Source organism: Thamnophis elegans, chromosome 2 (assembly GCF_009769535.1).
Source record: "Thamnophis elegans isolate rThaEle1 chromosome 2, rThaEle1.pri, whole genome shotgun sequence".
Lineage (NCBI taxonomy): Eukaryota > Metazoa > Chordata > Lepidosauria > Squamata > Colubridae > Thamnophis > Thamnophis elegans.
In genome coordinates, this window is record NC_045542.1 from 86,550,898 (window position 1) to 86,695,076 (window position 144,179).

Here is a 144,179-nt window from a genome sequence, read left to right on the forward strand (position 1 = left end):
GTTGAGTCAGAATAGCTCTCAAAGAGGATATCATCTCAGTGAAAGAAATTTAGAATAATGTAAACACCCAATGACTCTTTTTAGGTGTTAGAATTACACTTGTAGTACAGGTGTGGTGCTTTTATAGTCACTGCTTTCCTGTTTGAAAGAAAGCCCACTGCTTTGAAGAGGCTTTAGTTCCATATCTGGATGACTCTGACTTGGATTAATTTAAAGATAAAAGAAAACAAGGAAAAGAAGTTAAACATCTTCACACTGAATTGTAAGTTTATCTAATGTAAGCAAATTGGCTGAGTGGTACAAAGAGAAAGGGAAGGTTAAAAAAATAAATGATATTAAATGAAGAGATGGCTTATGAAAACAGCAGCTGAAAAGAAAAGGAACAATGGTGACCTTATCAGGACAGTGAAAATAGCTTAAGCCACTAAGCGGGGGGACTAAGAGGCTCAGAAGAATCCTGGGTCTTCCTGCCTTGGTTGAAGCTGCTATTTGGGATAGCAGCTTCATAGTTTCTGTAACTGTCATGGAGAGGCATCTTAGGTGATGCCGTGGCATATATGTGACAACACTCACCTATAGAGAGACACGGCAGTCCCTCCAACCAGTTATTTAATTTACATAGCTTTACCAGGTCCCCAGTGGCATGAAAGAACAGCAACCTTGTGTGAGAAAATCAAGATGGAAATATTCATGCCTTGTCGATATTATTTTAAACATTGCAACAATCTGGGAATAGATCACAGGAAAATGTCTGTTCCACGGCTGCCTCAATGTAAAACAGTTTTAATCTAAATGTTTTCATCATTTTGATAATATCTGAGCTCTTTCCTTAATGCTGCTTTGAAAGATTTAATCAAAACCCCAAAACAAGAAAAGGATTGATGGAAGATTTACAATTCCTGCAGAGTAGTTTTGAGTCAGTAAGAGCATGCAAATGAAGTTTGGGCATCAGTTTTCCTTTGGAAGCTTACAGAAGAGTTTTCAATGGACTTGTCATTTCAACAAAGATCTGGTTAGTAATTTTACAATTAGCTGACTCATAGAAAATTACTAAATTTTACACCCTACATATGACTCTCAGCAAATTTCTTAATACATATTAAATGTTAATATCTATTAAATGTTTATATGTATTATAATGTATTTGCTTTATAAAACATAGTCAAGATGTGAGATGTTGGAAAAGAGGCCCTTGCTGTATGGGCTTTGTTTTACCTATTATTTATTTTATTCCCTTTCCTTTGAAGTTAGATAAAAGCTGAAAGATGCTCAGTTCAGGCTCATAAATTTCTCAATGTTCTAGTTAAAATTAATAACGCCAAACTGTGGAAACGATTGCTTTTCATTTTCATAAAAGATTCTTTTAAAATACTTTGCAGAGGAAGCCCAAAACAATATTAGTTCTCTGAACAGGCACATTTCTTCAAACACAATTCTTCTCATGGTTGGTAAGCAACAAACTGCTAGAGTCCCTCACAAATTATACTGCCCTAACATATCCTGCAAGTGAAAAATAATTAACATCAACCATTTTCTCCAAGCAGAATAACTACCAATTTGGTTGAGGAATTTCTTTTAATTCCTGGTAAATAGCAGAACTTGGCTTCTCTTTTTTCCTCAGGAGAAATTGAGTAGATGTTTTAATATCTTCACCCTCACTGTCATTGCTTTAGCTTTTAAGGACCTCCTGCTGTCCATATCATGTAAATCGATACACTGAATGTAGTGGCTGTGTGGAAGTGTAATGAATATTCTTGTAAATGTTCATACCCAATAATATTCAGTTTTCTATTTTAAGCCATAGGAATTGTTCATTTCAGCATATGTTCAAGAAAATTACTTTTTTTCTAGCCTAACTTTAAGCAAAACACTCCTTGCTCTTTGTGCTATATTAATCAAAGAAGTGCTTATTATAAAGGATTTAGATGTAGTCTGTCAGCAGTAGAAAAGAATCTTTTTAGTGAACCCTTAGCTCAGAAAGTTATTGTGCAGTTACTTTGCACCAATTTTGTAATTCTTCCTCTATCCCACTTCTGCAATGTTACTTGGACAAACTGGTTCGTTTTTCCCATTATGATAAAAAAAACCATAAATATAGAATAGAACCTATAATTGAAATAGACTCTATTTCTACAATGTTCCAAAAAAGATAAACAAAACAAAACAAAACAAAAACAAAACAAGTAAGTGGGGAACCAAACAGTTGAAAGCAAAACAAACCTCAGGGCAAACCTACATCTAGCTTGTCTGAACTAGAAATCTTGTCTCAAACTATTCCTTGTTGTAACTGATTTGTATGTACAAGACTCCTTTTTGACTAAGAGATCTTTCTGCTACCCCGGCTGCAATCCTATACAAATTTACATGAGAATAATTCTCCTACTGAATAAGGTGTGATTTACTACTAAATTAACATGCTTGAACTGTGCGGGTCAAATTCTTTGTGGTCAAATGAAAGATCCTATGGGGTTTGGGGAGGCAGTGAAGGGAGTCCTAGGGAAAGTAACAGATGATTAGGAAACAGTTGTGGTAGCTACTGGCACATTATATGTGCCACATTATAGTAGAGATGGTATGGCATGCAGAATGCCTTACCTCCTCTATGTACCTGGAAGTACACTGCCTACGATCTGACCTAACCATAGTACACAAAATTTCTGCTACAATGTCCTACCTGTCAATGACTACTTCAGCTTCAACCTCAATAATATGCTGGCAAACAATAGATACAAACTCAAGGTAAACCACTCCAAACTAGATTGCAGGAAATACAACTTCAGAAACAGTGGTCAATGCCTGAATGCTCTACCTGACTCCGCTGTTACATCATCAACCCCCCCCCCGCCAGCTTCAACTTCAAATTGTCTACCGTGGACCTCATCCCCATTCCTAAGAGGTCTGTAAGGGGGTGTGCATAAGTGCACCAGCGTGCCTACCATCCCTGTCCTACTGTCCCCATTTATTTATACTCACTTCAAGGGGCAGGCCTTGAAGAGTATTCGGAGACTTCAACTCGTCCAGAACGCAGCCGCGCGAGCGATTGTGGGTGCACCTCGGTACACCCACGTTACACCTATCCTCCGCGAGCTGCACTGGTTACCGATCAGTCTCCGGATATGCTTCAAGGTGCTAGTCGTAACTTATAAAGCCCTTCATGGTATTGGATCTGGGTACTTGAGAGACCGCCTGCTGCCAATTACCTCCCACAGACCCATTAGATCTCACAGGGTTGGTCTCCTCCGGGTGCCATCTACCAGCCAATGCCACCTGGCTATTACCCGGGGGAGGGCCTTCTCTGTGGCAGCTCCGGCCCTCTGGAATGAACTCCCCGCAGGGATTTGGACCCTCACCTCTCTCCAGGCCTTCCGAAAAGCCATCAAAACCTGGCTTTGCTGGCAGGCCTGGGGGTGATGAGTTCCCTCCCCTCTCGACATGTATGGTTGTGCGACTGTTGTCTACTTTTATTATTTGTATTTTGTCTTTTTATGTTCCCCTTTTTTTCCCACTTGAATTGTTCGCCGCCCTGAGTCCTCCCGGAGAAGGGGGGCATACAAATAATAAAATACAAATACAAATACTTCCTTTGTTCATATCCATGTTTATACTTATACCTGTTATCTTGTACATGTTTGACAAACCAAATAAATAAATAAAATAAAAATAAAGAAATAAAGAATGCTACCAATGACTCATGGCCCACACAGATAACCTACTGGTTGTAGTTTAACATTTAGGTCTATATCAGTGACTAACCTGAAGGGCAATAATAGAAATGAAAGTGTCATCTTGACCAATGATCATGTGGCTTCTCTGAAATTAAAGCAAAGAACCACATGTTCATACCATCTGCTTTTTCTCCCTTGCTAGCTGAATATTATAACAATCTGGAATCTCTTACTGCTACCTCTGAGACAGAAAGACAGAGAACGGCATGCCCAGAAAAGAAGTAAACAGGATAGGATATCTTAGAATTTTGAGTCTCCTTCCTGAAAACCAGGCTGTTTCTTATTAAGTAGGAACATGGAAGCCTTCTATTTGTTGCATTTTCTGAATTTTGCTACTCATCCTAAATGCCACTAATTGTTTTTTCCTGAATTTGTGACTCCTTGAGTACACAAACCAAAAACATGCAACTCTCCGCAGACCTCTCTTAATGCTTGCTAAGGTTCATGGCCAGATTCATCATATGATAGATCCAGGACTGATAATATCATCTGGAGCAAAGGTAACTATCTTCATTCAAAATTCCATTTTGTTTTTCTGACAGCCACTTGGGCTGAATCAATAAACTATATGGAATGAATGTGGATTGCACAGAACATAATTGTCATAATTATATTTATTTGTTAAATTTATTTGCGGCCTATCTCACTGCGGGGCTACCCTTAGGCAGCTTATAATAATAAAAAGGAAGAAAAATGAAAAGAGATTAACCAGAAGTAAAATAACAGAGCAATAAAAAAAACAATGACAAAGGAACACAATCATTGTTATAAAATTGTTAATAATTGTGACAACACAATTGGTGGCTGTGATGAAGAGTCTGATTAATGACCCTGTAGAAAGGACAATTGCTGCTTGAAGGATGTGAGCATATGAGATATATCTTCTGGAAATTTGATAAGAATGAGATTTATGCCACACACTCACACACACAAATGACTAGTAGAACAGCTATGGAAAGAAAGGCTCCTGAGGGGGAAGGTGGGATCGAACTGCAAGTTCTTAAAATGCTTCAGATTAGTGTCTGGGACTGATTTGTTTTTTCCTGCTATCCAGTAACTGCTTTCTACAAGTAAGCTGATTCAAATGAAGCTTCTTTCTAGGTAAATCTAGCACTGCAGGTTTAGACTAATTTCTTCACATTATTAATTGAATGTAAGTCTTGGATGCTTGCAAGCAGCCTTAACCACTACACAAAACTGCCTCTATTGATTGCACTAGACCCCAACTAACTGGAACACTTCTCCCAATAGCTATAAATATTCTAGTGAGAAGAAAGGGAAAGGGGTAGGCTTCTCCAATACTTAAAAGGGAGAAACCACTAAATTGCTCTTTTCCCCCCAACTGACTGTTACTATCCTCTAAGGAGGGATGTCCAATCTTGGCAACTTTAAGGCCTGGAAACTTCAACTTCCAGAATTCCCCAGCCAGCCATTGGTGGCTAGGAAATTCTGGAAGTTGAAGTCTACAAGTCTTAAAGTTGCCAAGGTTGGACATCCTGCTCTAACAAAAAAGCAAAACAAACAGCTGATCAACAAGCCAGAAGCAGTGACTTCACACCTGTCACCGATCCTCTAGATAGTTTCTTTCTTATTAGCCCCAACTCATTAGACAATATATCTCTTAATGCTTACACTCAAGATGACCTCCCCCATTGGCCCACCCTTGATGTCCTACCAATATGGATGTGGTCTTATTGGAGGCAGATGTGGAGCTTTCCAACAACAATTGAGGCCAGGTGTTCTGACACCAGATACCTAGGATTAGATAAAAGAGGTGAATAAAGGAATTATTTTGATGATTTTCTCCTCTATTTCAAATTTCCATAAATAGAAATATTTAGACCTCTTTTGTGAGTTAATATCAGAGAGAAGGGAAGGGAAGATAACTTGGTTTTGTGTTTTTGTATTCTCAATGTTTTAGTATGTAATTTTTTTTAAAAAAAATAACACATAATAGAAACACAAGTGCTGTCCCACAAGGCATTTACCAACAATAGACTTTTGTTTGCCACAAATCTCCATCTTCTATCTCTCTCTTGGGCGGTTACTCATAGACTTTGTGTTCTTCAGCCAGGTTTTACATTCTTGATATTGAATAAGTTTTGTTAAGAAGCAAAACACACATTGGGACTTGAGATCAAAGTCTAGGACTTCTAGCATTTGGGTGGTCATTTATAACTATGTAAGTCTTCAGGTATTTAAGACTTCTTTTATTAAGCACAACATTCTTAAAGTTTAATGAAAAAAGCAGGTGAATATTAATCTTACACTGCTCAAATGGTGACTTCTGGGGATTTAGTGGAGCAAAAACCCAAATGCCTAGAGCTTTAGGCTAAATTTGAAATTATAAAAGAACTATCCAGGAATTAACAGTAGGCTTGGCCCAGTTTATATTTCAGTGTTCAGGTTTCTCCACTTAAAACTTATTGATAATTCCAGTAATTGACTGATAGCTCATGATGGAATTCAAAATAATAGCTTTGGGTCAGCTTGTCCTTGATATAAAAGTCAGTAAGTGGAATGTCAATTTACTGTATGACACAAGTAAATTAGCACTTCAAAATATGTTGTGAAGAATTATATTGGGTTCCTCTCTCCTTCCCTCCCTCTTAATATAATATAATATCTAAGCACTGTAGAACTTAGAATTATCTTTATAATGCTGGTTCTAATACCAATACCTTTAGTTTTGGTATTTAGTTTACTTTGAGATGCATGAACCCACTTAGGGACTCAAAAATACCGCTAGATAGTATAATGGTTAATACACATTATGAGAAGGGCAGCTGTCATAATTTCTTACAGATTCATGACAGATGTTTATAAATATTTATAAATTATGATTCACGGTGTAGGCTGACATGGTAATAATATGTATCTATCCCGAATTACTGTCGTGTTAAAAATGCATAGACTGTTTAACAACAGAATCTAGTAATGCTAGTGTAGATGTTTATAATTCTATTCACCCAGGAATACTTAATATATGTTTTACTTTTAAAAGGATTTACCTTATGTATGCATCTGCATGAATGCAGGTGTGTGTGAGAGAAAGAAAGATACAGACAGAATTTTGAAAATTGAAAATGGTTCCTAAAAATGGATGTGACACTTTTCCAATGGCACTGTTGTTAGGACTGATAAGAAAGCCATCTAAGTGAAAGCTATTCTTCAATGCAAATACAAGCCTCTAGAAACATTAGTGGTTACATAGAGATCTGATCATGCTACTTCAGGCATGTTTTAAAAAGTCTCAAGGAAATAGGAAAAATGTGAATATTGTATGCCTTCATTCCTTTTCTGAAGCCTGTGTTATAGATTGTCGTTGTGCCTGATAAATAAACATTAACCAAAAATAAGTCTATAAACATCTTCAGGATGATTAAGGCTGGTGACGTCTGAAAATGGTTTATTTTGGAAAAACAAATGTTATGCTATTTGAGGATAGGTTGTTTCTAGGGGATAAGACAATTTGACTGATGAAAAAGTCTCTTGGGCATTCAAAATCCAGCACAATAGAGGTTTGGTTGTGTTTAGCTTTAGTTCTTGTGCAAAGCCATCACTAAATTATGCTGGTAAATTGAAAAATGATAATAATGCTGACAAGCCAACAAGGAGAAGCCTAAGGATAGCTTTTCTTGCTGATACGCCCAAGTGAAGCTGAAGCTCTTTGGATTGTTATGTTGAAAATGTTATGTTCATAGAAGTGGCCTTATGACAATTTGACACATGCCCAAATCACAGACTGATGCATCTTAACAATGAATTAAATTTGTGCGCAAGCACACGGTTATGATTTGTATACAAAATAACACAATTCTTCCTAAAGAAAGCAAATTTGAAACCTAGTGTGTACTGGACCTAAGTTTGGAAAAAACAGTAGTTGCTGTTAAAAAAAAGTGGCTGCATTGATTTTTTTTTCATAGTAATTGTTTATGTGGTCTTACATCAGTGCAACCTCATAGATTTTCTCCACAATAAAATAATCCTTATCTGGTTCTTCAGAACCAATTTTCTAACAGGTAGTCCTCACCTTATGACTACAATTGAGCCCAACGTTCCTGTTGCTAAGCAACGCACTTGTTCAATAAATTTTGCCCCATTTTATGAGCTTTCTTGCCACAGTTGTTACAAGAATCACTGTTGAGTTAGTAACACAGCAAAGGGAATCTGCCTTCCCCATTGACTTTGCTTGTCAGAAAGTCACAAAACATAATTAATCACCTGACCCTGGGACACTGCAAATGTCATAAATGCATGACAATTGTGAAGCATCTGAGTTTTGATGACATGGCCATGATCATGTTGCAACAGTATATAAGCGTACAAAATCTCGTTTTTTTTCAGTACCTTGGTTGTATGAATGGTTGTAAGTCAAGGACTACCTGCAATGGTATGGATTGAAAATGTTGTTTTCAGGGGTGGGCTTCAAAAATTTCAGCAATGGGTTCTCTGCCCAGTTTCTGGGTGGGTGTGGCCATGGTGGGCATGGCCTAGTTGGCCTACTGCACCACAGTAGGGGGGGAGTTTTTCACCTTCCCCAGGCTCCGGAGGCTTTCTTCAAGCCTCTGGGAGGGCAAAAACTGCCTTCCCCAGGCTCCAGAGGCCATCCCGGAACTTTCAGGAGATCCGTTTCCCCCCCTCCCAGAACCTCCACATGAGCCTTACACATTCTAAACAGACTGAGTGGAGACTCCTGGGAAGGGTGAGGTGGGGTGAGCAGGGCCAGCCAGGGGGTGGGATTTGGAGGTTCTCTAAACTGGCTGTAATAGGTTCTCCCGAACCCAGGCGAACCGGTAGCAGCCCACCCCTGGTTGGGTAGGGTAGACAGTAACCAAGTAAAGGGAGCTTCCACAGATATAAGGAAGCAGGATTATATCCCTTCTTCTCTTGGGGTGATGATGCAGCATATCATTCAGGCCAAGATTAGAGAACCATCAGTCCAGCAACTTCACCAATCAGTCAAAGCATTTGCTTCTCCTGTACATTTATGAATTACATGGATAGAAAACAGATGCTGTGGCATCAGAAGGTCTAATATTTAAAGGCTTCTTTCTTTTCTCTCCTAGCAGATGGGCTTTAGGCATTAAGTTCGTAGTTAAGAGCTGTTTTGTTTTGCTGCCTTTGAGTTGGCGTTATTCCTGTCAACTACCAGACAAATCCCTACAGTTTTCTTGGCAAGATTTCGGAAGTGGTTTGCCATTGCCTGCTTCCTAGGGCTGAGAGAAAGTGAGTGGCCCAGGGTCACCCAGCTGGCTTTGTGCCTAAGGCTGGATTAGAACTATTTCTGTAATGCATGAAGCAAATTAAGTTGTACTTCCTGTCAGTGAATAGATTGACATGAGCAGATCACAAGCCAAATGGTGCAGATGGCTTTTCTATTCACAGGTGTTATTTCCTACAAATAGGAAAAGAAGAAGAGGGAATATGAAATCCCGAGAATGCCAAGATTTGAACCCGTGAAGATGCTTTTCCTGAAAACATGTCATGTCTCTTTGATGTCTTCGTGATTCCACACTTACCTGAGATGAGTTTCAATGGTTTTGGAAAAGGAAGCCCCAACTGCTTACACCTATGTATGTTTTCATACTGTGGGAATTAAAGATGTAGGCTATGATCTGCAAAAGTAGGATAGTACACTGGAAAAAAGGTTTCCAGTACAGTATGGAATTAGAGAAGTTAAATGACAGAAAATGACAGACATATGTATAGTCAACCTTGGGTGGGAAGATTCTATGGAGATTCTCAGTCATCCAGGTGATGATTTTCTCAAAGATGCTTTTTCCAGAAGCAACTGGACTTTATTTTTCCTTGACGACATTTTGCTTCTCATCCAAGAAGCTTTTTCAGTTCTGACTGAGTGACTATCCACTGAAGAACTGAAGAAATTTCTTGAAATGAGAAGTGAAATGTATTCAAGGAAAAACGAAGTCCATTTTCCTTTTGAAAAAGCACCTTTGGGACTTGGGTGGGAAGCACCGATCTAGGTCCATAATGCAGTACTCAACTGCATATCAAATCAATAGTCACTTTTTTAAAATAACAAAGATTTCCCCAACTCTCTTCTTTCTCCTTTAGGATGATATTTGGTTTAATTAGTAATGAAGGTGACATCTTTCTCCTCCATCTCAGTATCCTAGTTCTGGGGTGTTTATAATACTTTCATTTTCACTGTCATGGACCCTAAGGGCAAAGCATAAATCGAATTTAGTGGATACTAATGAAATCAAGTTTAAGGAAAATGATACTTTAAGGTCCCAATGGATTTCAGATAAACATGACCGCATTTATTTGATTGTCCCACAGACGAACACCAATTTTAAATGGCAATAATTATGGTAACTTCTTAATTGCCAGGTTCATATCTGATTTCCTAAGAATAATATTTTCATTAATGGAATGAATGGCAGTCATGAATGCAGATCTACTTGCAAGTTTAAAAAAATAATCCTCCTTCCTTTTCTCTATCCACCCACCCCCACCTTAATTGATATCAGATGAGTAATTGCTTCTTTGATGTTAGTTCCTTTGGTCCACTTGCCAAAGAGGTGAGGTACAGTGAAATCATCTTTCCGCCTCTGCCACACACTCACCTTCTCTTTCTCATGTATTTTCTTTGAATTTGTTTTTTTGGAAGAATGCCATTTTGTTATTCATTGATAATTGTGTACTTAACGCATCATACCTATAATGGACAGCTGTATAAATATAATTAAACATTTTTGCTATATGGGATTATGCTGGAGAAACATTCACTTCCACGGTATTACAAAACAAAATTGTTTTGGAGAATCCAACTTGTGATTGTGGGGCAACCCCCCCCCCTCCAGTATACCATTTTTTAAATTTAGTTGGGGGTTTTTTCTTCCTCTTCTTCCAGCTCCTTGTTCTCTCACTAGTAAGTTGAACATCTTCTGGGTACAGCCAAAGTTTGAGACAAAAAATGACCACACAATCTAATTTGGGCATCCTATCTGAAACTCCAGACCAAGATAGCCAAGGTTGTAGTTCAGCTGACTCTGGAGCCAGGTTTGGGAAGAAAAACTATAGCACCTCCCTGGAAAGCTCTTATGCTTTCAGAGTAATTTATTCAACTCCCCCAAAATGTATCAAGTAAATGATCAGCCTTTCATTGCCTTCTCGATGACAGATCTAGTTCTCAGATTTTGTATATGACCCAGTCCCTCCTATGTGCAAAGAAGTTACTGCAAAGAAGAACCACATAGTCCAGTGCATCTTTGTTTACTCAGATTCTTGAGTCAACAAAGATAGCTTGGGCATTTGAGCCAGGGTGGTGCATTGGTTAGAATGCAGTATTGCAGACTAATTTGTCTGACTACATTAGTTCAATCCTGACTGGCTCAAGGTTGACTCAGCTTTCCATCCTTTGAGGTTGACAAAATGAGGACCCAGACTGGGGGCAATATACTGACTCTGTAAACTGCTTGGAGAGAGCTGTAAAGCCCTATAAAGCAATATATAAGTCTAAAGGTATTGTGATTTTTTAGGGTGCTTATCCATCTTACATCTGCACCAGAAGGCACTTGAGACCCTTGCTGAAAAGGTTGTTTGGTGTGAAGAAATGCCAAGTCAGGCTGGCTTTTCTTCTTTTTGTTCTGTATATTGGTCCTTCTAAATTGCTATCCAACAAGGAAAACCAGTACAACACAGTATTCAGAGAGGTTGCAATTTTAGTAAAGGGAGTAGGTCAGTAAGTGTCCATAGTAATTATTCACTAAAAGATGGAATAATTTCAGATAGATGCAACATGCTTTATCAAGCTGGAACTATAACCTACCTATTGTATACGAATACATGGATCTGCAAAAGCAAATTGCATGGTTTGGAAGAACCACCACCTCATCAGTGTGAATTAAATAAATAGATTAAACTAAAGCCAAATATGGGAGTTGATCAAGTTGATCATCAACTCAACTTCAACCTAATCCAAATTTAGGCTTAAGAGAGACTTCAAGTTAGAAGACATTGTAACTATTTTTGAAAGTACATTATAAGTTCTTATCCAGAAATAGTTGACGTCTCTGAAACATAACATTAATATGTACATGGTATACATATACATTTACATATTGATTCATATACCTGTATAACTGAAGAGTTCAACTTCATACTTTCTCAACAGAAACCTCTACAAAAGTTTTTATAAGCTTCTACATATTGTAATCAGTTTCCTGCTGCAATGAGAGAAAACATAACAATGTAACAAAATATTTCTGGAGTTAGCCAGTTCTTTAAAGGACCGTAATGCAGACTCCATTATGAATAAACCAAGAAATGCTACAGGTTTTGTTATTGCACACAGGGCATGTAAACATTGGTGGTTTATACAAGTGCTACCTTGTTTTGTTAGAAGCTGTTCCCATTGGTATCCATTAACATCTAAAAATGTTAAACTAATGTAAAATGAAGGCCTTCACTTAAAAAAAAAATCTGTGGTACGAAAGCCAAAAGTTATTCAACTATGTTTTTATAGGATTGGGATTTCAAAAAAAAAAAATAGTCAATGATACTCCAAAGAGGTTCCACAAAATGCTTCTATAATAATTCAAAGGCAATGAATGGCAGATTCCTCAGCTTTATTGCCCTGTTGATCCTACATAGGAAAACTATTGAGCATTCTCTTGATGTACAGGTGTGTGTATTAGGTGGGGGAGTGGGTAGGGTGGGTTAGGGGTTGACAGAGTACAGGTGAATGCTTGGGTGGAGGGTTTAAGCCAATTGCCCAACTGGCAGATGACTCATCAAGGTGGGCTCTGCGCCTGGTACTCAGTTGAGTAGTTTTTGAAAATGAGCCTTTCACTGTTTTGAGAAACCATTAAACTTGTGTTTGCAAATTAAGCCTGGCCGACAAATTGTAGGCAAGAATGAAGGGTGTGAGGTGAAGTACGAATAATGTCTACCACATTTATTTTTATTTTGGGGTTTTACTTTTTTCTTTTCCCTTGTTCATATTTACCACCCACTCAAACCAAAACATCTGCCAAGTGGTGAAATAAAATAAAATTTGGCTCACAATGTTGCAGAAATTACTCCCATTGCTTTGCCCTCTTTCCCCAAACCTTGATGCTCTACTGCCTTTTCCCTTCCCCATTCATTGCTTTTGTGGTGTGTGTGTGTGTGTGTGTGTGTGTGTGTGTGTGAGAGAGAGAGAGAGAGAGAGAGAGAGAGAGAGAACGTGCGTGTGCCCATGATGGAAGAGGGGGAGAAGGTTTGTGTGTGTGTGTGTGTGTGTGTGTGTTTGTGTACTGAGTTTCCTCCTCAACCAACCTCTTCCCTTCCCACTGCTTACATGTGAACCTTTTTGACTGGGGAAAGAAGGGGTTGCTTAACAAGAACAACAGCAGCCTCTAAAACAAGAGATGCCACAATCTCTAATCTAGATCTGCCACCAGGCAGTGACTGTACACAAAGTCCCATCCACTCTCTTTCCTCCACCCACTTCTTCTGCATGTGGAATCCTCAGTGGGATTTTCTTGGAAGCCTGGATCCAGGAAAGCAAATCATTGATATTCCTGCTTACCAGCCATATAATTCATCAGCACACTTCAGGGAGGATAATGTTTTTTATCCCTGGTTAACCTGCAGGCAACAGCACAGCATGGGGCGGAAGACAACACACAAAAGGGAAGGGTTTCTCTAGAGCAGTGTTTCTCAACCTTGGCAACTTTAAGTCCCGTTGACTTCAACTCCCAGAATCCTCCAGCCAGCATGGGGAATTCTGGGAGTTGAAGTCCACAGGACTTAAAGTCACCAAGATTGAGAAACATTGCTCTAGAGCAGTGGTTCTAAACCTTCCCAATGTCGTGACCCTTTAATACAGTTCCTCATGTTGTGGTGATCCCCAACCATCAAATTGGTGTCTCGGTTCCTAAGACCATTACAAATATGTGTTTTCTGATGGTTTAGGCGACCCCTGTGAAAGGGTCGTTCAACCCCCAAAGGGGTCCCGACCCACAGGTTGAGAACCACTGCTCTAGAGGCTATTGGGTCATTCTGCCCGCTGAGTCTTAATCTTAAACTGCCCTTTGCCTCTTCAGTCTGGAGTCATTTTTTTGACTGCTCTTTTCTCCCTCCCTCCCTCCCTCCCTCCCTCCCTCCATTAGTCTCAAGGGTGCTTTTCAAAAAGCAATGGGACTTTCTTGGTTCTTTTTTTCCTTGACAACATTTTGCTTCCCATCCAAGAAGCTTCTTGGATGAGAAGCGAAACGCTTTCAAGGGGAAAAACCCAAGAAAGTCCAGTTGTCTTTTGAAAAGCACCTTTGGGACAACCATAACCTGGATGGTTGAGAATCTCCATAGACCTCCCTCAACCAGTCTTTCTCCAGCCCCTGAATTTCCCCTCTCTGAATGAACTCTGCAACAGTAGCTATTTGTCAGGCAAGCCACCTCTGGCTTACGGACGTGCTGCTGCTGCAGAAAGCTGAGTTCCCCCCCGACAAGTGTAGAAAAGGAAGGTTGTGTGTGTGTATGCCAAGGAAGAAGGCACCATTAGGGGTATGAATGCTTTGAAAACAGTTAATGGAAACGTCTTTTTGCAAGTAGAAATTGTTCAATTTTTTTTAACACGAAACTGAAATAATAGGCAATTTTTTAAGGAGCAGTGGATATAATCAAACAAACCACTTATCCTTAGGTCTGCCTGTCTGCCCCTGCTTTGCATTTGATCTAGTCTTTGATGTAGCTATGATGGCAAAGAGACAAAGTGAACAGAAAGCATTCTGATTCTGGCAAGTATGTTTATTCTGTTAGATCCATGCTATAACCTTATGAGACATTTTTCAATCTTGTCCTCTGTTGCCCTACCAAAGTTAAGTGATCAAACACAATTTCATAGCTGTTGAATTCAAGTAAGGTTCTCCCTGGTCTAATACTGGCAAGGCACCACTAATTCTGTCCAAAGATCTTTTCTACAATGCGTGTGAACATCTGGATAAGAAAGATTAAGTTATGCTCACTGGAGAGGGGGGAAGATAAACCATTTACTTATGGAACAATATTTTAATAGAGTATAAAGAAACGAATGGAATTTATCTGTGGAAAATGATCTCTCTTCACCCCTAAAGCAATAAATGTCAATTTCTTTTTCATTTTTAATCAAATTCAGATTATTCACACACACTGTGTCTGCCTACCCTACTTAGAAAATGTCAAGGAAGAAAGAAAAACTCTGTGACAATTGGGAGAAAATGGAAAACCAGAAATACCGTAAAGTTGTCCCAAAGGTGCTTTTTCAAGAGGCAACTGGACTTTTTCTTTGAAGACGTTTCACTTCTTATCCAAGAACCTTCTTCAGCTTCTTGGGCGAGACGTAAAACATCTTCAAAGAAAAACCAGAAAGTCCAGTTGTCTCTCGAAAAAGCACCTTTGGGATAACCATAACCTGGAAGACTGAGAATCTCCATAGACATGCTGTAAAGTTGGATTCCCTGGGGTACTGATGGGAATGGCAGCACCCTTCTTCATACCTACCTATATTGGAAATATTTCATTCTTTCTAGATGGGAATGGTTGAATCTTCACCCTGTAAGAAAAACACTCTGGAACTTAAGGTAAAATGGGATCCTCATTGATGAGAAAGCAAAAAGAAGGTTGCCTTGTGTTTATTTCCTACCCACACCATCGCCTTAGAGGCTTGGGAGCAAAGATGACAGTGGCCAATGGTGAATGCTGGAGAAGCCACCGGGATGTCCAAGTGTTCTGCCTTCACCCTATGGATTTGTCTGCCTTGCCCCATTTCAGGTGATATAATTACAGGAAGCCCTTTATTTATGACCACAGTTGTGCCCAACATTTTTGTTGCTAAGTGAGACATTGGTTAAGCGGGTTTTGCCCCATTTTATGATCTTTCTTGCCAGAGTTGTTAAGTGAATCATTGTGGTTGTTAAATTAGTAACATGGTTGTTAAGTGAATCTGGCTTCCCCATTGACTTTGCTTGTCGGAAGGTTACAAACGGTGATCCCATGACTGCAACCGTCATAAATACATCACAGTTGTGAAGCATCTGAATTTTGATCATGGAGACGCTGCAATAGTCCTAAGTGTGAAAAACGGTCGTAAGTCACTTTTTTCAGTGCTGCTGTAACTTCGAATGGTCACTAGATAAACTGTTGTGAGTTGACTTCTACTTGTATAAGAAAAAAGATGAGTCTGTGGAGAGCAATGCAGCTCCTGTTGACCGAGTCACTAGCAAATAGATAGCAGAGGTGGGGTGATATAGCAGCAGTGATTGTGACAGCAACTCTTTCACTCACTCTTCCCTTTCTGCTCTACTCCTCTGCTAGAGACCCTATGTGTGATGACCCAACTCCCCCAGAGAATTCAACAGATACCTCTCTAGATTTCAGCTCAGGGGAAGCTAAACCAGTTCTTGGCAGATCAGGAACTGAGTTAATTGATGATTCGGAGCAGCAGCCATCTGGAAGGACTGGCTCCAGCTGAGTAGTTGCAGCCATCAGTGAGAAGGAGGAGGAGCTGCCTTCTGCATTGATACAAGAACACACAGGGCTGAGAAAAGGCAGGAGTAGAGAAGGTCAACCAGACTACTTGAGAGGAGAAAGCCTCGCCCTTCTTCAGTGACACCACCAGAAGCTGCTATTTAGCACAGCAGACAGAGGGAGGCATTGCTGGGAACAACGTTTGTTTCCTAGCTGTGTATTTTCTGGTCGTTGTGATTCCTGACTCACTTTGGATTGATACCGCGCCTTGACTTGAATCATGCCTTGGAAACTCTGGACTTCTCTTGACTAGTGAGCTCTCTTGTGCTGTGGATTTAAGTTTGCCTGGTGGGTTTATTTTGTTTGAGAAACTTTCAAGTGCTTTGTGGACTTTTGGGGCATTGCTCTGTGGACTAACATTGGTCTGCTCATGGCTGCACTTGTTTGGGACAGTTCTGGGTTTTTTGATGAAGGGAATTGTTGCGGAATATTAATAAACTCACCAACCACAGTTGCATATGTGTGTGTGAGGGAGCGGGGCAGCACACTATTAGAGACCTATGCAAACAGATTCATTGTGTGGCAAGAAATGAGGCAAGGGGAGCCAGGCCCCTACGGCATCTGCCTTTGCTGCTTTACTATTGCTATAATTCCTATTAGGTAGACTGTACCCAGTTGTAGAAGTAATTTTATGGTTCCCATCAGTTTTATTTCCAATACCGTTAATAAAAAAAGATAACAATCCATATATACTATACTATACTATACTATACTATACTATACTATACTATACTATACTATACAATACAATACAATACAATACAATACAATACAATACAATACAATAGCAGAGTTGGAAGGGACCTTGGAGGTCTTCTAGTCCAACCCCCTGCCTAGGCAGGAAACCCTATACCGTTTCAGACAAATGGCTATCCAACATTTTCTTAAAGACTTCCAGTGTTGGGGCATTTACAACTTCTGGAGGCAAGCTGTTCCACTGATTGAGTGTTCTAACTGTCAGGAAATTTCTCCTCAGTTCTAAGTTGCTTCTCTCCTTGATTAGTTTCCACCCATTGCTTCTTGTTCTATCCTAAGTGCCTTGGAGAATAGTTTGGCTCCCTCTTCTTTGTGGCAACCCCTGACATATTGGAACACTGCTATCATGTCTCCCCTAGTCCTTCTTTTCATTAAACTAAACATATCCAGTTCCTGCAACTGTTCTTCATATATCTTGCGTTCCATGTCATTTGAATGCCTGCAATATATTATAATCAGATAATGCAGGGAACATGTCTTCTAAATCTTACAAGGGAGTATATAAATCTCTTCTGATTTTGGACATGCCTTTTTGGGAGTGGGTAAGGAGTGGGTAAGTAACATGTTTTTTACATGTTTTTTTTCTATCTCAACTATCACCTGGCCCTTACCCTTAGCTATGTGAGGCCAGGAACACACACATGAAACAGCTTGTATGGATGCATCTCCTTGACAGCAATAAGACATGTATTTTCCTCAAGTCATCGGGACTCTGCTTGCGCTTTATCACTGATCTTCGCCTACTTTCATAAAGTTTTGTTTGGAGTACGATCTGAATGACAATCATTACAAGAAACATGATATACAGGGTAGAAGACAGCACAGCCATTAATAGGGACCTTCTTTTTCTTTGGGCCGACCTTACAGATGGAAAAGAATCCCAGGCATAGATCAGAGGCTGGGTTGAATGAGGGACCTGGGAGACAAAGAAGTCCTGGGAAATGCAAAGCCAACAAACACTGTTTAAAGCATTATCACTCTGTACGTGTGAATAATAGCATTCATCCTCTATGACAGGGATGTCAAACTGGCGGCCCATAGGCTGGATACATCACGCACAGGCCAGGCCCACTCCAGCTCCACGAAGGGGAAAATGTCGCAATACATCACATGACGGTGTGACATCGTGAGTTTGACACCCGTGCTCTATGACCAACAATCTTTGCTCTTGCAGTTTTCTTTTGCCTTCCATTAAGTCTTGGCATGTTTGCTTTTTCCCTAGTACAGGTAGTCCTCAAATTACAACCACAATCGAGCCCAACATTTATGTTGGTAAGTGAGAATTTTTTAAAGTGAGTTTTGTCCCATTTTACAACTTTTTGCACCACATTTGTTAAGTGAATCACTGCAGTTCTTAAATTAGTAAGAGTGTTGTTAATTGAATCTGGTTTTCCCACTGACCTCGCTTGTCAGAAGGTGGCAAAAGATGATCATATGATCCTGGAACTCTGCAACCATCATAAATGTGTGTTAGTTGTCAAGCATCCAAATGTCAATCATGTGGCCACGGGGATGCTGCAATGGTCATCAGTCACTTTTTTCAGTGTGTTGTAACTTTGAACAGTCACTAAATGAACTGTTGTAAATGAACTGAGGACTACCTGTAGTAGCATCTGCTTTTGAGATATACAGTGAGTATTTACACAACTTTGCCATTTCAGAGTCTGCTCTAGATTTGTGAGATCATATGGCAATACTATAGCTGTTTTTCAAACCTGAAGCGACCTTCTTTCCTTCCCTCCCCCCCCAGTTTATTTATATTCCCTTTGCTTACTGTGGATCTGTTACTCAGCTTGTAGCTGTTTCCAGAATTCACAGCTATTAAAAGATCAAGCAGGATTGACAGAAGCACACTCCTTGTCTTTTTCTGCAAGAGGTCATCTGCCAGGGCAACCATAACTGTTTCTTCTTCTGGGATACAACTGGTCTAGTAGAACGTTCAAGATGAAAGATCATTTGATGCATTTTCAGCTTCCTTTCGTAGACTGTTTTTTGCGTTCATTCAAGCATAACAAACTGAGAAGAATTTGTAACAGTGTGTAAGAACCCTGTGTTTGCTGTTCCCTTGGATATTAGCCTTCTAAATTGTTTACAGTAATAATCATGTGTACAAACTTACCAGGAAAACCCTAACAGATTAAACACAAGTAATCTGGTATAGAAAATAATACAGGGAAAATTTAACACAAATTTTCTGCCACATGCCTTAAATACTATCTTCTGGGAACAATCTCCTCTTAAACAAATGCATGAGCAGCTCAAAAGCACCTGTTTGGAAGCATCATAACATAAAATGGTGAACTAGAAGAAGAAATGAGTTGATGCATCTGATATTTGGTGGTGGTGGTGGGAGTCTTCCCTCTATTAGCCTCATACCTGAATGCAAGTCCAATAATTTCTCTTGCAACCCCTTGTCAACTTTTAATGTAACATCCTAATTATATAGAAGAAAATAGTTTCCAGTGTAAATTCTGTGTTTAGTGTTCAATATTTGGGGGCCAAATCAGTTCTTAAACTGAGAAAGATTTGTCAATCAATTTATTTATTACCATTGTATGTTGCTGAAACTGGAGTAACTCCTATTTTTACTCACACCACCATCATTTAGATAATACAACAATACAGTCAAATTATCATATTATGTCTTTAAGGAGCATAAGATTTTGGAACTGTATTTGTGGTCTGTCCAGTCATTTGATAATATTCAATAATATACTTGTGTCAGTATATGATTTGTTAATTTGGCTACAGTAACTGAATTAGTTGAATGTGGGGAACAGAGATTCAGGTTAAGTAGGGGTTTATTTAATATACTGTTTTCAAATTAAGACTATATATAATTATTGTATAAATATTGATTTGCATATAGAGAAACCTAAGAATTTAGCGATGCATTGGAGGATTTATACTGCTGATTTCTGTAGAAAAGCAATTTGATTGGATTGTGGAACTACCTTACACTAGACATAAAATAGGCTAGGATTGTCTCAAGCCATATTTCTGCCTGAATGGCTCTCCTTGTGGCCCCTTCATTCTCTAAAGTTGAGATGAGAGATATGTAATACTACTCATTTTAATTTCTGAAAGCATAACAAGCATCTCTCCTTATGTTTGCTCGTAAAAATAAATTAAGATGCAAAATTATAATATATACCCAGTAACACTTTTTAAGATGAATGAATATTATTTAAAATGTGGCTATTTGAAAACTACTATTTGAAAACTTTGTCAATGTTAAAAAGTCATCCTCATTCCGGACATTATGCTTACAGTAGAGTCTTTTCAATGTTTGACTCTTGGAAAGTTCTCATCTTCTATTTTTTTTTAAATAAATAATTCACTATAATATAGGCTGTTACTGAACAAACGTATAGTGGCTACACTGATAATACCAGAGGTCCTGGATTAGTATTCAGAGTTTTGCTTTGAACGTTTAGTTTTACAAGACAAACAGGTAGACAGCTGATGGATAGTGGATGTGATCTAAACAATAAATGTTTTTTTCCCCTTAAAACATCTGGTATTCAGCAAATGGTGTTCCAGGAAACCATTTCCATAACAGTCTAGAATGCCTCCCTTAATTCTCGTTGAGAACCATAACATGCTGTGGCAACAACTTTGTGCCTCAGCTTTCTTTATGGAAATTAAATTTGATGCTGAAAAACATAATGATAATCAGACAGAGTTCAGTTTCTTTTTTTTTAAAAAAAAGACTGTTGTATAGATAAAAATGGCATTCTTTGTTAAAGTGCATGCATTTAAATAAATAGCATGATTTAACATGGAAAACATTATGAGAATTTATTGCAGCATGGAAAAAGTCAAACATGACAGTAGGATTTAGGCACCATTTCTGGGAATATTTTGCCTATAAATGTAATATTTAAAGATACAATGAATTACTATATTTTAGAGACTAATTCAATTGGAAGTATTTGAATGGGTTATGGATAAAGCCTTCCTAAATATGGTAGAAGCTAAAGCTACTTTGATGTATAGTAAGGAAAGGGTTTCCCAATATCTATCAAATGATAATACTTTTATGGCAAAATGGCATAAAAGATTTCAAAAATATACCCAAAGTATATGTATACTCTATGTATGAGGTCTGTACATCAAAATCAGATTCAAGTTGCTCTGAGTAGTTCTTTAGAAAAAAGACTACAGAAATATGTTTTGAAACATAAAACAGTGTGTCCGATTTATTAGGAAAAACCATGGGGTCATTTCCTCACAGACCTGGGCTACTTTAAAAATTCAGAAAGAGATGCTTTATTCATATTCCTGCATATTCCAAAGCAACTTGTTCAAAGGTTTTTCATAGCCATCATTAGAAAGATGGGATACATATTTATAACATGTATAAAGGTAAAGGTTCTCCTTGCAAATATGTGGTAGTTGTTCCTGACTCTAGGGGGCGGTGCTCATCTCCATTTCAAAGCCGAAGAGCACTGTCCATGGTCAGGGGTCACATCTCCGTGATCATGTGGCCGGCATGATGAAGGAGCACGGAACGCTGTTACCTTCTCACCACAGGTGGTTCCTATTTTTCTACTTGCATTTTTACATGCTTTCGAACAATAGCAATAGCAGTTAGACTTATATACCGCTTCATAGGGCTTTCAGCCCTCTCTAAGCGGTTTACAGAGTCAGCATATCGCCCCCACAGTCTGGGTCCTCATTTCACCCACCTCAAGGCTGAGTCAATCTTGAGCCAGTGAGATTAGAACCACTGAACTGCAGATAACAGTCAGCTGAAGTGGCCTGCAGTACTGCACCCTAACCACTGCGCCACCTCGGCTCTTCTGCTAGGTTGGCAGAAACTGGGACAAGTAATGTGAGCTCACTCTGTTACACGGTGCTAGGGATTTGAACCGCCGAACTGCCAACCTTTCCAATTGACAAGCTCAGCATCTTAGCCACTGAGCCACCAGAGCTTGTAGATTGAACAGATTAGTCATTGGTAGGTTTTTTTCATGTCAGGTTCCACCAGCAAAGACAAAAATAATGGGTAACTTTCCTCTCTCGCTTTTGAAAATACAAAAGCATGTGTCCTTTTTCTCTTCTGTGCTGGCATGACAGCATAGAATATGTTACTAGATGAATAGGTAAAGATTACAATAGAGCCAGCTGATTTTTTCCGAAGTACTTGGTTGCTGGCTTTGTGCATGCAATATTCTTATAGTTATACTTGAGCGTGGTTGACAAATAAATAGATCTGCCATAATTCCTCTAATGAAGTTCTTCAACCACAACTGTAATCCAGCCTTTCCCTGCCTTTTAAAAAACATTTAAGTAGGTAGTATGTACTGACTTGTTCCGTTTCTTAACTCTCTCTTTCTGAAGGATATTATTCTCTCAATGCCTGAAGAGTTTATAGCACCCACCCAACTTTGGATGATCCCCAAACTTTACAACTCAATATTTAGTACTTAGATATGAGACCAGGGTTGTCTCTGGACCAGGATATGATTTCCAGGCTAGACTGGAAATCCAAATTAGCATGCTTTTGAGTCAGAACTGACTTCTAGCAGCTGAAGTCATTACTGACTCTCTTTGATAAGATATTTGAATGGAGTTTGTCAATGATATAAAAGCAGAAACTAGAGGCAGTTTAATCACACAGAAAGAGTGAATAGAGACTGAATTGCAAATCATATTTATTCATTTGTTGCATTTATATGGCATCCATCCACCCAGCAACTCTGGGCCTTCATAATATCTGAAGAAGGAAGGGGTCTGGAAAATGAAAAGGACAAGGAACTTTTGAGGGTGGGAATGGAGGTGGTAAGGCCCTACAGAAGAGAGAGATAAGAAGTTTAAAGAACAAAGGACAATTGTTCCACCAATATACTGTGGAAGGAGAGATAATGAGGATAATGAGACAGAGATGAATGGGTGTAAATTAAATATAGGTATGTCTCTTTTTCTATTGAATACCTTTATTTCTATGGTTTATAATACCTCACTCCTTTTCTGTAGTTTTCATAGCACATAGGCTCACTTTAAAAAGGGATAGAATGGTGTGTGTATGTATGTGTGTATGTGTGTGTGTAAATTGTAATTGCAGTTGTTTGAATCTGTTTTTTAAGCAAACTGTTCATATCATTTTGTAGAGTTAGAATTCCCCCCCTATTCATCCTGATACCAGTTAGGTCATGGGTGTCAAACTCGCTACGTCATGTTGCTGTCATGTGACTTTTGCGATGTTTTCCCCATTCGTGGAGCTGGGGTGAGCATGGCCTGCCTGGCCCACAGGCTGCCAGTTTGACATGCCTGAGTTAGGTAATATATATATATGGATGGATGGATGGATGGATGGATGGATGGATGGATGGATAGATAGATAGATAGATAGATAGATAGATAGATAGATAGATAGATATCAAAATATATAATCTGATATAAGTTAAGTAAAATGTCAAGATATTCACAATGTCAGTCTTGTTAGCAAGACTGAGGCTTGACTTCCGGAGGCCAAACCCCCACCGTAGGGAGGAGGAACCGACCAGGTGGTTCCGCCCCAGGTGACTTATGGACCCGTTGAGGTTCCAGACGGAGCTTGGGGTTATTCCTGATACTCTCGCCCACAGTTCGGCAGAGACTCTGGTTGCCGCCTGGTATTCGGCGGCGTCGGAGTCTCTTGATCGGATTGCGCCACTACGGCCCCTCTGGGTCAGTGGATCCCGGAGACCTCCTTGGTTCACCGAGGAGCTCCGGGAGAAGAAACGCCGGAGGAGATGCCTAGAGCACCTGTGGAGGTCCGATAAGTCCGAGGCGAACCGAGCACTTCTGACTACCTGCACCAAGGACTACGTCCGGGCATTAAGAGCTGCCAAAAGATCACACATCTCCACCTTGGTAGCGTCCGCCGAGTCACGCCCAGCCGCCCTGTTTAGGATAACCCGCTCCCTCCTTAATAGGAGGGATGCGGGAGACCCCTTGCAGGGTAGGGCTGAGGACTATGCTCAGTTCTTGGTGGACAAAGTAGCTCGGTTTCGGTCGGACTTGGACTCCACCGCAGTAGATCCAGCCGAGACACAGGAGGATTACTTGGCAAATCATCTCTGGGTTGAGTTCCAGGATGTTGCCTCTGGGGATGTGGACAAGGCCATTCGAGCTGTAAGTGCCTCCACCTGCATTCTGGACCTGTGTCCCTCCTGGCTGGTTGCCAACAGCAGGGAGGTGACACATGGCTGGATCCAGGCGGTCGTGACCGCCTCCCTTCGGGAGGGGCACTTCCCCACCGTACTCAAAACGGCGGTGGTGAGACCCCTCCTGAAGAAACCATCCTTGGATCCAGCCATTTTAAACAACTTTCGTCCTGTCTCCCACCTCCCCTTTATTGGGAAGGTTGTGGAGAAGGTGGTGGCCTTCCAGCTTCAACGGGCCTTGGAGGAAGCTAGTTATCTTGACCCCTTCCAGTCCGGCTTCAGACCTGGTTACAGCACAGAAACCGCTTTGGTCGCATTGACCGATGATCTCTGGAGGGCCAGAGATGGAGGCTATGCGTCCATCCTGGTTCTCCTTGACCTCTCAGCGGCTTTCGATACCATCGACCATGGTATCCTTCTGCGACGACTGTGGGAGGTGGGGGTGGGAGGCACTGTTTTGCAGTGGTTCTCCTCCTACCTCTCGGACAGGTCGCAGTCGGTGTTGGTCGGGGGGCAGAGATCGTCCCTGAGGCCTCTAACATGCGGGGTGCCGCAGGGTTCGGTCTTATCCCCCCTACTATTTAACATATACATGAAACCGCTGGGCGAGATCATTCAGAGGCACGGGATAAAATACCACCAATATGCGGACGATACGCAACTGTATCTGTCCGCCCCATGCCAACTCAATGAAGCGGTGGACGTGATGAACCAGGGTCTTGAGGCCGTTAAGAACTGGATGAGTGCTAACAAACTGGTACTCAACCCGGACAAGACCGAGTGGCTGTTGTGTTTCCCTCCCAACAATTTGGCTAATGTTCCAACACTTAGGCTGGGGGGTCAAATTTTATACCCCTCAGATAGGGTCTGCAACTTAGGAGTCCTCCTGGATCCACAGCTGACTTTTGACCACCAGTTGTCAGCTGTGACCAGGGGGGCATTTGCCCAGGTTCGCCTGGTCCGTCAGATGCGGCCCTACCTAAACCGGGAGGCTCTCGCAACAGTCACTCGAGCCCTTGTGATCTCTAGGCTGGAATACTGCAATGGGCTCTACATGGGGTTGCCCTTGAAGTGCATCCGGCGACTGCAGTTAGTCCAGAATGCAGCCGCGCGAGTGATAGTGGGCGCACCGTGGTTCGCCCACGTTACACCCATCCTCCGCGAGCTGCACTGGCTACCTGTCGGTCTCCGGGTGCGCTTCAGGGTACTGATGACCACCTTTAAAGCACTCCATGGTAGTGGATCTGGGTACTTGAGAGACCGCCTTCTGCCGATTACCTCCCTCCGACCGATTAGATCGCACAGACTGGGCCTCCTCCGAATCCCATCCGCCAGTCAATGTCGACTGGCGACCACACGGAGGAGAGCCTTTTCTGTTGCAGCTCCGACCCTGTGGAACGACCTCCCCGTCGAGATCCGCACCCTCACCACCATCCAGACCTTCCACACAGCCCTCAAGACCTGGCTCTCCCATCAGGCCTGGGGATAGGTTCCCAATTTACCCGCCCGAGTGTTGACTGTTGAATGAAAGTTGTGTTTTATTATTTTTCTTTTGTTCACATTTTGTTTGTCTTTTGATATTGCACCCCCTTCCCTGTGATTGTAAGCCGCCCTGAGTCCCCTCAGGGAAAAGGGCGGCCTATAAATCTTAATAAAATGACTAAAAAAAAAATGACTAAAAAGCAACTAGTGTCATAGTTATGATCAAGAAAGGAAGCTTATGAGGAGGAAGAAATGGAGGTATAAATTGTCCTTCTCTGAGATTCTAGTACATATGAATGTTACTGCATGCCATTCCCTGTGTAGGATCTGACCTGCTTCTCAAATTATGCTTCATTTACAATGTATGCTTTTTGGAATGAGCACAATGTATCCTTGCTTAAAACGACTTTGTGACAGACACTATGACATTTCCCCCCTATATTTCTATATGTTGCGAGTGGTTTAAATGATGGACTTCATATAGAAGAAAAATATCTGTTCAAAAAAGATTTATGTAAGAACTCATAAAGCAAAACACACGTCATGGGTTCTATAAATTACAAGCCTACATCCATATATTTTTTAAAGCAAGATAATAAGAAAAACCTTTGTTTTAAACAAATGTTTTAAGCCAGAAAAGCTGTCACAGCTGGATAGAAAGAGATTACTCCCATATATCTATCCTGAAGAAAAACACCTGGATTTAGAGACTTAATGACAACTTGTTTTGAAAGGAACAAGAAGGTGCTTGAAGAATTTCAGAGGACTGCTCCCTTAGACTACTATTGATATGCTTCCTTGACAAAACTTTTGCGCGCACCGAACCAGCAGTAATGCCGGCAGCAATCCACTCCTGCTGTCAACCAATAAAGGTAAAAGGTAAAGGTTCCCCATATGTGCTAGTCGTTCCCGACTCTAGGGGGCAGTGCTCATCTTCGTTTCAAAGCTGAAGAGCCAGCGTGTCTGAAGACGTCTCATGGTCATGTGGCCAGCATGACTAAATGCTGAAGGCAGATAGAACACTGTTACCTTTCCACCAAATGTGGTCCCTATTTTTTTACTTGCATTTTTACATGCTTTCAAACTGCTAGGTTGGTAGAAGCTGGGACAAATGACGGGAGCTCACTCTGTTATGCGGTGCTAGGGATTCAAACCGCCAAACTGCCAACCTTTCTGATCGACAAGCTCAGCATCTTAGCCACCCTTCGTCAACCAATAGATGGCAGTAAAGAGTTTAAAACATTCAAATTCTTTCCTGCCAGCTAGTGGTCATATAGATTCATGCAGATACAATAGCCCTAACAAAATGGTGTAGTGAGCAGGGTCTCTAGGAATCAAAGAAGATAATGGTGCACGGACATTGCTCTTTTTCCTACTGCTGTTACTTTACTGCAAATAAGTCAGTACATACTTTTGTACTTGCATAAATGCAGACACACAGACTGAGGTTCTTGTAAGGAGAGAAGAAAATTGGACATTGGTGTATTTTCTATGTCTTTTCTCTATGCTAAAATCAGCTTGGTAGTGGCAACTCACAGTATTTTCTTTCAAATATGAGGCTGAGAATGAATATCTTTGAGTCTTTTTTCCAATTTGGTTTTCATGATAAAGAATTTCCTTCTCTCCCTCATTCATCCACTTCCATAGAACCTGCTAATATCATCAGGAAGGTTTCCATTTCAGCCTGCCATGTAACTAGCCCCATTACGCAGAGCATTTTGTTAGCAATGCAACTTCCAAGAAGATCTGGAGTAGGAAAATTTAGAGGTCAGCCGCTTAGAATTCTCCACTTCATACACCAGAGTCTAAAGGTAGCAGAGCAAATAGCACAGAGTTTCTCAACCTTGGCAACTTGAAGATGTCCGAACGCTGGCTGGGGAATTCTGGGAGTTGAAGTCCGGACATCTTCAAGTTGCCAAGGTTGAGAAACACTGAAATAGCAAGACTTGAATGGTATCTAATGAGACATGCTTAAGGTCCATAAGAACTGATAGCCAAACACTCTTCCCCCCCCCCCCAAATGACTACAAGGATTGTTACCATTAATTGCTGATTTCTTCCCAAACTCAATTGGTCAAGATTCTTCTTCATTGCTGCCCTTATCACTGGGGTTCCCAGAGATTAGATTGGCCTTCTCATTCTTGAGTTTTCAAACATCTATAATGGCTTAGCTGTTTTGGCATGGTTTGGGGATATGTGGTTTCTTCCTGCAGGAGGCAAAGACAAAAGAGGGAAATAATTATCTAACTGAGGTTAGAGTGGGAAGTTTGTTATCATGCAACTTTATTAATAGTAAACAGCCTCTTTTAGTTTGAAAAATATGGGATAATCCCAGGGAAGAGTTATAATAGGAAGAGGTTATTTAGCATATTATAGTTACACAGTAAGTGTATGGGTGCGTGTTTTATTAGGGCAATATTAAGATCTGGACTGCACAAATCAGACAACCACTAAATGGTAGCAAAATATTACAGCTTTTTTTTTAAATGATATCTTGCCTACTATTCCTTAGTTGTCTATGAAACATTTAACCCAGTTCATCAAATACATCCCGGGACGATGCTGTGACGACATGAGTTTGACACTCCTGGTCTAAAATCTCCAATTTTGAACAATATGGTAATAAATAATAGTTCAAGAAGAAAAATGTAACATTGGAAAGTTCTTGTTATAAAAATGCTCCTGCTCATAAAAGCTATAAAGAAATAAAACCAGTCAACTCCATCAACATTATTTCAACTTACTGAGACCAGCCATTTTAGAACTCCCGTTGAATCTTATTTATGACCTCACACAAGAATACAAACTGCTTTTTTGATGTCACAGCTGAATCTTTCCATTATTCACAGGTCTGTGGTTTAACAGGAGGTAAGCATGGAAAGAGACTATCTGATTATCTCTAAAGCATATGATTTATGGACAAATGTTGAGACACCTAATTAAGGTTCTCTAAAGAAACGAAATGAAGATATTAGATTCTAAACCTCCCAACCCCTTGAGCTGAGATAACTTTTTAACTTATTTATGTCACAATAAACTTTAAAAAGTGTGAATTTTTACTGCAGGATTAATTGAAGCAGCCTTCAATGAAATACTGTTCCAAAACTTATAATTGTAATAAAGTTATTTAGGAATGGGTATAGGTAAAAATATTTAAATCAAATCCTATGTGAAAAAACAAGATCCTTTCAATGTTCCTCTCAAATACAGTGATATATTTCAATTATATTGTTATAGCCAAAAGAAGATCAGATTCATTTTGTTACCACTTAGAAAATAATATAGAAACTTTGTAAATGGTTTAAGGATGGATTGAGCTATGCATATTTCTTAGTCTTCAGCTCATTTAAACTCTCTAATATGCAAACATAATGGCTACAAACACTGGGCTCATTAAACACTGATTTAAATATCTGCTAGGTTAAATCCATGAGAATGTTTGACCTGTGGTAAACTGTAACTTGCTTTCATTGTAAGTATATTTTGAGGTGGATAGGAAGGCACCAAAGAATCTAATTTCCCTGCATTCAGATTTCAGAATAATGAAATCTTTTGCAAGGCAGGGAAAAATTACAAACTGGACTAAACAAAGGAAGTATCCGCGAAAAAGTTATGCGATGTTTACAGGCATAGGTAAAACTATTTTAAATAAATGAGCAATAGACAATGTTGTTGTTAGTTACGAAGTCATGCCCGACCCATCGTGACCCCATGGACAACGTTCCTCCAGGCCTTCCTGTCCTCTACCATTCTCTGGAGTCCATTTAAGTTCATGCCTACTGCTTCGGTAACTCCATCCAGCCACTTCATTCTTTGTTGTCCCCTTCTTCTTTTGCCATCAATCTTTCCAATGAATCCTTCCTTCTCATTAGGCTCTTCTCCAGTGAGTCCTTCCTTCTCATTAGGTGGCCAAAGTATTTGAGTTTCATCTTCAGGATCTGGCCTTCTAAAGAGTAGTCAGGCTTGATCTCCTCTAGGACTGACCGGTTTGATCACCTTGCAGTCCAAGGGACTCACAGGAGTCTTCTCCAGCACCATAGTTCAAAGACAATATGGTATCATAAATAGATTTAAGCACAACTGATGGAAAAATGAAAATCTATAATATCCTATTCGGACTGCTTTGCATTCAATAACCATTTCCATTGAATTGAGCAGTGGAAAGTTAAGAACAATGAAGGAAAGAGCAACAACAAATGGAAATATGAAATTAATTTAGAGTTAACAACAGCTTTATATTTTTTTACTCTGCAAGTAATGATCGAGAATTGAATCCAGAAACATTCCTTGGTTGAAGTAGCAGGACTTAATTTCATGAGAAACAACACACACAGAGACTTACTTTTTAGATGCTAACAAGCCTTCTGGTTTGGCCACATTGTTCTCCTTCTCTATTTCACGAGGGAGTCCTACTGTTAAACCTTTATATCACTTAAATATTCCTTGCTTAACTCCGGGAGCAGAGTCCATCAACAGAATATTGTCACTTATGACCTTCTCAACTAGATGACTTGAAAAGTGACATTTTAAAATCTATTCCCGTGGAGCAATTGTATTCTTTTCTAAAATGATGTTCCTGTCTTCTCTTTTTAATATTGTGAAGTTATTTAGGATCATTTTGCAATTGGGCAGCTTAGAAATTTGATAATTAAATTTAGTGCCCAATATTCCCATCCTATTCTCTCACAATTTCCAAAATAATTGTTAGTTAAACAAGTTTGGTTGCAAGAAAGACTTACAGCTACAGGATCAACTCTTCTCCTGGATCTCTACAAAGGACTCAGTCGAGGGATTAATTTTGTGCAATTAATATAAAGTTTACAATGAGATAATCCCTTTTCCAACCCCATATGGAATAACAGACATAATCCTTTCAACATTCCCATTCAGTTGGGATGAATATACAAAGATGTTAAATATCCTGGAGGCTCCAATATGGAAGACCTTTGAGGTTGGCAATACATTGTTAAACCCAATGTCTGGGCTTTTAGAGCTGTATTGATTTCTAAATAAATTATTTTGTTTTGATATATTTTGTCCATCTTAAAGCTGGTCAAGATGAAGAAGGAGAATAATATAGAAGCAAATGTGATGATACATGAAAAGGCCTACAGCAAAAAAATGAGGTACAAATTAATGAAGAGACAAACAAAAAATGGAATTTCTCCATGGCAGAAAATTGAGAATAAAAAGGTATGAGATATGTTCTCGGATTCAATATTCAGAAGCAGAAGGTCTTTCTTTTTTAAAAAATTTCTCTACTGGCATTTTAAACATTGATTTGTTAGAATTTTACTCTGCCTTTCCTTCAGGAGTATAAGGTGGCATACTTAGCATATGATCCTCGATGGCGCAGTGGTTAGAGTGCAGGCTATTTCTGCTGACTACCAGCTGCCTGTAATTTGGCAATTGAAATCCCACCAGATTCAAGGTTGACTCAGGCTTCCATCCTTCCAAAGTGGGTAAAATGAGGACCCAGATTGTTAGGGGCAATATGCTGACTCTGTAAACTGCTTAGAGAGGGCTGTAAAAGCACTATGAAACGGTATATAAGTTTAAGTGCTATGGCTGTTGCTATCGCCTTCTCTCAAGTTTTCCCACAACCACCACACTAGTTAGGTTTGGTTGAAAGAGAGTAACTGGTGCAAAGTCACTTCTTGATCTCCTGTGGTTGAGAATGACCTGGGGTGTCACTGAGGCCAATCTAACCCCTCCACCATTTTTATTCTGACTATTGCTTTCTTGTACAAAATGCTGCATCATATTTATTGAATTAGCTTACTGCCACATCAACAGACAAAAGATGATAGCCTTTTTCAGAATGAGTGGGAGGTATTATATGTTCTTCTGTTTAATTTTCCAGTGTACTTTCTCTTGTGTTATCTCTCTCTGTCTCTCTTTTTTCAGCATTATGAACATAGATGATATTTGCATGCTATTCTAAATAAATGAGTGAGGGGAAAGACAAAGATTCCAATTTCTCTTAGTCCTCCACATCCAACCACAATGGAGCCCAAAATTTATGTGGCTAAGTGAGAAGTTTATTAAGTGAGTTTTGCCTCATTTCACGACTTTTCTTGCCACATTTGTTAAGTGAATCACTGCAGTTGTTAAATTTGTCATTTGGTTGTTAACTGAACCTGGTTTACTTGTCATAAGGTCACAAACGGTGATCACGTGACCCCGAGACACTGCAAAAATCCTAAATGTGAGTCACTTGTCAAGCAACCAAATGTAAATCATGGGACCACGAGGTTGCTGCAACAGTCATAAGTGTAAAAAATGGACATAAGTCACTTTGTTCAGTGCCATTGTAACTTCAAATAGTCACTAAGTGAACTGTTGTAAGTTGAGGACTACCTGTAGATCATATTTGATACCATTCAGTTTCCAATCAATAGAATACTTAGGATTCCACTGGAGAAAAAATACCTGCACCAGTAGTATATTGCAAGTAAAGCATTGTAGATTCTGTGATTCCTGATAAAAGCTGAAGGAAAGTTGGCATTTTAATCAACTAATGTTGGAGTCTTCAGCCATATCAGTGAATCAAGTCATTTCCACATTTATAGAAAGGCACTCATCATTAAAGTAAATTAGATCTCCCAATGGCTTCTAAGGGAAAAATGATATCTACACTCATTTTCTATCCCACTGATCATCCTTCACCCTTTGAAATAGTACTTTACAGAATTTTGTCTTCATCTGTCAATATCTTCTAGAATGGCATCCACAGTCTTCAGGAAAGAAATGAAAGCACTCCAACATTAATCCATCCAGAAACTCCAAAACCCCTACCACCGTCAACTGAAGAGGGTGCTGAGGATTTCAATATTGAGTTGACACATTTTAATGATCTGGTGGTCAGGGGCAACCCAACAGCCTGTTCTGAATACATGCCTTATTATAGAACTGATACCAATCTTGTGGAAAGCCCTTCCTGCATAAACTCAGAAGTGAACCAGAATAGCCCAGAGGGAGAAGATAGAGTTCAAAGCAATTGCTGTGTTTTTAAGTTAAAATACAAAGAGTCCACAAATGAAAGAGAACTCGACACTGAATATTTCCCATATTATCGAACATATCAAGAATATTTGATCTGCCTAAATCCCTCTGAAGAAATTAAAAGCAGAGAGCAGAATGAAGAGGCTGACGCTAACAGTGATGAAAAAACAAGGAGTGAAGCTGCTTCTAATGCTGAGGCTGAATACACTAATACAGTAAGTTGCACGAGAATGGCAAAACTTATTTATATTTGATCCAGTGGTCTAACTTTCCCAATGTAGTGATCTTCGGATGTGTTGCAACTAAATTTATTACTAAATTTATTCTAGAAATTACGGCCCAGCAAAATTTCAAAATTGTATTACAGCTGCTTCTTTCAAAGAAAAAGTGAAAATTACCAATACAGAAAGTGTATTTTCTATTCACTTGGGGAATTGGAATTAAGGCACCTAATTATTTTTACAGATAATTCTTCATTTTCAAATTCGGTAGTGATTACAATATTTTATATTTTTATAACTATCCCAAATTCTTTCAATTCCTTTAAAAAGTTGAGCAGACTTCTTCCAAAATGGGTTAGACACCTTTAGTTTGATAATCCTACTCTTTCTATAAATGTTTTGAAAGACTGCCCCATTTTAATTTTAAAACACATTTTAGGAACTAGTTGTTAGTTCACATAAAACCCGTTTTGACAATTTGTCCATTTTTTTGTTTTTAGGACTTTCAGGAAAGCAATATAACAAATGAAGATACTGGGCAATGCCTTGAGAATTTTGATTTCACTGAAACCCTTTCATCCACTAATTCCACAGTAGATTCTGGTGATTCTGAGAACTTTCTCTTAGAAGAAATATTAAGCCGAACTCAATTACCTTCTTCTTCCAATGGCTATTTTCCATACTATCGGACTTATGGGAAATTAATTGTTACTCCAAAACACTCAATTAACTTCAGCCCTAGTGGCAATATACTGGAATAGTTTGGGATGAAAAGGGAAGATATTAGAAAAGGAAGCAATTCCAGTTGTCCAGTCTATTGACTCCAGTAAGACAGAAATCACAGGCTTCTGTGTTTGTTTTAAAGATGCTTGCCTTTACAGGCCTAATTATAATTAATATTTAAATCTTCATATATGAAACTGTTATAGAATCTCAGGGGATTTTTTTAACTTAGAAAGACATATGAGTTTTATCTTGAATGATCTTGATCTCAAAATGGAGGATCTTTTGCAGAACAGAGTGGAACAGTGAAAATGGGGGGGAGGGAGCCCTTTCTTTATCAGAGACTATAGAAAGCAAAATATCAGTTAAGAAGGGAGAGAGGTTTGTTGTCCTTATTGGGCATGTTCTCAAATAAGGATGATTTTGGTTTTTCTAATTGTTTAAAACAATATGGAATTCCTAATATTGAAAGATTCCTTTCCTCCATATACACTCCAACCATGGAAAGGAAATATACTATAGCATGTTTTTTTAAAATAATAATAGAGTTCAAATGTAAAAAATGGAAAGTGAGATGCTGTAGATGGAAACGAATGTGCAATACATAATTCAGCAGCAATTGATTTTATTTTTGTATCACAATCTACATTATTTAATCTCATATATCATCAATTCCACCAGAAATAGTCCCTCAAAGCCTATCTTTCTCTGTAAGCCCAATTCCACCAAATAAAAAGGAAACAAAAAAGAATTTTCTGTACATCAGCTATTTATTTTTGCTGACAAATAGTCTCTGCTTCCATAGAATTTGAAGGGTTTTCTCCCTTATTTATTTTAACTTTGGCGATCATAAAGGGAAATAATTTTGGGGAAAGGGATCTGGTTTAACTCCTGACACTCAACCAGAGGCTTGTCTAGGTCTCCCAATTTTGCTTTTCCATCAACTGTTAGTACCTGGAATAAGTGTATTCAACCATATCCTTTAGGGCAGTACTCAAACTTGGGCTTCCTACAATTCCCCAAATGGCCAGAATTGAGAATTGGAGCTCACACATTAGATGTTGAGGAAATCATGCTCACTAAAAGAAAGAAGGCTTTTCATTACATTTTTATTGGCATTGGTTTAGCTGAGTTTTATCCATGGGATTTGCAAAATGTGCAGAGGAAATTTGGTGGGAATTCTAATAAGGAGGTGAGACTGAAAAGGGATCAGCAGTCCTCAACTTAAAACCACTCATTCAGTGACCGTTCAAAGTTACAAAGGCATTGAAAAAGTGGTTTCTGACCATTTTTGCACTTACGTTTGTTGCAGCATCCCCATGGTGACGTGATTAAACTTTGAACACTTGGCAACTGGAACGTATTTTTGATGGTTGCAGTGTCCCAGGGTCATGTGATCACCTTTTGCAATCAAGCAAAGTCAAGCAAAGTCAGATTCACTAAAAACTGTGTTATTAACTTAACAACTACAGTGATTCCCTTAAAAACTATGGCAACAAAGATTGTAAAATGGGGCAAAATCCACTGAACTGCCTTGCTTAGCAATGGAAATTGTGGGTTCAATTGTGGTCATAAGTTGAGGACAATTTATCACCCTCAATTTAGGCTGATAAATATCTATATTCATCCTTCTCTTTAGATTATTTTCATAGGATAGTGGGGGGAAACAAACATTTTCTCAATCTTCAGCTTCTATAGGCTGTCCGTCTGCTTTAGTTTACTAAAACCCAAGTAAAGTCATAATCTCATGCCTTGTTTGCATTCAGAAATGGCAATGAGGAGAAAGTTATTTTGGGAAGTCTAAGTCTGGTGAAGTGCTGCACAATTGAGACTGATCCTGAGTTGGAGCACCTACAAGTGATATATGGAAATCTTCCCTAGGGATTGTGCGTGGCACGACAAAACCGTGCTAGTCAAAATAGCGGTGATAAAACCGCGTCGCTAAAGCCGCAACATCATCACCGCGCGTCATCACCGCCGCGGCGACAGAAGGGCACTTTAAAACAGTGCGGCAGCAGAAAGCCGATTTAAATTAAGGTAAGGGTTAGGATTAGGTTTAGGGGTTAGGTTTAGGGTTAGGTTTAGGGTTAGGTTTAGGGTTAGGTTTAGGGTTAGGGTTAGGGTTAGGGTTAGGGTTAGGGTTAGGTTTAGGGTTAGGGTTAGGGTTAGGGTTAGGTTTAGGGTTAGGGTTAGGGTTAGGTTAGGCTGAGTGCTTCGGAAGGCGCGGATTTGCCCTCCGCCCTTATGTCAGCGCGGTAAGGTCGCATTTGCTTTAGCGATTCGGACGGCGCAGATTAGCACTTGCACTTATGTCTCCGTGGATAAGGGCTTTGCGGTATTGTGGTGGAACCGGGATTGTGATGACTCGGGACAAGGCATGAAGGCCACACAGCCAGACGAGAGTTCAAACTCCCCTTTAATGCTCCAAATTTCCCCCAAATGCTACCATGTTCTTGGCAAGTCCTAGAGCAAAGCGCGCACACACCTACACAGCAGCTTCTGGCTGCGCACAGTCTATCAAAAGCAAAGGAACAGGGAAATGAGTCCACGAAGCAAGGAACAAACAAAGAATCCACCAAGCAAGGAAGAAGCACTGAGTCCACGAAGCAAGGAACAAGGCACTGAGTCCACGAAGTAAGGAAGAAGGTACTGAGTCCAAGAAGCAAGGAAGAAGGTACTGAGTCCATGAAGCAAGGAAGAAGCACTGAGTCCACAAAGCAAGGAAGAAGCAAGCAGTCCTGCTAACTCCAAATATCTGCAACAGCACATAAAACTCTACCAATTCAGCATTAGTTCCTGACAAATGCCCCTCCCCACAGCATTTCCTTAAATCTCAGTCCCCAGGTGTGCTTTGTGAAGAGGTGTGGGGCACTCTTCTCCCGAGTTGTTGGATTGGCTTGCGCTGTTCCTGCCTTCTCTCTACTCTCCGTACTTGGGAATCAGGAGGGTCCGGTCCTTGCTCATTGCCTGAGCTCTATCACTCCTCATTTCCACTGCTTGACCTCTCTCAGTCATCCAGCCCCTGTTCCTTCCTGCTAACAAGCTGTCCCAATCCTGAGGGGCCTGCTGTCTCGTCCTGCTCCTCCCAACATTCCTCCGAAGCCAATGAAGCCACCCCCTTGATCTCTGTCAGCTCCATCTCCGGCTTGTTATCCTCCACAGATTTAGGCTCTGACTGGAGCATGACAGGAATTCTATAACCCTTAAATGTTCCTTTCCCTTCCTTTTCACTAAGCGGGATGTAGCATCAACTCTTCATCCCTCCCCACTTTTAACATATGTGTTGGTCAAGTTGAAGAATGGAGATCTTTCTCTTCCTCTTGCTGATTAACCTTGTTCAGAGGTGGGTTTTTTTTTACTTACCTGCTTTTGGGGTCTACCTGAAGATTTGAAATTAAGGGAATATTGTCCTTGCTAACATTTAATCAGGTTATCACAGATAACTGGTAGATTGTACTGGAGTAATTGAGAGTTAACTGCATCTCATTTGGATCTCCATTGGGACTTTGAATCAGATTTCAAAGATGGGGTGGAAAATGGGGTGACATATGTTGCCCTTGGAATAGAGGCCTCAATCTGGAGACCAGGGATAAGAGATGCTTTGATTTCTTTAGAACCTGAGTTGCTAGGTACATGGAGAGAGGATGAGGGCTAGCTTATACAAGCACAATCTTTCTGGCAATGTCTGCCAAACTTTCTACTTTCTGGGGATAAACTCAGATTGTTCTCGTGGAAGCTGCAATCCATTGTGTGAAGAGCTCTGCCCAAATTTAAATCCTTACTATATACATTTGCTGTTGATATTCTTTTGTGGAGTTTGGGCTTACTTTCCCTCACCTTTGAAACATTAATTTTGGTAGCTAATATTTTCATTTTAGGGCAGGACAGGACATGACTTCTTCCCTTTCTGGATTGCTTAACTCTATCCTCAATTTCAACTTCTCTTTCCATTCCTTTTTCTGCAATTTCAACTCCTATTTGAAAAGCAGGATCCTTCATTGCCAGATTTGTCAATGGAATGAGTTCCAAGGTTCAGACATTTGGGAAAATAAAAAAACTAAATGGTCCCAGAAATAATTATATTTTAATATTAAGTATAAAAATAAAATATGTATACTTTAAGAAAACTATAAAGTTTATACTCTACAAAATTAGTCTTATTTACTAATATAGCTATTATCAAACAGCCTAAGAAGTCCAAATCAGCTTGCATCTGGTTTGCAAACTATCCTGCCATCCAAATATTATATTTGGAATAACCTCTGCATAAAATTTCATTGTGTAAACAGATCATTTTCTGGGCACCCACAATATGTACAAGTAGTTTTAAGTGCTTGCCCATCCTTATGAAAGAAAACATGAAGCGGGGAGGGTTGGGCCAATATTGTTAACTAGTTGTTTTCAATTATTGATTCCAAACCCCTTAGAGCTGCTCCAAAATTCATCATGCAGATGAGCTAGAAAAGCAAATATTGCCTATTCTCACAATATATTTCAAAGAGCTAATCATTCATGATTTTATTACATGTTCACCCTTTTTAGTAACCCTTTGTCATTTACAATATTTGAACCTTCCTACAAAATCTGCATAGCTTCAAATACATAAGGACAATTTTTGAAAAAAATTGAAACCTATGTGAAGACTGTACTGTATCAGGACAGCTCACCAAGATTCATTATGATTTATGAGAAAGATTGTGCAAACCAATTCTTGATAATGAATAGCAATACAAATAGTGCTTAGACTTATATATTGCTTCATAGTGCTTTACAGTCCTCTCTATGCGGTTTACAGAGTCAGCATATTGGCCCCAACAATCTGTGTCCTCATTTTACCCCCTCAGAAGGATGGAATGCTGTGTCAACCTTGAGCCTGGTGAGATTTGATCTGCCAAACTGCAGGCAGCTACTGATTAGCAAAAGTAGCCTGCAGTACTACACTCTAACCACTGTGCCACTGCAGCTCTGATCAGAACACATCAGCCAATTGATAAAAAGTCTACATCTTTCCAACAATCTTACAGGGGTGTTTTGTTTTAACTAATCAAGAATGCCTATCCTATGATGGAAAGTGAGAATGATCTTGGAAGACATGGAGGAAGAATTAGAGATGCTGCCTAGGGAATGATTAGATAAAAAGGAGTTCATTAGTAATGAACAGAAAAAGAAAGTTACAAGGGAAAGGAGGAGCCAATGTCGCTACAAAATGGTCGCCCAATCTTGATGCTCCGAGATCGCCGCCAATACTTTTATCGCTGGGTGGTCCAATCGGACCTAAACCGTCCCATAGAGACAGTGAACAGGAAAACTACGTTCTGCTGATCACAGGGACATCACAAAGTCTCTGATTGATGCAGGAGAAGGTCTCTTAGCTGGTGTTAAAAGCTCAGCCCCCAGGCTGACGAAGTAGGGATAGCTCCAAAATGGAAGGAAACGGAAGAGAAAGTGTTTACAGCTGGTGAGGAATTTGTATCCATTTTAAAACACCCTGCCTATAAAAAACTTAAAGCTAATTTAAATCTAAGAATAAAAGAAATAAGCGGCAGAATTAAGCTTTGGATGGTTTTGGTCAGTGTGTTATCTTAATTTTTAAACGTTATTTTCATGGATGGAATTTATGCAAACCATTTGAAATGAATGGATCAAGTTTTCTTCTTCTATAATTTTTACTATTATTTTCACAACCCATGGACTAAATTTCTCCTTATTCATCAGTATATGTGTCTTTTACTCTTTCTTCTTTATTTCATGTAAGAATTTGACTTTTTTAAACTTGGAATATTAAAAGATACAAAAAGAACAAAGAGAATTGCAACATTTGTAACCACAAAGGGAGAGATAACACTGCTACTCGAAGACTGGAAACTTGAGTACTGAAAGCAAAATACTTTTACTTTCACTACTGATTATCCTGGTCAGGAACTTTAAAGTCTCACAGTTTGTTTGTAGAAAGTGATAAGAAGTAAAGCACCATTTGTTTATGCAAATGTTCCTTTGAAGTATATCCTTAACCAGAGATCTCATGGTGAAGCTAAGTGTAACCTTGTAAAAATCTTCCAAGTCAGAGCAGCAGTGTTTTAACATCTGGAAACAATGGCTTATTTCCAACAACAGAGAGAAACTGTCAGCTTGCAAGAGATAATGTTTGCAATGCAGAAACTATCAAATACATTTGAGAAAATGTTTGAAAAATTAGAGCACCTAACAGAAAAATATGATGAAAAGGATGGAGATGCTTATCAAATGGGAAAAATAGAAGGTAGAGTCCCAAGCAATAAAGAGAAAAACGATTACAAAGAAATCAAATCTGCTGACATCTATGGTGAATGGTTTCTGTCTGGAAATGGAAAAAGCGGAATATGGAAAGGGGAACTAGATGGATGGGAACTCTACCTTAGATGGCAAGTCACAAAAGAAGAAAAAATAAAAGAACTTATGGACTTAAAGGGAGAAATTTTATTAGTAACACCATCGATAACAACACTGACAATTAAAGACAAGCTGATTAAGGAAAAAGAAGAACGGCATCGAAATTACATGAGAGAATCAATAAACAATGCGTTGCAAAGAAGAGTCCATACAAACTTGATTAAGGAGACGATTAGAGGACTGATGCCACAAATGGCAGAAGACATGAGACTGTTTCACTACTGGAAAGATACAGGCTGATGGATGAAAGTGTTTAATTTAAAACTAGTTGGACAGTGAAATTTAGTGACAATAGATATGTTTAAATAAACAATTGAAAATGATAATAATGTATACATATGTATTGGTACAATGAGTAGTAATTGGATATGAATATTGAATGGTACCTATGAAAGGAAGATGATAAATGGTTTGGTATAAAGATTAATAAAAAAGAACTAAATTATGATAATGGATATAGTCAAATAAAGGATAGATAATAATAACAATGTATATATAGATATGGGTGTGTATGGGGAAATTGGATGTAAATTGTAAACAGTGATTTGGAAAGGAAGATTAGAAACCTTTGTTACTAAATGTTATTGATGTTCAGCTAGAATAGGCCGTAAGAAATAGTGTTATTGGGATACTAGAAATAGCAAAGGAGATGCCAGTATGTGGTTATGTCTTGAGTTTTTTGTATGTTTTATGATGAAAGACGTTTAAACAATTATAGTCAAACGAGAATCGGGGTAGGATGATGGTAATATGTACAAATATATTTGATTTAAAATACTAGAATTAATATGAATCATAGGTGAAAGAAACACATGAAAATTTTTTGTAACCAACTGATACACTTTCTACAGTATGTAAAGAAAGAGGATTTTTGTGTTGTGTCTGTTTTGAAAAAAAAAAAAAACTTTTAATAAAAAAAAGAAAGTTACAAGGGACTCATTCTAACTACCAGGCAAGAAAAAGCTACAGGGGAGACTTATACTTTCAGACTTGAAAGATTCTCCTAATGTAACCTCATAATAAAGTCAGATGAGCTAACTCAGCTAACCTTTTTCTAAAGGTGTGCCAAAACTGTGTACGTGTGCCCTATTGTGCGCATGTCCGTGCCCACACATTTGCGCATGCGCCTCCCCCACCTGCACATGCACGAGCAACCCCTCCGCACATGCATGCACAATTCCCACGTGGGGGGAGAATTTTCACCTTCCCCAGATTCTGGAGGCTTTCCTGGAGCCTGCAAAAGGCAAAAAATGGCCCAATGGGAAGTTTGGGAACGAACTTCCGGTTTGCCCATTGCACCTGTTTTTCGCCCTCCCCGGGCTTCGGAGGCTATCCTGAAGTATGGGGAGGGCAAAAAATGTCCCAACCGGAAGTTCAGCAACATGCTATTGACATTCTTAATATCATATAATAGCATATCATATAATCTGTCAATCAATAGTATATGCATAACCTGCTTTGAAATAATAGCAGCAGCAACAATAATTTATTATTATTATAAGTATTGCAATTAAGCACTGAGATTGGGTGGAATGTGCAAAAGGCAGTAGAAGCATACAGTTTAAAAGAAAGGCAACTATTTTCATTGATACTAGGAAGAATGAAAAATTAGAGCATACCTTAACCCCTGCTAAAAATATGTCTTTGAGAATGAACTAAAACTTGACAAAACGTATAGACAGCCTTTCTCCCCCAAAATTAAATGTGTTTATCCTAGCATTTGAATAGCATCATCATTTATATTAAACATACTTTATGTTATGTTAAATGGGCACTAGAAAATTAAGTTTGTTTTCCTTAACACAGTGATCAGCAAGATCATTTAGCAATGATAGCAAGAGCCGAAGGTTCAACCTCTTCACTTTCAGCAACCTTGAATTTGTAGAACCAAAGTTCTCAACTTCTCTCTCCTTGTTTACTGTATGTATTTACAAAAACCTTTTAAAGAATTGGCAGTCCTCATCAGAAGAATTGGCAGAAGTTAACTGGTAGGGCTGCAGCCCTGGGTCTTTGGGGCTGGATTCCAAGACCAAGCTCTTCTAATGAATTTCTTTGCAGAATTTCTTCACCAGCTTTCTATGATCAAAGGCAGATTAAACAGTTGGGGTTTAAACTCCATTTATTTACCTAGGCATTTTAATTAGTCTAGTGGTAAATGTTTTTAACTGTTTTAATATTTACTGTTGTGTAATATTTGGTTTAAAGTGTACTTTTGTTTTAATTGCTTTTCTGGAAGCACCCTTGAGCCATTCAGGCCATACACATGTTCAAAAGAAACCAACCAACCAGCCAACCTGTTCTCCCAGTTGTAGCAGGAGTGATATCAATGTAAACAGAGGAGGCTGCCTCCGCTTCTCACTTCTCCAGGTTTGTTATAGTTGAGGACTATTTTCAATGCTCAACTCTTGATGTGTTAAATGCAAGGACTGAAACCAAAGAATTATTTATGTAATCAAAGACTCAGAGTCCACCAATCCCATAAAGAGAAATGCCAGTATTTCGTAGTTTTGAGTAAAACCAAGAAACTAAGATTTTGTCTCTTAAGAGATTTAGGTCTGTGCCTTGTCTCAGGTAATTTGATTTTTTTGAGTTAGAGCTTAATCCAAGCAAGAGAAGAATTCAGGATTTTTAGAGTTCACCTTCCATCCCCATTCTTGAGACTATTTCACATTTAATCCCATACTGTACATTTGCTATTTTATCTTCTGCATAACACAGTTACTAATCAGTAGTTCCGTTTTCAGAACAAGCAGGGCAGTTCCACCCTGCTATGCTCTTCAGTTGAACTTAGGCTGGCCAAACTATCCTGAAGATAACAGATAATATGACAATAATTTTTTATCCAAGGAAGTCAGTTGCACGTGCTTAGCATTCATACAACACCTGTTTGCCAATTCCAGTACAGATTATGATGGAAGAGATGGTTTATGCTTAGCAAATTGTACTAGCTATATCCTAAAATAGATTGGATTTGCCAGAATACAATCCAGGAAGACTCTTGTAAAGAAGTCGGAGCAACTGGAGCCAGCAACAAAAATGTTGCAGTGTATCCTCTGTTCCTAACACAGAAAGAGTGATGTATGATTCTCCTAATTTGGTGAAATATGGCTTCCAGCTTAATAGGCCAATGATAGGTGTGGTTGGGAGTTGTAGTTTAAAGCCACATCTGAAGATTAGTACCCTATCTGTTCCTCCCCAAGATTTTGGATAGCTACAATTTCTTCCAGGATCCTGCAAATAACAATGAACAGACGTTTGGTAATTAATTTTTTTAGAAGGACAAAGTGCATTATAGCTTTTATCTTTTGCTAAAATTTCCTTCTCAAAATCCCAATTTTTAAAATCTTTTCTCAGTCTGTAGGTTAGACAAAGATCTGAACATTATAATGCAGTTTTATCTTTTTCTGCTCCAACAATATCAAATAAAAATATAATGTGTAGGTATGAGATAGGTCTAAAATTAGCTTCTCTGCACCTGGAGTTAAATTTATTGTTAGTTTTCTCAATTAGGAAAAAAAGACGCAAAACTACTGAGAGCTCTACAATATAGAAGAAGCTATTCTTTTCGCCTATAGTTGTACAATGGAAGAACAGAAAAGTAAACAAGAAAGTGTAGTAAAGTTCCTTATTTTATTATCTAAATGTATTTTTATTCATATTTCCCCACTTCATTGTTTGTTACTTTCCATAGAATTTATGAAGGAGAATAAAGGCCTCAAAATGTTCTCCATTTGTTATGTTCAATCCAAAAGAATATCATGTATCTTTTTGCCAAACAAAATGCCTCATCGAGGGAATGATAAATATTTTGGTAAAGGCTTGCCAGATGAAACATATTTACTTTTATGTTTCTATCTGAAATATCTACAATTATTACTCTGAGACTCAATATTTCAATATGGCCCTTTCATGTTTACAAAACAATCCACAATTACTTAGGAACACCTCATGTTGTTTTCATTGATCTTATATAATCCTTTAATTTCAGGATTCCATGAAGTTCATTCTTCAAAACAAGCCTAAACAAAATATACTGTTTTAATAATGAGTGGGACACAGGGTGTATTCATATTTTAATAATGAAAATATTGGTGTGTATTGGTGAATCATCAGCTATCTTTCTCAATAAGTTAGATCAGACCATATTTTGAGACATGTTAAAAATCCATAATGTCTTTTGTTTCTATATTGGATAATATTGTAACTAAACCTATCTCAAAGTGGTAGACTTCATCTCCCAGAATTCCCCAGCCTGGTACTGGCCAGAGAACTCTGGAAGTTGCAGTTCACACATCTTAAAGTTGCCAGGGTTGGAAAACACTAATTTAGAAGCTCTACGGTTTTCAAATCGAGGGAAAAATTCCAATAAAGTATGGCTTTCCTACCAAAAAAATACAATCCAATAATACTTTACCACCAATGTATAATCTTGGGATACTGAGTTTCAATTTTGATATTATCCATAGACTAGGTATAGAAATTGTCTTGTAACTTTTGTTGAGATATAGTGTTTGTAATACAAGATGGCATTGCTCCATATTTTATATCATATTATTATATTTTATATATTATATATATATAACCCACCAACCCCCAAATCCTACTTGTGGGATGGGGATTACTAGGAGGGCTAAGTGAAGAATGTTCTGGGTGTATGCAAAATATATATATTCTCAGCAGAGTCACCCAAGGTGTGAGGGTCATCCCAGCTGCCCAAGAAAAGCAAACAAGACAGAGGCAGACAATCAATTTAGAGATAATAGCAAAGCCATCAATTCATATTGTGGGAGTAGGCAATAATAAGTCACTCCTGTATTTTTACCAAGAAAATCACATGTCACAGAGCCAATCACTTTCTCTCAACCCTAGGAAGGAGGCAATGATAAACCATCTCTTTACAACTCTGCCAAGAAAACTGCAGGGACTTGTCCAGATTGACTCTGGGAATCAAACGTCATTGAATGGAAAAAGAGAGATATCAACATGGAAGATATATTAGAAAATATTCCTTACTTAAAAGAATCTTTAGTGCTAGAAGGTGAAGTTAGATCAGCACTCCAGTCCTTATCAGGTTGGAAGATTACAAGGGTACCCATTGAAATATGGCAAGCAACAGAAGAAACAGTCAAGATTCTAACTAAATTATGCCAGGAAAATTGAGATAGTAACCAAATGTTTGGAAGTGGTCAATCTACTTTCCAACACCAAAAAAGGAGACATAACGGCATGTGAAAACTACCATACAATATCCTTAATTTCACACACTCGTAAAATAATGCTTAAGATCATCCATCATAGCTTAGAGCCGTACATGCTCAAGTTGGTTTTAGAAAAGTCCAAGGAATACAAGACATTATTGCTGATGCCTGCTGGATAATTGAGAAAGCCAAAAGAATAAAGTATGCACAACGCAACTATAAAAAAACAATTGACTGTGTCAATCACATTAAGCTGTGGCTCTAATGTTGGAAAAGGTGAAAAGCAAGAGGATGTTCAGCAGTCAAGTAGATGGGCTCAGTTACAGTGGTAATGCCTGCACTGTTGGAAGACCTGAAAGATCAGGTACAAGGATGGATTGTCACACAGAAAATCTACGTTGTCCCTCGGAATTAAAAATGGCACATAATCATTGATATAAATAAGAAAGAGGAAATCAGGAACCATTGCAATCAAGATAAAGCTTGTTGCTTACAAAAACAGTAGATGCCATTGATGTTCATTAGATTTACCAAGTCTTTGCCAAAGAGATTTTAAGAGCAAAACAGATTCACATACTCTAATAAGCTCTATAACCATCTGTTTGGATTTAGTTTAGCATTGCATATTCATCTATACAACCATGGTCTATCAAATAAACTGTGGTTTAAAATGATGTAGTAAGTCAGGAGAACTGTGGCTTGGAGTATTTACCAAGGGAACAGAGTTCTCTCCAGCACAAACAGACTCTACCTAGTCAAGCTAATCACTGCATTGCACAGTGAGAAAGAGTTATGCCTTAGACTTAGACTGACATTTAAACTGAGCAAGAATTGATTCCAGTAGAGTTTAATGTAGCTTTCATTCTTTGGCACAACTGCTGAGAGTAACATAGGGAAGTCTTAGCTTTGGAAACATACACTACTGAACCACTTAACTCAGATTGTTGTAGCTCTCCAGGAAGCAAGAAGATATTTCACTCTCACTCTGAATAGCAGAAACAAGTTTAACTCTTATGTATAAAGTCAAACAAGCTGTGTGAATGATAATGACAAATATTTTTAAAAGCTAGGGTTTTTTTATTATAATAGATTACTTCCTTCTATTACTCTCCCTCCTGAATAGCTCAATCAGCTTTTCCTAAACTATTGCCTTCCAGATGTGCTGGAGGGTAACCCAAATCTCCAACTCTGCTTAGCTGCTGGGATCTGTAATCTAACAAATCTGGAGGATAGGAGGCTGTGAGCGGATATGTGCAATGCTTCAGTGTACTGGGGCTTAAACATAGCACCTGCTTCCACTCCTTAAACAAAAGGATTTCTCAGCATTGTACAGCAGCTGGGAAGAGCAGGCATGAGGCATGAGGCAAGAAACATGACTCCTTGAAGGAGTTAGAGGTCAATGGTTTGTTTGCATTCCAGCACACTCTAAAGCACCTTTTTCAGCTTCAAATTGTTTCACATGCCTTATTAATTTATTTCAATTTTTATAGAATGTCCTTTAGGGGTTGTGGGTTAGAGATGGGGTTGTGTGCAATAAAACAGTAAAATACAATCTCAAAACTCCATGAAAGGGTATTAAATATGTTATAGAACAAACTGATCTAAAGTACACTTATAATAATATAATAATATAAGAGAATCACATTTTTTTTATGATTTTCCCTTTCTCATAAAATTCTGGATTCCCATTCTAAGCAAAGTTCACTACCGCTGTTCTGAATTAATGGCATATATCTTCCTTCTAATTCTTCCATAATTGTTCCTACTTACTAATTTTTTCTATCATCTCCACTTTTGCCCTCCTGTTTCTAGGAGAGATGATCACGCATGTTGCAGATTTGTGAGTTTATTCAAAAGCAACTTTATTTTCAGTAATGTGTCCAGGAAATGACAGTGTGTCTACTGTTTCCAATCATTAAGGACAGATTTGTGTGTGTGTGGGGGGGTGGTGGTGTTGACATACTTAAACCATATATCTACAAGAGCATATTTCCATTCCAATAAGTATTGGGGTTAACCCCCCAAGCTTCAGTATTTCCCTCTTAAACCCCACACCACCACCACCAAGTTTAGAAATTAAAAGCATAAAGACAAGTGCAAAAAATTATATTAAAGGCCAGCCTTGTCTGTTTTAAACCAATTTAGACAACAATCCTTAGACAACAATCCTATGCCCATTTACTTGGGAGGAAGCACTGAGCTCTACAAGACAAGCTGGGGCAATACGTTTATGATTGTGCCTCACCTGCTGAATCTGATTTAATGACTTGGCTTTGAACTCTTGTTAGAAGCTCAGCTTTTGGCATTTTGCATTTATCGCAGAACAACAGAACTTGACATTTAACAAAAGAGGCTTATAGAGATTTTGCCTTTTCATTTCATGCAAAAATGGAAATGATTCATTCTAAAGGAGTTAATTTGCTCCTGGAATTTTCCTTCCCAAGCTGATTTTAGAAACTCGCCAAGCTGATTTTTTAAATGTGTAATATTTTATATATTCATTTATCCCTGAAATGTCTACATTCAGAGCATTTCTGGCTTTCTTCACCCATAGCTGCTTGAATATTTAAGTGAAGCACATACTGACATATTCAACAAAACCTCAATTTATAATAAAATTTCCCTTTCGGTTCTTCTTCACATGAGTGATTTAGGCTTTCTCCTGAGAATGGTCATGCAAATGGATACAATTTGTATTTAGATCTGAGCCATTCCCCATATACATCTGTATGGAAAATCTGGCCTAATTCCCTATAACCCTCATTAGGAAATAAAGTTATTAAAATGGTACATGATCTTTATTCCCATGAATGTATTGTATGAAGAAAGGTACAATTACCACTATAAGAGAATATTTGTTACTCATGGTTGAACTGCGGAGTCCTCTCTGAGCTTGGCTGGGTTTTTTTTTTTTTTTGCAGACATTAATGCACTGATGATGTTGCCTAGTTTGGTAATGAAATGTCTGCAAGAAAACAACTGAGCTCAGAGATCTCCAAGAACCCCATAAGTTATAATTATCCACAAAATGCAGATAAACAGTACATTATTTGGATTAAATAAGATTTATTTTTAGGGCCAGGTAGGAATATAATACCACACATTTGTGCTTCCATTTTCTCTTTGCTTGTGTTGTTATTTTGGAGAATGAATCATTACATCCCCTAATCATAGTATGATATGCCCATGCAACCATTTTTACATGCCATTAGACAACTCATGGCCTGTTGGGTCATCGTTTCAGAGATAACTCCTTACCATAGTCCTCCATCAGGGTTCCAAATAACACCCTCAACAAAAGAAGAGTCCAAGGCTTGAAATGCCTCAACATTCCATTTATTAGAGATGTCATAGTGACACCTCTGGGAAAACCCGAATCTGAAAGCTTCCAGGTTTTCCCCACCCAAGTTAAAGTTCAAGTCCCTGCCCAGCACCCAAATGTCCATCACATAGCCCAATCAGGCACCATCCCAACTGGAGATGCCTCCCAGTCATAGCTCTCCAGATGCATGGCAAGATGTCCTTGACTCTCTGAAAAAGGAATGTTATTTTGACTATATCTCCCATACTCCATATAATCCTCCCTCCCATTTTCCCACAGCATTGAATGTGGCAGGCCAGAAGGCCCAATGCAAAAGATGGCTTCCAGGCCTGACATCCTCGGGGCCTTCAAAAATGAGAGTTTCTAATGTACTTTCTTCACTGGAAAAGGAAGGGAAGGAGATATTCAGATATACACCTGTCTCATAACCCATATTGAACTGTATACTACAGTTAAACATCAGGAGTTGACACAGAAAATGTTTTAGGACATTTTGTATTTGAATTGTACAAATGCTTTGTAAAACATTTGTGTCATATGTTACTATGGGAATTTTTTATATCAAAAGGTTTTATAAAATTTGCCACATTTCAGTTCCACTGGAATCACGGGCCCCAGAATTTGGACTGTATTCTGTAAGATGATTTGAGGCATGTTGGTTTAAAAATTGTTGCCCTATATCACAATTTCTGCCCAATTAAAGATTACGTGAATGAGAGTTTTAGTAGTTTTGGTATATAGATTATCACTTGATATTACATTCCTCCCACCCCCAGTGCATCATAGCGACTCTTTAAAGTTATATTTAATCTTCAATTTTGAGATGACATTTTCCTAATTCTTCCAGTGCAGATATTGCTGTGGTCATAATCTAGGGTCCTTCATCAATTGTATGGTTGATGATTTCATTGGGGTTGGGAACTTTAGGTTGTTACTGACATGCCCCATTTTCCTTGGGGCTGAGCATTGCCCTCTATGGCTATTTTACTATGATGATGGAAAGGATCAGATAATTAGCCTCTACAGAAGTAGTTGCTCGTGTAATGCCTGACCAATGTTTTCTGAAACACTTGTTAGGTCTTGGGTAGACTCCTTATACACATAAATTTAGTGCTGTTTTGAAAGATGTCTAGACCTGTTTTGTAAACTCAGTTTAGTGCTATACTGAAGATTAATTTAAGCCAGGAAAAAGGTCTGGTTCTGTAAACTGTGCTGCTCCTGTCACCAAAGAATGTGTCATAGGTTTTTGCATTGCTTCTATCAATAAGGTGGTTCGCAAAACCATAGCATACAAACCCAGTGTCCAAGGTTAAAACCAGGGGTGAAATCCAGCAGGTTCTGACAGGTTCTGGAGAACCGCTAGCTGAAATTTTGAGTAGTTCGGAGAACCGGCAAATACCACCTCTGGCTGGCCCCAGGGATGGGAATGGAGATTTTGCAATATCCTTCCCTCAGGAGTGGGGAGGAAATGGGGATTTTACAGTATCCTTCCCCTGGAGTGAGGTGGGAATGGAGATTTTGCAGTATCCTTGCCCTGCCATGCCCACCAAGCCATACCCACAGAACCGGTAGTAAAAAAAATTGAATTTCACCACTGGTTAAAACCATAATGCCTCTCACAAAGAAACACCTCAACAGTAGCAGAGCTCACCTAATTTGTCCCGAATAGTATCTCAAAGAAAGATTTTTTAAAAGATTTTCTTCACTGTTAGCATCTACATCTAAGATTTTGGGATTTTAAGCTCCGTAACCATCAGGGATTGCTACCTGCTCTCATTTGGGATTTTCTGGAATGCTTCTGAAGGGCATAGCTTTCCCCTACATTGGACAAGAGGGGAGCTTACAATTTCATTGGAATGAAAGAAGGCGTGAATACGTTGCAGACTGTCATCAAAGTCTAGGATGAAGCTTGCTATTGGTTGATTGATTGCTCCACCCACTTCAGCCTGTTCCCCTTTGCCATGCCTGTTCGTGGCACGACAAAACCGCGCTAGTCAAAATCGCGGCGCTAAAGCCGCGACGTCATCATTGCGCGTCATCACTGCCGCGACAACAGCGCGGCAACAGAGGGGCGCTTTAAAGCGGTGCCGTGGCAGAAAGCCGACTTCATTTAAGGTAAGCGTTAGGATTAGGTTTAGGGGTTTGTTTTAGGGTTAGGTTTAGGGTTAGGTTTAGGTTTAGGGTTAGGGTTAGGTTTAGGGTTAGGTTTAGCGTTAGGGTTAGGTTTAGGGTTAGGTTTAGGGTTAGGTTTAGGGTAGTGAGTGCTTGGGAATGCGCGATTTTGCCCTCCGCGATTATGTCATCGCGGTAGGGTCGCGTTTTTCCTTAGCGCTTAGAACGGCGCAAATTAGTCTTCGCGCTTATGTCTCCGCGCAGAAGGGCTTCGCGGATTTGTGGTGGAACCATGCCTGTTAGCCTGACTGACAGCACACAGGCTTGAAGGAAGAGAAAGTACATCTGAACCTCTTGGCCAGCCCCACTTCTGTACCTGTGACCTGTCAGCTGGGCTATTTCTTAACACGAGTTTAGAATTCTTTGGAAATAATGCCAATCCCTCATCCAAAAATGACTATTTGAAAAGTCCCACATACAGAAGTGGAGAGTGAGATGAAGTGAGAGCTCCAGACATAAAGTTATGACTTGAAAGGTGGCTGTACCTTCAATTCCAAGCACCCACCCTTTCTAGTTCAATCCTGCTCTACCTCCCATTGAAAACAAGAATTGGTGGTTATTTTCTAGCTGGCAGGTGATCTTTGGTGGGAGGGGAACCAAAAGCCAGGGAATCTGCCAACTGCTTTTCTTAACTTGTCCTGCTTTAGAACAGTAAGGATCGCATTAGTCACCAGTCTCATTATTGTGGCTTGGCAGTCAAGGCAATGCAATATATTCCAACTCAAGGACTGGAGGATAGCATGTTAACATGGACAGCTGGCTGTGCCCATACAGAAAGAACTGCCAGTTTACACTTGCTCAGCCACAAAACCAAATGGAATCTGCAAGAACAGTCCTATTGAGCTAAGATGGATGGCAACCACACAAAAAAGCAATTGCCTGCAGGTTGCTTAATCCTTGTTATTTTGTTTTATTTTGCTTTCTAAATAAACTCTGGCTCTCAGGGTTATTGGAAGAAAAAATAGTCTTATGTTGATCAGTTTTCCTAACACTTAACCATGATATTCATGACACTTAATCATGATTATTGCATACTTGGAAAGAGACAACTGAGAAAAACACACTTTTCTCCCTCTGCACTATTCCACAGCGAAAGATCACATCTCCATAACCTCAGTATCAAGGCCTTCCATCTACCCACAGCCTCCAGTTCATGATCAGTGACAGCTTGGTTGTGTAATACACATAAGGTGTATTACCAAAACTTAGATAAGCCAAGGCAAAAACTATCTTCTGAATTTTGGATCCTGTCACAGTCTTGAACTATTTATCATATGAAGGGAAAAGGTGACAGTGATGTTACCTATCTTATTTGTTATTGAGGGCCTGCCCCCATGATGTCGGAGAAATAAATACCTATATTGAACTGTCAATACAAGATGGAAATTCTTGTGTTATTCTGACTGCCTTGTTGCCCAATGGGAACTCTCTTGGGGCTCCTTAAATATGTCACTTGGGTGATATTTAGTTCAGATGTCCTTTGTTGATGAGTTACTTCAATCCAATGTCCTGAGGGAAAGATAAGGAACAACTACGGAGTTCAGGACCTTTGTGGTAGCCATGATTTTGTACAGATAATCTCTGGCCCTTCACATATAGATAGACACATGTTGAACCTTATCTTCTCCTCAGAGTAGTTATGCTGTGATCTGTAAAAGGAGGACATTGTTGCTAGTCCATTGCATGGTCAGATAACTTCCTCATCCAACTGAGATTGACTGCCACCTGAAAATTTGGTAGATCTGAAACACCCGTTAGGAGGATTCATTCCCCCACTCCCCACTTGGGGCAGCTCAAATTCAAAAGAAAAAGTTGAAGTTCTGTTTTCTTACTTCAACATCCTTACTCCTAAAGGGATACATGTCTTATTGAAATACGGTTAGCTGAATGACTAATCTGCAAACCAGTGCTTTTCCTATAATACATACTCATTCCTTCAGTTAAAAAATGCACATGAAGAGTTTTCCTTTTTTTTTCTTTTTTCTTTTAAAAAAGATGACATTTAAGCATATACTGCTGCCTAAAGGAAATACAAGGAATGACGCAGAGTTATGGAGAAAGAAATATAGGTTCTCTAGAAAACTAAACACAAGAGGATTGGTACATCTGCATGTCATTTCTGAAAACAAACATGATCCATTTCATTATGATAATTACACTGCTTTTATAGTCTACCTATGTGTTCAAGTGATATTTTAATTATAAGTCTCAAAATTTATGGAGGAAACCTTAAATCTGCATATATTTTCCCTCAAAGTTTGACTGATAATATTTCCAGGAGTATATAACACTTTATCATGTCTTCTTGAATGATAATGTTCTCATAAATCAATACTTTTACATAAAATAGATTCTTCACTAAAAACTGAAGTATCCTTCAAGGGACAGAAGATGGGAAGAGATCAAAACCTATCTAGATGAGCATTCCCCGTCCGTCCGTCCCCACCCTAGGGACTAACTAAATTTTCTGGGATTTTCACATTCCCTCACCTCAGTAACTAATATTCAGCATAAGCTTTAAATTTTGTGTAAGAAATTATGTATGGGGATGGGGATAGGATACAGAGAGAGGAGATTAAAATGTTAACTGCTTTGGCAATATACAATGATAAATTTAACTCTGTGTCTATGTCTGTGGATAAACATTCATTTAAAAGTAAGGTAAACTACACCATTATCCCTAGCTCCAAATTTCAGGAAACAACAGTCTCTAATTGTAGCAGATGACCAGGCTGAACCCGAAGGAAGGGTCAAACATGTCATCAGTCTCAAGTCCTTTTGCACCCAAAAGAAATCAAAGTCCAGCCCACCTTAAATTCTAGTGGCTCTCATCTACTGTCAATTTGCTTGGATCATTCTGATTTATGTAGAGAGCATACGCTTGTAATAAACCTTTATATTCATTTGAACTGCCTGGAACTTCTCATTTCCCCAGTGTTTGACACTAATATTATGAAAACTTCAGGCTAACATTTACTAGGATAATGTAATGCAACTACCTTTATCCAGAGATTCATCTAATCCCCTTTCAAAGCCATCCAAATGAGCAGCAGTGCTGCGTCTTACTAAACCCTACATTTTGACAATGTATTTATGAAGAGGTAAATTTTTCCTCTCTATCTTAGATGCTCCCATTCTGCATTATTATGTATTTCAGGTCAGTAATCTTTTGAGAAACACAGACTGTAAACAAGAAGTAAAACTTTATCTCCTTATATTGTTGGCGAGGATTTTTTTTTTTTTACAAAAAAAGTACGGTAATTTCTTTTCAAAGAAAAGTAAGGATATATCCATTTTTTCCAACCTATTTCTTGATATATCTATTTCTAAATTGTATTTTACCATGTGTTATATTCCCTTTGGTAGATATATAGGTCCTTAGGGGCTGGTCTCTATAAAATTCTCTTTTTCTGTTAGAGATAGGCTTGAATTGCCCAAGTTGGCCCAAATTATTTTTATTATTAAATTTCACTGTTGTCAGGGCTTAGCTAGGCTTATCTTAGTCCAGCTGAAGAATGTGAAGAAACAAAAAAATATTTTTTCTGCTTAGCTTGAGTCTCAGCCAGTCTTCAGCTTGTGTGGTTTCACTGAAATGGTTGTTAGTTGGTTTTTCAGCCAGGTTACCTCAGCTGCTGTCCATTTCTGGTTGAAAGGGGAAAGCTTGTTATGCTGTTGGCACTGCTGCAGAAGCTGGCGTGGCTGAAGGGCTCTATCTCTCTGCCCACAGCGCAGCTGCTCTTCTGAACCAGTTCCCCCTTCTTCCAGCCCTTCCGTTGCCTGCTGCCCACAGGCCCTGACCCCACACATTCATCAAGCCAGCTTTATCTGGGGCATCCTTTGCTTTGATCTTCTGTCAGCCGTGACACTCCCTTTCCTGCACTCCAGTGCCAAACTATGTAACCCCTCCTCCTGACACACCCATATCCCAGCCTGCCAGTCTCCTCTTTTGTAGCTTGAGAATAGGTGTGGTACAGCTAATTCAGGTCCAGCCTGAAAGTTCTGGAGAGGAAAAAAGGATGGACTTACGCAGACTGCTGTCAGCCTCCCTTCCCCTGCCTTTATCTTAGCACAATTGTTTCTTCCCTGCATAATTTTTAACCCTTTATCATGCCTCTAATACTGTAACCTTTTCTCATAGGAGAATTCTTCCAATCTCATGATGGTTTTGGTTGCCTTTTTCTCTGGACTTTTCTTGCACAACTTCTGTGTGTGTTTGTGTGTTTGTGTGTGTGTAGATTTTCATGGGTACAGGTATGCAGGTTTTAGTGTATTCTGGTCTTTTCCCATGTAAGATTGAAAGTATTTTGGTGAGGTTTTGACGAGGTCCCACTCATCATCCTCAGGCTGGTGCCTTCGGCCTCGTGCCTGTACGAGCAAAGCATGATCAGAGCTGCCGTCCTTCTATAAATACTGGTGGGGTGTGTGTGGAGTGCTGGCTTTGTTGCTGTAAGCGGATTGGTTGGCTGTGTTGTAACATCTTGATTAGTTGATGGAGTTGATGTTTGCAGATTAGTCAGCTGTTTCATAACATCCTATGTGGCTGAGGTACTGGCTGTGTGCCTATTGTTCTTTTGTATTGTAACGACCTGGGTAATGGGCTATGTGATGACCTCCTGAGCTCTATTGTAGTGATATCCTGAGTCCTGTGCTGCAATCTCCTGGGGGGTTGGCTGCGTTATAATATCCTGAGCCTTTGTGTTGTAACCTCCTGAGTTCTGTGATGTAATGTCCTGATCAGATGGCTGAGGTGTAACATCCCGGGCTTTGATTTGGCTCTGAGTTTGCGGTCTTGCCATGTGTTCATGGCATGTGTCAGTTTGCTTTGTGTGGGGGTCGGAGGGGGGTGCAGCAGTTGGTGATGCCGCCGTGGTTTGGCTTCTGGATGCTGCTTGCATTTCCTCTACCTGTTTTCACCTGATGGGACTTAGCTGTTTTTGACAAATCATATTCATTTTGTGATCCTGCAAACATTTTAAAAGCATCGCTAGAGTAACTGTTCCATTCTCATTCTATATTTATCTGCCATTATTAAATACAGTATACCAATTTTGAGGTGATTCTAGTGTCCGCTATATTCATTCTTTCTCAGAAGCTCATGGGTACTTTCAACTATCTATTAATTTTACTATCAATATACATTATCCAAGTGTGCATATGTGTGTGGTGGTTTGTTTGTTTTTTAAACAACACTGGCATCATTATTTATTGTAGCATTTACTTTCTCTATTACAATTGCTCAGCAATTAAAGGGACTTTCTAATTGTTTTGTGATTTTTCTGTAGGATATTCTTTTTCCTCATGACTGTTTGCCAGGGTCTGTGAGTAAACAGAAACATTTTCCTTTAAAACAAGCCAGTTTCTCTTTCTTCAGCCATTACCTCAGAGTACAATCATGCCAAATGTTGGCACTAAAACAATCCCATGCAAAGAAAGCAAACAACAGAATAAAACGGATAGAAGAATGCCTGAGAGATAAACATGGACAAAATTGTAATTAACTCTCCAAAACCTCCCACGAAAGTTGAATGAAATGCATCAACAATTTAAAAACAAGATTTGTGAATGTTAAGCTATGTTGCCAGAAAAACTTTAATTCACTTCCATTTTTCTTTTTACCAAGAGACACTGAGAATCTAGTTGCATATCACATTTGCATTTGAGTTTTGAAAATATTAAATAGATGGCTATTTTTAATCAGTACCACTGCATGCAGGAAACATTATGGTCCTAAAAAGGACTTATTCTGGACACAGCAATTTACAACTGGCACCATGAGGGCAATAGGAGCTTTGTTTTCCAAAACTATAGCACAATGGATTGGATTGGGTTTTTTTTTTATCAGAAGCGTGGAAGAATTAAACTTACCCTTTCTTTACATTCTGATCATACTGTTGTATTTTAAATGCTATTTCATTTTTACAAAGGGCAAGGCACTGTGGGCAATGTTTATAACATTCTGGGTAATTAAAGTCCTGGGTATTTTAATTACATGCACTCATTGTTTTAGCCACAAGTACTGTAGCAATCCTGCCAGCGGCATTTGCAGAAAGAATAATATAAAAGATTATGATGCGAACCACAACTGCATGGTTGATTCCCCATCATTTTTACATGTGCCTTCTATTTTTTACATGGGGCATCCATTATTTTCCTCATATTCCCAGAAGCCACTGAGACCAGGAACTATCTGTACGCTTCAAGTAACCAGTTCTACTTTTCTCTTCTTGAAATATAATGAGAGGCAATTATCCTCAGGACAGCAATATGAGAAAAATAGGGCCAATTCTCCAATTATTGCAGCTGTATTTAGAAAAAAAGGGGAAAGCAAAGTAAACGGAAAGGAGGTATTATGTAGGGGAGGTTTGAGGGGTGGGATGGCTAATAAAAGCCCAGTTGTTTCTCTAACTTAAGAAGTGCATTAACTGCTGTTTTTAGTACGATGGGAGGCAAAATTTACTATTTATGAGCTCCAGTCACAATTAATAAGTGCTAATTGACATGTTGGAAATGAACATTGACACTAGTGTTTTGACTAGAATTAGCACAGCTAGCTCCCATAAGGAGTGGACCTAATACTCTTTATTGAATTGCAATTCTATTTAGGCGACATGCAATAAATGGAATTTTGCAACTGTTTGGAAAGGATCTTTTTCTTTGATGTGTGATCATATTGCAGTATGATGTAATCTTTTGCTTGTTAAAGCAATATGTTCATGTTTCATCTCTTTGTAATCTTTGTGTTTCTCCTTAGAAAGAAAAGTTTACTCTGAATTCTGCTAGGCACAAAAGGCTATATTAATCCAAGTGTGTGAATTATACAAGGAATGCTGCCAAAACTTGAAACAAAACAAGCTCTTTAGTGTTTTAACTGTGAAGGTAGCAACTATGTCCTTGGGATGTGAATAATCTTGTTGCATTAAGCCACAGGCAGACAGGAATATTTCTGATAGATGAATTGGGGCTCTAGTTGCTATCCAGGTGGCTTGCTTCTTCCATTCTTGTCAAATTTCCAATTGCCAACTGACTTGAGAGCTTCTAGGAAAGCTGCTCCATTATAGCAAAAGGTGTTAGTAATGAAGATAAATGCATTGTTAAAATGGAGGTTCCAAAACAGCTAGAATTCAAAAATCTTATATTGAAGACCTGGAGTGGGCTCACTCTATAACCCGGTACGATGGTAGATACTCTCAAGGAGAAGTGGTCCTACAAATAAACTGACCCTGTGCCATATAGGACTATAAAAGTAATAACCAGGAACTCTATCAGCATAAAGGTGACTAATAACATTTTGTGTGGTTAAGTTTCAATTGGTTGTTAAAACCTTTAATAGCAGCTCATACCTGTAACTACCTACTGCATTTAATTCATCACATTTTAATTACATTTACATTTGAATTTCACTTACTTGTTTTGTTCTGCCAGAAACAAACACTAATGTTGAAAGACAACCCAATGACTAATTCTCTGCTCTGTGAACGTATTTCTCTCGATCTCATCTTGAAAGCTATTATTTCCCTCACCACCTCCATTCTCTCCTAGGCCAACTGGAACTAGCACAGATCAAGTTTTGTAACAAAGCTCTCCAGCAGGTAGATTTTATTGTTTTAGTTTTCCATGAGCACAATAGTCTCCGCATAAGATAACAGTGGCTGGAAGAACATAAAATGCTAACTGAAAAGCAACAATTGCCATAGACTGAGAGGATCAAAGAAGTAGAATAAGGTCTTTCAGAATCCCAAATCATCTCGGTTAGAGCTCTTGCATAGCAATTGCCATTTCTTCACATGAGATTTCCTTCCATTGTTAGCTGTGTGAATTTCAACTGTTAAAACCTCCTTCATTCTCCCAGAAAGTCTAAGGGGCATTAATCCCTAGCCAAGAGATTGTGGAAAGTTGAGGTGTCCCTGGAATGTGAGCATTTCTGGAAGCAGGAATATGACCTGACCAAGAGATAATGAAGCAGGTTTTATTATAGCAATAGCAATAGCAGTTAGACTTATATACCGCTTCATAGCCCTCTCTAAGCGGTTTACAGAGTCAGCATATTGCCCCCAACAACAATCCGGGTCCTCATTTTACCCACCTCGGAAGGATGGAAGGCTGAGTCAACCCTGAGCCAGTGAGATTTGAACAGCCGAACTGCAGAACTGCAGTCAGCTGAAGTAGCCTCCAGTGCTGCATTTAACCACTGCGCCACCTTGGCTTATTCAATCTGAAAGGAGATAAGGAAAGCCTAGCACCTTGCTAACCATATCTTATGAAATGGAGAAATCAGAAGCATTTGCTCTCTGCATGTAAGCCTGGAAAAAAGAAGCAATCTCTTAGACAAAGAGTAGAATGCTATACAAAGAGGAGTCAGCGGAAATCCTTCCTGCTTCCCCCCCCCCCCCACATGCCCCATGGCCTTAACATACTGAGGTGTTGGTGGCTTTGGATTTGGACCTCAAATAAGGTTTATTTTGGAGATATGAAAAATGTGGGTAAGAAATGCTGCCTAAAGAATTCTGGCTTTTTATGAGCATCATATTATTTTGTTCTTGATATTACATTGGTACGGAAATATTTTGCACTAACTAATTATTGCACTGTTCCTGTGTGCCAAAGCTATCAACTACCAAACCTGCAAAAATCAAGATTTGTAAAAAACAGCAAAGAGTTAGAATTTTCTCTATCTCTTTGTTTTCATCTAGTGACTATCTACGTTTTTGCATCCCAGTCTGATAATCCTACTTTGTTTCTCATATCATGTTAGAAAAGGTACCATCTTGTTACCAAAGGTGTTAAATATTTATCTCTATTAAACCATTTGTATTTAATTAGAAGTTTTAAGGAAAAAATTAACATGTTATAGCAATTATGAGAAATTCTGGACTAGCAGCATTAAGAGGATTTAACTCTCTCTGTGCAGTTTTCCCTGATTAATAGCAACTGGAAGATTTGATTTTCTCAGAGTTACATTCAAAAAAAATTTCTTTAAATTCCTAATATATAATCGCAAAAGCTTTTCACATGTTTCTGTTCTCAACTGTTAACTTGTTATGAAAGGCAGGGATAAACTCAAGATAAATTGATCTTGCTGACAGCAGATGGCAGTGTGATAACATTCTTCCTTTTAGAAAAAATTAATATGTAATTCATGTCAATATTCACAGAGGATTCAGAGCATGTGGCTAAAAGTGAAAATTCAAAACATTCGCTGATGACCTTTAATCTGTCATCATTGCACACTATGATTTCTTTTTCTAGAGGTGAACCATAAACTAAGGTTATAGATTCACACCAAGGTAGGAAACTAACACCTAACCCTTTCTCTTTTCCTGGTTTTGAGAAGGAGGGTTGGAGATTAGTGTCCTGTGCTAGCTCAACAAATATTTTTAAGGAGAACTTGAATTCTTAATTATTTCTATGCAGACAAGTATAATTAGAATTTTAAACACAATTCTAAAAAATATACACCTGTTTCAGGATGTATACATATGTTAATTATATATTTAACAGGGTGAGTTATTTTAAATTTGTTAAAAAGGTCTACCTCTTTGTACCCAGCAGCCTGTTTCAACCCTACAATGAGTTCAGTAATCATTTATTAGTAATAATTGGTGGTAAAAAAAGCACAAGCTTCAATGATGCACGTGCACAGAAAGTGTATTTAGTATTACAGTCTTGGAGTATTTAAGACTAGTAAACATTTTCTTTCAGCTTGAGGTTGCTCTGTCAACAGTCCTTCTCAGTCAGTCTGGGAGACATCAGAGAAACTTTTAATTCAATGAAGTAATAAATTAAGCCTATTCAAAGTATTATCTGGGGGCTTTTCATTCTGTCAGATATTCTTGTGGGGTTATCCTTGCTCTCAGATGCCTCAGCCTAACAGCAATAAATCCCTGAGATGAATAATAATAATAATAATAATAATAATAATAATAATAATAATAATAATAATAATGCACTGGCTGATTATTTAAAAGAAAGTCAAGAACATCTATTAATTGAAGTAAAGAACAAAAATCTACTGAAGGCCCAACAGACGAAACAAGAATACAGAAAACATGTGATAAAATCAAGAATGGAGAGTTGGCAGAACAAAGCCCTGCATGGCCAATTTCTGGAAAAAATAAAAGATAAAGTGGACAGTGAACAAACTTGGTTATGGTTAACAACAGGTACATTAAAGAAAGAAACAGAGTCACTAATCCTGGCTGCGCAAGAACAAGCTATCCGCACAAATGCCATTAAGGCCAAAATCGAAAAATCCTCTGATGATGCCAAATGCAGACTTTGCAAAGAAGCTGATGAAACTGTTGATCACATACTCAGCTGCTGTAAAAAAATCGCGCAGACTGATTATAAATTGCGGCACAATTCAGTAGCACAAATGATCCATTGGAATTTGTGCAAAAATTATAATATTAAAACAGCAACAAACTGGTGGGAACATCAGCCTGAAAAAGTCACCAAAAATCAGATGGTCAAGATCTTGTGGGATTTCCGTATACAAACCGACAAAATACTGGCGCATAATACACCAGACATCACACTGGTTGAGAAAAATAAGATCACAATCATAGACATCGCAATACCAGGTGATAGCAGGGTCGACGAGAAGGAATATGAAAAAATGGCGAAATACCAGGACTTAAAAATAGAAATTCAATGATTATGGCACAAACCAGCAGTGGTAATTCCAGTGGTAATCGGCACACTGGGTGCTATTCCAAAAGCACTGGAATTATATTTAAAACAGTTAAAAATTGACAAAATCACCATCAGTCAAATGCAAAAAGCCGCACTGCTTGGATCTGCACGCATATTACGAAAATACGTTACGACGTCCTAGGCCCCTGGGTGGGGCCCGACTAGTAACCAATGCCAAATCCGGCGAAACAACTGGCCGCTGTGATACAATTGTATAATAATAATAATAATAATAATAATAATAATAATAATAATAATAATAATAATAATAATAATAATATAATAGGTGGGGCCCGACTAGTAACCAATGCCAAATCCGGCGAAACAACTGGCCACTGTGATACAATTGTATAATAATAATAATAATTTTGTTTTATTATGTATACAAACGGACAAAATACTGGCACATAATACACCAGACATCACACTGGTTGAGAAAAATAAGGTCACAATCATAGACATCGCAATACCAGGTGATAGCAGAGTAGCCGAGAAGGAATATGAAAAAAATCACAAAATACCAGGACTTAAAAATCAAAATTCAACAATTATGGCACAAACCAGCAGTGGTAATTCCAGTGGTAATTGGCACACTGGGTGCTATTCCAGAAACACTGGAATTACATTTAAAACAGTTAAAAATTGACAAAATCACCATCAGTCAAATGCAAAAAGCCGCACTGCTTGGATCTGCATGCATATTACGAAAATACGTTACGACGTCCTAGGCCCCTGGGTGGGGCCCGACTAGTAGCCAATGCCAAATCCGGCGAAACAACTGGCCGCTGTGATACAAATGTATGATGATGATGATGATGATGATAATAATAATAATAATAATAATAATAATAATAATAATAATGGATGAATATAAAGAACAAGGAAGCACTGAATAACAAACACCAACAGATATTGCTCAATTAGCTGAGAAAATAAAGCATCAAATGGAAGATGCTGAAAGAACACGTTTGCCAAAGCTGAACCAAGTGAACCGGAAAGAATTGAGAAAGGTAATAAAAAAGGTCAATAAGCTGTGCAAACCATTCAAACCACTACATTAGCTGAAACAAACCAGCTGATGTATGCAGCAGCTTTCATAACCACCAAAGAATTGGGTTTGAAACTACAAAAGAACCAAAGAGGCAAGAAGAGGAAGCCTAAATGGAATATTCAGTTGTAATTGAAGATCAAAAAATTTCGTGGAGACTTGAGAAATTTGAAGAACCTAAGGCAAGGTCAGCTAAAGAACAAGCAGGCCAAAAGCAGCTTGGAAGCAAGATACAATTTGGAGAAAAAAGAGATTACGATAGTAATTGAAGAGCTGAAGCAGAGGGTTGTTGCCGTTGCTGAAAAGATTAAAAGATATGAAAACCAAGTAACTCAATTCAAGGAAAACTCGCAGTTCAGAGCAAATCAGCACCAGTTTTATAACAGCTTAGAAAGGGGAGATGGAGTAACAACAAATGAAAAGTCTGATAAAGAGAAAGCTCTGAAATTCTGGAAGAATTTGTGGGAAAACAACAAGAAGCACAACAGAAATGCAAAATGGATCAAACAGATTGACGATTCTATTAAAGTGCATAAAATGGAAGATGTGAAAATAACAAAAGAAATGGTGCAAAGACAGTCAAGAAAAGTGAAAAACTGGAGTGCACCTGGACCAGATGAGTTACATGGCTTCTGGTTAAAGGCACTTTACATGTGTGCACAAAAGATTGGCAGCCAAAATGAACCAGATCTTAAAAACACCTGAAAATGATGAATGGATGACAACTGGAAGGACATTTTTGATCCAAAAAGATAAACAAAAAGGAAAGGATCCTGAAAACTATAGATCAATCACCTGTTTGCCAACAACATACAAGCTCCTTACTGATATCATTGCAAACCAAATTTATAGATATTTGGAAAGAAATAACTTGCTTCTTGTAGAACAGAAAGGATGCTGCAAAAATTCAAGGGGAACAAAGGACCAACTGCTGATTGACAAACTAATCCTAAAGATTTCAAAGAAAAGACGAACCAATCTGTTCATGGCTTGGATAGACTATAAGAAAGCATTTGATTCAGTTCCCCATAGCTGGTTCAAGAAATGCCTGAAAATCTTTGGCATCAGCAGCAACATACAAAAATTCATGGAAATTACTAATAAGAGAATACTATTACTATTGGTTAAAAAAAACCTATATGTGCCATAAGGCCTGATCCAGATGGTTATCAAATCATTAACTTGATAAACTCATAAACAATATTATTTATGATATTCTGCCTGGAGTTAGATATCACAAAAGATTTAGGGCATGGCAATTAGAAATCTCTGGGAACAGTGGAAACAGTTTAAAAGTATTAGCAATAACAAGGTGTTAGGAGGTGGCTGCAATTTAAAAAAATATATATTTTTAACTACTTGTTTTTATCCAAAATAAAATAGCTAAAACATAACTGCTAGACTGTTTTAACTTTGTATAGTCTGCTTTTGTATCTTGGTTGAAAAGTATTTTATTTCTGTAGATGTTTCAATATCATTGTTAAAATCATGTTTATGCAATTATGTTAAATTACTCACAGGTAAGGCTTTCCTATGCAAAGAAGAATTATCTCTAGTTTAATCATTCTTTCCGACTGAAAAAGGTTACCTTTGGGAAAAAGTATATGATGGAGATGATCATGCTATGAAATTCATTATCCCTGTTAATGTGTCACAGAATCTGTATCGGTTGGGCACAAGGAGCTGTGAATAACATGATGAATTGCTTGAATAGTTTGTTTATTGCTACTTGCACAGAGACAGAACCTTGCCAGACTAAAGTATACTCTGTATAACTATCAGCTATATCCTGTGAAGGTTTAGGAAGAATCCCTCAAGGGCCTTTTTCTGTATACTAAGGGCTCAAGTCTGATTTGTCTCTTAGCTCCTTGGGAAAGAACCCCTCCCTCTTGCAACTTAGTGTCAGATTCCATGATAGAATGGTAAAGAATAACCATGAAGAATGACAGTTCTGATAGGTTGGTTGCTTACTGTAAAGTCCATGAGGCACTTCCCTCTTTCATTCAAAGTACAGTATTATTTTAGAACTCTCTGGATCCTGAACGCACATACTTCACAGTGAGATACCAAATGTTTAGATTGGAAAAGAGAGATGTACATTCTCTCCAAGAAGATAGGAATTTTGTCTTTTATGACAATTATGCAGATTGTTGTATCTCATTTTTTAGTACAAATTTAGTACAGGTTGTTATATCTCTTTTTTTTTTGTTATATCCCATTTTTAGCATCTATCTGGAATGAATATGAATATGTATGTATGTATGTATAGTATGTATGGGTATATATGAGTATATATGTTCGTGTGTACATTCCTTGATTTATGAGCATTATGACTTAGTGACCTTCTGAAATTGTGACAAATATCACCAGAGCTACTTACAATACAATTTCAAAATTCTGAGGATCGACACCTCCCTCCTGCAGTCACATTATCGTATTTTGGATGCTTGGCAACCAGCCCTGATTTACAGTCATTTTGCAGTATGCAGCAGTCATATGACCTCAATCTACAATTTTTTAGCTGGAAATTGGCATTTATTTCAAGTTTCCAGTAAAAAAAAAGTGTGCATTGGTCGAGTTGGATTTGCTTAATGGTCACAGTATTTGGTAAAAGAAACATGCAAAAAGGGCATAAAGTTGGGCACAGGATACAAGTAGCCTGCTTAATGACTGGTATGTCTTACAAGTGTAATTCCGAGCTCAATTGCAGTCAAAAGTCAAAGAGTGTAATTATAGATAGACATACATCGACAATGCTAATTATGCTGTTTTAGACCCTGTGCAGGAGTGTGTGTACATGCACACACACACACACACACACACACACAGAGTTTATATTTCAAAATTTTGAGATTGCTTTTCCAATTCTCACCATTCAGATAACCATTATCATTACTCGTAGAACATCCAGTGGTTTAGTTCTTTAGGAATCTGTCTTCAAATATTTCTATCTATGTACTTTCTGTGCTATTCATGTATTTCATATTCTCTTTCTGTATTAAGGATCAATTCTGATGTGAACAAAAATTTAGCATAAATAGTAACAATAGTGGAAGATACACAGGAACAAATCTGATAACAATTGAAGTGCTGTTAGTAACCTGATCCCAAATCAAATTAATCATGCAGGATAACCCTATGGAGATGAACAATGGTCCTGCATTTGAATCTATTCAAAGTAATTGTGACTGAGAAACAGAGGAGTGTAGAACATGCATATATGACATTTGCATAAATATTTTACAATTATAAGTCTTGGTCATATCTTGGAACAAAAAGAGGGAGCTAAATACAGGAATAAAAAGGAAAATTCTCTTCTCAATGAAGCTATATAATGTGAATGCCTATCTGAGTAGTTCCAGAGTTCAACTCCAGCTGAGTTCCAGAGACCAGGCATGTGTAGTGATGTACAAGCTTTTATGTGTTACAAAACAATTTAATGTTGTTTCACCTCAGTCTGGCTACAATTCATATATTAAGGAGCTGAAAAAAATATTAAACATATAACCAATATAGCTAAAACATCTGGAAATTGCGGGTTTAAGACAAAAGAAGCTATGGGTAGTCCTTGATTTACAACCACAATTGAGATTGGAAATATTGTTAAGTGGTTTGATCAGTAGGTATGGTATTACATGAATATATCCAATTTTCTGGTGCATTAAGCAAATAGCTACGGGCATTAAGTGAGACACATGACTGTGACTTACAACCTTCCTTGCCAGCTTCCCCATTGACTTTGCTTGTCTGAAACCAGCTAAAATGGTCAGCAATGGTGATCGTGTCACCGCAGGATTGTTTAAGTTCTAGCTGATTGCCAAGGATCTGAATTGTGATCAAATGACTGTGAGAACCAGTCATAAGTCACTTTTTTCAGCAGTCTAAATGAATGGTCATTCCTTTGAATGGTTGCTTAAACAAATGGTCTTAACTTGAGGACTATCGGTATTAAATCTCATATAGAACTCTAGTAGCTGTAATTTAAAAGTATGCTAAATTCTATACATTTATAAAAATTAAAATATGGGGATAATAATTAAAACGCTCACTGGCATTAATACATATATTTCTGATACATATATATTATATTTGCCTATCAGTTTAAAATAAACTTCCTTTATAACAGAACTCCAACTCAGAAGCATGGAAGAATATCTTGCATTAAAGTTAGTGAGCTGGATACCAATGTCATTAAACTCAGTGTGACATTAAAATGTAACGAGACTTAAAGCATGATTAACTTTTTTCACTTTGATTTTCATTAAAGGATTTGATTCAAACCAGTTTATATGTATAAAAATCAACAGCACCAACAGCAAGGAAACACAAATCTTGAGTTTACAAGTTAACAACCCGTAAGACTGTAAACTTGGTGAAAGGGGGAGGATAGAGCAAAGTTCAGACCCCAGTTTTATAATGAAGTATGTCATATATGATGGTAATCTAGGTATAACTTTTGACAATGAAGATACTGAAGTGGTGGGTATCTTCTGCCTTTGACGATCAGCTACCAACAGTAAAGGAACCAACAATCAAGAAATATGACATAGACAAGGGTTTGATTCAACACCAATGAAAGTCTGGGAAAAGCTATTCAGTTGCCAAAAATGTTATATGTACGCTACAAATAGAGTAGGCTATAATCTACAAAAATCAGAATGACACCAGCATCATTTTTCCTGTGACAGTCTATGGAAACAGGACGGAAAGATTATTCTTTTTTTTTGAACTTTGGCATTACAGAAACATTTAAATTTTGATATTAGAGAAAACTCCTGAGAGTACCATGGAGAGCTAAGAAAACAAATGAATCCATTATTATTTAATCCAATTTGTCGATACTTCAATTCCTATGAAAATACTATTAAAATATCACATCTTCTCAATGTTTCAGTTACATCTTCTGTCATCCTTTTTCTCCTATCCTTTCAGTTTCTTGGTGATTCTCAAAATCTGCTTTAAAGGAGCCTCAATTCAACAGGACAGTTTTAAAGAATGCAGGCTCACTCTTTTCCAATAGCAGATACTGTTCCATCACTGGATGAATGCAGTTCCATTGTAAATTCAACCTAGGGAGGAGTATCATAAAACTTTCAGGTTATAATATTTTTTCATCACCATTCTTCTGAAATGCTGTAGTCACTTGGATGTTTTCACTCTGAACAATTTAGCTTCCACATATACAATTTTGGTTTGGTTTGGTTTGGTCTGGTTTGGTTACAAAACCAAATATACAAGACATAAAGAGTTCATTATTTTCTACATTGACAATAGATTACCTATTTGCCTTTAATTAGTAACATGCTAGAGTGACTTCTGGAACCTGTGGTTCTTATTGTACTGTCCCTTTAAGCTTTGTGACTATGAGGTCATTTTGTGCTTTGAAGGCACTTTTGCAGGGAAGAGCAACAGAGACTGGAATCGAGTTATTTGAGTTCTGAGCCTGTTGAAAGTTGTCAAAGAAACCACTGCTCTGCAGTCATAATAGGATAAAAAAAAAACATTTAAAAGAGGCACATTGAGACTCTCTTCTGTTGCTTGCCCGGTGCTGAAGGAGATGAATGTAACCACATCACCCAAGACTAAAACTGAACAGGACTGCTTAAGATATGGTAAAACGGGCAGCTTTCAGTTGGATGATTTTATAGCTGGATGGGTAGGAGGTAAGTAATTCATGTGGGAATAATGTGAAAATACAACAAAGGAGCATTAAAAAGGGGCACAGATTTAGTTGGATGTTGAATTCTGAATGTAATAGTTTGCACACATAGAGTTCAGTGTATTTCTCAGCCATTTGTATGGTTCCGTGAGTATAATTTACCCAATTACTGAAGAAAACATCTTCTGAATTAAGCAGTAATTGCTTGTTATGAACATTCAGTCCTGTGATCTTTCAAAGGTACTAGATCCATAAATCAGAGTTGGTTCAGAAGAGGAAAACATGAGCAGGATTAAGTTTAATGGAAAATTACTCAGGTTCCTTCCCCATTTTACTCATGCCTCTAATAAAGATTCAATAAAATCTCCTAATTAATTGAACTATGAAGTCAGATCCTGATGTTTAGACAGCTGGTCTAATATTGGCCAATCAGAAACCTCCGTACAGCCACTCCTTTCATTAACTGTTGGTTTGACTAGAGATCAAGATAAGAAAATGTGGAAAAATACCAACATTGTCTATGTATTTCACTACTGGTCCCCAACCTATTGACAATCTAATGCTCTTATGGATTCAAATACTCTAAACTCCATAACTCTTGGAGAATGGCAACAGAGAGATCACTTGGCAATCACAATTCAACTTCTGTAGTTCAGGTCTGTGTTGAAGGAAGCAGTACAGGGCACTTATATACTCATGATATGATCTCCCAGCCATATACTCATCTATTATGAAGTACATTCCTTCAGAGTTAAGGTTATAAATGCAAGTAGTAAGTGGCAAATATTGTATAGGAGATTATAGTTCCTAAATTCCCAAGTTATATCATGGTTATTACATAACTGAAAAAGGTAAGTTGTATATGTATAAATCATACAGCAGGTCTGAAGGTCACAAAAGGCTTTGGTGGTGAAGACCACATCTGTCCAAAGATCTAAGTATGGCAGATGCAATGGTTCCCCATCATTCCTGTGCTTTTCAAAATGCACAAGGATTTTGGCATTTCCACTACAATCCATACTTACCCCTTTCAAATTTTGCTCTTTTACTTCCTCTTCTTGCTAGAATAGATTCTGCATCCTGGGTTTATAACTTTTTGATCTTAACATATAATATACTCAGAGTATTAATAGGACAGAATTCAAAAAGTAATACAAGATAGCATGCCATGATTAGGGCATTTTTGGTTTGGAAATCCATCCTGTAAAGATGTTTCACCCATGATACATGGTCAGATTATATCCCAGGTGATTCTGACAAGTTTAGCTTGTTTATAGTCAATGTTTAATTTCTTCCCTTTATAATTTTAGTTTAGTTTCAATATATGAACTTTTCCAAAGAAATTAGACTATTTGCAACACTAGATTCCATGGGGAATATGAAGTTGTACTCCTCTACTTTCATATTAATGTCTTCAATTTCATATTCAAAAAAAGTGTTTAATATTTCACAGTGGTGCAGGTTGAGAAATATGACACCCTCCTAAATTGTAATTTGGAAATCACTTCTATTTTTCAGTTATACACATCTTTTTCTGTTATCAGTCATTCAGGGGAGATTTTTGTGTAATTAGATCCATACACATATGGAACAATTAAAGGTAATTTGCAGAATGCTAAAATGGAGCAGCATTCATAAGAGACTTTTTGGAAAATCCCATTATTTCCCTGGGATGATCAAAATGCCAATACTCATGGTGTCTAAATGTGAATTAAAATTCGCATTTACTACATTTAGAAATAGGAGGCAGGGGTAACTTTGTGACCAATCCTTGCATTTAGGACCTTTACAGATTGGTAAAGCAAAGGAAAGCTAAAGTAAGATCATAAATACAGTTGCAGTTTCATTTAATGACTGCTTTGGTTAAGAACTGAGTTGCCATTTGTAGTCACTAAACAAGAATTACCTGCAATGTTAAGTTAAAATTATCTATTACTAACTATACATTTTGTTGAGATATAGCAGCCTTTTATAATATCTGCTTTTCTGCTATTTAGCCTTTATTTTAATATTATGGTCTAGTGATTCCATTTTTTTCCAGAGCTTCTATTTTCTAGGGAGTTAACTATGCTAATTTTAGTCCTGACTATCTACTATGTTTTCTGAATATCTGCATACGTCTTCTCTTCAACTCAGAATTATACATTGGCATTAGTTATGGAGTATATTGAGTTATATATTGCATTTCAATGGTGTATATGTAAAAAAGTAGAGTTGCACATGCTGACATGATAAAAAGTCCTTGCATAGATTCCATTACTTGATGAACTTGCTCCCTTAATAAAATAACTCTGGAGGGAGAGACAGTTATTAACACATGTGCTTGAATAAAGTTTATATATAAAAATATATGGTCATGTTCATTTCATTCTCTTAATCTTTTCACCTGGGAATTATTGTATCTTGCCGAGCATGCTTGGTGGTTATCCTTTATTACTGGTAATAATAATTTACCAGTAATAGTAATAAAAATTTTACCTGTAATGTACTGGTAATAGTAATTTATGTTCTATAAAGTCTGACATTAAGAGCTTGCCAGTGCAATTTAAATAATCAATGCAAGACTCATAGTTGGCTTGTGGCTTCATGATACCAAGCAGTAAACCTCATTATTTTATAGTCCTGGTAAGATAATTTTTTAATAAATTGCCAGTTGCCTTTGTTTGCAATTTGTGTAGTTTCTAGCAAAAATTGTCAGAATACACTTAGTTTGACTGCAGTCAGTATAGAAGATAATTGGGAGAGAAATATGGAGGGTGATAGTCTTAGCAAATGAAAATTACTATTTTTTCTGTTTCTTCTGTTCATTAAGCGGATGCCCCATATATGCCCATAAGTATGGAAAGTAGGGATTCAAAGGGTCTTTTGCTTTTGGGAGGGAGAAGAAAATAATCTTTCCATTTTCAAATTCAGGTTATATTGCACACAGCAGTCTCTTGACTGCTCCTGATCTGTATTCATGCTGGTTTAACTTTAAGCTGCTTTAAGACAATACTGTCTACTCTGAGATACTTTGTCAACATTCTTGCAGGGCAATCAGCACAGACAGCAGCTTACTATGCCCTTTCATTAGACCAAGAGTCTTCAAACCTGGTAACTTTAAGACTTGTGGACTTCAACTCCCAGAATTCCTCAGCCAGTCTTAAAGTTGCCAAGTTCAGAGATCCCACCGTGTTAAAATACATATGCATACAGGCATAATAACCAGTCTTGTATTAGATCCTGCTTTTCTGGGTGTTAGTTGTTGGAGAGAATTATTGTGGTCTGTTTCCTTCTTAGCTGTTTATTGTATCTTTTGAATGGTGTGTAAATGTGGAATTTCTCTATGTCTGTTGATTGTTGATTTGTCTGAATGTCAAGCTTCCAGTTAGTCTATAGCATTTTTTTGTTTAGGATACTCACAGTTTCCCAGTTGAAATTATAGTTGGGTTTATCCATGTGTTATGAGATTAAGCAGTTTTCATTGTGTCTTTTGATTGCTAGTTGATGTGCATTGATGTGCTCGTCTTCTGCCTGTCTGTCCTACACAGTGGTTGTTAAAATTCTTATATTGTATGTGGTACATGACTCCTGTTTTTATTTCTTGGGCTACTAGATCTTCTGATTTACTTAATATGTTTGTAGGATTTTAGTTGGATTATGTGCTAAAATGAGGCTTTGTGGTTGTATAATCTATTGGTAATTTCTAAGATGTTTTAAATGTATGGCAATATTACCTTTTTCATAGCTCCTATTAGTTATGCTATAGTGGGTTGTGTGGTCAGGCACTTTCTGATAAAGTTGTGTGCTGCCCATTTTGTTGGAAGATGTTGCAGGGGTGGCCTGTTTCCTTTTCTGGTATTCTGTATTGTTGCTAGGGAAATCCTAGAAGCTCAGCATTCAGACAAATCAGTTACCAAGCAGAGATTATCCAGACAAACAATCAAGGAAAATACAATATTCTAATCAATGAACCACCACCACTAATGCTGGCTAGGCAACTTACTGTATATAAATAGGAAGCAAGTCCTATATACACAAGCACTGATGATGTTACCTAGTTGACTAATGAAACATCTGCAACCAAACAACCTGTCAATCTAGGTCACATTTCTTAATATCTGATGACTCCTTGAACAATAATACTATCAAGCTGTAAAATGCTATGGAATGAATGCTTTGGAAAATGTAAATGACCTATTACCTTTCCAGTACAGATAGCAACAGTTACACTGATCAGTCATTAACAGCAAATGTCATTTACTCATATAGCCAGAAATAAACCTCTTATTTACAGAATATACCTTATGATGGAAATGCATCTATTTTGAGAGTTATCCTTTATACAATAAACATATTATGTCCCAGATTGTTGGGGGTAATATGCTGACTCTGTAAATTGCTTAGAGAGGGCAAGTGGTATATAAGTCTAAGCACTATCGCTATGTTCCCATACAAAAAAGTAAGACACTGTTATAGATCAGATTAGGAAAAGCTAAATAAACCAGTTAGATTCTTTAATTAAAATAAGGGGTAGTCATTTCTAAAGCTTACTAAAAGATTAAACATTATTCAGCACCAGCAAATTACCTGAATCACAAATCCAAGAAAAGAATATTTAAAGAACAATCAGTTAAATGAAACAATGGAAATTTTATTTAGGGAACCTTCCTGCAGTGAATTAAAATTGGCCATTTATCCCTGATCATAGGAGTGGCTCTCCAGATGAGCACTGGTGGCAGAGAATGTTGTAGGTGGAAGAAAGAATCAATGAAAATTATCTTCCTCCTTGTTCCAAAGTTGTGTAGTCGAAGTCAGCATCTAATTTTGTTTAATTTTCAAATCAGTGTGAGAAGCAGAGTTGTAATTTCTTCTTAAAGTAATGCTTTGTGACAGTTTCTGAATTTGGTTACGGACACTGTGTTACTGAACTCTCTGGAATATATGCATATACGCACACACATTAAAGGTGGGTTGCTAATTTTTACTACCAGTTTGGGTGCACTCCCATACAGGTGTGCGCGCACCACGTCTGTGCATTAGCAGAAGCATCCGGGTGGATGGGCGGAGCCTCCCGCCACCGCTATTGCCAGTTCAGCCGATCCAGGCTGAACCGGCAGCAACCAATCTCTGATATACAGATACGTACCCTGTTTCCCTGAAAATAAGCCCTCCCCAAAAATAATGCAACACAGCAGCAGCCATGAGGTGACCATGCTTGCTGCCTCCTGCACCTCAAAAATAATAAGACCTCCCCGAAAATAAGGGCAAGTACTTATTTCAGGGGTCAAAAGAAAATAGGACCCTGTCTTATTTTTGGGGAAACAAAGCACACACACACACACACAGAATCATAGAGACAACTTAAAAAGAAGAAACCAGCTCACAAGTTTCCTAAGAACAGGTCTTAAAAGCCACATGTCCTCCCACAATAGCAGGTTTTCTTTCTTTCATATTTCTTAGAACTTAGGTGAAAACTACTGCTTGTGGGCTGTCTTGCAGTGGCTCCTATGTGCTTCTCTACTGGCCATCTATAGTTCCAATTGTTTCATCGGTCACATAGTTCTGACAGTGGGAGCTGAACAAGGAAGAATTGTGATTATTATGGTGACACAAATGCTGGGAATGAACAGAAAAAAGTTCTTTTGTTTTTTTTCCCCCCATGAAACTCTAAAATTATTATTTTAAATTTCAGGAGCTGCAGGTGTTATTGTGGGACATCCTTTGGACACAGTAAAGGTTAGTGTATGTATGCATGTAATTAATGTAATTCCTGCACATGTAAAGAAAAACCATTTAGCATGAGGGAGAATTGAGATATTTTCTCTGGTAGGGTATATTTTGTGTGATTAATACCACCCATAAAAACTCTGTCCTGGTTTAATTACAGAGCACATTCATAAAGCTCACATGTAGAATGTAATTGTGCACATTAAGACCTTTATATGGATTGGGGGAATCTGATACTAAAGCAAAAATTTAGGATTATTAAAAAAAAGTACTGGCAATGCAGAATGCAGATACATCCAGAGTGATCTTGCATACATTTGAGTAAATTAAAAGGCTTTTATTGCCCCCTTTCTACCAAGGGGATTAAGTTTAAGTTACATTGAAACTGGGATTTTTATTTGGAAGCTTATTCCTTTTGGGAGGTTATTGTAATTATGTGAAACTTTTTTTTTACACTGGTAGTTATAATTTAAATATCCCCATGAAGAAGTTGATTTCTGAATAAGTATGTTCCATTAGAGTTCAGATTCTAGCACTCTATCACCAGCAGTTTATTTGGATGTATTATGGTACAACTAAAGAATCGCTTTGGTGCGTTTGGATGGCCCAGCCGATTAGAAGGGAACTTTTATTAATGTGGGAATAAGTCCTGAGATTGTAACAAGCAGTTTATTTTCTTCATTCATGGCCTCATACACTTCGTGGTGCACATTGATGCAATATGTAACAATTACTAGGTTCCCATGAATAGGATTGGGGTTCTGTATGCTTGGAGGATTTTAAAGACAAAAGTGCCAAAGTACAGTGTTTGGATGAATGCTCCCCTTTCCTGTAATAACTGTGCCAAAGAACTAATCACATTTGTGTATTTACAATTTGCTGTGCTGTCCGTGGATTTGTCTGGAAGTGAGGTCTGAAGGAATATGTGCTTTCCAGTTCTGCCAAATGGATGGCTTTACTGTCATTGCTGGTAGCGCGTGCTAGGAGTCAACAATAGACCTTGTGGGAACATTTTTGCTACGTTTCCTACTTTTGCTTGGGCACAGCCAAGAAACAAGCCACACATCGTTCAATACAACTGTCAAGCTGGCCCCTTCTTTACTATTGGATGTTGATGCAGCTTGGGAATGGCAACTAGGCAGCTTTGTTCTATTTCCAAATCAGCAAGGGAAAGGGAAAGATCTTAAATGGTGAATGAAGAAGCGGAGTCAGAGAGCAATTCAGTACTTACTGATTAAGTAGCAAAGGTGCATCCTGAGGAATAAGGGAAAGAGAGCAGAGAGCTGTGCTGAATAGCTCAGTGTACTTGAATGTGGATTATGTCCTAGTACAGCAAGTCTCTTCAAATCATCATGCTCGAAGTTGAGTACTTTGACTCTTTGCACAAAACTTTGGGCCCAGTTAGAAACATGCCAGATTTCAATAAACAAGAAAATAACATGATGGTCAGGGAATAAGGAGGATTTGGAAAGCAGGTTAAATATAACCTGGATTGTAACATCGCTACACTGGATTGGTTTGGAAGGGGGGATGAGAGTGAGTGAGGTGTTCCAGTTTCACAATTATTGTGCTGTTGATCCGATGAATAACAAACCTGCTTCCTAAAAAAATGTACTGCTTTTTTTTGGCATAGACGTCAGTGCAGTAGTTAATGTTTACATTTCTTGTAGGTCATCTGCGAATACCTTATACAAACATTCTGCGAGGGATTCCTCTCCCACATTAAAAGAAAAAAGAGGTGGTGGAAGTGATGGCAATAAGTTTACTTTTTCCAATATTGTGTCATTGCAAAAGCAGCAGTGTGCAAATAACATTGATCACTAATTAGTTGAGTTAGTGCCAGTATCTGTCTAGGCCTGAACCCAGACCACCCACTCTGAGGAGCGAAGCCCCTTGGCACTGTTTCTCCTCCTTTGTTGCTGAAGTTCCTCCTTTGTTGCTGAGATTTCCTGGCTGCTTCTCTCTTTCAAATATCTGGAGAGCAAGAAAGGCATAGCCCACATACATTCTCCTTTATAATGCAAGATGAGGGTTCAGGGATAGGGCAACAAACTGAGCGAAAACAAAAGGAGACAAATTTGCTTTGTGGCTCTCCAATATCTCAAACTGATTTGGCGGCTTAGTACATTTTCCTTATCACTACTGGCCTCCTCTTAATGAGACTTATTAGTGGATTTTCTCTTCATAGATACATTGTGGTATTTCTTGATAAGGTCCAGGAAGACATTTATATGTCTAAAACAACCATTTAGTCTGTCTGTCTATCTCTCTTTCTCCATGCCTGCCTACCTGCCTGCCTGCCTGCCTGCCTCTCTATCTATCTATCTATCTATCTATCTATCTATCTATCTATCTATCTATCTATCTATCTATCATCTATCTATCTATCTATCTATCTATCTATCTATCTATCTATCTATCTATCTATCTATCTATCATCATCTCCCTCCCATGGAATTCGTTTATTTTATATTAAATTTGCTTATCAGAACAGCTATCTAGGTCCAAAACACTGTATGTATTTGGATTAGTATGGTGATATACCTCAGTATAGATATTTATTGCAAAACCAATGAAATGCACATCTGTTAGGTCAGTGATGGCTATTCTTTTTGTCGTCATGTGCCAAAAGCACGTCTGTGCATGAACCTATAATGTAATGTGTGTGCGACGCCCCGCACACCCTGCGCATGTGCACACTTCCCCCGTGATCCCATGTGTGCATGATCCCCATGTGCCTGCCCGTGCATGCATGTGCAACCCCACACATGCATGACCCACCCGTATGTGGATGCATTTCCCACATGCACCCAGCACATGCGCGGCAGAGTCCCAAAAACCAGCTGGCCAGCAGGAGACGCGGATGCATACACGGTGGAGCTGAGCTGGGGCAGCGGCTTGCGTGCCTGCAGAGAGGGCTCTGCGTGCCACCTGTAGCACGTGTGCCATAGGTTCGCCATCGGGATGCTAGATTAATCCTCCAAACTATGAAGGCTACATGGCAATTTTGTATCTATCACAGTGATACAGTGGTCTATATATAAAGGGAGGGATAGAAGTTTACAGGCTTTGCCATGGCTGCTAGTGAAGTGATTTTGCTGAGAAAACGATTCTTCTTTTCTTTCCCACAATTTATCCAAGGAGTCTGAAATACATAGGCCTCCTTTTTATCCTCACAATAATTCTCTAAGATAAATTAGGCTGAGAATTGGTGATGAGCCCAAACTCACCAAAAGAGTTTTATGGCTGAATAGGAACTTGAACTGGGTCTCCTATTCTAAATCAAACTTTTCTAAAATAGCCAATTTTGCACTCATTGAAAGGATCGGCCTTAACTTGCAATTATTTGCCATTCAGAATAAGGAACTTGTTTTCAGAGCGTCCCAGGATAAATGATTCTTGACTACAGAGGTCGGGGAGACATTCTGATAATGAAATGTCTGTCTAACCCTTCCAGGCTCAATTTCAGACAATATTATTGTGAACTGTCCCTAACCACTGCAGAAACTGGGATGCTTAAGAGAGAAACACTTTGATGCCAGCCAATCTTCTCTTCAGTAAGAAAAAAGAAACAAAACATTCTGGCAGTATTCTGCTTGCTGAGTGGCATTTCTTCATCCTCTGTGCTGTAATCATTGCTGATATGTCAGGAGTATTTTCTTTCAAACCTATGCCCCATGGGAAGCTGGGACTCGGAGAGCCAGATTCTCCAATGATGAGAGCACAATCATTATCATTATTGCTATTATTCTGTATATGACAAAAGAAATAGGGGCAATATGCACTTGCAAGAATGTCAGCCGTGGCAAATAATCTGGCAGGTCTCATTTGCATTCTATTTGCAAATCTGATTGATAGAGCTCATTGCATTCTGTTATTGAGTTGAAATATCAATCTGCAAGTGCTTCAAGATTGTAATGTGATTCTTGCAGTTAAGACGACTTGTTATTTACAGCTGCACTGTAAAACTTTATACCTTATTGATCATGTAACACAGGGGTGATAGACTTGATTTCATTGAGGGCCACATCATCAAGGTTGTGTTTGACCTCAGGGGTGTGTGTGTGTGTGTGTGCTTAGCCAGGGTGGGTGTGTCCAGCTCGACATCACTCGTGTCAGGGGTGCCTGTGGTGCTTCAAGCTCTGTGCCAACGAAAACAGGCTCCCGAGCGCCATTCTTGGCTGTGACAGCTTCCTGCAACCCTCTGCCACCGAAAATGAAGCTTGGGAGGGCTGCAAACTCCATTTTCACTGGCAGACCAGTCATTTGCTATTTCCATGGTGGCCTCATGGGCCAGATCTAAGCACCCTGTGGGCCAAATCCGGCTCATGGGCCTTGAGTTTGACACGCCTGATCTAACACAATAGATTTACTCCAATCATTTATGTTAGCTTTATAAGCTTCCACCTGACACCATTTTCATTTTTCCAGCCCTCGCTAACTGTTTTCATTTTTACAAATTCATTTTTGAATAAGACTGTACTAATAATAAACACATTTCTTTGTGTTACAAATAAAAGCAAACATGGTATTCAAGCATATTATCAATTCAAGCTATGAGGAAGGGCATACTAAAGCAATAATGCAATAATGGGAGATGAATTTCTCATAACCACTTTACTTGTATTTCTTTTGATAATGTATCCCACTCAGCATTTGATCCTTATCCTTTCCTTTTGTATGAGGGCATATATTATTTTTCTGCCCAAGTAAGACAATTATTCATATTCACTTTTGGAATGAGCTGTTTACAAAGGTTTTCTATTCTTCCTTTCAAATCATGAATCAATACATTAAATAGCACTCATTTTGGCACATGGTTTTGGTGTGCCTCCTTTGTTAGAGCTCTTGGCCATGAGCAAAACTCAATGGCAGAGCATAAGATTTGCCTATAAAAAGTTGCAGATTCAGTCTCAGATTATGGCTGGGTAAGACTCATAGCTAGAGGTCCCCTGCTAGTTACTATAAAAAGTAGCGAGTTGGAAAAACAGCTATCTGTTTCAATACAAATAATTTCCTATAGGGCCAATCATAATCTGCAGTTATGTAGTGGATAATATATACTATCTTTTTCAGAGTATAAGACACACCTTTTCCCCCCAAAAAAGAGGGTGAAAATCTGGGTGCGTCCTATACACTGAATACAGCATTTTTGGCCTACTGAAAGCCCAACCCCTTTGCAAAAATGGATGTGTGGAGGGTTTGGAAGGCTTCCAAAGTGCTCCTGGGAACTGGGGAGGGCAAAAATGAGCAAAAAACAAGCCATTTATGCTCATTTTTGCCCCCTCCCGGCCCCCAGGAGCACTCTACCAGCATCCCAAAGTTCAGCATGCCCCCCATTATTATTATTATTTTTTGGCAAAAGATGAGGTGTGTAGAGGTTTGGGAGCCCTGCAGAGTGCAAAAACTTCAAAATCATGGTGTGTCTTATACTCCGGTGTGTCTTATAGTCCGAAAAATATGGTATATATTCTCCACTTTCCTTTATACATACATACATACATACATACATACACACACACACACACACACATACACATACACAAATGGTATCCAGACCTGTTTTTCCAATACAGAGATGACTACCTAGATAGTTTCAGACCATCAGGCATTTGCAAGGAAGCTGTATCTGTAAATTTTAATTAAATGTAATTAATCTGTATATTCTATGCAGAAGGGTATCCATGGAGTTCCCAAAACCTATAGATTCTACAAACTTCTACAGTGCAGAAGTGACATTGTTTTATTAAACAACTGCAGAGATGGTTACCAATCATAAGATGTGTTTAAACATATTTAAGAAAGCTGAATAGATTATTCTGAATCAGAAGTGTGTATAAAGAATTTAGGAAGATGGCAATTATAAATCAAACAAATCTGCATAATACCCAGAGTTCATGTTTTTCATTTGCAGAGTATGCTGACAGTGAAGACTAAGCTATTATACACACTTTTTATCTTGGCAGACACTTGATAGAATGCATGTTTTTCTTTCATTTCATTGTTTTTTCCTCTTTTGGAACACAGCATAGATTGGAGTAAAATACAAGTGTTCTTTGTTAAATGTGAGCTCTCAGTAATTGTATTTCATAATTGTATTTTTCTGTAGACCCGCTTACAAGCTGGGCAAGGCTATGGAAACACACTTAACTGTATCCGCACTATATACAAAAAGGAAGCTGTAAGTATGCTCTTGTGTCTGAAACATCTGTACAGAGAACAAGTGAAGTTTTTGATGTGCATTAATTTATAAGCATTGTCTCCAGACAAATAATATTCAAGAGAATGAGATTCCTTTCACTTGTACAAATGTTTAATGCTGGGATTTCAAAACTGTTTAAATCTATGACAGGAATACAGTCATCTAAAAGATTCAGAGAAGGCTTCAACTAAAATTCTAGGTCATGGGTTAATACCATTTCCCTATATTAATAGAAGACTTCACCTATTAATATTTTAATCAACAAATTCATGTACTGATAGCACATCAGTACTCTGACCACATAGCAAGAACACTCAAAATCAATTCTGATTTGCTATTTTGCTTGTACATTATCTATCAAGTAAAACATTTATGGTCCTCAAAATCTTCAAAAAGTGCGATCTAAGTAAATCAAATTAAAAATTCTGAAGAATTGAAAACAATTCAATTTTTTAAATATATTGACAGCTTCATTCCCCTCAAAAACCTTTCATAATTAATGTGGACTTGAAAATACCGTGTTTCCCCGAAAATATGATATGTCATGATAATAAGGCCATGCCACATTTTTCTGGTGGGCAAAAATATATGCTGTATGGTTGTACACTCTGCCGGAAGCTGGCCCACAATCATAGAGCGTAAGCCCAGAGTGGCCATTGCTGGAAGACTCGGTTTGGAAGCCACTGAAAAAGCCATGCTGAGATGGTGATGGTGGCAGAGGCAGCAGCAGAGGTTCCCTGGCTCTGCAGGGAGAGCTGGGCCAGGGCATCGTGAGGCTGGGAGGCGCGTAAGCGAGAGCGGAACAGCCACTCGTGCAACCCCCCTCTCCAGCCGTGCAAAGCACCATCCACTGGCATTTCTAAGGTGCCAAGCTGCGGGAGCCGGGTGGTGGCAAACAAGTGCTCACGCAACTTGGTGATACCCCCTAGGTCAGTGAATGGCGCTGTGCCCGGCTGCAAAGGGGGTTTGCCGGGTGGCTGCTCGTGAGCGTGGTCGCTTCATGGCTGTTGCCATTCACCCATGAGGCTGTGCCTGGCTCTTTGGGAGCCCGCTCACAAGAGAGCAGCCGCCTGGCAACCCCAAAACAATAAACCCTCCCCTCATAATAAGGCCAAAGCCATATTTTGTGAGTAAAAAGAAAAAAAGACCCTGTCTTATTTTCAGGAAAACACCATATTGATATTTGACACATATATCACACCTTGTTTACATTCATTGGGATTTCTGAATGTTCAAAACACATGAAGGAGCGAAGTATGGTGTGCCTGTTTATTAATATTTTTAATATTTGCTTATTCCCTGTTCTCTAGGAAACTCGTGCAGTTTTACAATATATTCTAATTCCATGAGTATTGTATGTAATATAACCTGAGTAATCTATGATAGTATACAGTAAATACACACACACACACACACACACACACACAGTGTTTTCTCAGCTCTCTTCTGACATTCCTACCCATGCAGTAAGTACTCTGGCATGCATTTTTCAGTGCAGACTGTGGGCTCTCTAAGACAGGTGTTTAGATCTAAAGGTTTAGGGAATATGATGTTTCCCCTTCACATGCCACTATTACTGGGTGCAAGCAGTCTTTCAGGTTTCAGGTCCCTCCTGCTTTAGTTACAATAGTTTTGACCAAATCATGCAACTGAAACAGAAGCAAAATAGAATCCACTCAAAGATATTAATAATAATGGTGTATGTGGAGCAGTGATGGTACAGCGGTTAGAATGCAATACTGAGGCTAACCCTGCCTACGGCGTAGAGTTCGATCCTGATGGGTCTCAAGGTTGACTCATACTTCCATCTTTCCTTGGTTGGTAAAATGAGGACTCAGTTGTTGGAGGCAATATGCTGACTCTGCTTAGAGAGGGCTGTAGAGCACCATGGAGCAGTATAAATTTAAGTGCTATTGCTAAGTAATATGTGTCTGTGGAATAATGTCACATGTGGAAAGCCCCAAACTTTTCCTCACTATTGAGTAACTAGTATTTTAGAACAAGAACCATAAACTATCGTAGAGCTGAAGAGCATCCCAAACTATTCTCCTGATAGGGAGCATCCCCTCACTATTCTCTGAGGCAGTCTGCTCTACCATAAACAGTTGACAGTGTTAGAAACATTATTTCTAAACTTAAGCTAAATTACCCTTTCTTGACATTTGAAAGTCGGGGGCAGCAAATAAATTCATTTCATCATCCATGATTTCTTGCTTCAGATATGAAGATACCTAACTTAGCAATCCTTAACAATCTCTTGAATATAAAAAACACAATCTAGCTTCCCGCATAATGTAAACTCAACACACTGTAGTTCAAGCATTAAATATACAAACTTACCCTCTATTGTATCATGAACATTCATAAATTATTTCCTTTTCCAGTTTAGAACTCATACAATGTATCTATTGTGTTTTCGTCTTCGCTTTATGCAAAAGGCAGACTTACTGATAAAAGGGGAAATCAAAGTCTTTTATTTTATCTTAAACAGAACAATTACTTGTCCATACATTCTATGCAAGTCTGGGTTTTCCCCTCTGATATTAAAAGGCAAACTTTTTCATTCTTTTTTCTTTTCTTTTCTTGTGTATCTTATATGATTAATCTCACTCTGAGGTGAAACTCTCCTGATGTGCTCTACAAGTTTCTGCTATCAGATTTTCTTTATGTTAGGTAGTTTGTTCTTCGTCACTGGAATGGAACTGTACCTTCAATATGTACTATATGATTGTTCGATCGATTGATTGACTGACTGACAGGAAGATAGATTTTTCTGCTTGAACAATTACAAAAAGAAAAAGCTCATCAAAATTAAAACATAGAAAAATAAAAGAAGTGTAAAAATGAAAGTAAAGAAACAAAACAACTTTTTCCTATGAAGTTCTCCTGAGAAAATGTCCCATGAAAAGCAATGGAAGGAACTAGGAGCATTCAGTCTTGAGAAGATTGTGAGGGACTTCATAACACACTTTGAATACCTGGAAGAATTCATATAGAAGACATTGAACATCTCTATTCTTTCAAAGCATAAGACATGAAATAGATTATCCAATTAAATGCTATAAAATAAATTCTTAGAAGTAAAATCAATTCCCCATAAAGAAGTGGACTCCCCTTTACAAGTTCAAGTAGAGGCTAGGCATCCTTCAGGATGGCATTTGGACTCTGCTTTCAGCAGGCAGCTGGACTTGATGATAAATTGCTCTTTCTAATTCCGTGATTCATACCTCAATGACTCCTAAAGATACAATCTGCTTTTCATTACTGATGCTGCCATTCTTTCAGAAAACTTGGAAATCTGGTGCAATATGGCATCATTTTGCATTTCTTAGTGATCTTTGATATTCTACAATACTCTATTAACACTCTATGGGCATAATATATTGAAATATTCTCAAAATGTTCCATATTTAGATTAATGCTTTTAAGTGTATACATCAACATCTGATTATAACATTAACCTTCCCTTTCCAACTGACCTATTCTCTTTTAATACATCATATGTTGTTATAAGATTCAATTTCTATATTCGATTTCTACCTGTCATCCAACCATCTTATGTACTTATTATTCATCTTATTTCAAAAACATTGCATGCAATTGGGTGAAAGAGAGGTGTTGGAAACCACGTGTATTTATTATGTTGATTTTTCTTGCATTTTGAGAGTTCTTCCACTGTCACTCTGTTTTCATACATATTTCACTTTCCAACACTTGGAATCATGCTGGGGTAGTTTTTGGAATTTCATTGCTCTTGATCAGCTCACAAAATTCATACCAAATGAACTTTTCTGCTCCTTGTAAGAGATAATTCTTCTTATGGTAAATATTTTTCATCACAAAAATATCCAAGAAACAAAACTTTTTCAAACAATGTTTGTTTGTGTAGTCCTCTGTGTAGTGCATGTTTCCCTGGCACCTTAGAATATGCCTATAATAATATATTCAGAACCTAAGGTGACATTCTGGACAGTGGGATATATTCTCTTGTCAATTAAGATCATACCCTCCTTGACAATTTATACAGATTTTTTGTTGTTGTTAATGAAAGACTGAAGACTATTTTAACTAGGTGACTATAAATTAGGTTTTAAGGTAAAGCAATCCAGTAGCTGAGATCTCTGTAACCTTGTTCTGTTCTCTTTCAATAAATCTTATTAAAAGAAACTCTGGGAGAATCTTGCTTTCTATGAAAGTGGATTGCCAAAAGCTTGACAGTGGCCTTCAACAAGAATGTCAAAGAAAATGATTTCTGGAGTACTACAAAAAGAATTACAAAAAGAAATCAGAAAGATCTGCTAACATTTCAAGTAAGAATTCCTGGTGCTTAACAAAATTAACAGAAGTCTGTTTTCATGCTTTCCAGTTTTAATACCTATATATTTCTAATAGATAGTATTTGTAATGCCAAAATGTATTGTATATAGAGATAAGCATATGTATTTTCCCTTTCTTTTTCCCATCCACTTCCTTTCTTCTGGATCTTTCTTCAGAAGAAAGCACAACTGATGAAGAGAAAAAGGAAAGTTAGAAAAGCACAGGAGCATATATGATGATGCCATATAGTACAAAAGGGTAGTGACTGTGTAAAGATCATCAATATGGACAATTAGGAACTTACATATTTTCCACACCTCTGTTGTTGAAAACACTATAGTTTCTAGCCCTCAGCACCTCTTCCTAAGTATGTCAGTGTTTTTATGACTTACGAATCAGAGACCCTACAGAAAAACATATGTTCTTACGTTCAACTTCTGCTTTGTCATAAAAATTAATGATGTTAGGGAAGTTCTTAGATACGTTCTTCATTGATTAACAAGTTAATATATAATGCCCCAATACAATGTATACCCCAATATAATTAGGGGATGTCTGGATGAAAACCAGAAATTCTCTAGTAACTACATAATCTGCCTTTTTATTAGAATCCAAGAAATCTGTTTCTTATATCCTCTATGTTGTTCCTTTATGCAGCTCACTGTAAATTAACTCATAATTTTCTATATTTCATCAATTTTCCACATACTTTTTGTTCCCATTAAGTCCAGCCTGTTGACAATGGAGCAGACCAGAGCAGAATTTCTTACGCAACACTCATAGGCTACTTATTCCTGCTAGATATAGAAACTAATTCAGTTAATAAAACTCTGCATTGGTGACAGGAAGGGCATCTAGCCATTAAAACACTCTGCTAGCTCCATTTAGTTGCCCACACTCCACTCCTAACTTGCATGGGATTATGGATCGTTAAATGAAGATGATGATAGAAACTAACCCAGTGCTATGGTTCTACTAGTTCTCAATTAATCCTTTCAAGGTCTTTTTACTCGTTTACCTTTCATGTCTAACTTTGTATATTTATTAAACGACTTTTTTTCCATTTTTAATGTAAACAACACATTCTGTTTTAGATGTGGGAAGAACTGTAATTAATCAATTCTTTTACATTGTTAAAGTGCATTGACTGCAAAATTTATCTAACATCTGTCATTAGCAATATTCAGTTCTTAGATTTTATATGTTTTGTGCCCTTCAGAGTCTCCTCTAATTTGCTAATTTAAAATCTTAATGGGATACAGATAAGATTTTTAAAAACTAAAATTATAAAGCAATGTCTTGAATGTGGAATACAAGTTTTCCAGCAAGAATAAAAACCTATTTAAAAACTGTCATTTGGCTCTTAAAGAGGCAATGAAACAAGTGTAATTTATTTAAAGTTATCGGCTACCCAACTGCAGTGGAGCGGTATTCACATCCTATTTTACTTTTCTTTCAGGTTACTGGTTTTTTTAAGGGAATGTCTTTCCCATTAATCAGCATTGCTGCTTATAATTCATTGGTATTTGGTGTCTTCAGCAGTACCCAAAGGTTTATTTGCCAACATCGTTATGGGAAACCTAACCATCCTCCTGCACTTACAGATATAACTTTAGCAAGCATAGTAACTGGGGCTTTCTCAGTAGGAATTGGTTGCCCAGTTGATCTAGTAAAAATAAGGCTACAGATGCAGACACAGACTTTTCCTAAGGGTAAGTCCAGATTGTACCTTTGCTTTTTATTATACCAGTTTAAGAAACTTCCTTATCACCCTGGAATTCCTTAATTTAATTTAGGGTAGAGTTAGGGCAACTGGATGGAGCTGAGCATTTGCTGGCCAGATGCCCTTCCTGACCTCATGCGGAGTTCTCAGCAGACATTTTTCTTTTGTGCCCTTGATCACAAGAAACATCTGCTACTACCTACGATTGAATTCTCAACTTTCGAAATGGGAGCAAGCGTCTTTCCTACTAGGCCACCACACTACTCTTTTCTCATACCAGTTATGTATAATATTAGGATACGATAGGATAGGAAAGGATAGGATGTAACATGTCATGACATCAAAGCCAAAACTTATATATTTCTATCCAATAGCAAGACACAAGTCTGTATGGGCAGAATTTGCATCCAAATATCACAAAACACGTGTCATCATTTTAATGCAACCTTACTTTGTTTTACACATTGATTATTCCATACAATTATTCCTATAAAGCAATAATACAGCTATTTCTAAAAGAATTGACTTTAGCAACCCTCAGTATATAAACAATATTATTGAACTTATTAAATAAACCTTTATCTCATAAACACAGTTGCAATGCAATTACACTTGTCCATTCAGTATGAATATTGTCACATTGGGTAAAAATCACATATCATTTATTTTTTTAAAAAACATTATACTAACTTTTATTTTAAAATATTTACCTTTTTTAATAATATGAGCCACCTCTAGCATTGTACAAAGCAAATTTTGATGATCCATGCCCAGGTCAATAGTCTAGCATCATTTTTCAGAGATCACAATCAAATTTCTTTGGAAAGCAACCAAATAAAACATGAGAAAAACAGACATGGAAAAAATTAACATAGCATCACTTGCATGGGTACAATTGATACATAAAGTCAGAAGGAAATTTGTTAGTTAAAAGCAGTTCTAAATCAAGTGAAAGGGATGAAAGGATGAAATGTGGGCATTTGAGTTCCATGAATGATTTTCTTTTTTTTGATCTCTGGTGGCACCATACGAGTGAACCTAGATCTAGGAAGGGCCTTAAAATAGAAGCTATCAGTCATCAATTCGCTGTATACCCACTAGCCCTTTGGTATTACCTTCCCTCTTGAAAAGGTATCCCTACCCTTTTAGGTTTCTGGAAGACCTGGCATCCAGTAGTGGGTTGCAGGCGGTATGGCCCGGTACTGGTGTATCGGAGCCTGCCTGGAGCACCAGGTACCGTTCTGGTACGGTGCTCCGAATGGCCCGCCCACCTGAGCTCCTTACCTGTCCTTTAAGCCTTTGGCACTTCCACGCACAGCACGTAAGGCACCTGCGCAATACTCTGCTGAGCAGTTGGAGCATCGTGGAGGCTTGCGGAGGTGTCAGATGAAGGTACGATGCATGCGTGCACCACGCATGTCCATGTGGGTGACGCTGGGCCCATTCCTACTGTACCAGTTGGAATGGGATCCAGAACCCACCACTGCTGGCATCTCCCCCCCCCCTCCCCTCAGCCCAAGGATGCTAGGATGGGAGTTGATCTGGAAGCCTGGTTGGTCTGGTCCTGGGAAGAAGGGTACTTAAGTTTTCATCCTTGTTTATATGGATTGTTGTAAGTTGCTTAGAAAAATAATATGAGATAAGTGGCCACAGAAGTAAGTAAGTAAAGTAAATAAATAAGCAAACCAGCTTTCAGTTTTTATAAAGTGGTGATTTAAAACTCCCACTGCCTCCATGAGTGTTAGGCAGGGGGGAAAAGCAATAGGTAAAAAGAATTCAAAACAAATCCACCCCCTGCCCCCTAAGCCAATATACATAGCAAATCTCTGAGGAATTATTTGTATCTGATCCTGAAATCTCTTTTTACTTCTTCTCTAGCCACCCTGGAAATGAAGCACAAAGCAACTGGCATTTCAGTACAGGCTGCCTACCGAGGTCCAATTCACTGTATCGCTACCATTCTCCAGCAGGAAGGTTTGCCAGGCCTCTTTCGAGGTACGACTGCCATGCTTCTGAGGGACGTCCCAGGATACTGCCTCTACTTTATCCCTTACGCATTGGTTTCTGCCTGGCTCACTGCAGAAGAATGTCTTTCTCCCACTCCCTTTGCAGCGTGGATGGCTGGTGGCATTGCAGGTATGAACTTATTTTTCCATGTGTTATTTGGCTTGGTTCACATTGTGATATTGGGCCTTAGTATGGTTGGTTTGCTCTTGCATTGGAATGTTAAATAAACAGACTGGCTATAGGCTAGCATCTTGGGTAATCTAAAACAAATTAAAATATTATTTAAAGCTCTTAGTGCAGCATTATGTATGCATGAATGAATGCAAATACTGAGCTTAACTTCATTATACCATAAAATCAAGGACTGGCAAAGATTGCTACTTGTTTTGGAAGACTCTGTTTTGGGAAGAGTGCTCCATATCCTTGAAAAGCAATGCACTCTTCCCAAAACAGAGTTTTCCAAAACAAGTGGCAATTTTTGGCAGTCCTGGATTCTATGGTATAATGAAGTTAATAATATATATATGGGGGGAAAATGCTTTTCAAGCATGCATGCATGCATACATACACACATACATACATAGATATGCTGGTCTTGTTGTATTCTGGTCATTTTCACGTGTGTAGGTATGCTGGTCTTGTTATATTCGGGTCTTTTCCCATGTAAGTTTGAGATTGTCTTGGCAACGTTTCATTAAAACAGTCTTCAACACTGACCAAAAAATAGCCAACATCTTAAGAAACCCCAAAGACAAAATCTAGATAGAAAACCAAGGAGTCTACGAAATACCATGCAAAATCTGTCCTGCAACATACATAGGACAAACGAACAGGAGAATAAATGCACGCATCGCATAACACAAGAACACAGTCAGAAAAAAAGTAAAAACTTCCTCCCTTTTCCAGCACCTTAAAGCTACAGGACATGAAATTAATTTTGAAGGAACCAGGTTAATCTCCAAAACTGAACACTTCAACAAGAGAATAATTATGGAAGCTATTGAAATAGAGAAACACCCCCACAACATGAATAAACGTGATGATACCTTCCGCCTACCAGACATCTGGAAAGCAGCCCTGGTAAACAAACGAGCCCCACCCACCACCCAGGCCATTACAACACGAAACAACAATGGACCCACAGCCAGCACCAGTCAGCACCAATCTACCAGTCATGATACAGCCACACATCCAATCAATCCACTTACTGAAACAAGGCCAGCACTCCATACACCCCCACCAAGATTTATAGAAAGATGGCAGCTCCAGCCACACTTTAAGCCAAATATTATTATGAATTTTTATTTTCATTTCTACTTTAGCATAATTGTTATTAACTATAAGCTGATCTGTGACCAAAATTAAAATTGATTCAGAGTTACATGAACAGAATTGAGTGAAAAGATAGTCTACCAAGTCACATCAGACAATCTAGATACAAACAAAATCAAGTTATCATTCTGGTGTGTACTATTCCAGTAAAATTATCAAAAATATTCAAGGATATTTACACTGGCAAGGGTACAAAAAGAAAAGATGATAGGCAGGGATTGAGATTTTGAGAACTGTTAAAATACATAATCAGATCTATTTTTCTTTTACTAGAAAAGGGGAAGAAGTATCTCTGAGGTCAAGGTTGTAAATTTGATTTAATGTTATCATAGCATGCATCAACTCAATGTAAATAAAAAATGATCTCTTTTTAAAAATTATTTATTTTCATGATTAGCTAATTTTTTAAATACAGAAATGGGGAAAATCACAGACTTCTAATGTTTTTTCTCACGTAACAATTTCTATTCAGGAATGGTAATTTCTGATATGTGCCATTGCAGGTTGGTCTACTAATTTATAAAATAACATGAAACTCTTTTACTGTGTCTGCCAATTTACTTTGAATGATAAATAGGAGTTCTACTGAAGTCAGTATTTAACCTGGCCAATTATTTTCAAACCTTGGCACTGGCTCACATAAAAGCAAACCAGTTATTGGTTAACGTGAATAGATTTTTCCAACATTTCACAAGAGTAGCACAACCTAACTGCATTCCTCTAAGCCAGTGCTCTGTAAAAACATTCACGGACATAGAGCAATGTGCAAAACATAGGTTAACTTATAACATACACTCCAATTATCTGAAACTCTGGGGCAATTGTGTTTGATGTATGCAAAATTCTAAGATTATACCACGTTTGAGTGCCACTCATTTATTTTGAATGTAAAACTTTTATAGGTAGTCCTCAACTTACAACCACAATTGAGCCTAAAATTTCTGTTGCTAAGCAAGGCATTTATTAAGTGAGTTTTGTCCCATTTTACAATTTTGCTTGTCACAGTTGTTAAGTGAATCACTGCAGTTGTTAAGTTAGTAACACACTTGTTATGTGAATCTGGCTTCCCCATTGACTTTGCTTGTCAGATGGTCGCAACAGGTGATCACATGAGCCAGGAACACTGCAACTGTTAAGTGTCTGCAATTTGACCATGTGATCATGAGGATATTCATTAAGTTACTTTTTTCAGTAAAGCGAATTATCATTGTAACTTCGAATGCTCACTAAATGAATAGTTGTAAGTTGAGGACCATCTGAATATAGAAAGAGTTGCTTCTTTTAAACTTATTGTTTTTTTAGGGTTGATTCCTAAAAATTTTTTTAGGGTTGATCCCACATTACATGTACCATTCAACATATAGGCATAGTTTTATGTATCTAGAATGCATTTGTTAACTGGAAGCTTTTCCAGTTGGCAAAAGTGGGATGACCCTACACTGTTACATTAATAATAAATCATATAAAGCATGGAGATGTAGTCTTATTCTATCCCAGGGGTGAAAAATTAATTTTCCCAAGGGATCACAAGGGAAACTGAGACTGTTATCAAGAGCCATTGCCCCTGATGCCCCGCCCTGCCCCAATGCTGCCCTGCCTCTGCCATTCCATCCTGACAATACCCACTCACAAAGTTGATACTTCACTTGCCTGCCACCAACACCCCTCTGCCAACGTGAATGAGAGGCCACCCCCAATGATGCCTGTCACTGTTGGCTGGACTGGAACAGCCTACAGACCAGATGTGCCCCGTAATCCATAAAATATCCAGTAAGAACTTTTCCTTCATTTCCCATTAGTCCCATTATCTGTTCCTATGGGAAAGAGATGGCAGCATTCCTGCAGATATTTGGACCATCTCAATTATTGCATGCCCAAACCATCATTCTCTAACAGATGGAGTTGGAGCATTGTGATTCCATCACAATGTTTCTGCAAAGAGACCCTACATAATAATGTAGTTAATCCTAATATAACTGTTGAGAAGAAACATGGTTGTTTGGTAGGAAACAGGCCATAATTAGGAGTGGCAAAACTTTTGATCCTCAAACTACTTGGACCTCAAATATTATTGTGTGAACATTAAAATACTAAATTACTAATATAGAATACATTAGACTACTGAACAAGGCATTTGTATTTTTTGAAGTTTGGGCAATTTTTTAGTACTATGTCTGCACTATTCTTTGTGCTTTGTTTGTCTCCTATCAGAAATGCAGGAACTAAAAGGGAAATATTATTAATTTAAATTTTAAAAAGATTGAAAACTTTAATAAAAACAAATTTACATGATTCTAGTCTAATGCCGGGGCACATTGATGGCAGGAATATTTCCAAACAGCAAGTAATTAATAGTAACAGTGATGGACTAATGACCACATTACTCTACAGTCATTAAATGCATCACCTACCACCACTAAGAGAGACATCATATACCGTAGTTGCAACTTGCAATTGTACTTCCAAGTTCTCCATTGATTGTTTGCAGAAACCAGCTGTGAAGCATCCAAGTGATAGTCACATCACTGAAGGTCACTGCAATGGTTGCAAACTGCCCATCAATTGTGAGGTGCCCAAATGGTGATCACATGACCATGGAGATGCTGAGATGGTTGGTTGTAAAGTAACTTTTTCAGTGCCATAACTTCGAATGGTTGTTTAAACAGGGTAATCATTAAGCAAGGATTACCTATAACAACATTTCGCCGCTCGTTCCCCACCTTAGCAAAAATGCTTCAAAAACAATATGTTTTGCTTTTACAAATCCCCTATCCCCCATTTTAAAGAATTTCTCCAATTCCTTCATCCCAAAAGATATTAAGCAAGCTATTCGGTTTCATAAATGAATTCAAAATGTATTGTCTATCTAATGACTAACATCTATCAATTTCTCCCTAGGAATCATATCTTGGGGCACAGCAACTCCTATGGATGTTGTGAAATGTCGTCTCCAAGCAGATGGAGTTTACGTAAACAAATACAAAGGAGTCATTGACTGTATCTATCAAAGTTACCACACTGAAGGTCTAAAAGTAAGCACTAACCTTTTGAGAATGCCACCTCATTATTGGCAACAAACTTAATATGAATAAATTATCCATGGGAAGTAGGGGAGTAGCAGAATGATAAAAGCATCATCACACCACAAACTTTAGGCATGCATGAATATCATGTAGAAAAGAAGTGATACAAAAATACTTTCATTAGTCTGATCCCTTTACCTTCCAACCCACCAATGGATATTGATAAATATACCGTAGATATACCGAAAAAAATTCAGTAAAATTATACCATAACATTTCTGGTCAAAATATAATAACTAGAATTCTGGCCATTTTCTCATGTGTTTTTAAAGGGTAATTTAGATATACTTTACATGGATTTAATTTTATTAACGTTTTTTCTGGTTTATATTTAGATCTCTTATTGTAAGCTGCCCTGATGATCAAATACATAGAAATGGAGGGCATAAATTTAGTAATTTAAAAAAGAGATATATAAATATAGCAGAATCTGTAGGATAGGTCTAACAGCAGCTATGGAACAGTGGTGGGTTTTGGATCCTGGTGCAACTGGTATGGTGCAACGGGGCCGGGGGTCCACCACTTGCATGTGTGCAGTGCGTGCATGTGTACTTACCACCCGCGACGCTCCAGCTACTTGGCAGAGCATCACACAGGCGGCGTACGCTCTGTGCGCGTAAGCCCCAATCGGCTCAAATACAGGTAAGGAAGGGGGTGGGCCCTCCGGAGCACCGTACCGGAACAGTACCTGGTGCTCCCAGCAGGCACTGGTACACTTGTACCTGTGTATACCAGTCATATCCCACCATTGCTATGAGATCAGAATAGCTAAATGGAATCAGCACCACTAAGAAGTCTCATTCATTATCTCATTTGAAGCAGTATTGCCACACCATGTTACTCAATTGATTTATTCAATTCCTGCATCTCAAGCAAAAAAATATATTTCAAGGGCGCTGACACACAAAGACAGCACTTTACAAGAATATTTGCTGCACTTTAGGCAAATATTAGCAGACAGGAATACGATTGAAATGCTTAGTATAAAATGCGTGCCTGAAGGGCTGAACACAGCCCAAGAAGCAGTAGTGTTGTCCATAGAGATGCCAAAAGTCACAGGACTCCAAATCAGTAATCAGGTGGTCCAAGGATTAAGAGCCACAAACAAGAAGCAAGAACACAATTCAAGAGCTGGATAGACAAATGATTATTTAAAGAAGGACTCAAGCACAGGGGCTAACTAAATCTGCAGCACTGGCTGCAATTACTCATGCTTTGTTCTTTGTTTCGTAAGAAGTCTTTTTGAGGAAAATTGTTCTGCTTACTTCTTTATGTACTAACACCTGGGGCTTATACCTCATCATCAGATTGATCAAGTTGAACAGGAGATGCCTATGAGTGATCAGCATCAATTGAATCCTGGCTTATTGATTCCCAAGGCTGACAATTCTGAAGCATAGGCTCAGCTGGAATAATATGTCCAGAGTCAAGTTCAGACTCTGAATTTGGTTCATAACAACATATGAATTTTGAAGATGGCAACAAAAATATAGGCAACTAAAAGTAAATCAATAGGGATTTCACACATGGATTCCCTCTTTTTCTTACAACATGTTACTGGTAGTAGATCAGTGGTTCCAATTCAGTCCTCCTGCTATGTTGGAATAATTCCTGGAATGCTCAAGAAAGTCATCCCAGTTAGCTGACGACTTCATACAATTTCATATATCAGCTCACAAACTCAGGTACAGCAAGGAGGGGTGAGGGAATGATCTATTAGAGGTCTTCCTCCTATGCAAACAGCCACCAGTATTTTGAGCATTATCATTCATTGAGATAGTTGGTAACACAAAATAGCATGATTCTTATCAAGAATGGAATGTGTATCACTCTGAATCCTTGCCCAACAACCCCAAGAAGTACTGGAGGTAGGTTACGGCATTGCTTTGGAAAGTTGCTTCCAAAGCAAGATTTGCACAAGCCTTTATTGAAGCAAAACACCCTTTCAAAGCTTCACACAACTGTATTGGGCAAATGGAAAAGCCTGATGTAGGCTTTTGAAGCCTACAATGGAATTGTTTGAAGTAAAGCAATGGAATGTAGTGATCATAATTCTATTTCTCTTTTGATCTTACTAACAGAAATAAGTCAACTTCTTTTTTTGTCCAAATATAAAAATAAGACTTTTCTGTTAGGATGCATATCATTTTCCAATATAATTTCCCCCTGATTTTCCCTTCCGTAATTAGTGGAAGTAGTCGATATTTCTCTTTGTATATAATGTGTCCTAAATATTCCAGATTTCTTTTTTATGATCTTCATAAATTAAGTTTTCTTTTTGAGGAAGTGCCTCATTTTGTATACGTTCAACCATGGTATTTTAAATAATCTATAAATCCAAGTCTTCTGTTCTGCTGATAACATCAGTTGGTAAGACCTTATACAATTTATCAATGGAGTTATAGCCTTCAGTCCCAAAACTTAATAAATTGACTTATTTTTCAAAAAGTTACTCTTGTATTTTCAATCCTGCTCCATCTATTCAATCTTGCTATGAACCCATTTATAATTCAAAATACAGCTCAGACATTTAGTTATGCTCCACATGTATTTTTCTGCAGGCATAGTAGTTGGTTCAATAGTATCAATATGAAGTTACATTGAAAGTCTCAATGTTTGTCTCAGTCATCGTGTTTTATCAATTTACATATATCAAACATTGCTGTGATATCTCCATGGGTATTTCCAAAGCCAGTTTTTCTCTGTCTGCAGGCATTCACAAGATTGTTTAATCTTGTTCTTGGTGGAAGAATGCCATTTCCCTGCTAGACAAATCCTAACATGGAATATGATAGATTGTCTAAAATAACATGATTGTACCTGTCTGGCAGTCAATGGCCTTGAAAAAGTTAAGTTTCATTTTGGATGGATGGATGGTCTTCAACATTCAAAGGTGTTCTAGATATTTTGGACTAAATATTCTAGAAATCCTTTTCAGTATGTTTACTTTGGAATTCTAACTGGTGGGAATCACCAGGTTGAGTAAAATTGGTATGCAACTAAAAATATAGCTGCCTCTTCCTGAATTCCCACAGGAGAGAAGAAGAGAGGTGGGGGAGGAGGGAAGGACAGGTGACTGGATTTGTATATGGAAGACAAAGGTGCCAATCCCACCCTGATCACTTTGCAGCATCATGGTTTTAATCTGATCCTTTTTGAGGGCAAAATATTGCTTTCTGGCTCACACTTTTGGTTACAGATTCATCAAACAAGTCACAGCAACAATATTTATGATGTGGTTTACAGAGTTATTTCTAATATTATGTCTACATCTGATTTATACTTGCTCTGTCCTGAGGGCAGCTGCTTCTCTTTTTTATCTTCACTTCACTTCCCCTATGCCCTTAGGACCTCACAACCTTTTGATAATTAGTCTCTATTGAAAATCAGAAACATGGAGACATTGCTTCTTACAATTTTGAGGTAGTAAATTAACCCCTGCATACATATACACAACCCCCCAAGAAACAAGAAACACTAGAAAGCAGGCCCTAAGCATATATATATTTTTAAAAAGAGAATGACTAAAACAACTCTCCTGAACTGTAACACCCTTTCAGACATCTACCCTCGCCCCCCAAAAAAACCTTGGCCTCCTTCACATCTGTGATCAAGTCCTTCTCTTTGCTCAGCTTGTGTTGTTGAATGTGACTCTCACCCTTCCACTCCCCCCCCCCCCGCAAAAAACCACCCATCCCTAATCTAAAGGATATTTTAGAGAAAAATCTGAACAAATGATTGCTGATATATTCTGCTTTCCCTTTCATTTTTAATCAGGAATTAGGGATGGCCTATTCCCCTTCCATTTATTTGGATTTAGATCACCAAACATTTTTCCTTCAAGCACTAATGCCGGGGAGGGGGGATCCAATCTGTTTTGGGCTCTGTTTGCAATCATATTCATGAGAACATTATATGAACATAAGCAGGGCAAGGAAATAGGAAAGAGTTTACTTCCATCTATGGAGGGAAGCATTATGGGTGCTGGGTCAATCAAATTACTGTAGTGTTAGTCTATCGAATAAAAATCAGTCATCTTGTTTGCATTTTCACAATAGTAAAGTATTAGTGCAATTCATCTGTGGACAGAAGTGGCTTTGCAGTCGAAGTCTGAAAGCACAGAATCTATAGCAAAATGGGAACACTGGAAGGCCATGTTTATAGTAACTATGGGTGTTATTCTGTGATGTTGCGTATCCTTTTTCATCAGTTTTAGGAAGTGCCTATCTGCAAAGCCAGTGGAGACTTCATAGCACAGGACTAGCCAGTGGGTTCTGTCAGCAATCAAAGCTTCTAGTTCTCTTGGCAGGATGTCACAGTGGCATAGGGTATCCTTTACAGCATCTTTGTAGTGCTTGCATGGTCAACAGAGGTTCTACAGGATTAATATGTGACACAGACTGGTAAAATACTTTTGTCTTGTTCAGGCTGATAGTCAGGTCAAAGAGAATAGCAGCATCTGAGAATTCTTTTTTCCTCAACTATGCACCAGGATCACACAGTCATCAGTTTCCATTTAAAATCAAGTTAGTGATATAAACAATAAAAATATTATAAAATAATGTTTAAAGAAGAAATACATACTAACAATAACATGAACACTATATTAAAGTTTCTGGGCAGATTTCATTGATGCTCAAATAGCATTATTAGATGTCCACTGGTTCTTTCTAATAGGAGTATTTCAATCAGAAGGTAACTGAAAAGGTTGTCAACACTACCTTCATCATCTTCAAAAAGGTCTCTTGAAGGACTTTTCACCCTGATGTAATTATTGAGCTATCTAATCAATATCTCCATAACTAATCTTCTTTCAATTCTACAGTCTCCTTGTGAGTTCTGAAACTATCTTTTTATATATAAATGTTAAACTATTTCAGTTTTGTGCACTGGTGCCAGAGATAGGTTGCTCCCGGTTCGGCCCGGATCGGGCGAGCTGATAGTAGTGGTGGCAGGAGGCATGCGCAGAAGGGTCACGCGAGCACGCCCGAACTGGTAGTAAAAAAATTGGCAACCCACCACTGATTGGTGCACCTCTATTTTTAAATCCAGAATGCTTATGATTGTTTCTCTCAAAGGTGGTATGGGTGTGTACCATATCTACTATGATAGGTCTGATATGAGAAACATTTATTCACGTTATTACAAACACTGAAATTTTTCAAAGCTTCCCAGAAATGTTGACACATTTCCTCTTTTACATTAAAAGAACTGTGAATTGTGAAGATAAAATTTTGTAGCCAACTCTTTTTCCTAATAATTTGGACTATGGGTTTATGATATTACACCAGATGGATTTACTATATTTCTTAGAAAAAAAAGAAGAAAAGCTTTAGGAATAGGCTGCTGAATCACAGTGGAGGAGGAAAAAAGTAAGGTTAGCTTGAGCCAGTACCTGGGAAATAGGGAAGAATCCATACCGTTGGAAAACCAGAGTACAATGTCTGCAGACCGTGTAGTGTTACAGTGATTTTTGATTTTTACAGATGTACTGTAACAAACTGGAATCAAAGCAGGATTCTACATCTCACATAAGATCTGAAGCCAATCCTAAAATGGGACAGAACATTGATAAGGAAAGTTATTTAAGGAAACTGAATTTTATGAAATCTGAATACTGCTCAGACAACCTAAGTCTGAAGACAACAGCCTTGGACTGCCCTATATTGAAAAAAATTGGAACCCTAGAAGAACTTGTTATTGCAGAGTTGATAAAGGGAAAGTATAGGTGAATATAGAAAGGTACCATCAAGCTTGCATTCCCATTTGCAGTACTGTCAAATAATCACGTATCCACAGTATTTTCAGATCCTTGAATGTCTGAGCAATTGGAAACCTCACTGTGGGAACCTTTGATCCACTACCCAAAATCTATCAACTGGCTCTCCTTGTATTCTTTGTGTAGGATTATAGGTTGCATGTTTTCCTTGTAATTTGTAATATTGGGTGTTAAAAGGACAGCTATTTAATGTCAATACATACAATGCAGAAACTTGTGGGAAATCATTTAACTGAGCCCACTCGTTGTGTTTCTTATAAAATAATGATGAGAAAATAGACCTTTCTCAATATCTAGTTTTTCTTTCCTGTTCAAATAATTTCTTCAAAAAAAATCTGACAGACATAACATTTTCTTTTTTCTTACCATCAGGTCTTTTTCAGAGGTCTTACAGTGAATACAGTGCGAGGATTCCCTGTAAGTGCTGCCACATTCCTTGGATACGAACTTTCACTCAAAGCCTTAAGAAAAGAAGCAGAGACAAATCCCTGAATTCTAGGTCAGTTTCACACAACCTCGAGCACTTCCAAATATGCTCCATCAGTACAATCATCTGAAAAAGATGAATGATGGGTTGGATATCATGGACAGTATCCAGTTGTTCTGCATCTGTACAAATCATGTTTTTGGCACTAAAAAAACTTTTTAATTGTTTGAAATTCTGTTATTTGTGGGGAAAGACACACACAAAGGTAATTTAACAGGAGGCACACTGCCTGCCCTCAAGAAAATTTTAAAAAGCAATATATGAAGGTTAATGAAAAGCAATGCTTCCACTTTCACAATTTTAATTTAATTAGTGATACTGTAATTAATAAAACAGACAAAATATTCTTGAAATGAATCCTTTTGTTAACAGTATTTATTTCTTCATGCAATGACCACCATTTGCTGCACACTTCTGCCACTGATGGGACAAGCTGCTTAAAAAAAAAGGAACAACACCCCCCCCCCCCCAATACTGTTTTCTCTTGAACTAGATCCTGGCAGTCTTTTCCATTTCTTGAGACAAACAGATGCCCACTGTTCCTTCGATTTAGGGAAAAGGATGGAAATAAATGGTACTAAATCTACTCTGATATGAATACCATATCCCGAGTGTGTCTACTATCCTGCATTGGGCTCTGGATGACCTAGGATAGGTCATCCAGATGACCATTCCTAGGAAAGGCGGATTAAAGTTTTTCCCAAGACTGCAAATATGAAGAACTCCCATCACCAACCTTGATCTAACTGTTTACATACATTTTTTTCTTCCAAGCAAATATTTTTGGTTCACACAAAATAATAATAATCTTCTATAAAACACTTTTAACTATTTAAAAGTTTTGATTTTTATTATTTGAATTGAAAAAAGCAGCAGCAATGTCAGATCTCATTAAAAAAAACCAAATAAGAGACTTGTATCCTCCCACTACAATGTGAGAAAAGACTTCAACGGAATACAACTGATAAAATTGAGCTTCCTAAATTCACTCTCATCCATATTACCCAGCGATGCCACATAATATGACACCTAACAATAAAGGTTTTTAAGAAAATTTGCTTGAGGATTTCTTGTGGATTAGATGTGCACAAACATGTTGATTATACCCTTATTCTTACACTGCCTTCAGTTGCAATGCATGAAATATGTGCAGTTTTCAAGTTATGACTGTAATGAGCTTGCCCATTATGGTTGTAACTCGTTACAATCTTAAAATGGGTTGCCAATGTGTCCGACCCAATTTCACAATTTTTGTTTTTGCAGTCATTCAGTAAATGTCATTGTCATTAAGCGAAGCAATGGTTTTACTGCAGTTTTGCTGAAAACTAGTATCTGCTGGTGTCACTGTGGGATGTTGCAAGCTGCTGTAAATGTTTTTTATGTTTTTACAGAGAATCTCAATCTGGGTTATCATTTTATTGTATGTTTTATTGCATGTTCAACTCATATAATGTAACACCTAGCATACTATCAGTCTTTATCTGATCTACTTTCTGATTTCATCAGGTGTTTTAACACCTGAAGCTAGTTATTTGCATTATTCTGAATTTATTTTTGATTTAATGATTGTTCTAGCTGTCACAAAGAATAGATCAATTCCAGCTTCCACTTTTTCTTAGTGATTATAAAGCAGAATGATTGCTAGTTGTAAGTGTACTAACTAAAACATAACACTGACATCTACTGGTTTCCACCTATTACAGCACCCTTTGTTAGAGTTTGGCAATTAGAATTGGCAATTTTAATACTTTGTTTTACTATAGTAAAAAAAAATGAATGCATTAATAGCTATGGAAAATAGGTGATAAATGAGAATTCCCTTTAAGAGAGATGGTGAAACAAGAGAAAGACACTATACATCAAATTTGGCTGCTTATGCAAATCTGTTTGATATAATCACTTTGTTGTCTTGCATTTGGAACTTTTGGTTAAAAATTACTAATGTTTTTACTGTAGCAGCATTGAAAAATAGCCTAATTACATTAATAATATGGCAGTACCCTCCTGTGGCCTAACACAGCATTACTATTTGTAACAGGAAAGATGTTGTAATAGGAAATAAAAACAACAGAAGTCTAGATGAGTTGTTGAATAGAAGAAAAGTTAGAAAATGTTTACGAGTATTCTATGCCAGATTAAAGCAGTTTCAAATATCTGCATTTCCAATATCAGCAGAATTGAAAAGCTAAGATGGTTTATTTGAAAATAGGGCAGAAGACATATTGAAAATGAATCAAAAATGCTTCTGACCTCAAATGAGCACAGCATCTTTCAGATTTTATTAAAGCAGTTGTGTCCTGTCCCCCCCAAGATTTCCATTTGAATATAATTAAATCAGCTACATCTCTTTTCAGGTCATGTGTTAATTAAGTGGTCCCAAGCTACTAAACACTTTCTCCCTTTTCTCCTCTCTCTTTTGAAATTGGAGGTGCAAGGCTTTTTTATTGCATCTGAACCTGAAGTAGTTTGCCAAGGAGATAATTTTCATTATTTTTGACATTTCAAGCTAACAGAAGATAATTACTATTCAAAGAACTTCTGGAGTTTTCTGAAGTTGAAAACAATGGCAGGGTGGAAATTCCCTCAGTTAGAGGACAGATTAAAGAAACCTAAACATTATAGAAGAAATAGAACTGTGTATATCACAGATAACTCATCTTTAAGTTAAATGAGAAACTTAAACTTACTTACTTGAGAGACTGCCTACTGCCAATTACCTCCACACGACCTATTAGATCTCATCGATTAGGCCTCCTCTGAGTTCCATCTGCTGGTCAATGCCAACTGGCAACCACGCGGAGGAGAGCCTTCTTGGTGGTAGCTCCGACCCTATGGAACGATCTCCCTGTGGAGATTCGTACCCTCACCACCCTCCAGACCTTCCGCACAGCCCTCAGAATCTGGCTATCCCGTCAGGCCTGGGGATAAGATTGTAACCCGCCCGAATGGTATGAATGTTGTGTTTTAATTATGTATTGTCTTATATGTAAAAAGTCTGTTTCCCCCCCACTTTCCTTTGGATTGTGAGCCGCCCTGAGTCCCCCCAGGGAAAAGGGCGGCGTATAAATAAACCTTCTAAATCTAAATCTAAACATCCTGAATTTAAATGAGAAATTCATTCTCACTTTGTCATGCTGAGAATATTGCAAGGACTCAATGTAAACAGCCTGGGTAAATTAGCAACTGCTAAAAAGCAATGGATACAAGGCCAATCTGACTTGTTTGGCTATTTCATATAGATGGAATTGTAGTCATAGGGCTGGGAAGGAATCTCAGAGGTCTTCTAGTCCAACCTTGTCCTAGGCAGGAATCCCTTATTCCATCCCAGATAAATGGTTGTCCAATTTTATTTTATTTTTTGCTCCTTGTCCTACCCTCAGGTGCTTTGGAGAATAAATCAATCCCCTTTTTCCTGTGACAGCCCTTTTGAGTATTGGAAAACAGCTATCATGTCCATGCTTAAGCCATGACTTTGTTAAGTTAAACATTCCTAAGTTTAACCTCCAGATCTCTCATCATCTCTATTGCTCTTCTCTGCACTCTTTCTAGGGCCTCAGCATATTTTCTGTATCGTGGTGATCAGAACTGGATGGAGTATTTCAAATGTGGCCTTACTTAGTACAATACAGAGTGGTACTATCACTTCTTGTGTTCTGCTATCCCTGCTGATGCAGCCTAGGACTGCACTGGCTTTTTTTGTCAACGGCAATACACTGCAGGCTCATACTTAAGTGATGGTTCCCTCTGACAAGTATTACTGTTCAGCCAGCTACTATCTAATTTGTACCTATGGATTTGGTTGTTCTTGCCTAAGTGTAGGATTTATTTTTCTCACCACTGAACTGCATCTTATTTGATGCATTATTGAATCAGTTTCTGTGCATTTGCAAAGGAATGTTTGGATGAATAAAATGTTGGGTCAGTGCCACCAGTCAGAAGTAGGGTTTACAGTGCTTACTTCAGATGCATTAAAGGAGTTCTTTCCTCAAACTGTTATTGAAAGAAAACATACATTTAAAAGATTTCCATAGCCCTAAAAACTGCCGAGTACAGATTTACTATTCATATACCCATGAATGAAGCAGCTACCATAGCATCTTCCTTTGCTGGATATAGAAACGTTTTGGCCTATTTAAAACAAAGAAAGATATTTCTAAGGGAAATTTAGGATTAAGGAATCGGGCTGATTTACCGTAACTTGAAATCTCCAGGAAGTTAGAGAAAAAAAGAGCCAAGGTGGCGCAGTGGTTAGGGTGCAGTACTGCAGGCCACTTCAGCTGACTGTTATCTGCAGTTCAGCGGTTCTAATCTCACCGGCTCAAGGTTGACTCAGCCTTCCATCCTTTCGAGGTGGGTGAAATGAGGACCCAGACTGTGGGGGCGATATGCTGACTCTGTAAACCGCTTAGAGAGGGCTGAAAGCCCTAAGAAGCGGTATATAACTGCTATTGCTATTGCTATTGCTAATATGTTTCTGACGCCACTATTAAGTCCTATACTTCTCCAAGCTAATCCTGGTTCCGCTACTACATTTTTGTGTTTGTATTACTTAAAATTCAGCTATGCAGAATTATACCATTTGGGATAAGAGACTCTGGCAATCAAGGTTGCCTTGAAACCTGGTGTCACCATTTAGAAAAAGCCTGCCACCAGGGAGAAGTACACACTGATCATCAGAATTTCTGAGTATTTACAAACTGCTATAAGCTCAACCAGGATCAGATTATAACCACTGTTCTTATTTCAACTTCTGAATAGCCAATAGCCACAGGCTAATGCCTCTGAAAAGAGAAAATTATTATTGCAAAATATATATCTCATCTCAAAAAATATCATCTTCTGGAAAAAATTTCATAGTCATTGTGGTGGCTTTGGATCAGCAATAGAACCCATGATACAAAATTGTCCATCATGGAATTGAAAGGTATTCCGAGAAGACATTTTCAAAACTTTCATCAGCTTCTTGCAGATGAACAGACCTCCATATAGTTTATTCATAGACATATTTCAAAACTGCATTTTTGATACAAATATAGGAACCATTGTTAACCATCTAGATACAAGATTCCATAATATGCCAGTCATTTCCTGTTTTTCAGTGCAGAAGCTCATGAACCCAAGTGAGTTTGATTTTTTTATTATTCCTGCAAAAATGCTAATCCTATTGTTTTAAACTATAATAGCATCAAACAAGAATATTTGTATAAAAGGTAATTAAAAATCAGTCAAAAATTAAATAGCTTCCCACATGTTTATTAATTATATTAAATTAACTACCGTATTTTTCAGAGTATAAGACGCACTGGAGTATAAGACACACCCAGGTTTTGAAGAGGCAATTTTTTTTTAAAAAGTAGGTAGGTAGGTAGAGGGATAGAGAGAGAAAAATAGAAAGAGAGAGAGAAATACAGTAGATAGGTAGGGGGGGAGAGAGAGAGTAGGTGGGTAGGTATATAGGTAGATAAGAGGGGGAGAGAGAGAGAGAAATACAGTAGATGGATGGAGAGAGAGAGAGAGAGAGAGAGAGAGAGAGAGAGAGAGAGAGAGAGAGAGAGAGAGAAGGTAAGTAGGTAGGTAGGTAGGTAGGTAGGTAGATGTTTCCAGGTGTATTTATCCATGTGCTGGAGAAGGAAATCACTGACCTGTAGCACCTAAAACTTTGTTTCTGCTGGGACAGCACTTGACCAATGTAATGCTCATCAATCCCTCTAACTAAACAGCTTTCTGAAAGGGGAAAAAAAGTTTTTGCACTCTGCAAACCTCTCCAAAACGGCCCGGTTTTTTTGCGAAAATGGGCCTGGTTTTTTCCCCAAATAAAAGTAAGGTGACCAGATTTTCAGATTGGTAAAGAGGGACACCTTTGACCCGGGGGGGGGGGGGGGGGCTTGATTAAAAATTTTATACAGAGCAACAAAATTTTTCATACAACGCAAAAATAGTATTGTAATATTTTTTTATTTCAACATAACTACAATTTACAAATATAAATTGTAACTGTTGCCAAACATCAAAATTTTGATCACGTGACCATGAGGATGCTGCAACAGTCGCTAAGTGTGAAAATGGTCGCTAAGTGTGAAAAATGGTCATCAGTCACTTTTTTCAATGTCATTGTAACTTTGGTCACTATACCACCTTTCTGGCCACAGTTCTTAAGTGAATAACTGCAGCTGATAAGTTAGTAGCATAAGTGAATCTGGTTTCCCCATTTGACTTTGGTAAAAGGTGATTACATGACCCTAGGACACTGAAACCATCATAAATATGAATCTGTTGCCAAACATCAAAATTTTGATCACATGATCATGAGGATGCTGCAACCATCGCTAAGTGTGAAAATGGTCGCTAAGTGTGAAAAATGGTCATCAGTCACTTTTTTCAATGCCATTGTAACTTTGGTCACTAAGCCCATTATACCACCTTTCTTGCCACAGTTCTTAAGTGAATAACTGCAGCTGGTATTTTGTATTTTGGATAGAATCTTTTTTTAAATAGCCTAAGACAATTTAAAAAAAGAATCCACACAGAATAAATTGAAGTAAAACATTTCAAATTATTCTTTCTATGCACAATATATTTCAAAGTATTGTGCATAGAATTTTTAAACATGGTTTCACTTCAATTTATTTTGGATAGAATCTTTTTTTAAATAGTCTAAGACAATTTAAAAAAAGAATCCACACAGAATTTTAAAAAATCCTATGCACAATAAATAAAATATTATTTTAAAATACATTAAAAAAATAAAAGAAAACCCAGCTCACTTACCAGCAGGCTTGCACTCCAAGTAAACCCAGAATGATGTAGATGTTAATACAAAGAACTGAGCAAATTGAGATGGTGAAATTAGTCAGGGAAATAATTTTCAAAGAAACTTTGCCACCATTTTTCAGACCAGACCTCCAACATCCGTGCCCCTCCCCTCCGGAAAATCCAGGAAGTAACACTTGCGACCTCTCTAGCCATTTCCTGGTCATTTTTTCTTATAAAAGTGAGTAAAAGGGGCGGGGGGGGGTCCGTTTTGTTGCTTTAATGTTTTAATATCTTCAATGAAAGTACTGAGACACAGAGAGAGGTTAGACAGGGTGTCTTTTGTCTTGCCCCGGTTAGGATTTCTTAAGCAAATCCACTGGGCTTTCAACATGAAGCAGAAAATTGGGACTTTTTAAAAACGGCCCGGGAAACGGGAAAAATTGTTATAAAGCGTGACCATCCCGCTGAAATTGGGACGTCTGGTCACCTTAAATAAAAGGCATGAATAGCCTTGGGGGGGGGTTGCTGAGTGCTCCTGAGGGGGGGGGGGCAAAAAAAGGAAAAAAACAACCCATTTTTCTGTCAAAAAATTGTATGCATAGCCTTATGAAGGCTTATAGAGTGCTGCTAGGGAATGGGGGGGGGCAAAAGGCCCATTTCTTGGCCATTTTGGTGAAGGAGCAGGGCTTCAGGAGGCAAAAAATGCTGTATTCGATGTTTAAGACGCATCTAATTTTCAGCCTCTTTTTAGAGGAAAAAAGGTGCTTCTTATATTCCGAAAAATACGGTAGTAGGCTTATAATTTGCTGCATAACTTCTATCCACTTTTGATTACTTGGAAATAACTATTTCCACTGCTAATTCAATAAATGTATATGACACTGGGCATAATCTTATAATCTCATAAGCATGACTCTGGGCAGCTAATAGTAAAAAACAGGGAAAAACCAAGTTTAAAACAACAAAGATAACATAATTTAGTAGCCAATAATACTCAATTAATACAAAATGGGCTCATCCATACTACAATATCAGGTCTCCAGCCTTAATGCCAGGTTTTCAATGCTTTGCAAAAGACCAGGATAAGTCTCATCTCTGGGGGGATGATTTTCCAGAGAGTGGGTGGCAGTAGTTGGATTCAAATAATCTAACAACAGGTTCCCTGCCCTAATGACCAACTGGGTAGGTGGGGCTCAGTGGTCATATGACTGGGTGGGTGTGGCCAACTCAACATCACTCACGTCAATGGTCGCTTCACCTTAGCTGTTACAATGTAATAAGGGTTAATCAGAGAGGCAGTTTCTGTAACCCGGGCAATAAAGATTGGGCTGGAAACATCAGAATGTTTCCTTCCTGCCTTCCTTGCAGGATTAGCTCTGTAATGAGGAAAAAAAACAAAATGAGATTTCTTCCAACAACTGGTTCTCCCGAATAGCTGCGAACTGTCTGAATCCCACCACTGGTGGGTGGCAAAAAAGGGTCTTTTCTTAGGTCCAGCTGCCTGGCACCTTCTTGTGGATGGGACCCAGATCATGCCTCTCCTACTGGTTAATGGCTCCCCATTTAATGTCTTATGTATGGCAAATTCCTAACATTTGAGTTGCCACTCTCCCTGTGGTTGTTATGTGCTTAGTCACCATTCTATATTTATATGTTGTTTATCATTATATGCGTTTTTCACTTTTTTTTATTTGCTTTTATGTTATATGCTAACCAGAGTCAGCTGTCTGAGTTGGGTGACCTTATAAATCTTAGAATAATTAAATTTACTCTGACCTGTGAGTGAAGAGACATCTTTCACATATTCCTAAGTTTTTTAACTACAAATACATTTCTTGCACCAATGTACTTGAGAACTATATTGTTATTTGCCTGACAACCTAATCTATTTTAAAATATGGGAAAATATGGCAATTATTTTCAAAAATAGGTCAAGATGAAATAACATCAATTTTACAAATAAAATCTGACTTTTTTTTTCTAAAAAGCTATTTAAAACTTATACAAGGTTGGGTATTTTAAATCTTGACAAGCAATCCAAATACTTGCCTAGGTGATTTTTTTTTTAAAAAAAGAGAAGCAATTGTTTGTTCTAAAAATAAATAACAAAACAAGTTGCCTAAACCACTTGAAAGAATATTTTTATTCACACGGTCCTGAAAACTGCTTGGTGACTAATAATTCTATTAGGCACCTTCTTGAATGTGACATACTAACCTACTTCAAGGATATTAACGTTGTTCCCATTTCTGTCTCTTTGGCAATTCTAACCCAGTAGAACTGCAGTATCTAATTATGGTAAGATTTACTTATCAAAAATTGGATTGAGAGTTGAAGCTAATTCTACTACTGGTAAGTAGGATAAAATGATATAATTTTGCATACGCGTGCATTGCTTTCCTACTCCAGTCCAATAATGTGCATTTGTATTACTACCATAAGATCCGTCTACATGTAGTTTACAAAACATCTATGACTTGTACCAAAAAATATATCATTGAGGATGTCAAGGAAATTCTTTTCTGCAAATGTATTTACAGTAGAAAGTACAGTTTCTCCCAATCTCAAAATTCAAAAATAAATTCCTGGGACAATTCCCCCCCCCCAAAAAAAAAGTGGAATATGTTAGAATAAAATGGCTATTCTGTAAGAAATCCTAGGACACTGCAGAATGTCCTAGAAATCTGTAACTAATAAACCCTCATTTTATGCTCAGCATGTATATCTGTATAAATAAATATTGTCTTCAGTGACCTGCTTCCAAGGAAAGCCAAGCGCCGGCACCACTGAAGCTCCTCACAGTTCAGAGATGAGTGTACAAATGTAGCTATTCTGACTGGAGCAACACAGAAACCTATATAAATATTCACTGACCTTTTAAATGTGTGATAAATACAAAGTAAACCCTCCTACCTCCAAAATGCAAACAAATTCATACAACAAATTAAAACTGGGTGCAGTACAACTGAACAACAAGAGTGATTCTGCCCAAGACTGGGGGTGGTTTGATGACAAAAACTCCCTTGAGGATTCCCACCTTCCATAAACCTAAGGAGTGTAAACAATGCAACAGCCAATCATTCAAAACTTCCAGAATTATGATTTTTCATCTGCAGAATCCCAACTCCCTATTACAGAGGTCAAATAGCAAAGAGGAAATTTCTTATTTCTCTCTGGAAGAGTGCATGTTTAACACATTTCTGTAGTTATTTGTATATCATCCCTAGTTTTGCTGATAAAATATGGGCCACAATCACCATTGCTAGAAACATTAAGTGATGCCTATAGCATTTTTTTTTGTTATACTAAATATAAGTCATAAACTTAGAAATAGTTTAGAACCTGTTAGGAATATAATCTAACAGTTGGGTTGGCAATATATAAATCATGTAACAATGATTATACCTGTTTCCTTAAATCATTTTACACGTAAAATGTGATTGGTTGCTGTTTTCCTCAAGCGGCCATAAGAAGGAGCCAGAATGACTGTTAGCTCTCTGTTCGTTAGATGCTGGGCTGATCTGATCTGAGTGGTTTTGGAAGCTGGAAGTGCCGTGAGCTGTTGTAAGTTTTGCAACTGCTAGCAAACTTTGAGTACTGAACTGATTATATGATACTGGACTATGTTATTTGGATTATCCCTTAACTGGAAGACATTGATGACTGACTGTCTTATCCGTGTATGACTTTGACTGTTTGATGGATCTCTATTTCCATGAAAGTAAAAGCCTATTTAAACTGCAGTGTCTCTGTATGCTGGTTTGTGTATTCTCCAACACAACTCTCACAACGCTTCGCTGAACATACTTGTTCTCCCAACGGGGAGCTTACCTAACACTGGTTATGGGCCCAGAGTGTACCAGACGTAGCTGAAGAAGAGTTGGTGTTGATACGCAATACAGACAGCTGTTTATTTAGTGATTGTACTATCCAGGAGAAGATGGCGAGCGACCCATCAACAAGCCTATCGATGATAACCTGGTTGGATGGAACAAATTATGTTTCCTGGTCTATGAAATGCAGCCTACTCCTGCGTAGGGAAGGTTTATGGGATGCTGTACAGAATCCACCAGATGTAACTGCTTGGAATCCAGATAACGATGATGATGCCAAGAAGATAGCATATGTTCAGCGATGCAATGAACGGGCGTTGTGTATTATTGGTCTAACACTGAATGACCAACAATTAGTTCATATTCGTGGTGAAAATTCTGCTGCAAGATGTTGGGAGAATTTAAAGAGGATTTATGTACGTGACATTGTAGGTGCACACATACATCTTACACGCAAACTGTTTAGGGCACATCTTCTGAGAGGTGGAGATATGTTAGCTCATTTAATCTTTATAAAAAGGGTTTTTCAGGAGCTACATGAAAAAGAACTATTCTTTTTCTGAGCTACATCAAGTTTATATCATACTCTCCTCACTGATGTTTTTGTATCTTCTCTTGAAGTCCTAACCCGAAATGAACTAACATTGACTGACATAACCACGACTGTTGGAAGAGTCAAGAAGAAGGATGGAGAGGGAACAACTGAGAGAGAAACAGAGGTGGTTCCTACCAGTTTGCACCTATTCGGTAGAACTGGTTCGTCCAAACCGGTTAGAAGAGGTTCCACTAGTGGACCTGGAAAGCAGGCCACACCTACAGAAGAGGTTCCAAATTTTTTTGAAACCCACCACTGGAGAGAAATCACCACAACATGAAGAGTCACCTTCTACTGCCTATACTGTTCGAAAATGTTATTCTTGTGGGGCTAGGGGTCATATAGCTAGATTCTGTAAAAAGGCAAAACAACAGAATGCCGGAAGAGCTAGAAAAAATGCTAATGTCAACTTAGCTATTTCTACTTTGGCTATGTCTAGCAATGCACCTGATTTGTGCATTGTTAGGGATAGAAAAAGGTTTGTAAAAATGACCGTGAGCAAGGAACATGTATTTTTGGCAAATGGATGGAAGGTGAAGGCGTCTAGTAAGGTAATGCATGTTGTTCATTCCTAAATGAGCAGTTACCAATGTTATATGTACCTAACCTGAAATTCAACTTACTATCGGTTAGGGCTCTGGTTAACATTGGCTATGTGGTAACCTTTAGGGGACATAGCTGTATTATTGAAAAGGAGGGTTACAGGGTTACTGCTACTTTAAAAAACAGTTTGTATGTTATACCGGATGGCCAGATGGCTAACACAGCTTATCATAATGTTAAACCCCATGACGAATGCATACATTTACTACATAGACGCATGGGGCACATTAATTTCAAGATGCTGCAACAAACTCTTACATTGGCAGGAGTAAAATTAAAACCATGTGAAAAATATTTAAACTGCAATGTTTACAATCAGGAGAAAAGCAAAGTTACTCCAGCAAACAGATTGAATGGTTTTAAAACAAAGGAACCTCTGGAGGTTGTTTTTGCTGATTTAATAGGACCTTTGAAACCCAGTTTGGGAGGTGCCTCTTATGTTTTGAGTATCATGGATCATCATTCCCGATACAGTTTCTGTTACTTACTGAAAAACAAAACAGAAACATTTCAGAATTTTTTTAATTGGCTGAGATTTGCAGAAAGAAAGATGAACGCCAAGGTTATTACTGTAGTTACTGATAATGGGACTGAGTTTACCAATTATAAATGCCAAACAACGTTAAGAACAGCTGGAATCGAGCAAAAACATTCTGCTCCTTATAGGCCACAACGTAACTTGTTTGTAGAACGAAGGGGGCAAACATTACAGGCCATGGCTCGAACTATGATAGCCAATTCAGGTTTGCTGGAAACACTGTGGGGTGAAGCTATGTGTAGTAACCATGTTTTAAATAATGTGGTGAATACAACAACCGGTGAATTGCCATTCACTAGGTGGCATGGCAGAAAACCAGATCTGAGTTACCTACATACATTCGGAGCCCCAGCATGGGTGCATATACCATCACAAGTGAGACTGAAAGGGCGGAAAAGAGCTTGACAGTTATTTTTTGTAGGATATGAGGCTAACTATAGATCATTTAGGTTTTGGGAGAAGGGCACAGCTAAGGTTCAGTGTAGCGCTAGTACTACACAGTGCTCGCAGTGTAGCGAGGTGGCGCAGTGGTTAAATGCAGCACTGCAGGCTATTTCAGCTGACTGCAGTTCTGCAGTTCGGCTGTTCAAATCTCACCGGCTCAGGGTTGACTCAGCCTTCCATCCTTCTGAGGTGGGTAAAATGAGAACCCGGATTGTTGTTGGGGGCAATATGCTGACTCTGTAAACCACTTAGAGAGGGCTGAAAGCCCTATGAAGCGGTATATAAGTCTAACTGCTATTGCTATTGCTATTAAGTTTATAGAACACGTGAGGTGGAATAAATTAGAAACAAATGATAATGTAATTATCAACACCCACGTAGTCCCTAATGATGAGGTAGGAAAACCAGTAATTAAGGAAATTAAGGAAGAAGTACATGACGAACAAGAAGAACAAGAGCAGGTTATACAGGAGAGTCCACTGGTGAGTCCTGAAATATATAGACGTTCAACTCGTGTAACTAAACCACCTGACAGGTATCAGGCATCTATAGCATGTCAGGCAAATAACGTTCCTGCTAATTACCAAGAATTAACTCTATATCCAACTGAGGAACAGAAAGCTTGGAAAGATGCAATGGAGAAGGAATTAAAATCATTGCAAAGGTTAGGTGTATGAAAACGTAAAGTTACCACCAGGTAAACATGCCATTGGTTGTAAACGGATTTACAAACTTAAAAATAGTGTAGATGGGACTGTAACCCATAAAGCCAGGTTAGTTGCACAAGGGTTTGCTCAGTCAGGAAATGAGGTCTTTGCACCTAGTTTAAAGGCTACAACATTACGTGCAGCATTAGTGTGGGCAGCTAAGAATGAATATATACTTAATCATTTAGATGTAGAGACAGCATATCTACATGCACCATTGCAACATACTATATATTTACAGAAGACTGCAGGATTCAAAACTTATAGTAAAACTGATTGCTGAAGGTTGAAAAAGAGTCTGTATGGCTTGAAGCAATCAGGATATGAATGGAATCAATGTATAGTGAAAGAATTAACTAAAGCTGGCATGGCTGATCCATGTTTGTTTAAGAAAGTAATTGTGTGATTTCATTGTTGCTATTGTTCACTGATGACATAGCATTAATCACTAAAACTGAGCAAGAAGCTATGAGGATTATAACACTGTTAAGGACACAGTTCAGTATAAAACATCTCGGTGAGATTAGGCAATATCTTGGTTTACAAATAGATAAAACTAGGGGAGGATACAAAATCTCACAAACCGAGAAGATTAATCAGCTACTCAAAACGTTTAGGATGGAACTGTGAAACCAGCTAAAACTCCAATGGGTCAGGAATTTAGCCATGACGATGTAAAAAGCCCTGTGTTTGATAAAGGTATTTATCAATCATTGATTGGTAGCTTATCGTATCTGGGTAATTGGTCAAGGCCCGACATAACATATAGTGTAAATCAATTAGCCAGATTTAATGCTGAATCTACTGAAAGGCACTGGCAAGCTGCTAAGAGGATTTTAAGACATCTTAAGCAAACGATGCATTATGCATTGTATTTAGAACCTAAAGATGATCTGAGCTTAACTGCATATGCTGATATAGCCTTCTCTGTGGCTGCTCCAGCCCTCTGGAACGAGCTCCCTGTGGAGATTCGGACCCTCACCACCCTTCAGGCTTTCCACAAAGCCCTTAAAACTTGGTTATTCCGACAGGCCTGGGGCTGACGGATTCCCCGCCCCTGCTCGAATTGTGTGGTTGTTGAGTGTTTTTAAATTGTTTGTAGTTGTTTGTCCGTTGTTCCTCTTGTTTGTATTTCCCCCCTCCTATTTTGGTTTGTGAGCCGCCCTGAGTCCCTCTGGGAATAGGGCGGCATAGAAATCCATAGAAATCCAATATAAGTTTTGCTACGGATGTGTCTACACGGAAATCAACATCAGGGTTTGTTGTATTCCTGGGAAAGGCATTAATTGGATGGCGGTCTATTAGACAAAAACATTTAAGTCTATCGACTATGGAGGCTGAGTTCTCATGTCTGTCTTATTATGTACGGATTTGGTTTGCTATAAACAACTCCTACTTGATATGGGAAGTGACATATGAGAGCCTATTGTTTACTAAGACAATCAAGCAGCAATTCAGATGGCATCCAATCTTGCTGTAAAAACTAGGTCAAAACACACTGATATAAGATATCTGAATGTACGGCAGTGTGAATAGGAAATTAGTTTCACTGGAGCATTGTATGTCTGAGGATAACATTGCAGACCACTTTACCAAGGCCCAAGGTAATATAAAGCATACGGATTAAGATTGTAAGATTTATATATTGTCCTACCCAAAGGGGAGAATGTTAGGAATATAATCTAACGGTTGGGTTGGCAATATATAAATCATGTAATATGTAAATCATGTAACAATGATATACCTGTTTCCTTAAATCATACTGTAAAATGTGATTGGTTGCTGTTTTCCTCAATCGGCCATAAGAGGGAGCCAGAATGACTGTTAGCTCTCTGTTCGTTAGATGCTGGGCTGATCTGATCTGAGTGGTTTTGGAAGCTGGAAGTGCCATGAGCTATTGTAAGTTTTGCAACTGCTAGCAAACTTTGAGTACTGAACTGATTATATGATACTGGACTATGTTATTTGGATTATCCCTTAACTGAAAGACATTGATGACTGACTTGTCTTATCCGTGTATGACTTTTGACTATTTGATGGACTCTGATACCGCTATTTCCACAAAAGTAAAAGCCTATTTAAACTGCAATGTCTCTGTATGCTGGTTTGTGTATTCTCCAACACAACTCTCACAACGCTTCACTGAACATACTCGCTCTCCCAACGGGGAGCTTACCTAACAGAACCAATGAGTATTTCTGAAATAGCTAACCCATAAACATGTGGCAGAAATAGCAGAAGTATATTTAAAAATATCTATTAGATCTGCAAGAAAGATTTAAAAGACTTCACCTCCACACTCCAGATGAAAATGAAAATACTCCAGGTCCATCTGCAAAAAGCTATACGCTCGTACCTAATAAATCAGTTGCAAGGTTTTCAAAATTTGAATGAAACAAACATCTAATGCCTGCCAATCCTGTTTGCAACTCCCACTTCAGCAATGAAGACTCCACGTTAGAATATGAAATATCTTCATTTTGGTGCAGTAGAAATGTCTAGTTTATGCAATATTTTTTCACACGTTTTATGTAAATACATTTTTTATATAAACAGGCAAACATGTTATTTTGATTAGTGAATACCTCAAATCTAAATGTCCTTCGTACAAGCTTCATTATGAGTGGATATCGTTCCCTCCTAGGGTAAACGTCTTACAGCCTCAATTTTTTGAGGGTTACCTACAAATCAGGTTTGACTCTTGGCAAATGACTGGACAAGTCCCTGCGGTTTTCTTGGCAACGTTTTCGGAAGTGGCTTGCCATTGCCTGCTACCTAGGGCTGAGAGATAAGGACTGGGTCAAGGCCACACTAACCGCCACCTCCTTTCTAGTCTGGCACCTTAACCACGACGCCAAACTGGTTCTCTTATAACCTCAATTACCAGCGGTAATAATACAAATGAATAGCGCAACGCTTGCAGCTAATTCATAAGTAAGCCCCGCAACTCAACGGGATTTTAGTTCTTAATAAATAATAATTACGCAATTTAGTGATTTTTTTTAAACTGCCTTTCAAACTTGAGAATCGTCTTGACGGTTTGGTTCCCTCTATCACAAAATGTTTTGCATTAACTCCTCACCATATTCCCCTTTCTTCGAATCTTTGCTCACAGGCTCTAACCCCCCCACACAAAAAAAGCAAAGCGACCCGCTAAGTTTCCCGACGTGATGAAACCACACTTTCTACCATCTTAAAACGCCCACAAAAACCGCTCCGACCCAAAATGGTAGCAACGGTTACGTGGTGAGATTCGCCCCCATCCACCGGTCTGCGCATGCGTTATTGTCTTTCCTTCCTTTCACCGGGGCAAAGGCGGGGGAAGAGGGTGGTGGAAAGAAGGTAGTTACCTTCGACGTCCGCAAGGGAGCGGAAGCGAGCGTCGAGAAGTTTCAGCTGCTGAATCTGGGTCAACCAGCCAAGCGCCTGCGCGGAAAAAACACGTTGGTGGGTGGGGGGAACTGCTGTCAAGCGGCAACGCCCACTCCAGCCCGTAGTCGCGGAAGTGGGTCTCGGGTGGCGTCGTGTGCGGCTCCTTTGCAGCCCCCCCGTCTCTTCTCAGCCACTGCGCTGCCTGCATCCCGGCGGACGAGGAGCGGCCATCGACGTAAGTTGAGGGGAGGGGGCAGCTATCATTCTAGGCGAGGAGATCTGGCTTCTGCGCCAGAAGCCTGGGCCTGGCTCTGGGTCCGCGGAGGCCGGTGAGGTCAGCAGAGATGGGAAAGTAGAGAAGGAGCCCCGGGACGCCTTTGGACAGCGACAGTGGGCTAGGAGGTCCGGGTAGCGGCGGGGACGTAACTCGGGTGGGAAGCTTCCTTTCTGGTGTTGATCAGCCTTCCTTGCCAGGCTTCCCGGACCAGGTTGCACTCTGGCTTGGTGGCTGTCGGTGGATGGCCAGGCAGGTGGTCTATCCCTAGGAAGAGCTTGGGGTGGAGTGGGGGATAATTTCAAAGTCGTGGTTTGCAAACGAGGGCTGGACGGTTATGTGGCTCATCTGACGCCTATTATCATCTTTGCGAAGATTTGTCCCCGCAGGAGAAAAACTTTGACGCAGGTAAAACGGTAAACCCAAAAGGGAGGAATGAAATGGGGAATCTCTTGCCTAGAGGCTCTTCCTGGACACCTGTTTTTTTTAATAGCTGTTAGGCAAATGAATAAGGCCAAAGCTGTGAGTTTTGAATGAGATGGTGACATATGCATACAATAAAAAGATTATAGTGTCAGAAACCTAATTAAGTGTTGAAGAAGTGACAGGGAAGCCTCCCTGGGGCTCATGGAGAAAAAGAAAAAAAAAGAAAAGTCAAAGAGTAGCCTAAATAAGTAATTGTCATCCATAGTCTGTGATTCATTATGAACTGAAAATCTGTTTGATGTAAAATTCCATGTGTGTGGGTATGCTTCACGCAGCTGTTTGTAAACACTTGTACAGCTGCTAGACATAACTGCATTTACACACACACACACACACACACACACACACACACACACACACACAACCTCTGGCCAGTGCATCTTGAAGATGGGTTAAGAGGATACGTGGGTGCTTTCATTTTCTATGTCTTTTATTGCTACAAAGGTTAATGGTGCTATCTTTTTAACAGTGCCATTGCACGGTATTATTTTGACATGTATATGCATATACAGAGACATATACATATATATAAACATTTTCATCATGGAAGAATACGTCTAATATGGTGGCTACAGTTTGTCCTGGCAGGTTTTGAAAAGGTGCAAATGAAAGAATAACATTGCAAATTGGAGTATGCAAACAGACTTTGAGAGAAAATTGTGCTTAGTTTATCAGTGTCAATATATAATTGGATGTAATTTGTTTTAAAAATGCATTTTCTAATTTTTTAAACTGAAATTGCCTTTTTAACACAAATTCTAGTTATTGAAGATAAACAATTACTACAATAATCCATTTAGTTCTCCCCAGGGGGAGTGCAGAAAGAGATGATGCAAAATGCCAGAACAGAGTGAGGCCAATAACATGAGATAACTATAGGGCAGCACAGTTTATATCAATCTGCTTGCCTCCTGTCTCAGATTTAACAGAATAGCATATTAACCTGACTGTAAGGAAGAAATTGCAGAATGTATTTTTCCAAAATGGAAAAAAAATGAATTCTCTATGTAAATGAGACTAGAGTCAGTTGTAATGATGATTACATTCTTGCATTTTCTGAAAAGTTGAGAAGACTGTTCTGAAGTAATGTTTTGGGAGATTATAATAGATTTTTTTTTACTATTTTATATAGCATAGAAGTGCAAGCAGGCAGATGCAGGTGATTGCCTCATGGCCACAATTAACCATTGGGATGAACATCATTCATCCAGCATTGTGTAACGTGGACCAGCGTTTTAGGTAAGAAAATACTCCTATAGAAAGATGTTTCAAAGCCTCACTTGGATTTTCATTAATATCAAAATAGTATTCACAAAAGTTTGCTTATATGTTTTTTCCAGAAATGTGTATGCTGTACCTAACAATCATCTTCATTCTGTTTTATTGCTATGTAAACCCAAAAGGTATCTTCCGTAAGACAATCGTATATCTTGGAAAATATTGGAATGGGAGAGTCCTGTAATTCCTATAATGAGATTATATTAATTTAACTTTCTGTGGCTATTTCTGGTTAATTTAGCATTTAATATATTAATAAATATTACATCCAAAATGTCATGACTATCCTGTAGCCAGTTTCTACTACATATTTACTCAAACCATATCTGACTTTTGGTGAAACATTGATATTTGGGTTTTTTTCAGTTATTAAAATAAATAACTGATCTGCAGAGACATTTACTAAATAACATTTTTAATTAGTGTGTATCATTTGAACTTTGTTCAGGTTGAATTTGAAGTTGGCTTCAATTTCAGTAATTGTAATTAAAATTAACAATTTTCTGAATTTGGATGCAATACTAAATTGCATTTAGCAAAAAAGCAAAAGCAGAATCTTCCAAAGTGGATTACACTGAAACAAGTTTGCCTAGTTGGTTCTTATAATGCTAAATGAGTTTCTTATGCACAAATGAAATTGTTTTCTCTCTTGCTTCGGGGGACAAAATGATGCACACAGTTTAACTAGCACTACGCTGTATTCCCGCAGCTTGAGAAACACACTCCAAAGTGCTGAAGGAAGGGTGTTAGGGCATTTGCCATTCAGCACTCACACAGTCAAGAAAAGGGGAGTAACAAATTGTTTGGGTGTGTTAAGTTATTTACAAACTATCGTAAACAAACATATATCTGTGGCACTTTTTTCTATGTTGAATATGTTATTGGAAGCTGAATGCTAAAAGTCACAAGAACATATATTTTTATTCCTGTCTTTACCTGTTTCTTAAATTTCCACAAAATTGTAGTTCTACTGCTTTCTTTTAGCTTCCTTTCTTAGAATTTCCAGATAATACTGTAAAATTATTAACTGGGAGCCTTTATATTCTTTATATTGATATTAATCAAAGTGCATTTGCTTGACGAACTACATTGGATTATAACAGATGAGCTCAGAATATAATGTAATTTTTAATAGAACTGCATAGAATAGAACTGTATTGTAATCAATGTTCCCTCTAAACTGCGCGGGTGCGCGGCCGCACAACTGGCAACAAAACACTGTGCAGCAGTTTCCAACTGCCGCCCAGTGGTTTTTGTGAGACGCCTTCCACGATAATAGGAGAGGAGAGCCAGCCTGGAGACAGCAATCTGTTCTAGGTCCACAGAAAGTAGCTGAGAGGCAGAAAGTAGCTGAGAGAAGGGGTGTGGGGGTTGGGAGAAGGCATGGGACGGGCTCCCAGCAGCGGCTTCTCGGATTTGCCATTTGAGAGAGAGGGGGGAGGGGGAGAACGCGAGTATGTGTATCCCTCCTTCCTTCAGCCCAACACTCTCGCTGGCATTCTGGCCAGGCGAGAGGGACTGCAGAGGGTCTCCTTGAGTCTAGGGCAGCGAGTAATTTGATGGGAAAATTGCCTCTTGGAAGGAATGACCCGTTTGGCTCCTGATTCATCTCTCCTGCCTCGTCTCTCCTGCCTCTTCGATTCTCCATTTGGTCATTGGGCGGCAGATTGAAAGCGGGAGTCAAGCCAGGTCAGTCCTTCCAAGAGGCAAGTTTCCCATCGAATTACTCGCTGCCCTAGACTCTAGGAGACCCTCTGCACTCCATCTCGTGTGGCCTGGATGCCAGCGAGAGTGTTGGGCTGAAAGAAGGAGGGTTACTCTCTCTCTCTCCCTCCCTCCCTCCCTCCCTCCCTCCCTCCCTCCCTCTCTCTCGTTAGTTGGTGGGCAGACTTAGCACTTTGTTAAGTTTGTTTCTCTGTATTTTGTGCATAATATATACATGTCTCCATGGGTGCAATTGTGCAAGCATTTTTTTTCTTCTTTAAAAGAATTTTTGGATTTCTCCTCACCAAACCTTTAAGACTGAAAGAGTTAGAGTTGAAATATAAAGAGATTGTCAATTGCCATACTGTTAGATTGGTAGGCAATTATGGACTATCTTGATTATATCCTCCTTAGAAAGAATATGCTACTGTATGGTTGAGAAAAAGACCAAACTTCATTTCATGGAAACCAAAGTTCATATGGAGGGTTTCTTTCTACGATGGACTTCTTGGGTCAACAGTGAATATCGGTTATCAAAAATGTAGGTAAAAAGTTAAGCAGGCAATAGGCAATTACAAAAAGGGAAGCCAACTTTTTGAATTCTGTTTCTTTGACTCAGTGACTTATAAATAATAGACTAATGTTCTGAAAACGTGACCTAAATTTCTATATATTTTAAATAACTGTAAAGCTATGCTGAAAAAGTTGTTCTCAAGGTGATAAATTCAATAAAAAGAAGGAAATTCTTGATGAACTTAAGGAGGAATGAGAGTATTGCGTAGTAAATGGACAAATAAAATTACCAATCAAAGAGAATATTTGCACCTCAGGGTTGAAATGAGATGTTCTCTTTTCCTCTTTCCTCTTCCTCTCTTCTCTCTCTCTCATCCTCTTTCTCTTTGTCTGTCTTTTTCTCTTTCTTTTCCATTCTTCTGTCACTTTCTCTCTCCTTCTCCCTTCTTTCTCCTCTTTGTCTCTTTCTGTCTCATCCTTTCTCTTTGTCTCTTTTTCTCTCTCCTTCTTTCCCACTCTTCTGTCACTTTCTCTCTCCTTCTCTGTCTCTTTCTGTCTCTCTTCCCTCTTTTTTCTTCCTCTCTCCTACTCTTTTATCACTTTCTCTCTACCACCCAACCTGTCCCCATACTTATCTTCGACTGATCATATTTGCAATAGTTTACCTTCTTTTCTAAATAGGCACAGTTCCCTTACCAAATCCCTCGCTCACTCAAACACATACACACTCATGCACAAAATCATTTTTCTCCATTCCAATTCAGATCCTATAAATCAGTTGCTCTGTGAAACATCTGTGAAAAAAAATCAGGTGCTCAGACACGAAAATGTGCCGCTCAAACACTATACTTTTCCGCACACACTGAAAAAAAATTAGAGGGAACATTGATTGTAATATCACCAGTGCAATCAGAACAAATAATGATTTGCAGATAAAATATGCAGTTCAGTTCACTATACTATATATAAAAGAAATTAGAATGAATTTTCTTGTCCAAGTGATGTCATCTTTAAAGAGCTTACCCAAAAAAATATCAGAACCTTTTCTGTCAGCAAATATTATATACATAATATAGATTTTGTAATTTTTCAAGGTATCATCCATAACATTTTTATGAATACAGGCAATCTGCCAAACCACTGTTAAATAATTCAAAGTACAGACTTTGTGGTACTTTGATATCACAAGATATCCATGATATCTTTCAGTTTCTTCTTTAATTACCCTGTTTCCCTGAAAATAAGCCCTCCCCCAAAATATTCCAACACAGCAGCCGCCATGTGGTGACCATGCTCACCATCTCCTGCACCTCAAAAATAATAAGACATCTCCAAAAATAAGGCCAAGTGCTTATTTCGGGGGTCAAAAAAGAATAAGACCCTGTCTTATTTTTTGGGAAACAACGTAGCTGTATGGTGATGTTTCTAACCAGTTTTGGATATTTTTGTACTCAAAACATGAAATAATCTGCTTAAACAAGAATTAGTTCCAAACCCTAACTTAGTCCCTTCCATGGATTTCCTGAACTGGGCAGGTCAGTTTTCTTTGGTGGATAACTTCACAGGTCAATCATTCTCCTGGGATTCCACCCTGCTCTGCAGGTAAATGCTTTCATTCAATCAGAAAAACTCAGCAATGGGATGGATGTTCAGACACCAGAAAGGTGTGTGTGCTAGGCAGGAATTTCCACATTTTCTGAAGTATATATGTGCACGTGCGCCTCTAATTCAAGGCAGCTGATTTGTGAAACTAGTCATTAGGCTGGAGTTAATTTAACATACTTGAATCTATTTGGGTATATATTGTTATATAGTAAATATTTTGTTTTGTTTATTCTGAATAAAATGCCAGGTAAAGTTTTATGATCTCTACAATATTCTGCTTTGTGCTTAAATTGGCTGAAAGGAAATATAACAGTTTTCTGTACTGCCAATAGAACCTAGAACCTAGCCAATATTTTATGTCCAGTTATAATACATATTATTGCTGAAATTCAAGTACAATATGTATAATATTTTACTTAAAGCATTACTGTAATATTAAGAGTGGTATAAGCATTACCATGCATTAACAGAAGTCATTGGGAACTTATTAATGTCCTCAGTGCTAGAGTGGCCCATGTAATGTTATTTTCTGGAGGGTTTTATGATGGAATCATACTGTGTTGCCCCCAAAATAAGACTGGGTCTTACCCAAAGGAGCAAAAATTAGGGCTTATTTTCCAATTAGGGCTTATTTTTGCGGAAACACAATAGTTGAGGCTTTGAGGCCAAATACTACAAGTGGGTATGCAATGCTGTGCAACCAATCTGTTGGTAAAAACAGATTGAGTACAGAATTTCTGTTGGGTACTTTCTGAAGAGTAGAACTTAAGGCCACATTCTTCTTCTTCCCAGTTAAATTATTTGCTAACTGGAAAGGCCAAACATGACTTTGGGTTATACATTCTGGATCCAGAAGGGTATAGCATGGAAAACTGGTTGTTTGGTTTGTTGGGTTTTAATTAATTTTTGTTTGCTTGCTTATTTATGTATTTATTTATTTATGTGGGTCTGCTGTTTGGTTTTTATTTAATCTATTGTATTCAATTTTAAAACTTTGAAAAATAACAGAAAAGTTTATACAGGGTTGATTTTCTGTTCGGTATCTACATATAGCGTATTAATACACACCTATTTCAATCAAAGGATGAGATGATAAAACATTGGTGGTGTGTGTGTGTTTTGTTTTTTGTTTTTGCTTGATTGCATGTTTTAAGATGGGAGTTGTATGTTGACTCTGCAACCCTTTCAGGGCAGGGCTCAAAGGTACCCGACTATGATTCATACATCAGACCCATTTGATTTTACAGGTGCATGTACAAACATGCATATTTGTAAGGGTTCCTGGGAAGGATATGAATCTTGAACCTTATCGATAGGCCTGCTTATCATAATCCTTGCTGTGTATTTCCTCTGCCGGATGGTTGCCTGTATGTATTTGAAAAAATGATAACATGAAAATTATAATTTCTTGAACTTAATCATGTCTCCTCTTATTGGTAAGCTTTCGTATGTCCATGTAAACTACTACAAGCTTTCATACTAATTCCCTACCACAGTATTGCTAATTACATTCTGTGACTTATTTACTAGTCATTCTAATTTATGTAATAATATTAATGTATATATTTATATACATTTCAAATATTATATTTTCTTCAAAATATTTTAAAGTGAACTTAGTGTATGCAACGGTTGCTGGAGTAACATTCCCGGTGGCTGAACTCTTCTGACCACAGAACATACACAGCAGTGATGATAGCAGTAGAGATATCTTCAGCAATGTTGTCCCTTGATTGAAGGTAACTGCTTTTCAGAATGGTCTGAACCTTTGCCTCTAGAAAATACCATGATTTGGGCTAGGAGGGAATATATTTCAGTATTTCAAAAGTATTTGGCTATAGTGATCCAAGCTTTAAAAAGGATAGCAGGCTCTGGTGATCTGAAACTAAATATTATCAGCCAAATTTAAGCCATTTCTCCCCGCCCACACAAACACACACACACACACACACACACACACACACACACAAAGACTTTTACATCTCTCTCTTACTGTTTCTACAACTCACTCCATATTATTTTACTTCTATCCCAGTAATCTATTTAAGGTTTTCACCCAAAAAGAGATTTAAATTATGAAACTATAACTATTAATCGTTTAATTGGCACACTGATTTCAGGAAGGGAAATTGTAGCTTTGTTAAGGAACTAATACACATGTGTATGGCAGTAGTTGAGCTTAATATATTACTAGTAATAAACTATATTATTTTAGAGCCAAGGTGGCACAGTGGTTAGGGTGCAGTACTGCAGGCCACTTCAGCTGACTGTTATCTGCAGTCCAGCGGTTCAAATCTCACCGGCTCAAGGTTGACTCAGCCTTCCATCCTTCCGAGGTGGGTGAAATGACCCAGACTGTGGGGGCGATATGCTGATTCTGTAAACCGACCCAGACTGTGGGGGCGATATGCTGATTCTGTAAACCGCTTAGAGAGGGCTGAAAGCCCTATGAAGTGGTATATAAGTCTAACTGCTATTGCTATTGCTAATTTATTTATTTATTTTATTTATTTATTAAACTTTTGTTCCGTCCATCTCACTAGAAAGTGAGTCTGATTGCTTAGATTGAGTGTCAGATGTCTTACATCCCTAAACTTGTTCTTCTATAAAAGGTTATTTTAAAAAATAATGTGTTTATAGATTACATGGACAGAATTATCACATATGTGATCATCGAGGATTTGAATGCCCTGTTATATATAGGCAGTTTAGTATCGTGGTTAAAACGCTTGCCTGAAAACCAGAACTCAGTTCTAGCCCTGCCATCGGAATGAAAGATGGCTGAGTAACTTCTGGTTGGTCACTCTGTCTTAGCTTAACCCACCTCACAGTGTGTTTGTTGTGGGTAAAATAGGAGAAGGAAGGAATATTATGTATGTTCACTGCTTTGAATTATTTTTAAAGGCTGAATAAAAATCTAATAAATAAACATCTCACTTACAGATGGAATTACATTATTGGAGACATTTTATGTAATGTCAATTTGTACTCTGAAATAGTATGCATAAAATAGTTTTAGAGCCTTTGGTGTACAGTGTGTGTTTGTGTGTGTGTTGCATTTGTGCTGATAAATAAAGGGAGACTAGTATACATCTATTTCCAGCTATTTAGCTCTCATCAGCTAGCCATACCCTTACTGGGATTTGAACCTGTGCTGTATTACATATTAGGCAATTGTGTTAGCCACTAAGCCACAGGTTCTCCTCCTTTATCAACTGAGCCAGGGAAATAGGTATGTATTTTGGGTCACAACCCCTGGTATGCCCAAATATGGGAGGAAGCATACTGCTTCCTTTCTCTGTCTATCGGCTCATCTCAAAAGAAATATATATATATTTCATAGGTCAAAGAGATGGAGATAGGGTTATGTATTCAGATACAACTTTTCCAATCTGTTTTACCATGTGTACACATATAAAGTTGTACTGTAATATATGTAGTCTTAATCACTTGTTGTTTTATTCCCTGGATTTAAATTTCAAACTATCCATTAGTCATGCTATTACAGACTAAGCCGATAATGAAAGTTTAGTGTAGTTGATAAGATCATGAAATTATTAAATAAATTTGTAACCATTAATCCTAATTTTTATTTGATTAAAAGCTTTCCATCAAGGGAAGTGAGAATGCCATTTTGAAGATGTTACTTGCCAGCTGCAATTTAACATGCAATTAATTAGACAGTTTTAGTTAGACATTCTTACTTAGTCAATCTAATAAGTTAATAATTGCTGGAGCTAAAGAAATATAATTAATATAAAAATATTACTATTACTAGCAGCTTTGTACATTTTAATTATGAAGGGGGAAAGAGGATACAAACACTTGAATAAAGAAATTTACATAGTAGCTTTTTCAACTAATTCAATGTTGCCCTTTTTAATTGACATTTTTCCCTTTAGTTTTTGTATCTAGATTCATAGGTCTTTAGTACCTATGTATTCATTTAGTATTAAATGTTCTTTGGAATTTAAATCTAGGAACTTGTATATACAAGACATGTGTCATATATTTAATCATTGTATAAAATTAAGCATACTTTGAATATATTTACTTCATTGAGGCTAACATTATTTATCAATTCAATATCAGTAACCTCACCCTCATGGTCAAAATTTCAAAATGTTGCCAATTACAGAAAAAGTGTAAAAAGAAATAATCCTCTATTTTTTAAATGGGTCCTTTGTTGTATAGCAAAAATAAAAAAAAAATATTTTCTGCTGTTAAGCAGTTTCTTTAAGTTTTAGTATGCATGTATGCATTTATTAGTTTATAGGCTGTTCCAGTCTGCTGATTCTGGGTTGTATGGAACAATTAAAAATGGACAATCATGTAGAGCAACTAGAAATATGATTCAGGAGTCATGACTAAAAATGTTAATAGTTGTAAAAAAAAGTCTCCCAAACAGGCCAATGGAACAATCCACCCTCCTTGGCTTTATTGATTATTACAATTTATATGGTTGCCTAGCTCAAATTCATGACTAACAGTCTTAAAAGAAAAAGATGAAGGCATTTTTTTAACAATCCAGGAAAACAAAAATACTGCATTGAATGGCTTTCAGAGTGGTAACTTGCACCTTAAATTGTATTTGGAAGCCAGCTGGATTGCAGCTTCCTAATGTTCTTCAATGGTAGTTCCAAGTACAGTGCACTAAAGTAGTCCAATTAAGAAGTGGATAAGGCATGAGTGACAGTGAATATTGGCTGCCATTCCAGAAAAGAGCTGTCTAGATGGTACAGAGCAAAGGCATCTTAGTTGTAGCTGCCATCTGCTCCTAAAGCAGAAGCTATGAGTCTAGAGGATTCCCAAGCTGTGAACTAAATCTGATCAGGGAAGTGCAAACCTATTCAAAACTAATAATGGAATCTCCCAGGAAGCAGCTGACTTTCAAACCCACTCCCATCTTGCTGGTTTTGCATCTTACTCTAATCCTCCCCATCTAGACAAACAGCTTCTAGGCACCTGAAAGTATTCAGTAGTGTCACTTACTCAGCCAACAATTAAGATGTACAATTGGTATTGTCAACAGACTGATTAAATCTAACCCTATACCATTGGATGATCTTACCATGTGGTTTCATTTATCTAAATAGGAATGGGGGAAATGTAGGGTTCAGGGCACCTCTCAAGAGGTTTAAGATTTGATTTCTATCTCAGTCCCTCCACAGTCCTTTTGGGAATGTGGGTGCTAGCATTACCATGGGCGCTACCATCTACTCGAGCATTGTGAGCACTCTTACAGCCTTATTTGTGTACACATATGCCCTCCCCCTTCCCCCAGCCGCCAATCCAGAAAGGTTGGGGAACTCTTTGTTATGCTATGGGTGCAGCAGTTTAATCTGCAGTTACCTTTGTGACTCCTTGGATCTCTATGATATCTGAGATTGCCTTGCCAAAATTCAGTGGCAAAATAGCTGAATTTGATTGCCAACTTCCCAAAAAGGAATGAGGGCAGGAACCTTCTGAGAGGTAAACCATCTATATTCTCACACTCTCTACCATTTTTAGCACAATGATAAGCCTTTGTAAAGAAAATAATGATAAGGGAGATTTATGAAGATGAATAAATCAAGTGTGATGGAATGTAGTCTGGATTCCTGGGAAGGAGAGGTTGCATTCCAGAGGAATAAGTGGCAGCTCAGTCCAAATATTCTGTGTGAGAGAAAGAGGGTGAAGACAGCCACTCCCTGATAATTTTCAGAGTATATGCTCAATATTGAAAGAGTGTTTGGTTTGGCAAGATTGATGTCGAAAGTAAGACACGTGATTCTTCCAAGCACATTTCTTTATTCTTCCACACCTAGAAGATAGAATCTTTCCAAACTGATTCCTCTGGAAAGCACTCCTTTTCTCCTGGGAATTCAGACTGCTACATTCCCATCACCCAGGAAATCACTGCTAGACAAACTGTTTTCATTTTCAAAACCCTGAAAAAAATCACAAAATTGGCATTTTCAAGATTTGCCTTGAATATAACAGTGGGATTTGGAACAAAGAGTTGTGAGATGGGCAGCTATATAAATGAAATAAATTGTTTTCCAAAGGCCTATAGTTACAACTTTACTAAACCCAGAGAGTAGGAAGTGATCTTAAAGTCAGCCACAAATTTTCTTGGACAAAAGTAGAAGACATCCAGTGTAAAATTGGAGATTTGAATGGTATCCATTCACCCCTCAGATAGTGCATAATCTTTTTAAATATAAGGATTTTATAAATATTGATTAATATTCCCAGATTTTGCATTCTAAAAGTCCTTTAATTATGTCCCTTTTTGTCTAGAGATCAGCTGTATTTGAAAACTTACAGAAAGCTTTGTCAATTCTACACAATTCAACAGTATTTGACGTGATTTTTTTTGTTATCGGTATGAAGAGGATCAATGAGACAGTTAAATATGAAAATTCCATTCTTCAAACGCTAGAAACAACAAAAAAGCAAAAAACTGGTTTTTATAGCTCAATGTTTGCTGGATCTCATTCTTTCAACTTGATTGACTGGGGAAACCTGCCAATCCATGTAGTATTGCAAATCTTTCAGTATCTGCCTCTTGTTGATCGTGCTCGGGCATCTTCAGTCTGCCGAAGATGGAATGAAGTATTTCATATCCCTGATCTTTGGAGAAAGTTTGAATTTGAACTTAATCAGCCTGCTACGTCTTACTTGAAGTCTACTCATCCCGATCTTATTCAGCAAATTATCAAGAGACATGCTAACCATTTGCAGTATGTAAGCTTCAAGGTAAGGTATATTTTAATAACTCTGAATTTTGCTGTATTTTTTTACACCTTGGATTTTCATTTTCTTTGGGAGGAGGCTTTGTGCAAAAGTTTACTTTATATATTACCTTGAAGTGTTTTTAAAAAATGTTCTTTAGAAGTGTTAAAGTAGATTTGGGGATTCCAGCTCAATCATTCCCTTACACCCTTTTCCCTTCACATGATTCACAATATGCCCCAGTTGTTAATTTATTAATAATAATTATATATATGCTGGTCTTGTTATATTCGGATACTTTCCCATTTGAGATTGTCTTGGCAACGTTTCGGTGAGGTCCCACTCGCCATCTTCAGGTAAACAGCAGCCTGAAGATGGAGAGTGAGACCTCGCCGAAACGTTGCCGAGACAGTCTCAATCTTACATGGGAAAAGACCTGAATACATACATGCATACATACATACATACATACACAGACACACACACATACGCACATACGCATACATGTATGATATGCCATATGCTAAATAAATGAATATTTTCGGAGTAAAATGCAACTTTTTCCCTCAAAAAGAGGCTGAAAATCTGGGTGCGTCTTGTACACTGAATACAGCATTTTTTTGCCTCCCAAAACCCTGCCCCCTTCACCAAAATGGCTGTGTAGAGCCTGTAGATAGACTTTTGGAGAGCTCCTGGGGGCTGGGAAAGGCAGAAATGAGTGAAAAACGGGCCACTTTTTGCTCAATTCCTCCCCCCAGCCTCCAGGAGTACTCTATAAGCCTCCTAAAGGCTATGCTTGCAATTTTTTGACAAAAAATAGGCCCGTTTTCGCAAAAAACGGGCTGTTTTTTTGCTCGTTTGGGGGCCTTCCCCCCCCCAGGAACACTCTACAAGCCCCCTAAAAGCTATTCATGCCTTTTTTGGCGGCGGCGGGGGGGAAACAGACGCGTTTTTGCAAAAAATGGGCCATTTTTCGGAGGTTTGCAGAGTGCAAAAACTTTTTTTTTTAAATTTGCCTCTTCAAAACCTTGGTGCGTCTTATACTCTGGTGCATCTTATACTCCGAAAAATACGTTCGTCGTCCCCCCCCCCCCCTGTCCTTCAGAGCAGAGGGTGTGGGAGAAATTGCTGGCAGCAAACAATCTACATTGAGCATAAGTGAATAGACATGTTTATATACAGACAGAAGCAGAGTGAAATTCGGATCACTATTTCTCATCACTATTTCTAACTTTAGAAATCTGTGGGAATAAACAGGTAAGGGGCTATCTTTGACTGTCTCTTGATTGAAGTCTTAGCGTACTTTCTTTAAAAATGATCACCTGAATAGTATGTCAGGCATATCTTAGTAAGTGCACAGTGGCTCCTTCTATTTCTTATATTTTGAAGTGTACAGGTAGAACTTGCTTAACAACTGCCTGTTTAGCAACCTGTTTAGCAAATTTTGAAGTTACAATGGCACTCTAAAAGTAAATTTATAACCAGTTCTTGCACTTGCAATCATAGCAGTATCTCTCTGGTCACATGATCAAGATTTAAAAGTTTCATAAGCAGTAGGCTTTTACAATTGTTGCAGCATCCCACACTCAAGTGATCATTATCTGTGTGCTTCACAGCTGACTTCTGACTAGCAGAGTCAATGGAAAAGCCAGCCTTAAAATTGCAAGTTGTGATCATATGATGTTTTCCTTAATGACCGTATTACTTAGTTGCCAGGCCCTGTTATTGCAACGCAAGGACCACCTGTGTTCAATTTATGGGTGCTTGTCTGAAGTGCTGTATCAGCGTCTATATATATTTGTGCACTTTTCTGTTCAAAAATTGTAGTTGATGAGTGGTTAACCTTAATTAACTGATGAAAAGCAGTACTTAGTAGCGCTGAGGATCAAAGTGTTCTCACATGCTTTAAAGCTAGCAAAGAAGTATAAAAAGAATGGCAGCATGAGATAATCTTTATCTTGATGAAATACTATTTTTTTTCCAGGTTGACAGTAGTACCGAGTCTGCAGAAGCAGCGTGTGATATTCTTTCTCAGCTGGTGAATTGTTCTATCAAGACACTTGGCTTAATTTCGACAGCAAAGCCAAGTTTCATGGACGTTTCTAAGGTATTGCTTGCAAAGATACGAATTTGGAAAACTGATAAATACAACTTTTATATACAGTAGCTGCATATATATTTGGAAACACAATCTATAGAATTTTTCTCCTGGTGTGTCACCTTTGAAGAACAAAGTTCTGGTACAATAGGAACCTTTACAAATTGAGGAGAAAATGACTTTTTGTAGTCCTCTCTTTCTGCTGCAGTCCCTTGTCATTTCTAGAAGATCCATCAACCTTTGGGAACAAAGTGAAGAAGTAGCTGCAGTATAAAGAAGTAATTAATGAATTTGTTTCCCATCCTTTTGCATTCACCGAATCAAATATTGCTGTACAAGTGAAGCAGCACAGTTGGGTACCACCCTATAATTTAAATAAGCAGGTCCTGCTGTGAAAACCTTAGAACCTGACAAATACTAGCATGAGAAAACAACTCTTGTGACCAAAAGAATTCTAGTTTTTTAAAAATATATTCATATATTTAGTTGAAAACAGTACATTAGTAGCATGTTGATCATTTGATGATCAGTATATAGCCAAAATTAGAAACTCAACCTAATTTGAAAAAAAATGTTATGAATGGGATGAGGTTGCTGAAATAGAATCCTCCAAATCCATGTTCTTTAAAAGATACATTGTATATCTCCTGTGTCATAAAATAGTTTTGTAAGAGCTGGAATAGTCAGGTGATATAATACCATTTCAGTTGCTTCTGAAAATCTTAGCCATTTTCCGATCCATTTATCTGCAGATGTTTACAATTGTACTGCATACTTCTGCTAAATTAGATAAGCATTCAAGATGGTATACTATAATTCAAATCATTAGCCACCATGATCATGCTTACTAGAGTTGGGGATGTTTTAGAGCAACATTCCTGATAATAAAATCTACAAGAATGTTTTTTTAAGAAAAACATCCTCATGTGATTGGACTTCATTCAATATAATTCCAGTGAACTTCTGCTCAAAATGTATTTCTTCACAATTATTTTAAATCAGTTATTTCATAAATAATTATAATTACTTCACAGTAATTCTCTTCCACAATTCATTTTCTGTTTGCCTCTCAAATTTACTGCAGTCGATGTTCACCAGATGGTGTGAGAGGTAGTAATCTATTGCTCAACACTTGTCTATCATCTAAATCTAAATGATATAATTAGTTTGCCAAAATTAGTTTGGCAAAATCTTTTGGCAAAATTATGCTATTACCACAGTATTTGAATGTTATCTGCTGAGTAGTTCATTATAGCATTCCGGCCTGGTGTACTTACAAATAAAGAAGATTCATTGATTGTTAATAGTCTACTACTCAAAATTAATAGCTCTAAGCCATCTACCTTATGTGTATTTTACAATAATGACTCATTAAATAGTTTTAGTTAAACATCCCTTTTGAAAAAGTTCTTGAACAGCTTTTTAGAATTATGAACCAACAGTATTACCCCTTTTAAGAAAAAATGCATTGAATTTGTAACTGTATAGGAGATGTATGTGAAATGTTTTCTTTCTAATTTATTTGAATAGGCTCATTTTGTATCAGCACTGACAGTAGTGTTCATCAATTCCAAGTCATTATCTTCCATTAAGATTGAAGATACACCAGTAGATGATCCATCCTTGAAGGTCCTTGTTGCTAACAATAGTGACACTTTAAAATTGCTTAAAATGAGCAGTTGCCCTCATGTGTCACCTGCTGGTAAGTAATAAATCCAAGTAAACAAAAATGCGACACTGCGGCAAGAGTGATGAACCATTCTTATTGTATTGCCTTTACCTTTTGGTTTCAAAGTTATCTGACTATATATATGGTTGAGGGAGAGTTTTGCTCACTAGATGAGCTGATTTTTTTTCATAAATTACTAGTTAAATAGGCATTTTGTTTATTTTCAGATCAAATTAGGTAAAATTGCAAATTAATGATTGTTCAAAAGATTTCACAAAAATATCAGTGGACTGCAGAATAAAGTAAGTAAGTAAATCTTTATTACGGTCAAAGACCAGCAATACACATTAGATTGCAGAATAAAATTTCTCAGTGGATTCAAATTAAAGAATTAAAATTGCATATGTAATGGAACCAAAAACCCTCCTTGCATCACATTTGTTTCTTCCTGGTAGACAGTATATCTTTCTGTGAGCAATTAAATCTTTGTAGATTATATCTGTTATGCATGGTTTTGGACTGAAGCTGTATTGAAAGAAATTTCATTGATTTTAAAGATATTTTTTCTAAATGATTAACACTGTATAACAGTCTTTTTGTTTAGAACTTGTCACTGCAGAGAACCAAAATGTTGAATGATAAACCAACCCATTGAGTTGTTGACAGTGTTTCTTTACTGAATTTTCAGATGTGTTTTCTGAACAAACAGAGGAAACAATGTAGAACTTCTACCCATCACTTTCATTATTTCCCCCCCATTCAGAATACATAGAAATATTTGCAACTTTGCTGGTGCATATGAGCTCTATAGCATAAAAAAAATTGAAATATATTTTATACGCTTATGTTGAATTTTCTGTATTTTTTTAGGCATTCTTTGTGTTGCTGACCAGTGTCACGGCCTTAGGGAGTTGGCTCTTAACTACCACTTACTAAGTGATGAACTGTTGCTGGCTCTTTCAAGCGAGAAGCACGTTAACCTGGAACATCTCCGTATAGATGTCGTAAGTGAGAATCCTGGACAGACTGAATTTCACACCATCAAAAAGCAAAGCTGGGATGCGCTGATTAAGCACTCCCCTAAAGTCAACATTGTGATGTACTTCTTCCTGTATGAGGAAGAGTTTGATGTATTCTTCAGAGAGGAAACTCCTGTAACTCATCTTTACTTTGGCCGTGCAGTAAGTAAATCAATGCTTGGGCGCATTGGATTGAACTGCCCAAGGCTTATTGAATTGGTTGTCTGTGCTAATGGTCTTCAGCCTTTGGATGATGAACTCATTCGCATTGCTGAACGCTGTAAGAATTTAACTGCCATGGGACTTGGTGAATGTGAAGTTACCTGTCGAGGCTTTATTGAGTTTGTAAAGATGTGTGGAGGCAGACTCACAGAACTGTCCATTATGGAAGAAGTGCTCATTCCAGATAATGACTACAATCTGGATCAAATTCATTCTGAAGTTTCCAAACATCTTGGAAGAATGTGGTTCCCTGATATGATGCCTACGTGGTAAACTGATGAAGCCATAAGACTGTACTGGTCAGACCTGGCTATACAGGATGTTGATTTCTATGCAAATAAGCAATTCTGAATCTGAGATGTAATAGTGAATTATTTTTTTCAGTACTTCATTATGTAGTGGCAATATCGTGCCCCTTGAGAAATGGAATATGGACTGTACTGAAGTATATAGATTGGAAGTACATCTCTTAAATATTAAGTGCTTAGAGTATTTTCCAATGAATTAGAATAATTTAAAATTATGTCTTCAATTGTCACGGACATCATCTAGTGCTAGTATTGTATCTGATACAATTGGCTTTCTTTGGTGTCCCAAATATTAAACTAAAGCTTGTTTTTCCTTTTCCTCTAATGAAAACTGATGGTAATGTACAAACTTGTAAAAAGCAGCAGTAACACTTTTAGAACTGTGGCAAATGTATGACTGTGCTACAAAAGCTAGTGTTATAAAAATCTGCCTAAACATTATGTATAACAATAATAATCTGCTTCTTGACTGCAAATTGCAGGAATGTAAAACTCCAGATATTGGGGTTCTGTTACTGACTTGTTAGTGGAAGAGAAGTATAGATAGATCTGAGAATTAAGAGTTCAGAAGAAAGGGGACAAGTCTATGTCCCCTGATGAACCTCTTAAATTTCAAATCTTGTAATTTGCCTTACTGAATTACTGAAAGTAACAATTGTTGTTAAATGAGAAAAACATACTTGAACAATTCTCTAAAGTTCAGATAAAGCTATCAGTATGAAACATTCTGCATCATGGAAAAATCTAGCAATTTAATTGTTAGTGTTTAAAACAAACCCAAGTAAAGTCATCTCACCAATTTTTTTTTCAGTGAGCAGTTTTGTAATAACCAGATCATAATGCTGTGTATAAACTAATGTCAGAATGTTGATGTACATGTGCAAAAATAAAAAAGTATATGACATTAATGTATTTTTATTACTATCACATATATTAACAGATATTTATCCAGGTGATCAGTCTAAAACATCAATAGGTATAAAATAAAAATAAAAGTTTTATATCACCTACAGTTAATAACTAAGATGTATCAAACCAAAATACATACCTTCACATTTAAACTAGTTGATACAGAAATAAAATTAAATGCAGGATGCTATTTATTTATTTATTTATTTATTTATTTATTTATTTATTTATAAACAATGTAACTGCAACCTGTCAAATAAAAAATGTCACTTTTTGGGACTCAGGAAATATGTCTACTCTTTTGCCATTTGGAATGATCTCCCTGCAAACTTTTCTGTGGCTGCTAGTCTTCTGTTGTTATTAAAGGCCTTAGGGACAGAGTGATTATATAGCTCCTGATTTGGTTTTATTTGGTTCTGCTAGATTTATGATCAATGTTTTGCTTTTCTGGTCAGCTGTGTTCTTTGATAGATTGGTTTTTAATTGTAAACAGTTTATAATCATGGAGCATGATGTTTGATTGTTTGTTTGGTGGCACAGTGGTTAAAGTGAGTATTACAGGCGAATTCTCCCAACAGTCTGGAGTTCAACGGGTGAAATCCACTTACCTTTGCTACCAGTTTGCAAATGTGAGTGTGCACGCGCTCACCACCTCTGCACCTGTGCAGGATCAATATTACATGCACATGCGCAGAGCATCAAAACATGACGCCTGCTACCGAGCATGCCTGAAAAGGTAAGTAGAATAGCGGGAAATTGACAATTCTAGCTAATATAAATCATGTGTCACAGCTGATCATCGTAAATACCGGTTTGCCTGAACCGGTAGCATTTTTTTTTTTACTATCGGTTCAAGCCAGTCCAAACCAGCAGCAATTCATTCCAACCGGCTCAACCCTAACCGGCTCAAGATTGACTCAGCCTTCCATTCTGCCGAGATTGGTAAAATGAGGATTCACTCACATTGTTGGGGACAATGTGCTGATATTATAATCCACTAGAGAGTCCTGTAAAGCACTATGTGGCGATAGATAAGTGCTATTGCTATTGCTATTTATAGCTGGTTTAAAATTGAGCCAAATTCTGTATTTCTATTTTATTTTAGGAAATAATTTTAATTTATTGGGAATTTCTTTTGGTATTTGAATTTATTCCAATATTGTCCTTGTATTATAGTCTACATTTAAATATAAACTGTTCAAAAGAATCAGCCCTAACAAAAAGGAGATAGAGTTGCATTATACGTTAAAAAAAAAATCACTACATCTCAGAAATGCATAAAACCAAGGGTAAAAGCCTCTTTGAATGCGTTTGGGTTAAAATAAAAGGAAAAAAGAATGACATAGATGTGTGCCCAATCAAGCAGAAGAAATAGATAACTTTTTGCTAATTAGTTGACTAATGTGTGTAGGAAACACATTACACTAGAAATGGATTTTTAACGACCCTAATAATTAGGAAACTTAGCACTTAGAGTTATATACTGCTTCACAGTCCTTTACACTCCTCTCTAACCAGTTTACAGAGTCAGCATATTGCCCCCAACAATCAGGGTCCTCATTATACCAACCTTGGAAGGCTGAGTCAACCTTGAGCTGGTAAGAATTGAACTGCTGACAGTCGGCAGTCAGCAGAATTACAGTTTATAGACCAATCAGCCTGACATCAATACCTGAGAAAAACCTGGAAAAGATAATCAAGCAACAGATCTGCAAACACCTAGAAGTAAGCAAAGTTATAACCAAAAGCCAACATGGATTTGTCAAAAACAGTTCGTGCCAAACAAATCTTATTTCATTCCTTGATAAAGTAACTAAATTAGTGTTAGCAGAGAGAGAAAATCAAGAGCATGCAAAGTACCGCTTTATAATGCCTTAGTAAGACCAAACTTGGAATATTGCATCCAGTTTTGGTTGCCACAATATAAAAAAGATGTTGGGACTCTGGAAAGAATACAGAGAAGAGCAACAAAGGTGATTAGGAGGCTGGAGGCTAAAACATGAAAAATGGTTACAGGAATTGGGTATGTCTTGTCTAGTGAAAAGAAGAACTAGGGTTGACATGAGAGCAGTGTTCCAATATTTGAGGGATTGTCACATAGACGAGGGGGTCAACCTATTTTCCAAAGCACCAGAAGGCAGAACAAGAAGCAATGGATGGAAATTAATCAAGGAGAGAAGCAACCTAGAACTAAGGAGAAATTTCCTGATAGTGAGAACAATTAACCAGTGGAATGGGCTGCCTTCAGAAGTTGTGCTTCCTCACTTCCTGGGGGCGTGGCCTGTTGCCGAGGAGGGCTCCACCGAGCTCCTCAGAGATCTGGTCTGTATATCTAAATAAGATCATAGATAGCACCCCTTTTTGGCTAAGAAAGGGGCAGGGAGTAGCTCTGTAGGCTAGGGTCTATTCGTAAACCACAGCCTTTTTCTTTTTTTGGCTGTGGATAGAGATTAGATCCAGCCGGAGCGGAGCTTTTATCTCCAGCCAGTTCTTCTCAGCTGCCTTTTTTTTTTGGCAGCCCCAGACAGGCTAGCCCCCCCCAGGACAAAACAAAGTTTTTTTCAAGCTAGAATTGATACGGGCGGGTCCCACTCCTGTGAGATTTATGTTTTTATTACTATCTTAAATACCAGCACCATTTGTCTTAGAGACTTCTTTGTCTAAATGGACTTCAAAATGGCGATTTCTCTCCGTGGATGATTGATAGTGGATATACTTAGCCGGTTTTACCTTCCTGCAGACCGCTCCTTAACAAAATAAACTCTTCTTCTTTGGAAACAGAGGGGAGCAAAGCGCTGCTTACTTGTTTATTTATTATGGCACCCAGGTCAAAGAAGCGTCTTGCTACAAATGTGTCTAAAGAATTTAAAGAATTCTTACTGGAACCACAGCCTTTGTCTCCTATGCCTTCTACTGGAGAATTTTTAACACAGGAATATTTCTTTAAAATGTTTAATGATTTTAAACAAGAAATTAAGGAATTTGTATTGGAACTATATGATGATTTAAAGTCTAAAGTTAATCAATTGAAGGCGAATACGTTTGCAGCCGTGTCTGCCCTGTCAGATTATTCTGCTGAAATAGAGAACAAATTGGAAAGTTTGGAGAAGGCTAATTTTAATTTGACTACCAATATTCAAATTTTACAACAAAAAATTAGAGACACTGAACAACAGCTTATGATGATAAATTTTAATAGGAAGGCATTTGCAATAAGAGTCAGAGGATTCCGTGAAAAGGAGCAAGAGAATCTGAAACAGACCTTTGCTGAAGCCTTCAGCCATGCGGTGGGAAGCCCGGGACTTAATTTTGATTGGCAGATTCGGAAAATCTATCGCCAGAACTCATTGATAGCGGAACAGCGACAGCTCCCGAGGGACATAATTATACATTTCTCTACAAAAGAATCTAGAAACGCGATTGTGCAAAAGTTTCATAACAACAGTCTCCGAGTTGATGACCAGGACCTGATTGTCTTCAAAGATATACCTTTCCAGATGTTGAAAGCAAGAAGGGACTACACCTTTTTAACTAAAGAGCTTAGGAGTCAACAGATTCGATACAGATGGGAGGCCCCTGCCGGCATCACGGTTACATTTGAGAATCAAAGATTTCGTCTTAACTCTGTTTCGGAGGCTCAAGATTTCTACTGTAGGACTTTGAAGGCGGGACTTCCTGACTCACTTGGAAGAGAGGAGAGACAAGCGGAAGGAGAAGGCAAGCGGCAGGCCATGTGGCTGCAAGATGGAGGGGGTAGCCTTTCCTCCCTCGGAGAAGCAGAAAAACGGAGATCGAGAATTTAGACATTTCAAAATATTCGCCAAAGTTAAGGACTGAATGGGGGCTTGAGACCTCTCTCCGGTAGAAAAAGCGGACTAATTCTTATTAGAAGGGAAAGCTGGGTGAAACTACTTTGAGCTAGATTTTAAATTAACGTTAGCATAAATTTGATAGTGGTAAACATTAGACAAGCAAGGGATGAGGGTAAAATATATGTGGAATGATTTACGTTGTTTAAAGCTTATTAGAACAGAAAGCCGGTTGGGATTATCTTAAGATAGGTGTAAAAAGAATGCGGAATGATTTATGTTGTTTAAACTTTGTTAGAAGGGACTATTTTAAAACAGAAGGTTAACTGGCTCTTGCTGAAAGTATTATTTGAATATGTGGAATGATCCATGCTATTTAACTTTTATTAGAAGGGAAAGTTGGTTGAAATTGCTTTGAGTTAGATTTTAAACAAATGTTAGCATAAATTTGATAGTGGTAAATATCAGACAAGTAAGGGATGAGGGTAAAATGCATGTGGAATGAACTACGTTATTTAAATCCTATTAGAAGAGAAAGTCGGTTGGAATTATCTTAAGATAGAAGTTGATTTCTGTGAAAAGTAATATTTGATCTACGCTGCTTAACTTTACTAAGAAGGGGAAGCTTGGCTAGATTATTTTGAATTACTGTTTGAAAAGGAGGTTAAGAAAGATCATTTACGCTGTTTAAATTTTACTAGAAGGGAAAGCTTGATTACTCTTCTGCAAAGTAATTTGAATATGTGGCATGAACCACGTTGCTTAAATTTTATCGGAAGGGATCATAAGGTTTAGGAAGAGGAACGGGAGAGTCTACAGAAGGTTGGGGTAAATAGCAAAGAAGTAAGAGACGAGAATAAAATATAGATAGAATGATTTATACTATTTAAGCATAGATAAAGATGGGGGGCTGAGATCAACACAAAGAGTGGTTTCTCTTTTTTTCTTTTTTTTCTTTTCTCTTTTCTTTTCTCTCTTCTTTTTTTCTGTTTTTCTTTCTTTTGACATATTACTTTTATTTTTTAATCCATATGTATACAAGATATTTTACATTTATGATATTTTAGACAGAAGGTAGTGCCAGGTGTGGGCCCTGGGAAGTCGGGAGGATTAGGGATGGGGATTTGTGGGGGGGGTGGGAGGGTGTTAACATAGTCTTAATAAGAACAAGAATGTATTTATATACGGTGGTTCTTTTTTTTCTTTTATTTTTTTTTCCCTTGGTTTATTTTACTTTTATCAGATCAAACAACACTCGAATAAAGGCATACACCAAGGAGGGAGGTAGAGGGAAAGAAGAGGGAGGAGTAAGGAAGGAGTAAGGGGAATGTAAGGAGGGTGTGTGGGGAGTAAGGGGAGAAGGAAGGCTTGAGGGGAAAGGGAAATAGGAGGGGAGTGTTAGAGGGAGAAAGGAAAGTTGGAGGGGGTAGATGGGGTGTATGGAGGATGGAAGGGTTAGGTGGGGTTGTGAATGATGAGTTGTGTTTCCTTTTTTTGTTCGTTTTATCTCCTTTTTTTTTCTTTTCTTATAGTAAATACCCTGTATATAAGTGATTGCAAATGGAATGTGAAAAATGAATAAAATATATTTTAAATAGAAGTTGTGCTTGCTCTATCACTGGAGGTTTTAAAGAAGAGATTGGACAGCCGTTTGTCCAGAGTGGTATAGGGTCTCCTGCTTGTGCTGGAAGTTGGACTAGAAGACGTTCAAGATCCCTTCCAGCTCTGTTAATCTATTTAACCCTCTTTCTACACTCTTTCTGGCTATCATTGTTTCCAGGTGTGAAAATGTCCTAATGGAGGAATTGCCTCATTGTATGGTCCATTGCAATTCTATTAAATCAGGAAAAGTCAATGAGGGAAGAAACCTGGTGGGAGAATGAGTTAAATGTGAATATGCTGCAATTGTATGCTGTTCATCCATCAGAATTTTGCTGAAAATGTGTATGAAAATATGTTCGCATTCCTTTCTATCAAGTAGAGTTGTTGCAGTGGAGGGAGGGGGAGCAAGCAAAATAAATGTGCGGCAAACATTACACAATTTAAGAGGCTGCCATAAAGTTGCCATTGCAATATATCATAGAAAAAAAATCTAGATAATATTTTATACAATAATTCCAAACAGAGAGATGATTAAAGAGGATGCCTTCAAAGGATTCCGCTTCATGGAGGACATATGAATCAGACTGAAAGCTTACTATACCTCATTAAGGAAATATTTTCTTTTATCGTTGTCCTATTCCTTTCTGAACAAAGGGCTTGCAGGTTTCCATTGTCGCCACTAGATGTCATAGATAGAATCATTAGGGCGCATTTTCAGCTTCTCAACACAGCCTTGCTCTCTTAGGAGGGTTCCTAAATTTGTTCAGAGCTGAACTATTAGGAAAGCAAACTCCATAGATTGGAAAAAGTAAAGCTGAAAGGAAAGAAGTGACAGTGTTCGGAAGACTCAGAAGGATTTGACAGTTTTAAGATGGTTTTGGTTTTAGATATACTGAAGCATCACTATGGAACCTGGGAAATATTTTCAGAGTCACCATGGGCAACCTACTTATTCATCGCTGTTTGACAGACAAATCAGCAATATACATTTCCTGGTGAAGCAAACATGCTGATATTGAGAAACAAAACTTTGCCTGACCCCGGAACTGAAAGTTGACCAGCTGTTTGCCATCGTCCCCCAATACCAATGCAGTTTGAGTACATTTTTTTTTAAAAAAAGTATTTTGTCTGCTGTTTCCTTAAACTTGTGGCCTTTATCAGTTTTGCTGCTGTTGTTACACCTTTTTGCTACATTCGCCAATTGGTTTGGCACAAGATTTCAAGTAATATTGAATTTAGGGTGATAATTCAAAACCACTCAAGCCTTACAAGGTGTCCTTGTAGAGACATGAAGGCGAGTCTATGGCACATGTGGCACACAGAGCCACATTTGGTGGCACAGCAGCCCAAGGCAGCCCTCAGCTCCAGCACATGCATTTTTGGCCTTTCGGAAAGCCTCTGGAGTCTAGAGAGGGTGAAAAACAGGCTCAACGGCCCAACCGGAAGTTCATTTACAAACTTCCGGTTGGCCCATTGGGCCTGTTTTTTTCCCTCCCCAGTCTTCAGGAAAGCCTCCAGAGCCTGAGGAGGGCAAAATCCCCCCCCCACACACACACATGGGGATCACTCACGCTTGTGTGGTGCGGTGTTTCTTGTGCATGTGCAGGGGGGCAGGCACACGCATGTGTGCGATAGTACGCACACAGACAGTTTTGGCACACCTTTAAGAAAAAGGTTAGCCATCACTGTTTTAGAGTGTTATAGTTATTGTTTTTCAAAAATAAAAATAAAATTGTGCTGAGGTCTCAAGCACTGCAAAATAGTTGCCAACGGAGTTAAAAGTTTAATTGTATGCAGGGAGTAAACATGCTGAGGTTTTCTGCTCCCTGTGTTCTCTACAGTACTTGGGTCCTTTTGATTGCAACCCACCCATCTCAAAAATACAATTTGATTCAAATGATGCTCCTGCTAGATAAACAAAATCATCTCACTTCATATGCAAATACACTGAATATTTAACCCAGATATCAGGCAAGCTAATCCTGGGTAGTAGTGGGACCACCAATTCATACTGGAAGCTGCACATATAAAAAATTTGTGATGGAACAAACTACATGAGGGTGAGTAAAATTAAACTTTCAAAGTAAGTTCAACTATTCACATGTTACTCATAAATATGGTTGTTTGTAAGAAGCCACTTACGCATGCCGACTTCACTACTCATGTTTTAATACCTTTCATAATGTATACAATTACAGTGGTGGTTCTATTTATGTCTGTGTATTTGAATTAAAAGCACACCATGGAATCTGACAAATTCTGAATCTTGGGGTGAAACAACAATTTAGGCCTCTTAGCCTGACATGTATATTTCCACTGTAATAGTTGGTATTGCTGTGCTTGTTATCACATATCTTCCCTAAAACTGATAATGGTAATAAATAAACACAATATTCTGGTTCATCGACAAAAGCGGGCCCGACAAAAGCACGCCGAATGAAACCACGGCGAGAAAACCGCGAGTGCTCAACCGCGCTGGCTCTGGCTTCAAAAGATGAGCACCGCCCCCTAGAGTCAGGAACAAGTAGCACATTTGTCCAAGGAGAACTTTTACCTTTACCTATATGCATTTTATATAATACATTTCTGTGTTCGTTAAGGAACATCATTGATGGAATGATAGAATAAGACTGGTGAAAAATCAAGTGGAAATTCTCAAACAGTCTGAATATCATTTGGCCAGTTACTACCATTTAGCCAAGCTGAACTCTTAGGTTTGTTATAAAGTTAAAATGAATGTGCTTGCATTGTTTCTTAGAAGAAAGGCAGAATATGATTCATAAGTAATGCAACAGTTTTTTCCTATCTTGAACTATGTTTAATTTTCTTTTCACCGCAAATTTTTGCAGATTTTTTTTACTTTATTTCATATCTATTACAACCACATATGTTGGCTCAGGAATCCCTGTTTCAAGTTATGAATACAGCCATTTTTCCATTAGGTGAAGGAAGGAGCAATTGCTTGAAGTAAAACTATCAAAAGATAACTCCTTGTTGTATATCCCTCAAAATTATTTTCACAGGTTTTGGAAAATTATATAAAGCAATTTCCTATGGTAATTTCTCTAATACTGTGGGAGCCACCTGAAAACTTTCAACTCAAGGAAGGGAAAGAGAACAGGATGTATCCGCAAACTTAATTTGAAATTTCTCATGGCTCCAACTTTTGGGTAGATAGCAGTTAAATAAATTAGTCCAATGCATATATTTGATAAATAAATCTGGAGTATGCAAGGTAATAAAAATAATATGGAACAATTAAAGGAAAGGTAGGTCAAATTTCTATTAAAATTAATTGGAGGTATATTATTATGAGGTTTACTCTTTTCAGCATTCTTGCCTATCCATACTTACTGGTAACTAAGACTTAGTAAACAAAGTAAACTAAGATTAGCCTATACTTCCTTTGTCAGCTGAGTGACTGCTTCACTTCTAAGTAACATTCTAAGGTCATACTCTACAAAAGAAGTAGAGCTGAAAAAAACTATTTTTTTTTCTTTTTAAAATGCTCCCTTTTTATAGTATAGCTTTTTGTTAAACTAACTCATTTCAGTAGCAACTTTTTGAGAAACCTGTGGCCACATAGAAGCCTTTTGGAGATCCTATGGAACCTAGATTAAAGCATCCTATTTTTAAATTATTATGAGCTGATTTTCCTCCTGTTTTGCTAACAGTGATGTTTTCATTGTTCTCAGATTGACAATTCAGTTTCCCAAAATTCTCGGTTCCCATTTCTGAGCTGAATGGTAATTGAAAAGTACTTCTCTAAACTTAAGAGTGTTTCCACAGTTGACAAGAAACTGATTGCTGTTGTAATTGAATTTCTACTCTATGGGAGGACAATGGTGCTGCTAATTTGCTAGATTAGTCCAATTCCATTTATTTGCCTCAAAAGGTCTCAGTACTTTCTTATATACATGATTTAATTTCCTCACTTTCAACATGAATTAAGACTTATCGGAGCTGATCTGCCTATTTTGCTGTGACAGGCCACATCAATTTTAGCCACAAACTGATTGCCAGGATCTAAAAGTTAAATTATGACATGACATGAATAACATGTAGTGTTAACCATGTATGAGATCATTTCCAGGAATCTCTTGAAATGTAGTAATATGAGAAACATCTGGCCAATGCACAGTTGAATTTGATTTAAATGTGGAAGCCTTATTCCAAGGAGACTATGTATTTATACATAAATCATGCTCTTTTCAGAGAGTTCCATTCAACCACTTCATTAGACATTGAAAGTCCAGAATTTCTCCAACATTTTGATGCATATTAGTTATGCAATTCCAATTCTATTTTAAATTATTTCCTAAGTGGGCTTTTTCCATTTTTTAAATATTACTTGAAGTCCAAATTATATTCTGTTGAAAG

At 38.1% G+C, this 144,179-nt stretch overlaps 2 protein-coding genes and 1 long non-coding RNA gene across 11 annotated transcripts; 2 read left to right on the forward strand and 1 right to left on the reverse strand.

Annotated features, from left to right (window-relative positions):
* Positions 1-18,535: 18,535 nt before the first annotated feature.
* On the reverse strand, positions 18,536-75,362 carry LOC116502788. Its single transcript, XR_004254588.1, has 3 exons — positions 75,043-75,362; positions 27,674-27,840; positions 18,536-19,013 (listed from the first exon to the last, which is right to left on the reverse strand). It is a non-coding gene; the product is annotated as an uncharacterized LOC116502788 (long non-coding RNA).
* SLC25A48 (solute carrier family 25 member 48) lies at positions 67,800-99,098 on the forward strand. 4 transcript variants are annotated; one of them, XM_032208718.1, is made up of 8 exons: positions 67,800-68,106; positions 73,777-73,820; positions 79,921-79,992; positions 85,790-86,042; positions 87,932-88,189; positions 92,291-92,424; positions 97,962-98,203; positions 98,627-98,744. In XM_032208718.1, the coding sequence occupies exons 1-8, from the start codon at positions 68,001-68,003 to the stop codon at positions 98,649-98,651; spliced, it is 1,134 nt and encodes a 377-aa protein (XP_032064609.1). In that variant the 5' UTR covers positions 67,800-68,000; the 3' UTR covers positions 98,652-98,744. The 4 variants fall into 4 exon arrangements, with proteins under 4 accessions (XP_032064609.1, XP_032064610.1, XP_032064611.1 ...); XM_032208719.1 differs by having other exon boundaries at positions 97,962-98,217; positions 98,627-98,713; XM_032208721.1 differs by lacking the exon at positions 67,800-68,106 and adding an exon at positions 84,178-84,323 and having other exon boundaries at positions 73,801-73,820.
* A 16,577-nt stretch (positions 99,099-115,675) lies between these two features.
* Positions 115,676-134,387, forward strand: LOC116503829 (F-box/LRR-repeat protein 21-like). Of its 6 annotated transcripts, XM_032210479.1 has the most exons (8): positions 115,676-115,821; positions 117,479-117,585; positions 119,743-119,869; positions 123,058-123,185; positions 127,729-128,187; positions 130,148-130,270; positions 131,792-131,963; positions 132,801-134,387. In XM_032210479.1, the coding sequence occupies exons 5-8, from the start codon at positions 127,816-127,818 to the stop codon at positions 133,442-133,444; spliced, it is 1,311 nt and encodes a 436-aa protein (XP_032066370.1). In that variant the 5' UTR covers positions 115,676-115,821; positions 117,479-117,585; positions 119,743-119,869; positions 123,058-123,185; positions 127,729-127,815; the 3' UTR covers positions 133,445-134,387. The 6 variants fall into 6 exon arrangements, with proteins under 6 accessions (XP_032066370.1, XP_032066372.1, XP_032066369.1 ...); XM_032210481.1 differs by lacking the exon at positions 123,058-123,185; XM_032210478.1 differs by lacking the exon at positions 119,743-119,869.
* Positions 134,388-144,179: the final 9,792 nt, after the last annotated feature.

Excerpts from the sequence above, each read along its gene's own strand:
- SLC25A48 (XM_032208718.1), top strand. The coding sequence starts at position 68,001 with ATGAATGTAACCACATCACCCAAGACTAAAACTGAACAGGACTGCTTA. Across the intron at positions 68,107-73,776 it reads TATAGCTGGATGGGTAGGAG|GAGCTGCAGGTGTTATTGTG; the intron begins GTAAGTAATTCA and ends TTTAAATTTCAG. Across the intron at positions 92,425-97,961 it reads ACCACACTGAAGGTCTAAAA|ATGTACTGTAACAAACTGGA; the intron begins GTAAGCACTAAC and ends TGATTTTTACAG.
- LOC116503829 (XM_032210479.1), top strand. The coding sequence starts at position 127,816 with ATGAAGAGGATCAATGAGACAGTTAAATATGAAAATTCCATTCTTCAA. Across the intron at positions 128,188-130,147 it reads TGCAGTATGTAAGCTTCAAG|GTTGACAGTAGTACCGAGTC; the intron begins GTAAGGTATATT and ends TTTTTTTTCCAG. Across the intron at positions 130,271-131,791 it reads GTTTCATGGACGTTTCTAAG|GCTCATTTTGTATCAGCACT; the intron begins GTATTGCTTGCA and ends TTATTTGAATAG.